The sequence below is a fragment of the Lepisosteus platostomus genome, chromosome 6 (assembly GCF_059453375.1).
Source record: "Lepisosteus platostomus isolate fLepPlt1 chromosome 6, fLepPlt1.hap1, whole genome shotgun sequence".
Classification (NCBI taxonomy): Eukaryota; Metazoa; Chordata; class Actinopteri; order Semionotiformes; family Lepisosteidae; genus Lepisosteus; species Lepisosteus platostomus.
The window spans coordinates 40619571-40741466 of NC_142616.1; the positions used below are offsets into that span (position 1 = coordinate 40619571).

At 37.1% G+C, this 121896-nt stretch overlaps 1 protein-coding gene across 2 annotated transcripts; it reads right to left on the reverse strand.

The window, feature by feature from the left end:
* Positions 1-24270: 24270 nt before the first annotated feature.
* Positions 24271-105854, reverse strand: afap1l2 (actin filament associated protein 1 like 2). Of its 2 annotated transcripts, none has more exons than XM_088635855.1 (19): positions 105656-105854; positions 70623-70751; positions 68167-68244; positions 64780-64871; positions 50935-51025; positions 47803-48008; positions 46122-46301; positions 43651-43734; positions 43308-43392; positions 40399-40503; positions 39895-40106; positions 36587-36732; positions 36056-36164; positions 35175-35399; positions 34034-34271; positions 33148-33312; positions 30867-31048; positions 29033-29173; positions 24271-27596 (listed from the first exon to the last, which is right to left on the reverse strand). In XM_088635855.1, the coding sequence occupies exons 1-19, from the start codon at positions 105675-105677 to the stop codon at positions 27570-27572; spliced, it is 2517 nt and encodes an 838-aa protein (XP_088491981.1). In that variant the 5' UTR covers positions 105678-105854; the 3' UTR covers positions 24271-27569. The 2 variants fall into 2 exon arrangements, with proteins under 2 accessions (XP_088491981.1, XP_088491982.1); XM_088635856.1 differs by having other exon boundaries at positions 105662-105853.
* Positions 105855-121896: the final 16042 nt, after the last annotated feature.

Consider the following 121896-nt stretch of genomic DNA (forward strand, 5'->3'; position numbering starts at 1 on the left):
GGTCAGAAAAAAAGGTTTAGAAAACATCGAAAGAACTATATTCCTAAGAATCCTTTCAGCCCTAAAACAAAGCCATGCCATCAAAAACTGTCCACATTGTATGGGAATAAAACCCTATCCCTAGCTTCGGGTTTTGCAAGTTAGGGTTAGGGTTCAAATATTTCTCAAAGACATTTTTCTCAATATTCCATTCATTTGACTGGAAAATTTGATTCTCTGAATCCAAATATGAGTCTGAAAAGACAATACAACACTGCCAAAACCGAAAGAGTGGGTGAGGAGTGGTCACATTAATTTTTGAAAGGGATTCTTTTATTGGAAATTTTGTGTTGGACGGAGTGCTGAATGAATGTACGTTTAGGCTTAAGTGGACTAAAAGTCAGAAACAACTAATACATTTTGGCATTATCTTTTAACATGCCTGTGATTTCATAGCCCATGGCAAGAGTTTAAAAGTTCAATCAGGTTCTTTCGAACTCTTGCTTGTTGGGCAGTTCAGACACCATTCCTTTTTGGGGCAAAGCACTGTATACAGCCATATAAGTCAGAAGAAAAGGTTTAGGAAAAAATCGAAATAACTATATTCCTAGGTATCCTTTCAGCCCTAAAACACAGGAATGCCATCAAAAACTGTCCACATTGTATGGGAATAAAACCCTAACCCTAGCTTCGGGTTTTGCTAGTTAGGGGTAGGGTTCAAATATTGCTTAAAGACACTTTTCTCAATATTCCATTCATTTGACTGGAAAATTTGCTTCTCTGAATCCAAATATGAGTCTGAAAAGACAATACAACACTGCCAAAACCGAAAGAGTGGGTGAGGAGTGGTCACATTAATTTTTGAAAGGGATTCTTTCATTGGAAATTTCGTGTTGAACGGAGTGCTGAATGAATGTACGTTTTGGCTTAAGTGGACTAAAAGTCAGAAACAACTAATACATTTTGGCATTATCTGTTAATATGCCTGTGATTTCAAAGCCCATGGCAAGAGTTTAAAAGTTCAATCAGGTTCTTTCAAACTCTTGCTTGTTGGGCAGTTCAGACACCATTCCTTTTTGGGGCAAAGCACTGTATACAGCCATATAGGTCAGAAAAAAAGGTTTAGAAAACATTGAAAGAACTATATTCCTAAGTATCCTTTCAGCCCGAAAACACAGCTATGCCATCAAAAACTGTCCACATTGTATGGGAATAAATCCCTAACCCTAGCTTCGGCTATTGCTAGTTAGGGTTAGGGTTCAATATTTCTCAAAGACAATTTTCTAAATATTCCACTCATTTGACTGGAAAATTTGCTTCTCTGAATCAAAATATGAGCCTGAAAAGACAATACAACACTGCCAAAACCAAAAGAGTGGGTGAGGAGTGGTCACATTAATTTTTGAAAGGGATTCTTTTATTGGAAATTTCGTGTTGAACGGAGTGCTGAATGAATGTACGTTTTGGCTTAAGTGACCTAAAAGTCACAAACAACTAATACATTTTGGTATTATCTGTTAATATGCCTGTGATTTCAAAGCCCATGACAAGAGTTTAAAAGTTCAATCAGGTTCTTTCAAACTCTTGCTTGCTGGGCAGTTCAGACACCATTCCTTTTTGGGGCAAAGCACTGTATACAGCCATATAAGTCAGAAAAAAAGGTTTAGAAAACATCAAAAGAACTATATTCCTAGGTATCCTTTCAGCCCTAAAACACAACATGCCATCAAAAACTGTCCACATTGTATGGGAATAAAACCCTAACCCTAGCTTCGGGTTTTGCTAGTTAGGGGTAGGGTTCAAATATTTCTTAAAGACACTTTTCTCAATATTCCATTCATTTGACTGGAAAATTTGCTTCTCTGAATCCAAATATGAGTCTGAAAAGACAATACAACACTGCCAAAACCAAAAGAGTGGTTGAGGAGTGGTCACATTAATTTTTGAAAGGGATTCTTTTATTGGAAATTTCGTGTTGAACGGAGTGCTGAATGAATGTACGTTTTGGCTTAAGTGACCTAAAAGTCACAAACAACTAATACATTTTGGTATTATCTGTTAATATGCCTGTGATTTCAAAGCCCATGACAAGAGTTTAAAAGTTCAATCATGTTCTTTCGAACTCTTGCTTGTTGGGCAGTTCAGACACCATTCCTTTTTTGGGCAAAGTACTGTATACAGCCATATAAGTCAGAAAAAAAGTTTAGAAAAAATCGAAAGAACTATATTCCTAAGAATCCTTTCAGCCCTAAAACACAGCCATGCCATCAAAAACTGTCCACATTGTATGGGAATAAAACCCTAACCCTAGCTTTGGGTTTTGCTAGTTAGGGTTAGGGTTCAAATATTTCTCAAAGACAATTTTCTCAATATTCCACTCATTTGACTGGAAAATTTGCTTCTCTGAATCCAAATATGAGTCTGAAAAGACAATACAACACTGCCAAAACCGAAAGAGTGGGTGAGGAGTGGTCACATTAATTTTTGAAAGGGATTCTTTCATTGGAAATTTCGTGTTGAACGGAGTGCTGAATGAATATACGTTTAAGCTTAAGTGGCCTAAATGTCCGAAACAACTAATACATTTTGGCATTATCTGTTAATATGCCTGTGATTTAAAAGCCCATGGCAAGAGTTTGAAAGTTCAATCAGGTTCTTTCAAACTCTTGCTTGTTGGGCAGTTCAGACACCATTCCTTTTTGGGGCAAAGCACTGTATACAGCCATATAAGTCAGAAAAAAAGGTTTAGAAAACATCAAAAGAACTATATTCCTAGGTATCCTTTCAGCCCTAAAATACAACATGCCATCAAAAACTGTCCACATTGTATGGGAATAAAACCCTAACCCTAGCTTCGGGTTTTGCTAGTTAGGGTTAGGGTTCAAATATTTCTCAAAGACAATTTTCTCAGTATTCCACTTGTTTGACTGGAAAATTTGCTTCTCTGAATCAAAATATGAGCCTGAAAAGACAATACAACACTGCCAAAACCAAAAGAGTGGGTGAGGAGTTTTCACATTCATATTTGAAAGGGATTCTTTCATTGGAAATTTCATTTTGAACGGAGTGCTGAATGAATGGACGTTTAGGCTTAAGTGGCCTAAAAGTCCGAAACATCTAATACATTTTGGCTTTATCTGTAATATGCCTGTGATTTCAAAGCCCATGGAAAGAGTTTAAAAGTTCAATCAGGTTCTTTCGAACTCTTGCTTGTTGGGCAGATCAGACACCATTCCTTTTTGGGGCAAAGCACTGTATACAGCCATATAGGTCAGAAAAAAAGGTTTAGAAAACATCGAAAGAACTATATTCCTAAGAATCCTTTCAGCCCTAAAACACAGCTATGCCATCAAAAACTGTCCACATTGTATGGGAATAAAACCCTAACCCTAGCTTCGGGTTTTGCTAGTTAGGGTTAGGGTTCAACTATTTATCAAAGACAATTTTCTCAATATTCCACTCATTTGACTGGAAAATTTGCTTCTCTGAATCAAAATATGAGCCTGAAAAGACAATACAACACTGCCAAAACCAAAAGAGTGGGTGAGGAGTGGTCACATTAATTTTTGAAAGGGATTCTTTCATTGGAAATTTCGTGTTGAACGGAGTGCTGAATGAATGTACGTTTTGGCTTAAGTGACCTAAAAGTCACAAACAACTAATACATTTTGGTATTATCTGTTAATATGCCTGTGATTTCAAAGCCCATGGCAAGAGTTTAAAAGTTCAATCATGTTCTTTCGAACTCTTGCTTGTTGGGCAGTTCAGACACCATTCCTTTTTGGGGCAAAGTACTGTATACAGCCATATAAGTCAGAAAAAAAGTTTAGAAAAAATCGAAAGAACTATATTCCTAAGAATCCTTTCAGCCCTAAAACACAGCCATGCCATCAAAAACTGTCCACATTGTATGGGAATAAAACCCTAACCCTAGCTTTGGGTTTTGCTAGTTAGGGTTAGGGTTCAAATATTTCTCAAAGACAATTTTCTCAATATTCCACTCATTTGACTGGAAAATTTGCTTCTCTGAATCCAAATATGAGTCTGAAAAGACAATACAACACTGCCAAAACCAAAAGAGTGGGTGAGGAGTGGTCACATTAATTTTTGAAAGGTATTCTTTCTTTGGAAATTTTGTTTTGAACGGAGTGCTGAATGAATGTACGTTGAGGCTTAAGTGGCCTAAAAGTCCGTAACAACTAATACATTTTGGCATTATCTGTTAATATGCCTGTGACTTCAAAGCCCATGGCAAGAGTTTAAAAGTTCAATCACGTTCTTTTGAACTCTTGCTTGTTGGGCAGTTCAGACACTATTCCTTTTTGGGGCAAAGCACTGTATACAGCCATATAGGTCAGAAAAAAAGGTTTAGAAAACATCGAAAGAACTATATTCCTAAGAATCCTTTCAGCCCTAAAACACAGCCATGCCATCAAAAACTGTCCACATTGTATGGGAATAAAACCCTAACCCTAGCTTCGGGTTTTTCTAGTTAGGGTTAGGGTTCAACTATTTATCAAAGACAATTTTCTCAATATTCCACTCATTTGACTGGAAAATTTGCTTCTCTGAATCCAAATATGAGTCTGAAAAGACAATACAACACTGCCAAAACCGAAAGAGTGGGTGAGGAGTGGTCACATTAATTTTTGAAAGGGATTCTTTCATTGGAAATTTCGTGTTGAACGGAGTGCTGAATGAATATACGTTTAAGCTTAAGTGGCCTAAATGTCCGAAACAACTAATACATTTTGGCATTATCTGTTAATATGCCTGTGATTTAAAAGCCCATGGCAAGAGTTTAAAAGTTCAATCAGGTTCTTTCAAACTCTTGCTTGTTGGGCAGTTCAGACACCATTCCTTTTTGGGGCAAAGCACTGTATACAGCCATATAAGTCAGAAAAAAAGGTTTAGAAAAAATCGAAAGAACTATATTCCTAGGTATCCTTTCAGCCCTAAAACACAGGAATGCCATCAAAAACTGTCCACATTGTATGGGAATAAAACCCTAACCCTAGCTTCGGCTTTTGCTAGTTAGGGTTAGGGTTCAAATATTTCTCAAAGACAATTTTCTCAGTATTCCACTCGTTTGACTGGAAAATTTGCTTCTCTGAATCCAAATATGAGTCTGAAAAGACTACAACACTGCCAAAACCAAAAGAGTGGGTGAGGAGTGGTCACATTCATTTTTGAAAGGGATTCTTTCATTGGAAATTTCGTGTTGAACGGAGTGCTGAATGAATGGACGTTTAGGCTTAAGTGGACTAAAAGTCCGAAACATCTAATACATTTTGGTTTTATCTGTTAATATGCCTGTGATTTCAAAGCCCATGGCAAGAGTTTAAAAGTTCAATCAGGTTCTTTCGAACTCTTGCTTGTTGGGCAGTTCAGACACCATTCTTTTTTGGGGCAAAGCACTGTATACAGCCATATAGATCAGAAAAAAAGGTTTAGAAAACATGGAAAGAACTATATTCCTAAGTATCCTTTCAGCCCTAAAACACAGCCATGCCATCAAAAACTGTCCACATTGTATGGGAATAAAACCCTAACCCTAGCTTCGGGTTTTGCTAGTTAGGGGTAGGGTTCAAATATTTCTTAAAGACACTTTTCTCAATATTCCATTCATTTGACTGGAAAATTTGCTTCTCTGAATCCAAATATGAGTCTGAAAAGACAATACAACACTGCCAAAACCAAAAGAGTGGGTGAGGAGTGGTCACATTAATTTTTGAAAGGGATTCTTTTATTGGAAATTTCGTGTTGAACGGAGTGCTGAATGAATGTACGTTTTGGCTTAAGTGACCTAAAAGTCACAAACAACTAATACATTTTGGTATTATCTGTTAATATGCCTGTGATTTCAAAGCCCATGACAAGAGTTTAAAAGTTCAATCATGTTCTTTCGAACTCTTGCTTGTTGGGCAGTTCAGACACCATTCCTTTTTTGGGCAAAGTACTGTATACAGCCATATAAGTCAGAAAAAAAGTTTAGAAAAAATCGAAAGAACTATATTCCTAAGAATCCTTTCAGCCCTAAAACACAGCCATGCCATCAAAAACTGTCCACATTGTATGGGAATAAAACCCTAACCCTAGCTTTGGGTTTTGCTAGTTAGGGTTAGGGTTCAAATATTTCTCAAAGACAATTTTCTCAATATTCCACTCATTTGACTGGAAAATTTGCTTCTCTGAATCCAAATATGAGTCTGAAAAGACAATACAACACTGCCAAAACCGAAAGAGTGGGTGAGGAGTGGTCACATTAATTTTTGAAAGGGATTCTTTCATTGGAAATTTCGTGTTGAACGGAGTGCTGAATGAATATACGTTTAAGCTTAAGTGGCCTAAATGTCCGAAACAACTAATACATTTTGGCATTATCTGTTAATATGCCTGTGATTTAAAAGCCCATGGCAAGAGTTTGAAAGTTCAATCAGGTTCTTTCAAACTCTTGCTTGTTGGGCAGTTCAGACACCATTCCTTTTTGGGGCAAAGCACTGTATACAGCCATATAAGTCAGAAAAAAAGGTTTAGAAAACATCAAAAGAACTATATTCCTAGGTATCCTTTCAGCCCTAAAATACAACATGCCATCAAAAACTGTCCACATTGTATGGGAATAAAACCCTAACCCTAGCTTCGGGTTTTGCTAGTTAGGGTTAGGGTTCAAATATTTCTCAAAGACAATTTTCTCAGTATTCCACTTGTTTGACTGGAAAATTTGCTTCTCTGAATCAAAATATGAGCCTGAAAAGACAATACAACACTGCCAAAACCAAAAGAGTGGGTGAGGAGTTTTCACATTCATATTTGAAAGGGATTCTTTCATTGGAAATTTCATTTTGAACGGAGTGCTGAATGAATGGACGTTTAGGCTTAAGTGGCCTAAAAGTCCGAAACATCTAATACATTTTGGCTTTATCTGTAATATGCCTGTGATTTCAAAGCCCATGGAAAGAGTTTAAAAGTTCAATCAGGTTCTTTCGAACTCTTGCTTGTTGGGCAGATCAGACACCATTCCTTTTTGGGGCAAAGCACTGTATACAGCCATATAGGTCAGAAAAAAAGGTTTAGAAAACATCGAAAGAACTATATTCCTAAGAATCCTTTCAGCCCTAAAACACAGCTATGCCATCAAAAACTGTCCACATTGTATGGGAATAAAACCCTAACCCTAGCTTCGGGTTTTGCTAGTTAGGGTTAGGGTTCAACTATTTATCAAAGACAATTTTCTCAATATTCCACTCATTTGACTGGAAAATTTGCTTCTCTGAATCAAAATATGAGCCTGAAAAGACAATACAACACTGCCAAAACCAAAAGAGTGGGTGAGGAGTGGTCACATTAATTTTTGAAAGGGATTCTTTCATTGGAAATTTCGTGTTGAACGGAGTGCTGAATGAATGTACGTTTTGGCTTAAGTGACCTAAAAGTCACAAACAACTAATACATTTTGGTATTATCTGTTAATATGCCTGTGATTTCAAAGCCCATGGCAAGAGTTTAAAAGTTCAATCATGTTCTTTCGAACTCTTGCTTGTTGGGCAGTTCAGACACCATTCCTTTTTGGGGCAAAGTACTGTATACAGCCATATAAGTCAGAAAAAAAGTTTAGAAAAAATCGAAAGAACTATATTCCTAAGAATCCTTTCAGCCCTAAAACACAGCCATGCCATCAAAAACTGTCCACATTGTATGGGAATAAAACCCTAACCCTAGCTTTGGGTTTTGCTAGTTAGGGTTAGGGTTCAAATATTTCTCAAAGACAATTTTCTCAATATTCCACTCATTTGACTGGAAAATTTGCTTCTCTGAATCCAAATATGAGTCTGAAAAGACAATACAACACTGCCAAAACCAAAAGAGTGGGTGAGGAGTGGTCACATTAATTTTTGAAAGGTATTCTTTCTTTGGAAATTTTGTTTTGAACGGAGTGCTGAATGAATGTACGTTGAGGCTTAAGTGGCCTAAAAGTCCGTAACAACTAATACATTTTGGCATTATCTGTTAATATGCCTGTGACTTCAAAGCCCATGGCAAGAGTTTAAAAGTTCAATCACGTTCTTTTGAACTCTTGCTTGTTGGGCAGTTCAGACACTATTCCTTTTTGGGGCAAAGCACTGTATACAGCCATATAGGTCAGAAAAAAAGGTTTAGAAAACATCGAAAGAACTATATTCCTAAGAATCCTTTCAGCCCTAAAACACAGCCATGCCATCAAAAACTGTCCACATTGTATGGGAATAAAACCCTAACCCTAGCTTCGGGTTTTTCTAGTTAGGGTTAGGGTTCAACTATTTATCAAAGACAATTTTCTCAATATTCCACTCATTTGACTGGAAAATTTGCTTCTCTGAATCCAAATATGAGTCTGAAAAGACAATACAACACTGCCAAAACCGAAAGAGTGGGTGAGGAGTGGTCACATTAATTTTTGAAAGGGATTCTTTCATTGGAAATTTCGTGTTGAACGGAGTGCTGAATGAATATACGTTTAAGCTTAAGTGGCCTAAATGTCCGAAACAACTAATACATTTTGGCATTATCTGTTAATATGCCTGTGATTTAAAAGCCCATGGCAAGAGTTTAAAAGTTCAATCAGGTTCTTTCAAACTCTTGCTTGTTGGGCAGTTCAGACACCATTCCTTTTTGGGGCAAAGCACTGTATACAGCCATATAAGTCAGAAAAAAAGGTTTAGAAAAAATCGAAAGAACTATATTCCTAGGTATCCTTTCAGCCCTAAAACACAGGAATGCCATCAAAAACTGTCCACATTGTATGGGAATAAAACCCTAACCCTAGCTTCGGCTTTTGCTAGTTAGGGTTAGGGTTCAAATATTTCTCAAAGACAATTTTCTCAGTATTCCACTCGTTTGACTGGAAAATTTGCTTCTCTGAATCCAAATATGAGTCTGAAAAGACTACAACACTGCCAAAACCAAAAGAGTGGGTGAGGAGTGGTCACATTCATTTTTGAAAGGGATTCTTTCATTGGAAATTTCGTGTTGAACGGAGTGCTGAATGAATGGACGTTTAGGCTTAAGTGGACTAAAAGTCCGAAACATCTAATACATTTTGGTTTTATCTGTTAATATGCCTGTGATTTCAAAGCCCATGGCAAGAGTTTAAAAGTTCAATCAGGTTCTTTCGAACTCTTGCTTGTTGGGCAGTTCAGACACCATTCTTTTTTGGGGCAAAGCACTGTATACAGCCATATAGATCAGAAAAAAAGGTTTAGAAAACATGGAAAGAACTATATTCCTAAGTATCCTTTCAGCCCTAAAACACAGCCATGCCATCAAAAACTGTCCACATTGTATGGGAATAAAACCCTAACCCTAGCTTCGGGTTTTGCTAGTTAGGGTTAGGATTCAAATATTTTTCAAAGATAATTTTTCAATATTCCACTCATTTGTCTGGAAAATTTGCTTCTCTGAATCAATATATGAGCCTGAAAAGACAATACAACACTACCAAAACCAAAAGAGTGGGTGAGGAGTGGTCACATTAATTTTTGAAAGGGATTCTTTCATTGGAAATTTCGTGTTGAACGGAGTGCTGAATGAATGGACGTTTAGCCTTAAGTGGCCTAAAAGTCAGAAACAACTAATACATTTTGGCTTTATCTGTTAATATCTGCGCCCGCAGGAGATCTGAATCCCCAGAGATTGGATGAGTATTCAGCTTCAATGCATTACAGCTCGAGAATTCAATTGTTATCCCAACCAGTTGATATCAATTTAATTCCTAAGAGTTATGTACTTGTTTTGAGTATCTAATGTAGACGTTATAACCAAGTTCATTTACGAAACGGTCTAAATGAATGATATACTGAACGTATGTCCTCTTGATATATGTAACTCTTCGTAACTGACTGAATATATACCTTTTGTATTCTGATAACCCTCTCAATAAGATCTGTTAGTTTTAAATGCATATTCTATGTATTAATAAATGTATCCTCGTGTATTAGTACCTGTGTGTGTGCGTTGTTTGAGTTATGTCGCATGGTTGGATTCTAAAGCCATCAAAAGAATCAATTTTGTGATTTACTGCTACAATTAATAATTTTCCCAGTAAATGCCCAAACCCTACAGAACTGGTGCCTTCAGAGAGAACACTACAGTGTGTATTTTTTCTTTAAAGTACCAAGACCAGCCATATACTGTATGTTTATGTTCCAAAATTAATATCATTTATGGTCTTCACACGCATAACAGTATGCTCCTATTCTTTTTATGCTCAGCTACTAAGATTTCCCTTGAGTGGTAAAATTCCATATACATATTCAATACTAAAACGGACACAGTAAAGACATTTGAATCTTTCTACAACCAACCAATGCACCACGAGTGCCCCTGTCGGTCAACCAATCACGTACCGCGGTATTGTGTCATCGCGCGTCACGATGCACAAGGACGTTGCCAATTACGCGCGGTACGTATCTGTGCTGCGCACTTTGAATGGCTGCATCTGTATGAACATAGTGGGAACAGAATATGGATTAATACTGTATACTGTTAACCTTTTACTGATAATATGTCAGGTTGGACAAGTAAAAGATGGCCCCGTGACAGTAGTTTTCAGCCATGGGCCATACGATTAAGACACGAAATGATAGATTCGCCTAACCCAGGGGGAAATCCTTTGTGGGATTATGAGTATATGAGTAAATGTGTAAGTGTGTGGGATGAATGTGCTAAAAGATATTAACCACGATGGGGTAAGCAACCTGAACAGATGATGTTGAGCACTACTAAAGTGTACCCCGAATTGGATTGTTTTCCTGTGATTGATCCTCCGTCACCTCCACCATATGGTGGAGATAGGCTACCGACCTCGCCATATAACTGGCGACGGGAAGGGGGACAGGGTGACCCTAGAGGGGCACTCTCACCATCCCACACCAGAAAAGGGGAGCGGTATGATGGGGGTTACTCTACCGACCCTTCCGCCGTTCTGCGTCCCCGGTCCACGGATGGGGAGGAAGGGGTGCCCCGTATGCCAATGACTGAATGTCCTAAACCCCGCACTGGTGAGGATGAAGAACCTACTGTCCTCATTTTCCGACCATGGAAATTAACTGAGTTGGCGGCAGTTACTGGGGAGCTGCCAAACCCCAAAACCAATGGGCGCAAGTACACGACAGCCCTAAGACGGCTGGTAGCACAAAGCAGACCCACAAGCAGAGAGCTAGAGACTATTTTCATAAAGACTTTGAAGCTTGATTACGGCGATGTAAGGGGAAGACAGTCAAAATGAGTTTAGCCCTGAACACCCATACAGCAGCGATGCTGGCAGTGACTATCAGACCCAGCTTTTATGTCCCGCAATGAAGACTGCTTGCCACGCACCATGTTAGTACAGCGCTCATCCACGATCCCTGACTGCTATTACAGATGGGACTTTTACAGGAGCATAAAAGACTGTGGCCAGGCCATGGTGATTTTCAGGATGGGAGTAATTTACAATGTACTGCAGAGGTTAGTTGTGGAGGTCCAGCTGAGGAATTTGAGACGGCATGGTTCGGTGATGGACAGTGTAGTGATAGGCTAACTGGCAATGGGTATTTAATTTCGGCAAACATTACAGCACTAGCTATAAGCTTAACAGAAAAGCAGAAAACACTTTATTGAGCGGGAACACACCCTCATGTTTCCCTTGCTAAAGCGTCAGGTTTTCGCTGGCAAGACGTAGGCGTCTTTGTCCGGCGTTGTGTTGAAAGCTGCTCGTGGTCAGCTCCCGATTCAAAAAGTGTTAGATACAATGCCACACTCCAGGCTAGTTGGTACCCATGCTCAGCGATCCTTAAAACCTGGAGGACCGTGCACCTTACGGCTCCAGATGACCAAATGTACCCCCGTTGACACTTCCCATCCCGCACTAGAGGGGGTGCCTAGTTCCCTCTGGGCAGCCTACAAATATGATGTGGGACTGGTGAAAGGAGTTTCCCCGCTCGAAGTGAAACCCAAGTCCACCTATAGGCCGAGTAAGCCCCAGTATCCGCTTCAAGGGAAAAAGTATACCTGGACTCGTATGCCTCAAGGGTATACCGAGGCTCCTACTATCTCTTCCTCTGCATTGCAGGACTGGCTCTCAGGGTTTGGTTTTAAAAACAGTAGTACACTAATGCACTATGTTGATGATTTGTTGGTTTGCTCTCCAACTGAGAGCACTTGCATCAGAATACTAATGATCTTCTAAATGATCTTGCCATTACTGGAAATACTGTAAGGTTTTGCTATCAAAGCTGCAGCTTGTAAAAAAGAACGTACGTTATCTGGGTCATGACATTTCTGCAAATTCACGCTCAATTGGCACTGAGCGAATAACTGCTATCCAAAAATTCCAAAACCCCGCACCAAGAAGGAAATTATGTCCTTCTTAGGCTGCACAGGTTACTGTAGGGTGTGGATACCAGGGTACGCAAAATTAGCACAGCCATTGTCTGACATGGCGCACGCCTCAGGCCAGAATATGACCGACAGACTGACTTGGACTGAAGAAGGGGAAAATGCTTTTGTTGAACTCAAGACTGCTGTTATGTCTGCCCCCGCGTTGGGCATTCCTGACATGACTAAGGGGTTCACTTTATGTGTTGACGAGAAGTCTGGTTTCTACAGTGCTGTCCTTTTACAAGAACACGGAGACTGTCTTAAACCAGTTGCTTATTATTCTCAGCGACTTCCCTCTGTAGCCAGAGGTCTGCAAGCCTGCCTACGTACTGTAGTGGCAGCAGCTGCAGCCATCATGGCTTCTGCCTCCCTGGTTTGTTATCGTCCGCTTAAACTCTTAATTTCACATGCTGTGGCCTCTATCCTCCTTCAAAGTAAAACGTCATATTTTTCTTCTGCATCTACTCTTCACTACCATCATGTCCTTTTATCTTTGCCGCATGTTACTGTCAAGCGATGCACAGTGTTAAACCCTGCAACCCTGCTACCTACTCAGGACGAGGGGGAGCCACATGATTGTCTGGCGGCCATCACCTCTCAGGAAACCCCGAGGCAGGATCTCTTTTCTTCTCCCATCCCTAACTCTGAGTTGCTCTTCTATGTTGACAGGTCAGCTCGAAAAGACCCAACCACCGGATTGAGTCATGTGGGGTATGCAGTTGTTTCTGACCACTCCAGTGTCGAGACCGCTCGCCTCCCTTCACATTTATCTGCCCAGGCAGCCGAACTTTTTGCTTTAACAAGGGCTTGCGTCCTTGAGGCTATCTTGTTGCCCAGCTCCGTTGCTGTGTGCAAGTGCGTAGCACACCCGCTCGCATGATGAGATCTCAAGAGGCAATTCCAGGGCCGATGTTGCAGCAAAGGCAGCGGCGGCATCCTTTTCTTCCCCTGCACTTTTACTTCCCATTCTCAGCTCAGAGACTGAAATGGCCTCACTAGCTGATATACAGGCTCTGGCCACTCCGGCTGAAAAGGCAATCTGGAGAAAGTCTGGCTTGATATGTGTAATATACCAGATGACTATAGACTATTTACTGCAGCGGAAATGATTTTTTCCTCAGGACTGAGTATTCAGGCTATAGCTAATGCCCGCTGGTTACAAATTACTCGCTATGAAATGTACTCCTTTATTAATATCACGCTAGAAGGCTTAGACGCTATCAAACAAGAATTAAGGGGAGTCCGATTAATGGCACTTCAGAACAGGTTCGTGTTAGACCTCCAAAATGCAGCTTCTGGAGGAGTCTGTGCTTTAATAGGAGAATCCTGTTGTACTTATATTCCAGCTAATGGAAATCTTACGCTCGCTATTCATCATTTGATGGAACTAAAAGACTAGGTGAACAAGAGGCATTAAAGATACACTCGCTTCCTTCTCCCGGTTAGAATCACTGTTTGGGTCATGGAGAATGTTTTTCTTTAAGTTACTAACACCAGTTATACTTGTCTTTCTGTTATTCTGTTGCTGTATGATATGTATTATTCCAATGCTTCGCAATATGGTAATGAACAATTTTATGTTTTGACAAGTATTCTGTCATGAGAAATTTCGTGTTGAATGGTGTTCTCGATAAGCATTGTTTCAGGCTTAGATAGGTTAAGAGTCAGGAATAGCCAATACATATGAGCTGTAACTGTTAAAATGCCAGTGCATTAAATGCCAAATGCAACAGTTTGAAAAGCTGAAGCCCTTTCATTCAAACTTTTGCTTTTAGGGTAATTAAGTAATCATTCCTATTTAGGGCAATGCAGTGCATAAAGCCATACTGGCAAGAAAACAAATGTGAAGATAACATTGATCTACACGCGGGACCAGCTGATCGCGCTAGCGTGTCCGGCTCTACTCACTGGAGAGAAGCCATCGGTGCTCACACTCACACCTGGACAGACCTGGCAACACTGTAAGGTTCATGTTTTTCGACTTCTCCAGTGTCTTCAATACCATACAGCCCTAACTACTAAGGAGGAAGCTGGAGGAGATGCAACTCGATGCCTCCATGACCTCGTGGATCACTGACTACCTGACAGGCAGACCACAGTCTGTGAGACCAGAACTGTGTGTCTGAACAGGTAGTGAGTAACACAGGGGCTCCTCAGGGGACAGTTCTTTCTCCATTCCTCTTCACCCTCTATACTTCATGCCACCTGCAGAAGTTCTCAGATGACTCTGCAATTGTGGGATGTATCAAGGGTGGGCAGGAGGAGGAGTACAGAGGACTGGTCAGCAGCTTTGTGGAGTGGTGTGGGGAGAACCACTTGGAACTGAATGTAACAAAGACAAAGGAACTGGTGGTAGATTTCAGGAGGAAAAAGGTCAAACCTACTCCTGTCTACATCCATGGGAGTGGCGTGGAGATGGTGGACTCGTACAAGTACCTGGGAGTGCACATCGATGATAGACTGGAATGGTCTTAGAACATCGAGGCCATCTATAAGAAGGGACAGAGCCAACTTTACTTCTTGAGGAGGCTCAGGTCCTTCAATGTATGTACAGATGCAGCCATTCAAAGTGCGCGGTACAGACACGTACCGCAGGTAATTGGCTGCGGTATCGCGTATCATGATTACAAGGCACGTGATTGGTTGACCGACAGGGGCACTCGTGGTCCGTTGGTCTGTCGTAGAAAGACTTACTGTAAACGTCTTTACTGTGCCCGTTGTAGATATTGAATTTTACCACTGAAGGGAAATCTTAGTAGCTGAGCATAAAAAGAATAGGAGCATACTGTAACGCGTGTGAAGGCCATAAACTATATTAATTTTGGAACATAAACATACAGTATATAGCTGGTCTTGGTACTTTAAAGAAAAAAATACACACCAGTATTCCATTTCTCCCTAAACATTTTAAGCTTCGAAGTCTTTAACTAACGTGATACCGGAGTCAACAAGCATACTTTTAGAATTTGATTAAAAGGGAATATAATATGGAATCGCGTATCTAAAGAATTTAATAACGGTATGATTATATTCGTGTAAGAGGAAAGACTCAAGCAAGCGCTCCAATGGATTGAACAGGGGGAGGCATTTCAGGATGTACTTTTTACCGACGAAACAACAGTTTTCAACAATGGCATTTTGCAAAAAGGGGAGACGTGGACAAGCCAAAGCCCAAACATCCACTGAAGGTTCACGTCTGGGGGGGTATATCTAGAAGAGGCCCGGGACCACTTCTTATTTTCAAAGGAATTATGGACCGTGTATTCTTTGAGGAAGTCGTGGTCACACAGCATGCTGCCCCATATATCAGGGAGCAGTTTGGATCAAGGCACCGTCTCTTTCAAGACAACGATCCAAAACACACAGCAGCAAGGGCGAGGCTTATAGCAGAAGGAGTGAACTGGGTGAAAACTCCAGCCGCATCCCCAGATCTAAATCCGATAGAAATGGTTTGGCATTCGTTGAAAGACTACGTTCGGAAAACCGCTAAGCCCGTCACAAAGCAGGAACTGATCGATGCGATCTATAAATTCTGGGAGGAAGAACTGACCGAACATAATTGTAACAATTTTATTAACAGGCTGTTTCGTGTTCTTCCTAGGATTGTTGACTGGGGCGGGGGACATTCGGGAATGTAAGTCTGAGAAAGACAGTCTCACGTTTGTGGACAGTCTGTCCACAAACAAAACATGTAAAAAAAAAATGTAAAAAAAAAAACAATTACTTTTTGTCAATGAAAACCGGTGTGTGTGTCTCTCTCTACTGGATGTCCCTCTCACAAACTGCTGAATGAATAAAATAATTTTATTGAAAACGCATTTGCGATTGTCTGGTACAGTATTTACCTTGGTCCCTTTTAACTGTTTTTACGGTCTACAGTATTGCTTTGAGATGCCACTTTTAAAGGTGATATGCAAAATAAAGTTTTTTATTATTGTTATAGAGAAACATGATCAGATTTTCCCTGGTTCAGAAAAAAGACGATTAAAATCTGTAATCTTTGCACTTGTATGTTATCGGAAAATACAATCAGTTTCTGCTTTGTGCAAGGATGGTGTGGCGCTCCTCAAAGCGCTTTACAGGATAAAAACAATAACAACAATAGTGGCTGGGCAAACGATTTTTTTTATCGAAATACAAAATGAGATACTGTATAATGATGTGCATGAACAAAGGTATACTGCAATTTTCCTTAGATACGCGATTAATGCTTCGTAGGAGGAGGTGGTCTTTTCCTCTAGTCTAACAGTCTGTCCACAAACAAAACATTCCTGTTAGACAAGAGGAATTGAAAAAAAACAATTTTGTCAATGAAAACCGGTGTGTGTGTCTCTCTCTGCTGGATGTCCCTCTCACAAACTGCTGAATGAATAAAATAATTTTATTGAAAACGCGTTTGCGATTGTCTGGTATTTAATTTGGTCCCTGTTAACTGTTTTTCGATCTACTGTATTGCTTTGAGATGCCACTTTTAAAGGCGATATGTAAAATAAAGTTTTTTTATTATTGTTATAGAGAAACATGATCAGATTTTCCCTGGTTCAGAAAAAAGATCTAAAGTGCTACACATAACTTTCTTAATTCGATGTATTTAAAGCAGTGAACTACTGTAGGTGTCACATAACATTCAGAAATACAATCACGTATTTGACAAATAAAAACGATTATAATCTAATCCTTACACGTTTGATCCCAAAATCCCAAGAAATATAAATCTTGACGGGTAGAAAGCTATGCTGAAAGTTTATTAAGATACTTAGAAGACAAAGATACTGTATCAATTTATGTTGCATTAGCCTGATTATGATTAAAAAACACATATAATTAAACACGCGTTTGCGATTTAAATCAGAACACGATTTAAATCAATATAAATGTTTATATTGTAACGCATACTGTCCAGCCTCCATTTCTCTATAAAAATTTACTCTGTTGCACACACACACACAATAGAAGCAGGAAGCAGAAGCAGGGACCGTAAAAAATGACTTAGAATCGATCATGTTGCGATATTTTGAAATATAAAAGTCAATTGATTGTCCATAATATCGCTATTCTATTTTTTCGAAGAAATGTTTGTTAAAAGAAAAGTCCAGCACCAGCTGGATTCGAACACACGTAGTCACACACGTAGACCAGTAGGCTACAAGACAGCTCGCATGAACAGGCAGGCGAAACAGCCCTACACAGCCCTGTCGCAGCACACAAATATAATCATACCGTTAATAAATTCTTTAGATACGCAATTCCATATTATATTAGCAGAAAAGCTTAAAACTACCACTTTTTCACACGCTATTTCACATGCTAGTTAAATACTTCGATGCTTAAAATCGTTAGGGAGAAATGGAATACCGGTGTGTATTTTTCCTTTAAAGTGCCGATTCCTGGAATCTGACTGGCTGACACCCCTCTGAAGTGGTTCCATAAAATCTGGTATACGGAAAAGAAAGCGTTGATAAATACAAGTGTCTTTTAATACACTCTTTGCTGTGCTCTTGAGGATCCTTGTGATATTTTAAGCTCTAGTTGAATGATAAGTGTCGCATTTTAAATCATTTTCGTAGTTAGAAATTATGAAATGCCCTGTTAAAAGCAAGGAAGTTTTTATGCCCATTGAAGTAAAACAAAATGCCTGACAAAGTATGGCTTGGACAGATTCCAAGTGCTTGTACAAATGTGCTAAAGAAATTATACTTTGAGTATACAGCTTGTCCAAAGTCATCCATTATTAATACTATTAGTAATATCTTCAGTAAAGGCTTTGATGCATAAATATTTCTGATAAAGGTAGGTTGTGTACTTTTGTCCAACTGAGCAATCTTGCTTTTTAAAATATACCAACATTTTAATGACTGATGATTAACATGCTGTAATACACAGTTCAAAATTAAAGGCTCAAATACTTTACATGAGAGGTTAAGCTCCCCTGGCGGTTTTACAAGGCGACGCCGGATAGTTTCCGGCAGAGCGTCAAATGACACCACGTGACACTGCGTGATACCGCGTGATACCGCGACACGCCCACCGGGGTATGCCGCGAAATACCTCACCCATTTTGAATGGCTGCATCTGTAGTAAGATGCTACATATGTTCTATCAGTCGGTGGTTGCGAGCACCATTTTCTATGCAGTGGTATGCTGGGGCCCTGGGGTTAGAGTAGTGGATTCTAAAAGGCTGAACAAGCTCATCAGGAGAGCAAGCTCTGTCATTGGGTCTGACCTGGACCCCTTGGAGGTAGTGGCTGAGAGGAGAATGGTGTCCAAACTAGAGGCCATCATGGACAACATCTCCCATCCCCTCTATGACAGGCTTGTAGAAATGAAGAGCACGTTCAGCAATAGACTGATTCATCCACGGTGCGACAGGGAGCGCCACAGGAGGTCATTCTTGCCTTCTGCCATAAGACTGCACAACGCATCCACCTTGCGTCTGGGCAGAGGCAACATTGACAGTGACCTGTTTCTGGACTGAACACATCTACACACCCACTGCTACATCTGTTCTCTTTCTTTTCCTGTTTACAACCGTTTTTTGTGCAATATATGCCAGGGACCCGTGCAATACATTTATGTATTGCTTATACATTTATGTATAAGCAATAGATTTATATCGATATCTATATTTACATCTATATTTATATTCATATGTGTGATACGATTTTTCTGCGTACTGTTCTGTTCTGGTTTGTTCTTTGTGTGTCCGGACTGTGAGTAACTCTTTTAGTGCACCCCTCACTGTACTGATTGTATTGTATGTATTGTACTATTATTATTATTGTATCATTCGTTACACTGTGGCTGTGTTGTCTGTGTAAAGCTGCTGTTGCACTGCAATTTCCCTCATGGGATCAATAAAGTATCTATCTATTTGAGTGGAAAATAAAACTCAGGGCATCAATATATTAGCTTTAAAACACTCAACAATCTTGCCAAACCAAAGAAAACACCCTACAACACAACCATGCCATCGAAAAGTATCTATGTCTTGCAGGAATCCTAACCCTAACCCTAGCTATGGGTTTGCAAGGTTAGGGCTAGGGCTCAGAACTTCCTCAAAGAATGAATGCAAGCTTCCACTTAATTGAGTGTCAAATATACATAACTGAAACTAAATATTTTTCAGAACTGGTTAAGCAAGCCCAACACACTAAAGAGAACGTACCAACAAGAGTAAAATTCTGTATTTGGACAAGTTATCTACTGTTGGAAATGTTGTTTTGGAAGGTGATCTCAATCAGCGTGGTTTCAGACTTATCTAGTGTAAGAGTCAGCAAAACCCCAAGAATCTGGGCTTTATTTGAAAATATGCATGTGCATTCCATGCCAGAGGTCAGATTTTGCAAGGTATTTTAGGTTTTTTTTTTCAAACCTTTGCCTTAGTGTACTTAAGTCAAAATTCCCTTTTTCATTAATATCAGTGCTGGACGTGCGCGTATACGCCACTTTTTCGGAAAAACTTGCCTCCTAAGTTCTATCTCACGTCATTATTTTACATCACCAAAACCACAAAACCTTTACAGAAAACCTTTTATCAATCGAAAAGTGTAAAACTAGGGCTGCACAAAACTGCTTAAAAATTAAAAATTAAAAATTGCATAGAACTTCCATAATGCCACACGTGTGCTATCCTCAGCGTGGTCGTACACGTCCGCGGTGTAAATCAATATCTACCTTTCATTCCTTCGTAATTTTTAATCGTTTTTTACCAACAAAACCAGAAAACCATGTTATCAATCGAAAAAGCACAACCGGAGCTTTAAAAAAACGTGTTATAAAAAAAAAGAAAATCGATCACAAAGTCACTTTTTATCTGATGATGCACTTCCAAACTTCCAATATGCATTAATAAGCTATTCAATAAGCCAGTAAAACAAGACCGCAAAAGCAAAAAAACAGCACAATATATATATATACTGTAGATCCCATGTTTTTACCTTATTCTGAAGCATGATATATATCCTCAGTAACCCGGACTATCTTATCTCCAGACCGTAACTGACTTTGTAGGAAATGTCTGAATCAGGACAGCCAGCAATAAGTCGATCTGATTGGTGAAAAGGCTGTCATTCATTGTATTTTCAGCCATTCAGAGCCCTTAGGGGGTAAGACTTCCTCCAGAAGCCTCAGGTTGCATTCCGCCTGCCTTTTAGCTGTCAATCATTGACTCAGAAGGGGTAATCAATCGTTTTTTTGTAAGTTTCTTATCAGTGCTCCTTTTTTTCACAACAGAAGGCAACTCTGAGGTTTTTTTTCATTGCATGACAGCAGATAAAGGCTCTCTAGCAGTGTCTAAAGGTTTTTATAGCAATTGCAATGGTTTTTATTTTTATTTTCAATATTCTATTTTATGATATTTTATTATATGTTTGAAATTTCATTCCAGGTTGAGTCTTCACAAAACATGATGTAGAATTTTCTCTAATTGATCAATTTGTCCCAGATTTTTATCCAAGCTAGTAGTCACCTAGAACAAGGTTTTCAAATCATTCCCAGGACATTTCCTGGCCAAGAATTGAAAATTCTGACCTCTGAACACCTCTTTCAGATGTTTGTCTGCTGAGTTGACACATTAAGAAATAATAAATTTGACTGTTCACACTCAAAGCAAAGGGGGTTGCTTCAATTTAAGACCTGAACCAGGCTCCTGCTATGTTTTGCTGCAGAGATATAACAATGTTTAAAGGGTGGAAATTCCAGGCGGACATTGGCTAAAGGGACTAAGAGTAAGCAATTCAGTGCAGCTAAAACTGGAAGAAAAAAAATCGGCAGATTTCACTGAAACAACACTTTGTAAATATCATTTCTGCCCTACAACACAACCATGCTATCAAAAGATATCTATGTTTTGCAGGAATTTAGGGCTCAGAATTTCTTCAAAGAACGAATGCAACCTTCCACTCAACTGAGTGCCAAATATACTTCACTGAAACAAAATATTTGTCAGAAATGGTTAAACAAGCCCACCCCCACTGACACACTGACAAATGTTTTCTTAGAAAAACAGATTCACTACGTGAAGCTGTGTCAGTCTTCTGTTTAAAGAAAATTAGTTAACACCATGGGTGCTGTTTTTAATAAGCTGCTAAGTATAGGAATTTTCCTGCTGTCAGCAGTATTGTGTATATAGTTTTATGTACAGGCTGCAAAAAGTTCCACAAGTAGAGGTCTTTAAAATTAGGCTGGGCAAATGATTTTTTTAATTCTTAAAAAAATTAATAAAAAACAAGATATAATGATGTGTTCCTGCTTAGACATTGCACGACTTTAAAAGCTATAAAAACAGGTTTTAAAAATTAATAACCACTTTTTATGCGCAAAAAACGGTTGATTTTTCTTCCTCGTGATCATCTTAGAATCTCTGTGTATGCTGTAAGGTTTTTACTTCTTAATTAAACTTTAAAATACACGAACTTCATAAAAACAAAACACGTTTCGAGTAGAAAAAATCAGACATATCACCCTGCAACTCACAACTGGCAACCCACTGAAGCTAAGCAGGTGTGAGCCTGGTCAGTACCTGGATGGGAGACCTCCTGGGAAAAACTAAGGTTGCTGCTGGAAGAGGTGTGAGTGGGGCAAGCAGGGGATGCTTACCTTGCGGTCCATGTGAGTCCTAATGCCCCAGTATAATGACGTGGACACTATATTGTAAACAGGTGCTGTCCTTCGGATGAGACGTGAAACCGAGGTCCTGACTCTCAGGGGTCATTAAAAATCATTAAAAATCACAATACTCGAAAAGAGTAGGGGTGTAACCCCGACGTCCTGGCCAGATTTCCAATTGGCCCTTACCAGTCATGGCCTCCTAATAATCCCCCTCTATGAATTGGCTTCATTACTCTGCTCTCCTCCCCACTGATAGCTGATGTGTGGTGAGCATTCTGGCGCACTATGGCTGCCGTCGCATCATCCAGGTGGATGCTGCACATTGGTGGTGGTGGAGGGGAGTCCCCATTACCTGTAAAGCGCTTTGAGTGGAGTGTCCAGAAAAGCACTATATAAGTGTACGCAATTATTAATTATTATATTCTGTTGTCTTCCTGGTATGTAGAACAGATCAGCAGGTCTTTTTTTCCCCACAATCAGAGGCTCTGAAAACAGCATGCCGCCCACTGCGCTTCGTCAGAGGGGGAGGCGGCACCGAGAGGGTGGAAGCATGGAGCTCAGTATTGCACAATGGCTGTAAAGCACCAATTGCATCTGCGTTCATCACTTTGTGTTTAAAATTAAACATGTAAATAATTTTCTTTGACTTCTAAGTCCCTTAATCATTAAGCACAGTTTCTTTTTTGATACCATCATTAGACAAAGCAGGAACTTATTGTACTTTCTAATGACATTACACATGGAAATATTACAGATTACAGATTTTAATAGTCTTTAATTTTGTTATACGTTTTAGAAAAGTTTCATATATGCATATGCCACAGAACTATTCTCGATTTTATTTCTGAATGCTATGTATAAAAAAAACGTTCAGCTTACTCAACAATTCTAAGATGATCACGAGGAAGTGTAATGCATGGTCTAACCCCATTTTCCCCATTTTGTTTAAAATCGCAAACGCGTGTTTAATTAAATGCCTTTATTGATTCACAATCTGACAATGCAATGTAAATCGTTATCTTTGCATTCTAACACCCTTAACTCACTTTAAGCATCAGTTTCTCACTAGATTTATTTTTCATACCATCGTTAAACAAAGCAGGAGCATTAGTACTTCCTCATGGGATCAAACGTGGAAAGATGAGATTGTAATTGTTTTTATTTTTTAAAAACTGTACATTTTAGAATAGTGTCATTTATACAAAAAAGTTGCATTTAATACCACTCGATAGTTATATTAATAGAGATATGTTGTCTATTAAAGCTCAGATCAAAGATCAAACAGCAATATCTCATACACTGGGGCTGATCTGTGATCTGTGATGTGGTTGAGTGTGAATTGTGGCTCTCTAGCAGGCTAGCTGGTGTCTGTGTGGTTTAGAATCTTTGAGTAAGCTGCAAGTTTTTTTAACATTTTTAATTATACATTTTAAACACTTTATTTTTTTAAATGCAACACACATTCCGTACAGATACAGTACAATCACATTCTCCTGTCTTCCCGTGGTATAAAACGAATTAGCAGGTGATTGAGATAACAACGCGGTGCCCACACTGGGGTGAAGTTAGCTTGAAGTTTGAAAATGATTTTGGCACGCCTGTAGCTTTTTCACGAAACCTCAGTTACGAAACACATTTTGCCTCATTCAAATATTCTTTTGTTCATATCTTCGCAAGGGAAATGCAGAGAGCCTTCAAACCAAATGCATTTCAAAGACCACGACTTGTGAAAATGTTCACAGCCTCCACATAAAACTATCAGTGAGCTAATTCTCTTTTTTAAACCTCCATTTTTTTATCGATGCGTAATTACGCACTAATTGGAACCCGGGGGGACTGCTGTGTACACACGTTCACAACGTGAGAAATACTGCTCAATATGGATTCGTGCAAAAAACCCGTATATCACCACAGGAAGCATAACAGCGCAGCCTCCAATTACCCAGACTGTAAGCACGGGAATAAAGCTTTCTGAAACCCTTTCTTTATGTCCTGTTTTCATTCAGGTCAACTACAGTATATACACAATACTGCTTACAGCAGTAAAATTCCTATACTTTACTGATTTTCTTTACACAGAAGGGGTGGGTCAGCCAATGGTGGCCTCAAAAGGCCAAACCTAACCCCAGTTCTCTAGGCTTATTTAAGGAGATGGGAATAACCACATGCATTGAATTGGAGAAATGGTTTGTTCCAGAGGGAGAGGGGCTTACAAGCTATTTAAGCTGGATCCTCAGCCTAAGTCGATAGTTGGTTGTTGGTATGTTAGGTAGTGTGACTACACTGGTATGGAGGACTGGGAGTACTATAAATAAACTGTACTTATTTTACTTGAGTGCTTTTGCAGCTGAGCCATTCTGTTATAAAATGGACCTACTTTGGCCTTCCTCAGGCCATTGTGTGACACAAATATTAGCCTGAAATGACTAAGCAATCTCACCCAACCAGGTAAAGTGCATCAACAATTGAGAAATTCTATTATTGACTTGTGTTGTGTAATTGTAATTTTAGGCTGAATTCTGTACTCAATGAGCATGGTTCCAGGCTCATTGTAGGCTAAGTGTCAGGAATACCCCATAAATATTGGCATTATTTTTTTTAATATATCAGTGCCAAATGCAAGAGTTTGAAACATATAATTGCTTTCTTTGAATCTTTTGCTTTTAGACAACTTTCCATTTTACATCAATGCAGTATACACAGCCAAATAGGTACAGTAAGAAAGATAAAACTAACATAGCACATTTCCTAAATTCCTTTTCTGTCCTAAAACACAGTCATGACATCAATAATTGTCTACGTTTAGTGGGGTTCCTAACCCTTACCCTAGCTTTTGATATGGCTTAGGTTAGGGTTAGGGTTAAGATTTTGTTCACTGACTTTACACAATCCTTCACTCATTTAGGTGAAAATGTACTCACAGAATGCAAATATTAGCCTGAAATGAATAAGCAAACTTATCTGTAGGTCTCTGTATCTACTTGTCTGTAGGTTTTTTCATTTCAATTATTTTTCCTAATAATTATCTGTTTATCTCTTGAATTTTGTTGGTTGCAAGGTCACATTAAAGATGGGAAAATGTCTGACATGATTTATCTTGATTTCTGGCTTTACAGTACATCACAAAAATGTGCAATTTCAATAAGGGTGTGTAGACTTTTTATATCCACTGTACTGTATATCTTAGCACTTACTAAATGAATAGGCATAAATCTTGGCTAGATACTTACTGTATTACCTTTCATCAATGGAACATTACTACTGTACATACCTTTTTTGTTTTAATATTGCAGGGAGTTACCCATACTTGACAAACTGTCCTTCAGTAGTAATTTAATAACCATTGCCTTACAGGTGTCTCCCATTCAAGATACAGAAGAATAATCAGCGTTTACAGTTTTGAGTAGTGACTCCCAGCAATAGAATTAAAAAAATGAAAGATCAAGCATTTCACACAGTATTTGCTTTTTGAGGCATCAATTAAACGTTTTTTATAAATGTAAGTCCAGAGACACAGTTTTGGAAGTCATTAACTGAAATAGATAATGGAGAAAAAGAGTTATTACTCTAAAGTACTTGGTGACAGGATAATACCTTTTAAGAAAAATGAAGATGTCTAGCACAGTGTTAGTGCATAGTTTAGCATTGTAACTGGATACCAGAAAACCAGTACAATTTTCGGCATTATAACTTATATAGGTAACAAGGGCTGTATAAGTATTTTGAATAGAGTTTGAATCTTGTAAAAAATATGATGTCTCCTGAAAAGGATGTCGCACACAAGTGTATATACAGTATATTACAGTACCAGCCTTTTAGCTAAATATGGATACTCCAATTAGCAGCCCAATATCATGTTTCACTCAGTGTCACATGTAATAGGGATTGCGAAAATGCAAAAAATAAAAAAAACAAGAAAAATGATAATCTTGTAATTTCATGCTATTAATGCTATTACGGTATGTATACCCCATGAAAAGATCTACTACAGTATAAAGAAAGGAGATCTGATAATCTTCTTTATTTAAGTAATCCTGGACTACCGGAAGAGGCATACATGAGGAAGCCAAAGAAACTGTTTGCACTATAGATATGCTTAGATGTATATACAACCCTGTTACAGACAAACATAGAAATATACAATGTCACTCACAGTTCCAGTAGGATTGTTTTTTAATAGCAAATAGCGGTCCTTTTAGAGAAAAACCAAAGCATAACTATCAGTGGCAAAAAAATGACATGGAGAAGACACTTCACTACAGCAGAAGAGGGCAGATTGTGTTCTACTCAAATTATGTCCCTTTGCTCTCTTATGACAACATTTTTATAAATATGTTTTAGATTTTGGTGATTAATTTCCCTGCAGGCAAATCATTTACTCCATAACAAATTGATTAGGAGGCAAAATGTTCATATGGTTTGCCCACAAAGAAAACTGCACCCACAAGTCACTGAATATGTACCCTGACATAGCTGGCTTGCCCTCCATGTTAAGAGTATACACTACTTGGGCATGTGCAAAAATACTGGAAAAAATCTTACCTTTTATGACCTGACAAAAAGGGATGACTTAGTCATCCTTAAAAATATTTTTACATTAATTTTTTCAAATGAAAAATAACTATAAATCATTTTTTGTATGTGGAAGACCCGTGGAAAGAAACTATCAATGACAACACAGTTAAAATTAACATAGTTCTTCATTTCCATAAGTAATAACTAGTACCCCCCGTTTTATCTGCTGTCTGTCTCACATTCATTTCTGCTTACTGTACATCTCATTTTACTGTTAATTTTAAATGACTGATCTTGTGCTTACAGATACTGTACCAAACGACTCTTCTTATTTACAAATACCAGGAATAAAGCCTGGACTGTCTTGGAGAGGATTTGCTATGGTGATATTTTGAGCCATTAAGAAAACTGTAATGCAAATTAGGCATTTCCATTAGCAGAAAAAAAGATAAAAACAAAACAATGATCATCTCCCTAGTTTTGGGTAAATAATATAGGTTGAGTACTTCGACACCTTTAAAGGAAAAGGCTGCCTTTCCAGCAGAATTAAGTACAAGCAAGCCTTTGGTCATTTAATATGTACTGTACATAGACTAAAGCCCGCTGGGTCTCCATTAGAATACTGTGGAATTAATGCGCATTCCCTAGATGCAACTGGCATCTTGTAACCTGTAATGTGCATTGTGTTTATTAAAACATTTCATTTTGTAACAGTTTACTATTTTTTATTCCCTTTTTTCAGGTTTAAATCTCTGCAGTAAACAATCTCTCCTCTCTGCAGTAAGCATATATACAGTAGTATTCGTGTCCACAAAAACAAGTGTGTTAGATTAACGCTGACATCATGCTAAAGAGTGGCTGGCAGTACTGTTCAGTGGCAAAAGAGATGATCCAGTCTCCCTCTTTTTACAACGTGGACGTTGGATCCCATAATTGTCTGTGGAGACACAAGCTTGGGCTGAAGGCAAATTAAGCGCTGGCTTCCTTAGCTGAAGTCTCTGGGAGCGCTGATTACAAGGTGACTATTCCAGTCAAAAACAAAGTTCATTCCAAGCAGATACTCAGTTCTAGCTGGTGGCTTTCTTTTCCCATTCCTGTGACAGAAAAAGTGGAACATGTAAACAATCTTGCCATTGGGGCCGAACGAACCTCACCTGAATTTCTGGAAATCACCTGATTTATGGAAACATTCATGAAGAAATATTTGTTCAACACATCGTTCTAGTCTGTAATGAAAAAACTAAACCCATTGGATCCAAAGCGATATAAATTATCTTGTGGTAAAAGACAAGTACTCAAACTGCATTGTAAGTTTAAAAAACACCGAGGTGATCAGATGTCTTTCAATCCAGTACACAAGCAGCAATATACAGTACATACCCAAGTAATAATTAGTATGATAGTTATGTGATAAACCATAATAAATCATGTTTAAGTATACTTTTAGCTATACTTTAATTCTGCAAAAACTATAACATTATTTGAAAAGGCAAACTGTCTTGGTGATAACCATAACTATACCATAGTAAACAATAAAAAGATAATTCTACAGCATAACAAGCATGGTATTCCATGTTAAATATTCTGACATTATATAATCAGGATTTTTTTACTGAAACTACCACTGTAATTTTACACTGGTAAGAACAATTCCCCCTAGTTTCCTGAACAATTGTCTGATTTTACAGTTCTAGGTAGACATGAGCAGAGAGAGAGCAACAAACAGGTGGTAACCATCTGAGATACAGTAATAATAATAATAATAATAATAATAATTGCTTACACTTATATAGTGCTTTTCTGGACACTCCACTCAAAGCGCTTTACAGGTAATGGGGACTCCCCTCCACCACCACCAATGTGCAGCATCCACCTGGATGATGCGACGGCAGCCATAGTGCGCCAGAACGCTCACCACACATCAGCTATCAGTGGGGAGGAGAGCAGAGTAATGTAGCCAATTCATAGAGGGGGATTATTAGGAGGCCATGATTGGTAAGGGCCAATTGGAAATTTGGCCAGGACACCAGGGTTACACCCCTACTCTTTTCGAGTATTGTGATTTTTAATGATTTTTAATGACCCCTGAGAGTCAGGACCTCGGTTTTACGTCTCATCCGAAGGACAGCGCCTGTTCACAGTATAGTGTCCCCGCCACTATACTGGGGCATTAGGACCCACATGGACCGCAGGGTGAGCGCCCCCTGCTGGCCCCACTAACACCTCTTCCAGCAGCAACCTTAGTTTTTCCCAGGAGGTCTTCCATCCAGGTACTGACCAGGCTCACACCTGCTTAGCTTCAGTGGGTTGCCAGTTGTGAGTTGCAGGGTGATATGGCTGCTAACCAATACATATAGTACATCTTGCAGTTCTACTAATTCATTAAGGCTGTGTTAAGAAGTACTGTACAGTGATACTATGATGCACACTGATGTATTAAAGGAAAAATCAAATCTATGTTACAGTAAGTTAGCTTAATAGGCTTTGAGGCAGCAGAGATGTTTTTGCACATTAAGTCTGAGAGCCTTACCTTTGCTTTCTGTAAGACGTTCCCTTTGCTTGGCACCATGATTGATAAGGGTCTGTTCTTTAAAGCTGTGGCGGAGTTCACCGGTGAGGTTTCTCCATTGCATGGTGCTGCAGGTGCTGATGTGCATACAATGGGTTTTGCCTAAGACAAGGAAATCAGCTGTTAACTCGCTGTGTATTTGAACAGAATAAATGTTAGCTTCAATGTACAGTATGTATAATCTATGATCTAACAAATTAGAGAAACATTTTATGTACAGTACATGACCATAAAAATAGCATATACAGTGCATACTAGCAAAATTAATAAATGATCTTATTTTATTGTTTAATATACTGTAAACTTAGCATCTTTAGAGCTATATACAGTACAGTAATCAACTGCCTCAAATCTACTGTCTGCTACAGTAATACATTTGTTTATTATGTATTGTAGTTTTCGTTATAAACAATATTAAGACATCTTGCACAAAGGCATCAGAAAAATGAATCATAATAAAAAATAATTATAAATTGAGGAAATGTACTATTCAGGTATGATAAACACAGAGCACTGAAAAGGTGAGAAAACATGCAGATTAAAGAAAAATGAAACATTTTCAAAATGAAATGTGAAACTCAACACTGCTGCCTCCTGATAATGGCCTGAGCAAGCTGGTCCCACTGATGCTCTATTGGACTCAAGTCAGGAGAAAAAGCTGGATGCATACAGATCTCAGCAATGATTTCTCAGAGTTTTGCCATTGTAACCCTAGCTGTGTGTGGTCTTGAATTTTCGTCAATGAAAATGAACCTGCTTTGCCTTAAGGAATGGAAAAAATATTGGCTTAAGCATTAACTTGTCAATCTTCAGAGGTGAACTTATGCGGAAAGAGTTTCCTTCAAACATCATCATATTCCCATTGACCAATAGGCTTGAACAATGCATGCATCAACATAACGTACATCATACTGTATGTCCCCATGAACATTGTTTTCAGCCATGTCTGTCAAAAACAAAAAGGCATCCATTGGTGAACAACCACCACTCTCTCTACTAATGCCACCCTGCTGGTGGATTGCTTATTTCTTCCAGGGACTATTCGTGTTGAGGTCACTACAGTGTGAAAACAATTATGCAGATGTATCAGATGAACAGAACAGAACAGGCGTGGTTACCGTCTGACTGACAGGATTCGGTCTTTCTCCAAAACACGGTATCCTGGTTTTTATGGAGTAGCTGCAGAATATCACACTCCAGAGACAACATCTCTCACTCATAGGACTTCTTCAGTCATGCTTTAGCAACCAGGTAATTTCCTTAGTACGGGATTGCATCTTTTGCTGTTCATGTGTTTAGTTTTTTTAAATTGAAATAGCATTTGTAATAAACTCATTTTGGATATTTTCAATCAAACACTAAGCGCGTTTTACAGTATGTTTAGGAAATAATATGACTTGAGCTCAGTACTTTGTTATCCAAAGGAGCGGTACAACTCAAACAATAAGTAAACCAATCTGCTCATAATGTGAAATGTAAATATTGTTTATTGTATGTGCCCAATTAGCTATACTGTAGATTGTAAAGCTTAGGGTTGTGTGTATTTAGTTACTGTGTATCAATACACTGTATATGACTAGTACTGGGTTGATTTCACAGTACTGTGCATGCACACATTAAAAGTAATGTAAAAAGTACTGAGCACTAATGCAACTAATACCTTTTAAAACCTAAAGTGATTCAATAACTTTGAACCACTTCAAAAAAAGCAAAGTGAATGGAAGAAGGAATGGAAGAAGAAAGAATGGAACAAATACTTCTGTGCATTGCACACCACTGTGACACTGGAGCCCACCGTGTCCAAGAGGACGCTGTCCACTGCGGTGCCGAGAATGAACGGGCCTGACTCTGCTTTCTTCAGGTTCTCTTTCACGTCCACCAGACTGAGCTCCAGGTCAACCCGTCTCCTCTCCTCCTGCTTGCACTCTTCCTCCAACTCCTTAAGCCTCTTCTCCAGCATCGCCAAGTCTGCAGGTTCTTTACCACAAACAGGAACACACATCACTGCTGGGCCTCTGCCCCACTGAAAACATTCTGGTCTGCTTTTTTCTCCAAATGATAACAGGCAGCACAGTCAATAATATCATCCCAGTTACTAATAAATAAAAAAAATTTCTCCTTGATTAACATGAAACTATCAACTATGTGGACAGCAAACTATTTTGGAGACAAGTGCGCATGGTTCTTATCATCCCTGGTACATCCCTGTGTTGTTTAAAGATTGGAGATTCCAAATTGGAAAGAGAAATAAAGAAAAACAATGGTTGAAACCTGACTTTTATTATATGACAAAAAATATTTTTGATAAAGTCTGTATTTATTAAATACTGTACAGTACAATACCATCAGATTAACCAAATAAATTGATTTTGAATTGTTTCTGTTCCCCTGTCCTGATCTGTGCTTTTCAATAATATTATCCCTCACTAACTTTGATTTGTCCTTAGTTCTCATGGTTGAGCATTCGCTTGAAATTACATAGTTGAATAAGGAACCTCACTATAATACAGTAATAAATCTTAATTGCTACTTTAATACTGCCAGTTGTCAATTGTAAATACTGCATAAGGCAGCTAGATCTTAAAACTGTGCAAATGTCTGATTACTACTTCAAGACACTATACTGTATATTTTATCTTATGGCCATCTATTTTATAACTGCCAATTGATACCAGTTGTCTCGGCTCACCCAGCACATTGGCGCTGCCTTCAGCTAATGTGGGAACACACTGACAAAGGATCAGTAACAAAACTGTAAAACTATTTATTTTTAGCAACTGGACACTTTAATTTAGAAATTAAACAAATGGTCTTACTTAGGTCTTAAATTAATACATACAGTATATATATACTATTACTGATTAAAAATTCTCTCTTAGCTCTTAATTTGTAACATTACATACTTTTTGAATATTTAAAAAAATGTTGTTACAGCTAACTTTTAAAAAACAGAATTGATTATTTTATGATCAGACAGGATATAAGAAATGTTACATACTGTATAACAGCTTGCTTGCCGATTTGTAAGTGAGTGATAATATTTGATCTCTTTGTTCCTTAAAAGCTGGTGAAAATAAATTTACAACACATCTTGCAAAACATAATTCTTAATGTTATTTATACTACTGAGGCCTTCTTACAACTTGTGTACAGTTTGTAAGTGGTGAACTCTTTTTAATGGATCAAAGACTTCAGTCACGCAGTTTAAAAATGAGCTATGTTTAAACTTTCTGAAACAGAGGGCCTAGATCTAGTGAGATTATCTCCATTGCAACACTGCCTATTCTGAGAAAAAAGCATGATGAAGTTTCACAGTCTTTCCAAATTTATTTTTCAAACTCTACTTTCCAGAACAAGGAAACCACAGTTATTATCCCTGTAATATTATCTGAATACAATCTGTCCAGTGAGTCAAAGGGATTAAAAACATCTTAGTCTTAAGACATAAAAAACAACTCAAGTGCCACTCAATGGAGTTTGTTTTTCACTAGTAAATACTGTAGTTTCAAACAATTCAGGGGATACAAAAGACCAGTACAACATGACATACAGAATTATCAGAAAGCCCCTTATTCCCGATGAAGAGAAATTATGCATGTCCCAAAGCACAAGGCGCAAGGAAAGACATGTTGTTCGGGATGCCAACCTATAACAGGGAGTGAGCACACACAGACAGATGCACAGAAAGACACGGGGACAATTTAGAGACACCAATTACTTTATGCCAGCCAGCATGTCTTTGGAAGGTCAGAGGAAACTGGAACAATGCCATCTCACTCAAACATAGGAAGAATGTGCACACTTTTCACAAAAGCAGCTCCTCACTGGAGTCAGACCAAGGATTGAAGAGCTGTGAGGCAGCACGGTGGCTTGGCAGTTGCTTATCATAAGATGATCCTTTCCGTCACTGCAAAAGCCGCACTAACAGGGCAGAAGAAGCTGTTGCTCCACAGTACGATAACGCACCAGTCACACTGTATCACATACAGCAATGGAGACAGTCTTATATAAGGGACAAGAAGGACCTTCCAGTTCCTCCTGAGAAGCTCAAGCCTGCGCCTCGGAAGAGGAGGTACCTGCAGAGGCTGACATGGCGTCCTTCAGCTCCCGTTTTTGCATGCGCAGCTGTGCCAGTTTGCTGCGGATCTGTTCTTTGTCCCTCTCTAGCCTGTCTCTCTCATCTGTGAAGCGGCGGACCTCGGCTTCAGTGCGGTTTTTTCCCAGCTTGTTCTCGATGGAACCTGTTGGTTCAATTGAAATATGTGTACGTGTATGCGTTATCATTAGTACCTTTCCGTGGTGAGCACTAGAGCACAAGCCTCGATAAATCCAATGAGGACAGACAACATAGTTAATATACAGCTTTAAACTTAAAAAGCAATCAAGTAATTAATACGAAGTAAAAGTATATTCATAATTCAAATCAGGGTTTGCATATGCAAGTGCATAGGGACAACGTACAGTAGACACATCAATTAACCTGGCCAGAACAGGATGGTGTAAGGAAACTGGTGCACCTGGAGAAAGTCCATGTGAATACAGTGAGAACATGCAAACTTCACACAGAAAGCTCCCCAGTGTGGAATTGCCTCTAACCACAATATCATGTCCACAAATTACAAGTATTTTTAGAGAGGCAATGATACACATTTCTCCTTTGCCAGGCTTTGTAAATGAAATGGCCTTTCTGAGAGATCCAGTTAAAAAGCCTAACTAATGTCCGTTATTCTTTTAACTCTCAAGCAAAAGAAAAACAATAAGTGCTAACAGTGAGACCTGAGATAAGAGGTTGCAAGTGTCATTCATAAATGTTTGTCAAATATGATCCATTAATAAAGTATTGATACAGTGATATATTAATTGACTGGGTCTGTGTGATCTCATAGCCTGTTCTATTTTACTCTAATAAAAGGTTTATTGTCCAATATAAAGTATAATTTTACAACCCCTTGTCACACATACCTGCTACTGTGAGCCTGGGTTTTTCTGGAGTCTCCATGGTCATTTTCACAGGCTGAGGGCTAGGCACAGGAGTCCTCTGGGGTTCATTACTTGGAAAGGTGATTTTCTGGTGCTGTGATTGTATTTTTATGGTGGCTATTGGAGAAGACCTTTCATTCTCCACACCCGGGACAGCAGCACTGGTTTTAATGGTGTTCCTGCTCTGCGATGTTTCAGGATCATTCCTAGCTTGCAAATCCTGTTTATACGTAAAAGAAAACAGAATCTGATAAGATATGGATAGGATTAGAATCCGATTGAAAAAGGGTTGGTTATGCTTGGGAAATAGAATGCTAGAGGCACAAAACCCAGAAGTAAACAAACCTGCCTGTAGAATAACAAGAAGAATACCCAGAGAAAACAAGATGTGTACAGTAATTATGTAAAATGGAGCAGAGCAGAGAAACAAGTGAACAAACAGAATAGGGAATACAGATAAGACACTAAAGCCTTTCAATTTATTAAGAATCAATGCTGATTTAGTTTTTATAAGGCCATCATGTTTTATGACATTTTATAACACTTTTCAGTAACATCATATAACCTTATCATTGTCTCAGACAAATACCAGCTTATTTTATTTTTATCCTTATCTTGGCTGGTGTCAATGCACAATTAGCAGCTTCGCTTACATGGTCCAGTGGAAACCATGAGGAAAAGACAATATCCTGTCTTTCCAGTTTCATGTATCAACTCTTAATACTCGCTTATCAGTGTGAGTTTCTCTGAGCAAGTTTACAAACCTCTGTATGTTCTTTTGTAAAGATAGAGCTTAACACTAAGATTATACTGTAATTCATTCTGCTCCAGGAGAACGTGATGTATAGTAGGTGATTTTTTTTACCTTGTCTCCCCAACCTGCTTTGGGTACAAGTGCTGATTACAAGCGAAATTAGGAGTATTCTATTCCTCAGTCTATCTGTTCATGCAGACTTTATTATCAACGTTGGTTATTTTTTCAGGCTTCATATCAGTGATCACCTATTTAAAAATGATAATCACACTAATCATACAGATCTAAAATGCAGAAAACTCCAGGTTTTTATTATCTGTTACTTTAGAAAGCTTTGGCATAGGTATTACCATGGTCTTAAAAACTCACCATGCTTGTCTTTTCTTCAGGCTTACTGTCTACATCCTCTGTGTTCTTGGGTTCCTGGGGCTTCTCTGGTGGCCTCTCTGGGAGACTAGGCTCTCTGGCCATTACTGGAGAGCCCAGAGGTGAGGCTCTGCCACAGGAGGTGTGGAGGAAAGACTTCACAGGTATGAGGTCCAGGTAGACTCTGTCAGCATCCTGCTCAGCACTCGTGACTTCACTGATGGGCTCCTGGCAGACAGCGAATGCCATAAAGAAAATCCAAGCAAACAAGGCTTTAATCAGCACATGAACATAAAAGTCTACAGCCTTCTGTGTTTATTCAATATAAAGTACTGCAGCAGAAATCAAAATCTATAGATTTTAACAGTGCTCTGCCATACTGTAAAAGATGACAACAGAAAGAGATGACAAGAAAGGAAAACATTTGGTCAATCTGGTCCATTAGGTAGTTAGTAACTTGATTGATACAAGGATCTCAACCAGCTATTTCTTGAAGGAAGCGAATGAATGGGCTCCAACCACAAGAATTTGGGTAAAGATGTGCCTTTCTGTTCTCGGTTATAATTGCACTTCCACAAGTTTCCTCTTGTATCCTCTGACGTATAAAAATTATTCATATGGCAGATGTATTTTCTTACAATTAATTGCACACAAGCAAGAAAGACACTGTTTTAGCTGTGGAACACACACCCAAACAAGGCTCCACAGCCGAAATGATGTGTCAGAAAAAACTGGAAAAACTGGAAATTTCCTAGACCAAATAAAGTTACCTTATAGATTTATATAACTGCAGAGTATGGTAAGTTCAAGATGTTTCCTAGGTGTTGAGTATATAACAAGTTCAGCTAAAAAAATATTAGCATTGGAAATGGAAAGTATATTACCTCCTGTTCTGGTACAGCCACATCATCATAAATGTCATCTGGTTCGTTAGGAATGGCAGGTAGATTGTCTGTGTAAGCATTGGGTTCAGAGTATCTTCTCTGCATGAGACTGAAAAGACATCAAACAGGTTAAGGGGGCTTAATCACATACTGTACTGCCTAAGGTGTATTCATAAATAAAGTGTCTAAGTGTAGTGCAGTGTACTGAAACTACATCATTGGCATAACTATATTTTTTTTAAAGATAGTTATCTTTATCTTTTATAAACTCTCCACAGGTGGATGCAAAATAGAAATTCACTCTACCTCGTATTACTTCAGAGCCTCAACATTTTCTATTTTTTATCAATACCATAATAAAGAGATGTTATATGAAATGTTGTGACTTTTTTTTACTAATTTTCTCTGCTGTCTGGAATTAGCTGAAAGTCGGTTTGGGTTCTGCTGAAGAAATTAACCTCTGCAAAGACACTTCATTTTTCCCTTTGCTAGAATTCCAAATGAGCAATGTCAGCCGAACAGCAGACTTACTACATAGAGGTCTTTGCTGCATTAACAATGCAGGATATCCTCTCAGAGTCGACATAATCATAAGTGAGCTCCTCTGGATCCGTTTTGGACCCAGACTGTGACAACAGCAGGCCAAGCCAGTGTCCCATCTCTGCTGAAGACTTTGCCTACAGAAAAGAAAGGGTGCTCAGTTATTTAAGAACTGTGTAATTACTTAATTACTATGAGAAATGTTTGTAAGACTTTCAAAAAGTCAAGCTATCATATAAACCACAAACATGAGAATGCTGCTGAAGTTATTTCTATTTTAATTTTTCCATTGTATGTTTCATGAAAAAACACTTCAGAAATTAACTGAAGTTAGAAATGAGAATTCATCCATCCATCAATTTTCTAACCACCTTATCCACTACAGGGTCATGGGGAAAGCAAACACACACACACACACTCAGGGCCAATTTTCCCTGAAACTGAAGCACCCAGAGGAAACCTATGCGAATATGGGGAAAACACAATAGCTACACACAGATAGCTCCCCATGAATTGAACATGGGGCCCCCAGGACTGCAAGACAGCAATGCTCAACACTGAGCCACTGCACAACCTCAAATGGAGATTTATCTTGCAGACTTCAATAGAAATTGGTTTGCGGATATTCCAATACACTAGTGAAATCCTTGATAAAGAAGAAAACAAAAGGTCTTTTACAGTAACCCAGTAATTAAACTAGAAGTAGAAATATCTTTTTTTTCTCTGTGAATGGTTACGCTGAACAGTTCTCACATCTTTTGACATAAAGTTGTAAATTCTAACTAAAAAAAATACATATGGCAAAATGGAAGATCTATTATTATCTACTAATGTGTATTTTTTTTCTAAATTTCCCTTGCACTAAAAGACAGATTAACAAACAATAAGAAAAACAGTAAAAGACGAACTGCAGAAATGGCCCATGTAAACATAAGAACATAAATACTGTACAGCGATATCAAATAATAGCACTGTTTTACAAGGGTTTTTGTAATGGCAAAGGTCTATCACTGGATGGCAGCAGTAGCATTTTTAATTAACTGAGGATATCACTCATTGCCCCCTAAGTATTTGTTTCCTTCCTGGTATCATGCCAGCCATTTAGGCATATTAATTAGGATGCTCTAACATCTAACAGACCTTAAAGATGCTTGCTTGTGCAATTTCAACTCAGTTCGCAGGATGCCTATCCATTTTTCATTCTAAATTGCATACTTAAGGCTAATGAGATTGCACAATTTAGCTGAGGCCAGATGCCATTTTTCCTCTCTAACACTAGAGAGGCTGAGAAGGTTTAACTGAAAGACGTGTCTGTAAGAATGCCAAACAGACAGAAATAAGATGTAACACTTGTTATAATGACATGATGATGCAGTACCAAATGTCATTTGAATGATTCTAAATAAAAATGATACAACGCAATGAACATTATGTCTGTAGATTTCTGTAGAAAAGAATGCTGCAGGTATTAACGTTAGGGGACAAAGTGTAATCAAGCACAAGCAACACCAGAATTCATCATATCTGCAAATGTACAGGGGAATTTCTAATTCACAAAATCACAATGAGTGTACTTCTGTATTAGAACCAGCATTGTGAAATGAGCCGAGAGAAACGAGAACTATACAGGATTTCAATGGCCTGGCCCAGGCATTCCAGTGTTTTTCTAAATGTCAGGTAGATTACAGCTTTTGAGAAACGGCCTGATGTATAGTAGGCTGGTGTGGTATTAATAAGTACAAAAGTAATATAAAGAAAGCCTGGATTTTGAAGCCATTAGTTACAGCTTTATATGATTCCTTTATCCATCCATCTTCTAACCACTTCTTCCAATTCATGATTGCAGGGGAGCTAGAGCCTATCCCAGCAAGCAATGGGTGCAAGGCAGGGTACTGTACACCCTAGACACAGACACACACATGCATAACTAGGGCCACTTTTCCCTTAAGTCCATTAATTTGTCAGCATATTTTTGGACTGTGGGAGCAAATCAGAGCACCTGGAGGAAACCCAAGTGAACGTGGGGAGAACATATAAACTCCACGCAGATAGCACCCCAGGAATTGAACCCAGGGCCTGTGCTGTGAGACAGCAATGCTAATCACTGTGCCGCCCATGATTTCTTTATAAGCCTGGCTATTACCTAAACATCACTAACATTATTACAGGCATCCCTTTACAGCATTCATCCATTCTGTGAAGCCTAAGACTTAATCAAAGTCATATATCTATCATACACTGTGGCACTAATACCAAGGACATTTATAGCATTCACCTTTTTTGCTGATAAATTTAATAAAACACAAGCTTGCTTTATTCTGAAGTTTTGATAAGATGTTTCTCTATAGCAAACAAAAAAATCTCGACTTAATAAGGACTAAAAGACAACTATAAATTATATAGTCAGTTTTATATTATTAAGGCCCTTTTCGTCTCTGGTCCATAAACAAAATTTAAGTCCCACGACAAAAGTGACTAAATGATTACATCTTCATTTTTAACCTGTGACTGACCCAGGAGGTCAAGTGGCTAATCAATAATCTTGCTTCTTAATTATCAAACTACTGTAACCTCAGCTGTCCTTTATTTTGAGAGGACTGTCTTGTAATACACAAGAGCTTTCGGCAAAAAAAACTGAAAATGCCAGCAGAGAAAAAATTCAAGGGCAATCTAGACTCCAGAATTAATTCAGATTAAATACATACCAGAATGACCTACAATAAGGCCCATGGGGACAGACATTATTTGACAACAGAAAACAAATTGCCCAGACATTAAATGTTAAGAAGTAGAAGCTACTATTTGGCTGCTGAAAAGAAGCTTCCTGTAACTGTCAACAAGGACAAACCCTGCAATTATTTCAATTTCAAACTCATTTCAACCTTAGTTCTGATAATAAGAGCTGTCTTATTGCAGTAATAATATCATAAAGCCACTGTACAAGCATTTACCTGACCATATATATTATATACCTGCACAACTGTAAGTTGTTTATAATGTCCCTTAGACATATAAAAAATCTTTGGCAAAAATATTATTTTATGTGCATTTATAATTGAGAATTTAATGTATTCAGTCCTTGAATAACACAAGGCTTGACAAAAACTGGTAAGCTTAACACATACAGTACTGTTTCACAAGTGAAATTACTGCTGCGGGGAAAAAAGTTCAGCGGTAACATAAAGCATTCTCTCTGACTTCTCGTGATAGAACACATGAATAAGAGGCACAGCCCTGCACTGGTGTGTCAAAACACTGAGCTGTTTTATCTGAGCTGTTTTATTTGTGTACAAACTCACCTCTAGCGTGGCTAACTGCTCCCCATCCTGCTGGATCCTGAAGGAGTACAGGTGCTCTGGGCAGGGGTCAGGGACAACCATGCAGCCTTCCAGGGTCACAGGCTGGTGTGCTACCTTGTTCTTACTCTTGTCCTGGTAGAACCACAGCTGCCCATTTTTAATCTGGCACCAGCGGGACCGCCACTGACTGTTCACTAGCACATTGAGATATCCTGAAGGACACAACACAGCAACGTCAGGAACGGCACACTAGATCTTCTCACTTCACCCAATACCCTGAAACACAACATCCTAATAGAAAACAAGCTGGATCTAGTTTTGAATGTCTTTTTTTTCCCCAATTTCCCTTTTTATACTCACAGGTGGAACGCTAATGCTTACTTTATATCACAGCTCATACCAACAGCTCTTGTATTCTGTGAGAATGATGGGAAAAGGCAGACACGATCCTCTAACCCACCTAAGAAGCTATTCATCTTCTTAGAATACAAAATTATTTTTTACCAGAGGTGTCAACAGCTTTCTCTGGACTATCCAGTAAAGGAGGTTTCTTTTTTCCAATGTTCATGAGGTTACTCAGCTTCAGGCCTGCCCCAGACTTTTTCTTAACTGTGAGAAGAGTCACAGAAAAAAGTATAGGTACAACTTATATAGACACACTGTACGTTATGTATTGTATACATGTATACTGTAATGTCATGTTTAAAAAGAACAACTAAAACTAAAAGAAAAGTTGTGTGAATGTTAAGCTGGGTGTAACAGAATGCAAAAAATACTGTACAACAGAGCAGAAAAAACCCTGTAAAACTTGTCCTGGGAAGACTCTCATATTGAAAGATAACTTTCATAACCTGTAGTAAAAATTGACATTATCAGATTCACACAAGTTTAGTTTGTATGCATGGCTGGATGAGTGTATACTTATTTTTATGTTTATACTGTACAGGTTGTTAAAGGCTTTCATAACAGCTCTCAGCATACAGTAGTATACAGCACATGGACTTCAACTTCATCCTACGCCCAGGTCTAGTAGGCAAATTAATTTCGAACTGCAACTTTGCAAAAGACTGTATGACTGAACATTATATCGTTGTAGTGTGGTTACCCTTGACTGTACACTACAGAAGCCGAGGGAATTGCTGTTTCCTAATTTTGTTCACTGCAGGTTTTTGTGCAAACGTGATCCAGTGAGTGTGTGTGTCTTCCTTGCCACCAGAGGGTGCCCCTTAGCATAATACTGTATACTGTATATATAGCCATATATTGTATATATATACTGTATAACTTATTGTATGCAAGAGAGTTTAAAAGAGTAAGGGCAATTCATAAATTAAATAAGCAGATACCCATGATCATTTATTGGATTACATAAATTGTAAATAAATCTCCCTGTCCCAAAACATCCTCATTGCAGCAGCTCAAAAGATTCTTTTTGGCAGAAGCTTTTTGGCTATTTTGTATCTGTTGCATTATGGGACTTCATTATAACTAGCAAATCTTCAATGTTACAGACCATTTTATTGCCCATACCATGACAAGGTAGAAAATCACCTGATGCTAATTATTCACACAAAATGACCTGCTGGAAGACAGATGAACTTCTCAAACCTCTTGAAGAATGGCAAATACTCAGTTTTATAGACTATGATCACAAGCCCAACCAACAAGATAACTTGGCATACACAACAGACAGAACGCTTCTACCAGGACAGATTCAAGGACAGATGCAGATCATTGGAGTGCAAGTTTTCCAAATATGGCAACTATGTATAAGAATAAAACTCCCAACTAATTACACCTTATCACTTTTCACTCACAGGCTCTATCATATTTTATATATAGACTGAGAATGAGATGAACTTAACAGCTATAACTGTAACACATGCAGATACTATAAGGAAATTACCACCAATGTTTTATTGTAGACATAAGCAAATTCAGTATAAAGCCAGCAGCCATATCACCCTACAACTAGCAACCCACTGAAGCTAAGCAGGTGTGAGCCTGTTCAGTACCTGGATGGGAGACCTCCTGGGAAAAACTAAGGTTGCTACTGGAAGAGGTGTTAGTGGGACCAACGGGGGGCGCTCACCCTGCAGCCTGTAGGGGTCCTAATAATAATAATAATAATAATAATAATTCCTTACACTTATATAGCGCTTTTCTGGACACTCCACTCAAAGCTCTTTACAAGTAATGGGGACTCCCCTCCACCACCACCAATGTGCAGCATCCACCTGGATGATGCGACGGCAGCCATAGTGCGCCAGAACGCTCACCACACATCAGCTATTAGTGGGGAGGAGAGCAGAGTAATGTAGCCAATTCATAGAGGGGGATTATTAGTAGGCCATGATTAGTAAGGGCCAATTGGAAATTTGGCCAGGACACCGGGGTTGTACCCCTACTCTTTTCGAGAAGCGCCCTGGGATTTTTAATGACCACAGAGAGTCAGGACCTTGGTTTTACGTCTCATCCGAAGGACGGCGCCTGTTTACAGTATAGTGTCCCCGTCACTATACTGGGGCATTAGGACCCATATGGACCGCAGAGTGAGCGCCCCCAGCTGGCCCCACTAACACCTCTTCCAGCAGCAACCTTAGTTTTTCCCAGGAGGTCTCCCATCCAGGTACTGACCAGGCTCACACCTGCTTAGCTTCAGTGGGTTGCCAGTTGTGAGTTGCAGGGTGACATGGCTGCTGGCCCCCAGTATAGTGACGGGGACACTACAGTATACTATAAAAAGAAGCCGTCCTTCAGAGGAGATGTAAAAAGGTCCTGACTCTCTGTGGTCATTAAAAATCCAAGGGTGTTTCTCAAGAAAAGTAGGAGTGTCACCGCGGCATCGGCCACATTTCACATTGGTCTTTTCCAATCATGGCCTCCTAATAATCACCATCTATAAACTGGCTACATCCATCTGTTCTCCTCCCCACTGATAGCTGGTGTGTGGTGAGTGTACTGGTGCACTATGGCTGCCATCGCACAAGAGGTTCTGCACATTGGTGGTGGTGAAGGAGAGTCCCCATTAACTGTAAAGCACTTTTCTGGACACTGCACTCAAAGAGCTTTTTAAGTGTAAGGAATTATTATTAAAGGCTTGGATTGCAGCTGCTGAAATAGTCAAAGACTTACCGCATGGTGTTTCTATAAAGCTTTAATAATCTTAGATTTGTGGTGCTTCGGCTGTGTAGTGCAGGCCGGAGTGTTTGTGTGTATGGGGGGTGGGGGCTCCCCCTTTTGATTTTTCAAATTTGTCTTTGATGATTGTGTGTGTGTTTGATTATTAAAAATCAATAATTATTTCTTACCAAAAACAGCTGTTTCACCATAAATGCAGCTTTATACCAATTTTATTTTTGTTAAGAAACTTTAGCAATATGTATTCCAATAAACATTTTAATGCTTTTTACCATCTTTAGTTTCTGGTGTTTCAGCATGGCTGTCAGTGCTGCTTCCACTCTCCGATGCAATCGAATGCCTTTCATTGAGCTCAACCTGGCAGCAGAAGGAACACAGTGTCAGGCACCTTTGCAGTCAGAAGGCATCATTGTTCCTTAGTGCATTGTGGAAGTCCCTGTTCCTTCCACAGTCAGCCACAATAAACATCGATCCATCTAGATCAGGTAAGTCATATGCGAAATGCCAAAGAAATGGAGTATTCATTCCTCTGGCATTTTGCATTTGGCATTTTTTCTGTAACATACTGTGACAGGAAAGTTAAGTTTATACTTCAGAGTAAAATCAGATTCATACCTTAGTGCAAATGAGTCGAGGGGAATCAGAGATACTGTGGGAAACATCAAACTCTGCTTGTTTTGCGCTGATTTCCTGAATTACCTGTAGGAATGATTGAGACAAACATTATCACACAATTTAAGTCTAAACTCTAAAAAGTCCAGGTTTTCAAATATATTTTGCTCCAGTGCAGAATGAAAAATTCAATGGTTGCAAAGGGTGCAATATACAGTAGGGTTGTGTGATTGATCTGCATGTTTCGCAACAATTTCTTAATTTCGTTACAGTAAGTCAGTAAAATATCTGCATAAAATTAAATAATTTAAGATGGCAGCTGTGTTTGTAATACTATTTTCTTCCTGATCCCTGGAGTGGAGTTATCTCACCATGATAGCTACTGCATATTTTATAAAAGCAATTTTTTTCCTGAGACTGAGGTTATTAATTGTTTAAATACTATTAACAAAAAGGCTGTACAGGGATTTTAATAATAATTAGTACAATAGACCATTTTTATGATGTGTTGTAAAACATCCCATATAGGTGTGTCTGCTAAGGAAATGAATAACAACACCTTATTTGTTTCTAAATATGTTCATTTTTATGTGGTCTTCTATACACAGTATGGATCTGCAGGAATTTTGAATTTAATGTTTAAATGTAGTCTTCATTTTATCTTCTACAACCTGGAAGCTGGCCTTGTTTTCCATTATACTTCAGTTCTCACTCACATTATGCCAAACATTGAATTGTTCAGGACAGATGTTGGTAATACAGTAAATGGTTTAGTGTTTGTATTTTGAAGCATGCATAAAAGTGAATAAAATGGGCAGCACCCAAAAATAATTGAATACCCACTAAGTGTGAGAAATTGGGTGCTGCCATAAACCCCTAAGTTAAGGTGCAAAAATATAAAATAGTAAGAAACTTGACAAATGTCTGTAGATTAATTATAGTAATACATTCCAGCCACAATTTAGACGTAATGTAAGAATTTGCTCAAATTAAAAAAAAAACAAAAGTCAAAATTTACTTTAAAGCCATGACTTTGTCATCTGAAAATCCATTAAAATGACCCCGAAACAACCAACAAGGCAATACACTTACAGAGGAAAAAAATGATCAGGGATTTATTTTTTGCAGGCTGCACAAAGCATTCCCATTCATTTTTGGAAACTTGGCGCCTATGCCATACAGCTTATTCCTGAAGACAGGACTCAGGGGATCGGGGCTTTTGTTTATTCACAGTTCAAAGTACTTCTGACAGTTAACAAGTACTTCTGACAGTTCCTCATCCCTACTCCTTTCCCATCCTCCTTCCTCACATTTCATACCACGTCCCCATAGCCTCTCCCACACGGCACAAAGGCCACAAGGAGCCTTTCATTTTTCAAAGTTCCTCACATAAAATCATTATGATTAATGTGTGAGTTCAATCCACTTTTGCTAAAAGAGAGTGTTTGTGAAAAATGTTTCAAAGAGGTGCTGTTGACAGCAGTCTTTAGCTCCCACACATGCCTGGCAATGGAGCACTGTTCGAAACAGCAGGTTGGGAACAATCTCAGGCACTGAAATGACTCACGTTTGATGTGCAGCTCAGTGTCATGCAAGAGGTAAGAAAACTACTACATATTGCTACTAAAGGCCAGAATGTTTAATTATTAGATTCTCGTTTTGCAAAAGCTGGCACAGTTTATGACCACTAATGCAATTTTTGCGTACTGTATAACTTGCCAAAAGTTTATCCTCCTTCCTAAAACCAGCTTCCTCACATACTATGTTCAATGCATTCATGAAACTCAATACAACACAGCCACACACTAAGAAAAACAGTTTCTTAATGTTGTATTAAAAATATTTACATATATCACACTGCACCTACAGTACATAATACAGACAACAGTTTCAGAAACAATGCAAGTAAAATATAATTTGGAGTCCTTACAAAGAGTAACTTTGTAAGTAACTCATTAAGCTACAACATACTGAAATACTATACAGTATATAAAACCAAAATTAATGTGGGGTGTGAGACTTAAAACTGCTAATCTCCCAAATGGCAAAATATCGCAAATCATGTGTCATCAAGCATGACAAGCTGTTCCGTGGAAGTCAGAAGAAAGAAGGAAAAATCAGAACCATCTCCAATCTTTTGTTCGCAATAGGGAACACTTTGCATCCAGTGCTGCTACTCTTAATACCTGCATTGGTAGACTCTGTGGATCAAGAGATGATCAAATTTCCAATTAAGATTTTGTTTAATTGATTATTAAGTAGAAAAGGGATGTCTCACACTGGAAAAAAGTTGGAAAACAATATGCATGTGAATTACCAGCATGAAAAAAGGAAAACATGAAACTTACAAGGCACCTACAGTATAAAATACCATGAATGCTGAAGATAGGCCAAATGGCTTCCTTTTGTTTGCAACAAATAATATGTGTGATGAGATCTCACACAGACAATAATAACCTACTGTAGTATCTTACCTTAAGCCACTGCTCTGTCTGCTCTTTGCTCTGCAGGCCCAGCACAATCACCTCTCCACTCATGGGGATAATCTTTAACTTATGCTCCTTCTTTTTCACTTGCTTCTCTTTGTAAATGACGCTGCAACCCACCAGGTTCACATCTAACTGTGGATTCTGGTCCTTTGAGCTCTTGTAACACTGGGGCAAGAAAAACATAATTAAATGACTATGGAGAGCAATACCCTTAATTTTCCAAACCCTAACCCTTCCTATTTTTTACATCTGTAAGAAGGAATAAGGTCTTCTATTTTTCACTCTCTCAGTTCAGAACTTCAGCCCCGCAACATGGGGAGAATGTGTCGTTTATCTTCTGACCCACAGCAAACTTCTTCCCTGCAGGAGAATTAGATCAAACTCACAGGCACCCTGAAAGTCCCGAGGATCACTATTGTGCAACAAGCTGAAGATAAGCTAAGCAGCTCAAGACCATGCAGCTCTGGCGGAGCTCAGCTACTTATGCAGATGAGGAATCCCGGTCTCAGTCAGCTAATGACATAATCCTTGCTCAGACCAGTAGCACCTGGAGTACAGGGCTCCACATGTGATGATACAAAACTGCAAACACGTATAATTTATCTTCTAAGGAAATGCATAACACATATTCATCAGGAAACTATCAATTACCTAACAAAGTTCATTTTTAGTTCCTGTTTAAGGGGTAACAGTCAAGTAAGTATACAGTATGTCAAAAGTTACATAGGACCTTTTCATATTAAACTAAGCAGTCCTGACACCAAAATATCACTTATGGGACAGAAAGGCTATCACAAAATAAGGCAGACATGCCCGCCATTATTTAATATTTCGGGTCTTAGGAATAACAAAGGGCAAAACAGAAATGACAATGCAGAAAGTTAATAGCAATACCACTGGTGAGGGAACTATAGAAACAAAGCAGAAAAATACCACCCTTTATGTGTGTTTGTAAGGCGGTGTGTGGAAGGTGTTATATATTAGATTGCTGTAAATAATTAAGTAAAATCAAAATTGACCTAAAAGTACTAACCTAAATTCCTCTATACTCATGTTGGTGTATTTAAATACAGCCTTCGACAATGAATGGGATCTCAAAGAAAGATAAGTATTCCTTACACTGTCGACACTGAAGGTAGACATGATCACTGGAGAAAAAGCCATACCTTTCCAGCATAACAAACCTTCTTGAGCAAGCATTTCCAGTTTAACTGAAGTGCATTTTTTATGGCTGCAATATTGCATGTGTCTGTATGCAGTGGGGAGCAACTGCTCTCAGCCATCCGTCTGATACTAAACAGGTATTACTATGTCAACATGATTTTAGAAGGTACAGACAATACCTCATAAGTTGACGTCTTCGGCGATTTACGCTAGACATGTCTGTATTTGCCAGCGGACATTCTTTGGCTCAGAATCACTGCGCTGTGGGATGACTGCCCCCCTTAAGAGGGCAGGTGGAAGGAAGCCTTCAGCTGAGGCAAGCAGCAGAGAGAGGGGATGGTGTGGGGATGGAAAGCAGCAAATGATATAACAGGAAAAGGAAGAGTGTGAGATATGTGACATGAGCTGCAAAATGGTTTAGGCCTCCGGAAAAAAAAAAAAACCCTGTCTAAACGTCATAGGGCCGGGTAGAGTATGACGGCTTCAAATTTCCAACACCCACCATCAGCCGATGCTCCTTGATGACACACAGCTGTTTCGCCCACTGGCCCAGCCACTTCTTCCTCCACAGGAAGGCACAGATACGGGCATCCTTCATCAACTCAATGGAGGCCTCAGGAGAGGGCCACTGATGGGTCGCCGACTTGCCTTTGGTCACCTCTTCTTCATCATATGATTCATAGGAGCTGCTGACAGCATCACAGTCCTCTGCAACACACAGAACAGTATTTAAGATAACTCCCAACCTGGGTTCTCATTTTGAGACATTGGTCACATGCTGTTGGCAAAAAGACAGAAATGCAATATGTCTCAAGCAATGATAACCTCAAATTTCTCAAGCAATGGTGAATGATGCCACATGCATAATGTTCCTTATACTGTAATTTAATCAAGCACCCTGAACAGAAACAAACACATGCATGGTCCATCTGTATGCAGAAATCAAACACCAAGAGTCTAAAAATGACATATTTATGGGACTTACTGAACTCAAATTGGCTATTTTAGCAAGACTTCAAGGGTTGTATGTGGGAAAAAGTGTCACTTATGTTAAGGTCAAGTATTGCCTACCACACAGTTAGGTGAATCTGGTATGAAATTCAAGATGCAGATTTAAAAAAAAAAGATACCCCTTGTGATTGTAGCATAAATTACACCCTCAGCAGCTTCTATATGTGTCCTGGCTCCTGTGATGATAAGTTTACCAAAACAACCAAAATCTACAGGGACAGAGAACAGGAAAGATGTAAGAAGACAGGGGACGTACTGTAAGTAACAGATAAAACAAGAAGAAAAGAAGAGGGATTGAAAAGTCTGCCAAGGCATGACACTGATAAGCACTAAGACTTCAAATGGTACTGTATGCTTTACCCCTCCTAGTGCCTCTGAGCTTTGCTGTGAAGTATTCCAGGAATAAAAGAGGAGTGATTGTATATTTAGTCAGGTTACATTCAACAACTCAAATCACAAATTTTCAACTAGCTGAGAGCTTTATCGAGGTGAAGACTTATTTCCAACCTTGGGCTGCTGACTACACATTATGTTAATCATCACGGAACTATCAAAAATGGCATATCTCAATGTGGCACCAGGCATCCTTTATTACAATGAAGTAATCTCAGTTCAAAACGTAACAGGGGGCATTCCCTGCAGGAGAAGCCAAAATCTGTACTTGTAACAGTCAAGATGCAGGGACAAATAATTTGCAAGACAAAACTTGAAAATAATAATATGTTGAACATAAACTAGCAGATATACAGTACATACTCAGAAGGACTGAAAATGTCCCTTTGTTGACAGAACATTTTGGAACAACCGCCCCTTTAGTAAATGTGGCCTTTTGTAAATGCTATCCACTTTTGATATCTTCAAGGTTCAGGTTTCTTCTGTGGATCATATTTCCTGAAACTGCTTGTCTTTCATTGAACCCCTTATTTATATCTATACTAGACACAATGCTAATTCACATCATTCCATCATTTAAAAAATAATGCCAAGCACAGCACCTGAGTGGCTCAACAAGTAAAGGTGTTTGCCTGAACATAGGTTGGCCTCTATGATCGCAAGGTTCGAACTTTGGTTATGTCACTAGCTGACTGAGATTGGGATTCTCCCAGGCTGTGGTATGCAATTGGCTGATAGCTGCCAGGGATAGGGTGGGATTAGTCTGGGGTTCTCCTGGCTCCTGGTGACATAATGACCCCTGGGGCCTCCCTGGACATTTGAGATTTGCAGTGCTGCCACTGAAGAATGCACCTCTCTGCCTAACAGTGCTGAACAGGGCTGGACAGACTATGTGAATTAAAAATAAATGGCCCAATGGCAGGTTGGCCAGGTTATTCTGTATATACTGTACTTTCACATTTTCCCGTAATGCAACCTGGTGAGGTTGCAGGTTCGTAGCTGTTCTCTGAGAAATTATACACAATTAGTTAATCCAAACTGGGTGGAATAGCAAAAAATTGGCAATTCTAAACTTAAAAAAACAAGATTTCCTCATTGCTATAGCATGTGCTATGGCAACGTACCAACACCCTGCAACAACAGAAGGCATTTCAGTTTAGTCCTTTATTGTAGCCACCCTCTATGCATATAGAAAGAATAAAACATACAGAAAGTCTAAAGCTAAGGTGCCTAAATGAGGTCTGTTAAAGATGTACAGTAGTGACATGGTGGTATGTGGGAGGGCACTACTTTTAGCTAAAATGAAGTATATCATTAAAATGTATGTGGGCATAATATCTAAATGTGGCACTGTAATTTTGTTGTGTTGTGTTTGTTGCAGAGGTCATCTGGAGAAGCCTCTCACTACTTTTTCTTTAGACATAATCATTATTTGGGCAGAATGCAAAGACTAACGATGAATTCCACCAAGCAATCCATCTGTCTGGGTTGTCCAGTTTTGGGCTGAATAATCATTTTCTTTGGGTTTAATTGATGCCCACCTTCAACATGAGTTGCCAGTGTCTAAACCATGAAATAGAGGAGAATTACATTACTGGGCATTACTGGAAGTGTAAAAATATGTATTTAATTTTATCCAACATATCCAATATATATTTAATTTATATTCAATACTTATTCATATGTAAAATCACTGCAATGTTGAAAACATATCAGTTTGTCTGACAGGCATCACAAATCCTGATAAAGACTGTACAATTTATGTATTTCAGTCTCCATTAAAAAGAAAATATTTAATAGAATAGATCCTTTCACACCTATTTGGAAACATCTTACATTTTAAAGACATGGTGCTTAGCAAGGTTTAAGAAGTTATAGCTAGTCCCTCACTTTGTCCACCAAACCCTATTATGTGAAACCCTGTTTTGCCATTTTACTTCTCTGGCTCAGGTCAGATTGGCTGATATGATAAACTGCCTGTGGTTTCTCACAACAAACACCACATTTCTGTTGTTCTACACATGTTGAAGCCTACTTGTGGAAATAAAATGAACACCTATTTGGAGATTAAATGACAATAGTGCTCCAATTTGCTCCAACAGCTCAGCAACAGTTAAAATGGCTGTCTAGGTGAACTAAAATAGAAGTTCTTGCAAAATGTTCTCCCTGTACTATACATTAATCCACACGAAAAAGGTCAGTTATTCAATAAAAGGGTTCAGTAACATACCGTTGGTTGCTGTGTCATAAGGCTGAGCTTCTTCATAGTAACCCTCGGGAGAGTCAACCTTTGGCTGTGGAAGTGGATCTCTGTCTATACACTGGAGGGACAAAACAAACCATTATTTCAGTATCAAATGCCCAGAGCTGAACAACAGTTTCGTCTGAAGATCCGGACTTGCTAAAACATCATATCAACCTGATCTGACGCTCTTGTTGTCTAGATGAACCCTGGAAGATCATAAATGCCATGCCCTATTGGTGAAGCCTAATTACTGAGGCCCTTCAGGAAGCAGCATGTTGATATTATGGGACTGATGAGCTACTGGGAACCAAGCAAGCAAAATAGGTCAAGTGATCTCCTCTCATTTGTAACTTTTAATATATACTGTATCTTACGTTTTCAGTAAATGATATTTAATTACCTTTTCCTACCCTGTTCCCCAGCAGAAGAGAGGGAAGAATCATATGTAACTGAACTTGTTAGAATAATGTCAGCTTTACTAGCAATTCAAACTTAAATTAACAGGGATACTGGTATAACTAGTATGGTTAAAGACTATGTTATAATGGGAAAAGCAACAATTTAGCAAAAACTATTTTTCAAAAACAGGGTCCTTCTCAAGATAGAAGTAGACTGAGAAATGCAGGCAGAATTTACAAAAATAAAATAAAAATTTGTATAAGATTATGGGGTATTTTTAAAATAAATACCAAAAAGGCAGCGTGTCGATTACTTAAATGTTCTTCAGACAATTCCATTAGGTAGCCTTTAGTGGCACACAGAGGTGTTTGAAGTGACAGTCAAGTTAGCCAGTTGTTTGAATCTACCTATAAATCTTACAGAACAGTAAGCATTATAGGAAACGCAAAGTGTTTTATTCTGCAATGCTACTGAGTATTATTGCATTAAGACTATACTGTACATGGGGCTCCACCCAGGTTGTGATGATTATCAAGGCCATAAGCTGCTGTTGGTAAATAAGATGAGGTTTAGTTCAGAAGACCTTGCACAAACATTACAGTATATGCATCTATGTAGCCCCATAGCAAGATTTTGTCATAAGGGAGAGAGGTATCAAAATCACTCGGCTCATTGGCAAATAATGAGGCAGAAACCCCAGTTACCTTTTGTCATGGTGACGGACACCAGTTACAGAAGCCAATCAAACCTAACTTGCAATAGTCTCGAGAGAGTGAAGCACACGTAGCACCCAGCAAAAACCCACATGAACACAAGATGAACAGGATCAATTACCTCAGAGAGGTGCTTGATTTGAACACAGTACTCCAGAGTTGTGAGGCTGCTCACATAGCATCATGCTGTCCAGTACTCACATTAGACATGTAAAATATCTTGAAACTTAAGGTGGATGGTGGGAATCATCTTATAACTCGTATTACACAATCTAATCTACAGTTCCAAAATTAAACAAATCATATAGCCATGTCTAAAAATGATTTTTTCCTGGAATGTAAGTGAATACTATATTCTGTATACTGTAGATGATCAACTTTGCCAAAAAATCTACATTTTCAGTACAGTACTGCAAATGTCTTAATTTTATTATTAATATGAATAATTTTATACATTTTTTTTGTTAAAACACAGTGCTAAAGGTTTGTGGAATATATATATATAACAAATAAAAAGAAAGAGGAAACAGAGCCCGGCAAATTGACCCGATAAAACTAAATCAAACATTAAAAGCTACAGGGAAAAGAAAGTCTTTGAGTTTTAAAAATGACTCCTAATGGATTTGGGCAATGAGTTCCACAGACATGGAGCTGCACAAGAGATGCTCTATCACCCACTGTGTGAAGCCTAAGGCAGAAGAAAAAGGCCTGAATCAGCAGATCTCAGATTAACTGACAGACTATTCTCATGGAATAAGTAGTCTTCTGTATTTCCCTTTTATGTACAGTATGCAGTGTAAACCTACGGGCAGCAGTTGAAACCTGGTCTCAAAACCATAAAAAGCCGTACAGTAAATCCGTGATATACAGTAGTTGGAGAAGGAATTAACTAGTGACAATACAAAATATATATTTCCCAAGCAGCCTGCTGGTTTTAGGTTTTCCACCATATTTCAAGAGCATGGTTACAGTATACTCTACCAGCAGACAAAAGAGTTAAGAATTTCATGTGGAAAAAGTGTTTTCAGGTTCCAGTGACTAGATTATTTTTGTATGATTTCTAGGCTTAACTGTTTCTCACATGAGACAGCGCACCCCAGCCCAGAAAGGAAAATTAGAAAAGTGTAAACCACTGCCTTTGTGTGTCAAGGTAGCGTGTGTTCTTTACAGTACTTTGCCTCCGAGACAGAATTTTGTTAGTGGGCCCACTGTTCCAGACGGTAATAGAGGTGTTTCACTTTAGTTGCCATATAATTATAGATATACAGTATGTGCATCACTCAGCAATGATCAAGCTGCAGAACATGTTGTCAACTGCCAAGCCCTCTTCATACAGTATTTGCTTACTCACTAGAAATCGATATTTTACTTGAGAGATTGCCAAGTTATAGCTTTGTGTATGCCACAAGTGATTTTCAGATAAGTTCATGCCCTTTTCTTCTGTTTTCTACTGTTCTAACCCCATCAGGCTGTTATCAGGACTAATTAGCTGTTTGTACGCATTGTCAACATTCAAGTTCATTGGAGATTCAGGGTGGACAAAACAGATTATAGAAAAAAATAAAAATATTTTAAACATCTCAATGTGCCTTTATGCTTGAAATGTGTTTGTTCCTTTATTAAGCATGGGGAAAATGACATAGAAACCAGTGCTCAAATCATTATTGCGTACTGTATGCTTTGTGTGGAACTGACACAAGAAGGGTCTCTAGATCACCAATGTTTTTAGTCCTTTCCTCTTTAATTAGAATGATTGCTAGAAGTTTGTACAACAAAGTTTTTTTAGAAAACCATGCATGAATAAAGTCAGTTCTTGATTATGTTCAAATATTTCCTTAAACAAAAAAAGCTAACCCTTTTGGACAAATAACTTTGAAGGTTTTTGTGACAGATGTTTAAGGCTTGGACAAACTTTATGCATTTATTTCTTTTTATTTTTTTACTTTGCCGTCATTCATTCATTTTTTGCTCATATAGTCAAACCAAAATTATCAAATGCAGAAGTAGGCTGACGTCTAGACTCCTTTTAAGCATGTGGAGAGGTTATAAACAAATGATCTTCAGCCCATCAACTGGTACAGGATATTATAAAGCACATGAAGCCTCTTTAATCATCTTGAATAATAAAAGATAAGGCGCACCACAACTGAGTGTCAAAGGATTTATAAAGATTACTTTTAATTTGTTTTTAGAGAAAATAATGCATTATTTGAGTATGGATAAGGTGAAAACAAGAACCAGTCAGAGAAAAATTTAATTCAAGAATTTGTGTCACACCACTTGGAACTCTTACAATCTGAAAAAAACATTACCATACTGTCTTACCATTAAATATTAGACCATACAAAGTTAAATTCCAAAAAGACTACATTTATTTCACTATTTGTGGCTTCTGTTCGTTCTCCTATAGTGTCTTAGATCAACTGCATGTCTGGCACTAGAAGGTTGGGAATTCAATTCAATTCAATTTATTTTTATATAGCGCATTTCACAACAAGGTTGCCCCAAGGCGGTTAACAATACAAGTTATTAAGTCTGACATTTGATGAGACACATTTTCCAGGACTTTTTAGCTACAGTGATTTAAATTGCACACAAAATATCAGGATTGCAGAACCGGTATGCTGTTCTAAGAAATCTACACAATGTTATATATACACTGTTTTTCAAAACTATGCACAATATAATACAGTACTTCAGACCCTTGCACATTTTTCACATTATGTTGTAGATATGACACTTGAAAGTAACAATGTTTTATACACAACCCACTCGACACATTCAAAACACAAACCAAAATGAAAAACTAATAGATAATTAATATGAAGGATATGAAAACAAAACTGTCATGTAATTGTCATGTTAATTTAAATACTGTACAGCATGTAGCAAAACTAAATTTAGATAAGCAAGATAACCTTAATGAGCCACAAAATTAGTTGAGTGGCCTCTGTCTGGATGTTAGCGATTCTCATGTTCCTAAATAATTATACCTGTAACATCTTTAATTTAGATAGTGAATTTCAAGAAAAGATTCAACAATGAAGACCGAGGACATAAGAGAAACCAAGAGCCTTCATTGTTGATACAGAAAGCCAGACATTAATTAACCCTTTGATGAGGATTGATCATTGACAGGATTGAGCTAGAGAGTGCCTAGATCAGACTGCCCCTCCAAACTTATCAGTTGGTCAAAGAGGAATCTCACTAAGGATGCTGCTATGAACAGCTTTGAAAAAACATAGTTCAAGGAGAAAATGCTCTTAAGTCAAAGCTGGCAGAGTGGCAAAAAGGATGCTGTTACAAATGGATGCACAGAGTTAGCAACAAAGCATTAACACAAATGCAAATGTAGCAAAATGTGTTTTGTGGTCAGACGAGAGAAAACTTTAAAATCTTCTGTCTAAATGCAAAATGTTACGCCTAGCACAAGCAACACACCCTCACCCAGCTAACACCAACCCTACTGTCAAGCATGGTGCTGGCAGCATTATGCTATGGGACTGCTTCCCATCGACAGGGACTGAGAAGCTTGTCAAGATATGGGGGGAAATAAATGGTGCAATGTACAGTACATGCCAATATGAGCAGAAAATCCACTTCAATCTGCTTAGCAAAGATGGGGGAAAAAATCATGTTTTGGAGAATGACCCTGAGCTGTGCTGGAGTGTATTAAGAATAAGGTTGTCTTTTGAGTAACTCAGATACTAGGACTAATCTCAATCCCATTGAGAATCAGTGGAAATGCTTTAGAACTGCTGCCTATAAGCGATCTCCAATGCAATCCCTCAAACCCATGTGCAAAGTTGGTAGAGACTTATAGAAAGATTACTAAGGTGTAGTTGCTGCTAAAGATGCTTTCACCAAATGTTTAAATTAATGGGATTGAATACTTCAGTTTTTTCTGGCTAGGTTTTGTTTACTTTTACTGTATGTTATTTTATCCTTAGAGGTCTCCAGTTTGAGCATTCATGTTTTAAATAAAATAAGTAACTTTAAAAATTTTGTAATTTCACAAGATGAGCTACCATAGGAAGGATACTTTTGCAAGGATTTGCATATATCTTTTATGTATATTCACACCACACAGTATATAAAATACAATATTTTATGGACATAGTTGTTAACATATGATATGCATCATGTTAATTTCTCTTCAACATTTAACTACATTTTTATTGCTAGAATAAATTCATGTTGATAAATAAGATCAGGACTGTATGACAGACAAATTTTCTTTCTCTTTCTCCACTCTTGAAGTAATATGACATGATCGCATGCTGTTGTGGGTCTCTGGTCAGGGGTATTTAACAGATTATGGAGCATTTTTAAATAATAATTTTGTGGCTTTTCTGCCTTAAACATATAATATTAAGCTGCATCTACTTATCCAGCTGAATAAGTTCAGTTGTAACATGTCCTCACACATCTGAAGAGTTTGCATTCAGGCATCTGGTACTAATTACAGCTAAAGTCAAGGCATCCAGGAAATCCCAAAAATATAAATTCTTCTCTCTGTCAATAGGTAAGTAATAATAATAATAATAATATGATATAGGCCATACAACTTTATAAAAAGAAAAACAGATGATATTTTCTACAGTGTTCTGAAAATTAAACAAGGAAAACTTCATACACTTCTCAAACTTTTACCAAATGTAATCAACAATGGATTGAGCCACATAAGTTAAGGGTAATTTAATTACAGTATGTGGTAGTCTGTGGTTAATGCTTGGAAAATGTAGACTGTATCTTTATATTCTAATTAAATATGGACATTATTCATTCAACATGGATATAACCAATTTACTTTAGTGACATGTGCATGTGTTTAACTTTGAAAACACAAACTCTCATAAACATATCGCTTGAAAACCTCAGATATCACCAGTTCACACAGTGAGGCTGACTTTTTTTCCTCCTGAATTTTAAGTGAAAGGCCAAGGAAGCAGATAGGGAGACAGGCATAAATAAAGATAAAAATGAAGCCTTTGAAAAGCCTTCAACAAGTGGAAAATCCCAGTCTCAACTGCCAAGTATCCATCGCAACAAAAACAGACTGGGAAAGGACACTTTGGGGCAACATTTATTTTATAATAAAAAAATAAACTGAGTTTTATTTTTGTAATGAGACTAAGCAATACTCAGTATGCTAACCATAGGCAGTAGTAAGGCTACTAAAGAAAGGCACATCTAAGAATCCGAGAACCTTGAGAAAGAGGAAAGGTCTCATAAAGTGCTGTAGCTCAAAATACAGTATAAAAACTGTATATATTTTTTTCCATTACAAAATTTAAAACTTTATGATAGTTTGAAAACAGACCGATTGTTTCATTACAGCAGAAAGCTCTGAAATGTGACTGATTTGTTAATGGAGAATCCATCCATAAAAAGGGTGACAAAATGCAATTAAGTAACTAACAACTAAAAAGTCTAACTTCTGTAACATTCAAGGTTATAGAGACAATAATTACAACTAATCACCTGTGTGGTAATAGGTTTCTAGCAAATATTCATTGTGGATTTAGAAAAAGTGGATCTTGCTCAACTAAGTTTATTAGTTATCTGAACTGCGATTATGGATACAGAGCGTATTTAGATTTTCCGAAGACCTTTGGTAACTTTGAAATTGCAGGTGAAAGGCATTCAAGTTAATGCACATGCTTTGTGGACTGAGAATTGGTTAATGGAGAGAAAATGAGATAAGTGTATAGTGCTACAGGTATTTGCAGGTGACAGAAGCAAAATACTTATATACTGTAAAATATAATTGCGTAACACTATGTGAAGATTGGTATCTATGTTAATGCATTATTTTAGTCTTCTAGGAACTACGGAAAAGCAATAATGAAGCAAACAGGATGTTCACACATATCCTGTATAGTTAAAAATCTAGAATTTAAATCAAGGGATGAAATGTTAAAGGTGTTCAATTAAGTAGTCATACTTCCAACCATCCATTTTCTAAGGGCTTCTTCTAAGCGCAGAGGAGCCAGAGGGTATCCCAGCAAGCAAGAGGCACAAACTAGGGTGCACCTTGGATGGGACACCAGTCCACTGCAGGGCAGACAAACAGATACAAACACAGACATCCACCCACTCACACTCACAATTTCCCTCAGAAGCCAATTAATCTAGTAGGTCTTTGGACTGTGGGAGGAAACCAGAGCACCTGAAGAAATCCCATGCGAACACAGGCAGAAATTGTAAACTCCACACAGATGGTATCCCAGATCCCTCACACTGTGAGGAGTAATGCGAACCAATCTTTTTGTTTTTGGAAAAAGTCTATAAGCAGACTTATTTCATGTATCCAAATTCCACTATTCAAAATCAACGGAAGTGGAAACTATTAGGCTGAGCATTTAAAATTGAAAGCAGAGACACTAGATAACACAAAGATTGGTCAGAGTAAACAATGCAGTAAAGTTTTTAGGACAGATTCTAAAAATGGCTGGATGAAATCCTTGGATCAATTAGCTGCTTGCAACAGACCAAGTGGCTTCCTTCCATTTGTAGCATTTCATGTGTTTTTCTACCATATGCATTATTCTCCAAATTATACAGTACATGGGTTAATGTTTACCTGTTGTAAGAGGGCTGTGGGAAATGAGCTTCTGCCCCCAGTTACCTGACCTGATGTTGGAAGACAAGAGGTCAGCTGGCTGTTCAAAAAGCAGAAAGCAAAGGATCCCTGGGTCAGTTCATTTGGGAGGTGCAAAAAGGACGATGTCAAGAGGAAGTGGCCAACCAAAAGACCAAGAACCTGGCAGTTGAAAAAACGAAAGCATTTTGGAGATCCTGTCAGAGAGAGAGACTTGTGTGTCTGAGAGCTGAGTAACCAGTAAGCAGCTTAGTTTCTCACCAATATTAATAATGAGGGACTTGTTTAAGTCCAGTTAGCAACTAAAAAGAAGCTAAGTCTTTTATTTTGGTTTGTGGAAGTTTTATTTCCTGCACTATAAATAAAGAACACTGGCTTTGAACCTCACGGCAGCTTTTGTACCCATTTCCTGTGTCAGTCCATGTAAAAAGTAACACCAACTCCTAGATGTATCACAAAGTGCGTACCTTGTCTATATCATTTACTCAAACATCTCAATTACCAACCTGTGGAACACACCTTTTTATAACTTTTTAAGCAAAATTTGGATTTTAATACTGTAACTTGCGTTAAGAAATAAAAACATATCTGTGAAACACTGCCCCCCCAAAAAAAAAACTTCGGAAAACTACTGTTTCTTATCAAATCCAGAGGGACACCATGAATCGCGTTCAACAGAATTCCCCAGAAGTCCACAAACAGCTGCAAAAATACTGGTTTCTTAGAAACAGGAGGTTTCTGTTGAGGTAGGGGTGTTTATTTTCTAAAAAAGATGAACTCACAAAGGATTTCTTTCTGAAAATAAAATTACAGATTGAACACTAAAAAGTAAAATTATTTTGTTTAATATCAGGTCAATATATTTCTGCAAAGACCAATTTCAAAAGAGGACTCTCTCGTTTTCAACAGGGGTGAAATACGTTTGTCTGCCAAAAAAAAAATACATTTAATTTGAGTCATGACTGAAAAGTAGCACTTCCCAGCTTGAAGCTAAAATTCATGGGTTGAAACAGCCCTCATTTCATTGTTCAATAGCTCACTTACTGTAACCAAAGTGTTTTCTTTACTCAATATATTCATCTATTGTCCTCACTACATTTACAGGATGATTTTCAAAGCTATTTGGTCCCAAAGAAGACTTTCCTTCCAATTCCATTACAATTGACAATTCAAGTGAGACCAGTTTATAAAGAGACTGCAGAAGTGTAGGAAAAAATAATTATTAGTATAATTTCTTACATTGGTATACTATAACACTTTGGATAGCAGTCACCTCAAATCTCAAACAGCCTTTCACAAAGGAGGAAGCGTGTACCACTATACTGATATAATGCGCCTGGTTAATGTGTAGCAGCCATCTGAGCCAGCATCCTCATGATGTAAAATTAGTTCTGGAAACTTTTTTTTATAGAGTGCAACAAAGTGTGCACTGAACACTGAATGTTTTGAAAGTCATCCATATTCACCTCATGAGAAACAAAAATACAAAACACTCCCTTTGAAAACACAAAGTGTTGTCGCAAAAACAAGTCCACATGTACAGTATACTGTATTCAATCCCCCTCCAAAAACATATACTGATAAGGAAGAAGCCCAGTTATTTGCTAATGTTTTTCATTAATGTTAAGTGGTACTTGTTCACATTCAGAAGCCTCAGGCATTATAATCCCCCACTGAAAATAAAACCATTGCTTGGTTTTATGCTAACTATTTTGCTTATCAATCTCGCATAGCAAGGAAAAAAGTATACACTGGTAAGCTAAATTACAAACCACTCATGCGGAATGATAAGACCACAGGAATTAGTGCAAACTGACAGACCACAACCTCAAAATCCACTGGTTTTGGAAAATACTGTCCACATAATGGTAAGGTCGTCTACTTAATGCACAAAATAATCACACCGTATGTTAAATTCTTCTAAAGTACTGACACATACATTTTTTTTTATTTCCTGCAGTCTGAACAGGATTCTGCTTTGGTTAAATAAGTTCACAGGGCTACTGTGTATGGTTAGTGTAATTTCTAAACATTTAAATGTGATGCAATGTGAACAGGAGCACTAACAGTGAATAAATAAAAAGCCAACATTTTAAGATGTGGAATTCTAATTTAATGACATCAGATCTCACACTCAATGTCTCATTTCTTTTGAAATGACAACTTTTTTGATAGGTCGCTAATTTCACCCTTGCCAACCTAACACACGATCAGAGCCACCCTAAGTGAACGACCTTTGTTCTTGTAAGAATATTTGTGTAATCAAACAGAAGAAAAACAGGTTTGAGCTGTGGTTTGTACTCAAATATTAGGATTCAAATCCTAACCTTGCAACCTTAGCTTTTCCAGGAAGTCTCCCACCCAGGTACTGGCCAGGCTCACACCTGCCACCTGCTTAGCTGCAGTCGGTTGCCAGTTGTTATTGCTGCATCACAGCGTTGGGGCTCTGTGTTCAATTCCAGACCTGAGGTTCTATGTGTGTTGAGCTTGCATGTTCTCCACATGTTCACATGCTTTTCCCTGAGGGCTCAGATTTCCTCTCACAGGAAATTTGGCTCTAGGTGTGAGTTTCTGCATGTCTGTGTTTGTGCCCTAAGATGGATTTGTGTTCCATCCGGGGTGTACCCTGCCTTGTGCCTGTTGCTTTACTGGATAAGCTCCAGCTCCCCTGCGACCCTGAAATGGAAGAAGTTGTTAGAAAATGGATGGATGTATATTTTTCACACCAGTAAATAATAACATGGCGCAGTGTGTAAACAAATGATAAACACAGAGGACAATTTATTTTTAAAAAGAACAGGTTTTTGAATTTGGCTATTGGAGCAGAAAAATGTTAATGGGCATACTGTACATTCAGTGATCTGCTGGTGAGCAAGGTTACTGTGTTGTCAGCTATTATTCTGTAAACGTATTACATTATCATGTAATTTGATGATTCTACAGCCAGGTTGAAAACAAGATCCTGACAATGATCATGCTGTCGATTATGATGCTGTAAAATAACTCTGTTATGTTATGACTCATGTTAGAATAAATTGTTTCAAAGATACTTCATGTACTGTACCCAGTACTGACAGGAATGTTAAGTGTATCTTATGCATAATTTCAAACAATATGCAAAATAGCAGGTACAGTAAAACCTCTGTATTTAAAAGGGTTAGGCACCCTGAAGTCTCTGCAAATGGTGAATTTGCAAATGTGAAACTTAATACCTTTTAGGAAAAATACGATAAGGTTCTGTGGCTTTGTGAAACATGTATTTCCATAGTTTCTGCTGTAACATAACTATTTCAGAAATAATGTTAGTATTCATTGGTAGAAAATACTATACAAAATTATATCTGTAATGAAATTTAATACTGGAAGTTTGAAAAAGCATTGTACTGTAATTCCCTTGACTGCATGTGCAAACAAATTAGATCACTGTTATGATATTATACTGTAGCTTATTTTTTCCTTATCAGTAGAGCACATTTTCTTTACTCTTTACAGCTTGCATTTATTATTATAAATGAAGCATTGGCGGACAACAATAAAGTTTATTATAACTGGTAATAACAAAGTAAGTTTAGTGTCCACAAATAATGTACTTCCACATAAACATGTTAGCTCTTTGCTAACCGAATTGTGCCTTTACTACAGAGACCACTCCAGGCTGGGTGAGGTACAGTAGATCTGTGAAATGAAGATGTGCACGTGAGTGGCTGCATTTATTCTCCTACTACCAAATCAGCTTACTGGTCTCCGAATGTGAAAAAGTGGTCACTAAAAGTTTCACTTGAATAGGAGAAATTCAGAATATTTATGCTTTACTGTATATTATTAGTTCCAAAGTAACATTTCATGGTACAGTACCCAACAGCACTTTGTGATATGACAACCTAATCTACAAAAAAAACGTGACAGCCCGAGCATTTTTTATATAATAATGTTATTTAAAACTACTGGCATACCACATCTGGGTTTATTTGACTGACCTGATATCTTTACTACAACTCACTAGCATTAATAAATGTTCATTAGACTTCCAGAACATATAGATAATACTGTAAATAATTATTTCTTTAAAGGGCAGCACAGTGGTTAACATTGGTGCCTCATACCGCTGGGGCCCTGGGTTCAATTCCTGGGGTGTTATCTATTCGGAATTTGTACAGTATGTTCTCCATGTGTTCGCATGGGTCTCCTTCAGGTAATCTGGAAGGAAACCAGAGCACAAGGAAATATTGGTAGGCTAATTGGCCTCTGGGAAAATTTACCCTAAATTGGATAAGTCACTTTTGAAAGTCGTATTATGTTATGCTTTCTTAAAATAAATCTGCGACAAAATGCAGTTTTCTACAACACAGGGAGCATGAAGCTAAACACCATTCTGCTCTTAAGCAGTTTCACAGCATCAACAGTATCTTGAGTTAATGAAAACAAAAACAAGGGAAACAGGAGTGTTTGGGAATGCAAGGGAGGATTCTGGCTGTTAGCATGATGTCATCTGAATGTGCCCTTTCGAGTTTACTCAACACAAGCAGCCCCATGATATCATCTGATTTCTGGAAATTGGAAAACAGTAAAGACAGCAACCACCACGCAACATGTTTTGGTAATGCAGTACTGTATATTCCATATCCTCTGGGAAACATGGACAGGATGCTCTCTGTTTTTTTAGCACTGTTAATAGAGATGAATACAGCAGCATACTGTATCTGCACAGTACAGGACAGGATGTTGTTGATCAGCAAATTCTGAGGCTCTCAATGGCTCCTCTGAGCTAAATGCACCCCAAAGCCGTACTGTAAAGAAGACAACTCCTTCAGGCTTTCACACAAAAAGAGATCTGAGTGCCATCACTCTCCTTTCAACTCCACCCTGTCCTGTTCAGCTTATGAAAAGAGTCGATGAATTATTCATGAAAAGTAAAGGAAACTTGCTGTTTGCAACTTCTCTCATTCTTATTTTGACGGATCAAAAATCTGAGGCCCAACAAAATTAAGGAAAGATTGAAAATAGCAACAAGATTTTTGGACCATAATGAACAAGGAAGGGGGGAGGGGGTTGGTCTCTCCTTGTTCTTAGTGTATATGCAACATTCTGTGGAGTTTGGAAAATGAGGGCCATTGTGCCTGCTGTCATTTGAGGACATCAGTACTGGGCCCTGGAACGGATGCAGTTGGGAATGGAAAGCTTCCAGAATTTTCTGCATTACAGCTGTTGCAAATCAAAACCAGTATTCTTGTAAAGAGGCATGAAGTTCAAAGTCATGTTAAACAACTTTTTAATTACAAATTATATTTTCAGGATCATACTGTAGGTATTAATCTGAAGGAATCTTTAAATCAATTAAACATTAGCAAAAAGATTTCATTCTTTCTAATTTACATATTATACACTGTTGCTCATCTTTGATTATAATTTTATCATTTTTTTAAAAAATACTTTAATATAATTTTGTCTTATTTTAATATCAATATAAATTTGGATTATTTTTTTCCTTAGTATTAATATTTTCGGGACGTTTTTGAATAGATGGTTTTCTTAGTTAAGTGGAAGCATACAGTAACACTGAGGTTTAAACAAAGTTTATTAAAGTTTTAAAGTATTGGTCAGATTATGAAATGATCTGTATGAAATGGCAACAAATCACTGAAAATTACCTACATATGCAGACTTATGCTTTTGAAGGAAATGACATTGCTTTGTTCTGGTTTCTATTGCCTACTCAGTTTTATCTTCTGATTTCCATGGTAACATAACTGTAAAACATTTTCCCAGCTTTGGAACAGACCATACTAAACAACACCCTTTAAATTCACATCTTGGATAAAATACAGTATTATGTGGCTGTGCAGTGATGAAACAAATGTGTACAAGAAGTGTTGTAATGAAACTCGCATTTTTATAGTTAACTCCTTACTGCTGTTAGGGCCATACACACGGATGCTTAACTATATACTGTATTTCATGTAGATACACATGACTCTTTTGTGACTGTTTTGTGGTTGTTCAGGGGAAACAATCCCAGTTATTTCATCTGAGGAACAAATTTAGAGTAACTTTAAAGAATATTATGAAACATTGTAAAATATTTCACTCAAAAAAACAGAAAAAACTTTGACTCACTAATTTTGGATGAGGCAGTTCTGGAAGACTCTTCTGGGGTGCAGGGATGTATTTCCCCATGCTTCCATTCATCACAGCATCACCGGAATCATCTGCAGAGCAGAAAGCAGCATTGCAATGAAAAATGAACGGACAAAGCGTATATAAATGTAAACATGCAGGCATACAGACAATCACATATGGAGGAGACCTTCTAAAAAAGACAAGGCACATTAAAAAGCAGAAATGAGAGTAGATCGTTAGCCTACCTTACATTTTGTGGTCTAATGATCCAATAATGCAATCAATCTATACTATAAAGCATCTCATGGAGTCGTGACAAGAGAGCTTGTTCCAGACCCTGCAACTCTCTGTGAGAATATTTTTTTCCTGTGTGAATGCCCCTTAGTTTAACTTGTGTTTAACTAAACTTGTGTTTCAACCTCAGTCCTTATAATGCTATTGATTTGAAAGCCTGACTTGCTCAGGGCCTTTAAGGATGCTGAACACCTGTATCAAGTCACCACATAATCTTTCTTCAGCAGACATAAATGACTCAGCTTCTTAAATCCTGTTTGAATTTGCCATTTGCTTCAGACAAGGCTGACTTCCTTTGCATTGCCTCTACAGCCTCTATTCCAAGTGAGGTCCAGTCAGAAGTGTAATGGTCAGTATACGTCAGTAATGCAAGCAAAAGAAGTATAATTGTTCTTACTGATTCATATTCTGTACCTTCTGTACCTGTGTCTTGTTGTTTCTCTTACAGTATGTGTATCATATACAGTATTGGTTATTGCACTGGACATTCAGTTATTAAAAAATACCCATAAATAAAACTGTATTATTATTACTACTACAAATGTATTCTACATTAACTCAACAGTAAAATGCAAAATAATCAAGCACACTGTAACTGACACAAAACAGATGGAAATGTAGAATGGTTTCTTACGGGTATACGTATGTGTCCGTTGTGGTTAGTTTGACACCTTTTACCAGAGCCATTTAGTGTAAACAACTTGAGGCTATAGGAAACTTGTGGCTGCAGTTTAAGAGAAAATGGAACGAAACCCACTTTGTTTTTGTTTTTTTAAATGCCATTCCAGTCAGTATGTGAGTGACACGGTGGCTATTCAGCTATGCACCTTGGCCAAGCTGGTTTACAGGTTTTTGCACATCACAGCTTCACTCTTGTTTCAGTGTGACTGTGACAAACATTTATCTATTAAAATGTAGTGTACATTGAATACTTTAACAATCTCATTGTTATTCTTTAACAACGATTTAATGAATCTAACTTAATGAACCGTTTAGTCTCTTATCTCACAACATTTTGATGTTAAAGACACCTAATTTTCTAATCATAGGACAAAAAGCAAATGTAACATTGTATTTAAATATATTAAGAAGAGAATAAAGTGGTATATTCAAGTATCAGAAAATTAAATTTATACTGACTTCGACAGGCCTCACAAAGAAGACAGGAAGCCTCCTGGAGCTCCCCTGTCCTTTCATGTCTGTTTAAAAAACAAAGCTCCTTCTCCACAGAGGAAAGTATTTGTACTACATAAACATTGAAAACAAACGAACAACAGCCACAAAAGAATGTAAAGAAAACTGTCTTTAACAGCCCTGTTCATTTCACGAAAGCCAGTCTTCAAATGTGTTCTTTTTTCCCCCAGCAGGATTACTGTGGGTTTTGAGGTTTTGAATTTGAAAGATTGAGTCCCAGACTAGGGACTACTTCTTTAAGAAACAGCAGAGCTTTCATAATTTATTATCAAATTATCTCAAAAGCCATACTGTAGTATACAGACAAACAAGCGTTTGCTCAACAAGAGGAGGGCTGAAGTGGCCAGTAAATAACAGAGACACTACAAGAGAAGGCAGAGAACGTGACTCTCTCAGTCTATTCTTCTTCTATCATTACTGTCAATTTATCAGTTTCCACTTGAATACCAAGGCAGAGACCACACAATTTTCTCTACACTTGGGTTAGTTTGTATTTGCTGGTATATGCTCTAAATAAATATACAGGCATAAAAATAACCACATGTACATACATTTGCTGACAAATGTTAGAAACAAGAAGCATGATGAAATATGTGGGTTTTTTGGTATGTTTGGTATTGAAAAAAATTTTTCAACAAGTGTGTGGCAGGGTTTCTCCGTTTAACAGAACACAGCCAACAGCCAGCTTGTGATTAACAGCACCTTAAGCAATTGTACTCTTCACGATTTCACTCTCCCTAGTAGCTCACAAACCAGCTGAGAATGCAAGCTTGCCATGGACAGAGCCAGTGGCAGCTTCACAGTTCAAACACTGAACAATGTCTGAGTTTATTTTCCTTCACTTGGATATTTCAGTTTGTTAGTTTATTTATCCCAAACATCCATATAGTGAGTGAATCCCGGTGTCCGTGGGACTGTTCATCATACCAGATTTGCCATCATCTCACATTTTTGAACTGGGTTCATTGGAAGCACCAACCTCATCACATTTTTCCTTAATATCAACTTCTAGTACATTACAGAACTTGTCGTTGAGCGACGTTGATGACTTGCTTTAGCTCATAACTAAATTAGCACACAAGTTTGGTAGCGTGATCCCAGCTAAATTTGAAAATGCTTTTCTCTATCCATTTTCAAACTGCTTCTTCCAATACAAGGTCATATCCATCGCAGGGCAGACACACAGACACAAACACATACATGCAGGGCCCTAGCGCTGTGAGACAGCAATGCCAAAATGCTTTTATTCCTCCTCCTCAGATTTTCAGAATGTAATTTTACAGGTGCAGGTCTCAGTAATACAAAAAGGAGCTTCTTATGACTTGAGAGTTGGCTTAGAAACTAATTTAAAATGATTACAAAAATAACATTTTGTTATTGTACAGTATAAAAGTTATACTGTAATACTTATGTCTGAAAACTATTTTTTCCCCAAAGTACCCACTCCACTTTCATCTGGTACAGTACAACTACAAAACAATATGTCATGTCATGTCGTTTCCCAAACCGCTTTATACCATATGGTGTCGCAGGAAGCTGGAGCCTACCCGGCAAGCAATGAGCGCAAGGCAGGGTACACCCTGGACAGGGCGCCAGTCCATCACTGAGCAAGTGCAAGCCAATCATACATGGGGACAATTTGACAATTTGGCCCGGACACCGGGATAACTTCCTACTCTTATCGAGAAATGCCAGGGGATCTTTAATGACCACTAAGAGTCAGGACCGCGAAAGACGGGACAAAACAATATCAAAGACTTAAAATAATAAGTTAGTAAAATGATCAACATATGTCCTATGGGTTGTGCATTGCTCTGATGAAAAATCCCTTTCAAGAGGTTCTCAAAATTGCCATGTAAAACAAAGAGCAGCAGTAGAAAAGGTAGCATGTCATACCTCCATCAAACACGTGTTTCTCCTGATTAATACCACTGATGACCACCTTGTTCATGTAGATGTATTCTTCATCACAACCTGGAGACAACATCGTCATAGGTTATATAATTTGGTTATATCATTTTACCTTAAGAAAATAAAAATGCCTTGTGCACAGTGAGAATGCAATACAATATCCACACAGCCTGAAGGAGCAACTGGAAACCTGCACTTTAGAGACAACCTTCTCAGCAGATCTGAACCAAGCGTTCCCTACTTTTCTACAAATTGGGAATTGCAGTCCCAATTTCTCACACTGGTTATTATATGTCAGTGACAAAATAAAAGCATTAATGGTATAGAAAATTGTACTAATTTTGAATTTAGCACAAAATTGTGAGTTTTGTAAAAGTACTGCAAGCCGTCACGAACTGCTGGTCTTGCCAGTAGCGAGAGTGAAAGTTTGTGAGAATTGTGACAAAGAGCGGCCCTTCCTGCTCACTAGCCACTGTAAAGACTACTGTAAAGACTAATATGATTTACGAGCAAATAAAAACAGGTTGTGCAGCAGACATTTCACCACAGAAATGTTCCAACGTAATCTGCATGCAGAGTTAACAAATAGTGTTTGTCAGCAAAACCATCTCGAAGTTGAGAGCAATATTTCTACAGATGTATTCAAAAGCCTGCTTGTTTACACTGTAATAGTGCCACTTCACGTCTTTCTGTCTCATTCTGAATCTCAGAACATGGCGTTGCGCATATCTGGAAATTCTATTTCATAATATAAATCGGAGGTCTTACACTGTGTACATTTTACTTTTATTGTGGCTTGAAATGCACTCATCAGTGATTATTCTTTTTATCCCTGAAATATAAAAAATGGCACTGCACTTCCCCTTTAATGGAAAAAAATGAATGATTCAATTCAATGTTTTATATTATTGTATTTTTTTTTGTTTTTAAAATACTGTAAGTACAGTAGGTGTTTTCAAATATCACTAAATAGATTTCCATTTCAAAGGCGTTTTCTTGAAACTGTTTTACGAAATTGAACACTCTATTGGGAGGGAAAGAAGAAAGGATTTATTTTTGTTGTGCAAGCTGAGATTTAGGATTTGGAGGCTGGAAATGTTGTTTCTAACCTCCAGCTGTTACAGGAAGTTTTCGTCACTATCACTGAACGTACTCTGGGAAAATGATATACTAGGAAAGCCAGAGAAGGAAGTCCTATAGTTTAGACCCCAAACTTGGAAACTTAGCATTTAATTACTTTGTGAGGGACTAAGACAACAAACTGTAAACAAGATATTCCTTCCAATGAATCACAATACACAGATCTGAAGTTTAGTAGACATACATTATACACATTTCTTAAGAACTTGCATTCTCCTTTGAGTTGTCTTTTTTCTCTGTTAGGAAATTCTATTTGGGTAATTTTTATGTGGATCTGTACAAAATTCCAAAAAGACAGAGAAAAACATCATATTTTAGCTGGACATCAGGCCCAACGACAAATCAATATCTAAAATATTTTTCTAAAGATTGGAGTTAGATGATTTACTGTAGCTAATGTTAGATTTTGAATCTATCAGGACTTGTGCCAGCTACCATTCTTCAATAATAGGAGTCTAAAAATTGTCAGAATACTGTAAATTTGTCAATTATAACATATAGAAAGTAATCAAATACAGTACTGTATATGACAGAAGTGTGATGTGTGTGAACTAACAGGAATACAATACAGGAAGCAGAAGGTACCATCTTTTTATATGATGTCATGTCAAAACTATGATTTTTAAAACACCTAAATACATTTCTTCTAAAACTGTTGTACTACTGTAAAAAAAATATATATATATTTTGTGAAATATTTTGCTTATGTGTGTTTATAGTGGATGATCACAATAGTCTCTGACTCTCTGTTCGGGTGGCATGGTGGTGCCATGGTTAGTATTGCTGCCTCACAGTGCTGGGTCCCTGGGTTCAATTCCTAGGCTGCTATCTGTGTGGAGTTTATACATTCATCCAGCTTCTGCAGGTTTTTTTCTAATTGCTCCAGTTTAAACCCATAGTCTAAAGACAAGCCGATATGTTAAATGGCATTTAGGAAAACTGGCCGTGGTGTACGCGTCTGTGTCTATGCGTGCCATGCAATGGATTGGCATCCTATCCAAAGTTGCATCCTGTCTTTCTCCAATTATTTGCTGGGATAATCTCTGGCTCCCCCGTGACCCTGAACTGGAAGATCATGGATGGATGGATATCATGTGTATTACTAAAGAACAGCTGCACATGTGCTCTGCAGACTGTGGGCATGTCTGTTGAATTTTGCAGGTGAACGGATACATCTGAGGACTCTAAGAGCTTAAATACAGAAGACAAATTGTCAGAAGATGTATGGAAAATCCCTGGCGAGGAAGTCAGAAAACTGGAATGCATCAAGTATATACAGTACAGTATATTTTTAAACTTACCATTTGATGACATATACGACTGCAGAAGCTCTGAGAGGAGGCATTTTTGAACTATAGCATTGCTGCTGAGATTTTCTCGATCAAGAATCTTCAAGAATTCATCAAGTTCTGCCAACAGCTGATTCAGCACTGAAAAAAAGAAAGAAAGGAGCAACTGAAATACATTCACTGACGAATGTCATTTAGTGCCATGTGGATTTACTGATTTGTGCAGGACGACTAACAGAAGTGTGCAACTGGGAACAGGAATTGCAATGATCTCTTCTTGATAAAGTCCAGATAGAAGTACTGTAGGGTCACCACAGAGTGATGTACAGGAGAATTCCGTAATGGAGCTGTTTTGATTGCTTTGAAAATCTGCAAGACTCAGCATGTTTGCTCACCTCTTTTGGGGTAGGTATCTTGAAAAGCTGCTATAAATGTAGCCTACATCAAAATGTTTAATGAAGCATAAGAGATAATGGGAGTGATATTTAACATTTGGAAGACCAAAGTTCTCCATCAGCAATGTCCAAATGCACACATCCTGACATCATCAATTCAGATTCAAGATTAGGGTCTGAATAATGTAGAGCACTCATACTCATACTTAAGAAGTTATCTTTTACAAAAAGCCAACATTGAATGAAATGTGCAAGTTCAGCTTGAAGCAGCCTGAGGAAGCAGGTGTTTGGGAGCAGCCAATGAATGAGTAATGAATGAGTAGTACACTAACGTACAGTACAACAGTACATCACACAATTAAGAATGCTGCAACACATGCAGGCAATCTGCTGTAGGTTTTAAGTATTGAGAGCATATTGTTTGAGAACACAGGAAAGAGATAGATGTTGATATGATTATAAGCTTGGCCTATTGCAAGGCCTCAATAACATCTATAAATAGTTTGAAAGTGAAAGACTATCTTCAGCAAAACATGGGTTTTCAATTGCAAGCCTTCAGACCTACAGTACAAATAATGCTTTGAAAATATTTTAGTTCTAAAAGTCAACCCAAACATATTTTGTAAATATGTAGAAGTATGCTTTTTTGAATCTTACGTGTCTTGTAGCTTAGATTTCTTAAGAGGATAAGAAAGGTTACAAACCAGTGCTGGCCATTTGGCCCAACTGGCCCTTTTAGTAAGCTGATCTCAAGATCTCATCCAGCTGTTTCTTAAAAGAAGCCAGGGTATCAAAAAACAAAAGTGTTACACCATTGACAATATACTGTACCTGATTAACATTAACTTGCTGAATTCTTAGCTCAGCAACATGTTTGCTGGACAAGTGCATTGGATTGCAGCCATGCAACTTATTAACTGTTACAATGTTGAACATATTTTTTTCATTGTGTATCTTGGTGCTTTAGGCCTCAAGCTATATTTTTCCAATTAGAGCACCTTCTTACAATTTTCTTAATGCAGTTGTACTACATATGTATACATTATTTGACTATAAATCTCTGTGGCACTGCACAAGTAAACAAAACTGCAGAATGCAGTTTTGAACTGTATCATAGAATCTATTTCTATAATCTATTGGCATTTTTTCCTTTATATTTCTAAACATCTTCAGTTCACTTGCAAGAGGTACTGTATGTATCTGTATTGTAAATAACTTTCCACACAGAACTTGTATTCTCCATATGTTTTGCACGTATGGTAAGTTATCAAAAGGGTACATATAAATATGCAACAAAAAGTTGTTTCTAAATTTATATGCAACATGACTAAATTACTCCTTTACAAAATGTTCTCTAACAAACAACTGAGCCTGCCAATAACGTTCATTATTAAATTGAAAATGAATGCTTACTTAGTACAGTATACAGTACAGTACTTCCAAAATATTTAAATCCTTCTAGTTAAAAGAGAATGAGATCTTCTACCAAACATTTATTGAGTCTTGAAAAACAATAAAGGAAATATATAAATACAGAAAACCATACTTGCAGATAATCTTTGCATTCCTATTTTATTATAAGAGAAATCTGTATTGTACTTGTTTGTCTTGACTGTGTAACCAAATTCAGATGAAGGCACATCGAGGTAATTGTGTCTTCATGTGGTTTATGTTCTCAGAAGGGTCTTCATCTAAATGATAAATACGGGAGATCTTTAAAAACCACATCAAATCTTTGTTTCAATTTTTATTTGCAGGTGGTCTTGATCTGATCAAAATCTACACAACTTGCAGTGATGGTCAACTCTAGTTGGCATTTTTACAAAAGCATGCTTTTGCTACCTAGATCATATACAGTACATTTGCTATCTTGCTTGTACTGTAAAATCAAGAATATATACTTTACTTAACAGGACTTTTTCTTTTGTTGGTCACATTTTTTATTACAACAGTCTCTCAAGAATAAAATGAATAAAATAGAAGAACAAATAAAATAATTAAGACCACAGCACTTTAGAGAAAAGTGTCATACAGTAGGTCAGCTGTATCTCTGTTGTCTCTCTTTGAGTGTTAGGATTCTATCCATTAGGCCGATACAGACATAAAATTAGCTTCCTTTATTATTATTGATTTACTTTCCTGACGCTTTTATCCAAAGTGACTTACATTTGTGTCCATTTATAGAACTGTACATTTTACTGGAGAAATATGAGTTTAGTACCTTGTTCAAGGTTAAAACAGCATTGTCCCTCCAGGGATCTGAGTTCCCAACATTCCAGGTAGAGGCCAGAGCCCTAAATCTAACTCACTACTCCATATCACTACCGACCTCCATGGGCTTGAGCCCTAGATTCTCATATTAAAAATTGGATGCTCTACCGACTGTGCTACCTGGGGAGAACTGTAATAAATGTTTTGAAACACTTAAAATAAATCCTTTGAACTTTGTGGTTTGCCCATTTCATTTGACCTTTTTATTGTCTATAAGCTTTATAGGTGATCAGGTGACTGCATTATGTTTTCTGATTTCTTCACTTTAGTGCTAATCTGTTCCCAATAACTTGGAAAATGGCAGCTGTTCTATATTTCCTTGATACCTTGGCTGCTGTAAAAACTCTATACTCAATATGCCCTGTGATCAATTAACTAGTGGCACTCTGTGCAGGCATATTCTTATAAATTGGAGGCAGGTAGTGAGTTTCTGGTTTAAATGTAACCATAGAAGCAATGTCTGGCTTGATACAGGAATTATACATGTTTTTATATTAATTTATATATATATTTTAATATTATTGAAAATAATCACTATAATCCAAAATAGGTGCGTCACACTTAATTAGCCGCCAAACATCCCTAAAATATTATCTGTCTTACTTTATTCATGCAAAATCTTTTTAACATTTTTCTTTTTAACAGATGTTGGATCTTTTTTAAACACGTACATTTGAAAAGATCCAACACAAAATTCCTATCACTTCACATGCTTCTACAACACTGTCTCTGCATGTACCCGACTTTGCTGGGTCTCCTCTTTTTCACATCCTACTCCTTCATGTCTTACTGAATTGGGATCACATACAGTATGAAACCCACTTCCTGTTTGTTGCTCCTTTTGTTTTACTTTGCTTCTGTTTCTCTGTCCTTTGACCTTTGTTATTTAAGATGATAAATGCCTCTCTGAGTTCTGAGTAGTGCCTGCCACTTTTGAAGTTGTTGCACAATAGTAACAACAGTTATCAACGCCAGTGCCTGCAAAGTCGATAATGGCTCTGGACAACCTGAAATAATCCAGGTTTATAGTGAAATTTTCTTGTGAAGATACTCGATTATGTTTTGCATAGCAATTAAATAGTCATCTCGCTATAAATAAATGTTATGTACCCTCTGGCTTTTTACAGTTACATAATACTGAAATGGCTCTTGTCCTCCTGATTTGGATCTGAATTCTCTTAGATCTTAGTGCTATACTGTGCTTGATAATGGAAATCTTATTACACAGATGGTTTACTTGGAATCTATAATAATACCATTTAATAATTGAAATCTTACCTTGGTGAGCATAAACATTATTTCTGTTGGTGGTTTTAGCTCTGAGGTTGGGTTGATTACATTTTGGTCAAATACTTAAATGATATGGTCTGAATCACCATTTGATACTCAAATCTACAGTACCCACAAAATACTTATTGTTCCTGTTGTCTGCATTGTGCTGTGTTGTCCGTTGTACTGTGTATGTCCGGAGAGATCAGTGTGATTAAGAATTCCAATGTATAGTACATGTACATATGGCAGTAAACTATTCTACTCTAGTATGCCCCACACTAAACCTGACACTGATGTACGTAGCTGTTTCAATACTCTCCGATTGTATTTCTCACATAAAAGCTGAGGCAACATAAAGATTTACATCTTAATTGTGGCAAGACCGAGGCTTCCACCCATCATTTATGTAAAATCAATAATGTGACCTTATCAACTGATATTTCAATCCAAATTAAGAATTTTATAATAGCATGTATAATAAAACAATTAATAATGACATTAATTATAAACAATGAATGTGATTTAATGATTAATTTTAGAATGTAATTTTCAATATTTGGTTTTCCATCTGAAAATAATGCCAGGCTATACCTAATGCTATCTGTCTGTTTACTTCAAGGCATGATTATTCTAATACCTGACACACAGGAGTCTCTAATACTACACTGAACTAGTTAAAAGACTCCAGAATCTGAATTCGGCAAATAGAATCCTGATAGGGTCAGACGTACAGTAAGTGATCAAATCACTCTTGTCTTGGAAGTCTTTACACTTTGATTTTAAATCGTTGTGTTCACATTTAGACTCTACATGATATGGCTCTCCATTCCAACATCCTATCTGTTTATTCTCTTCCATGTGATCTTTTCTCAGTTGGTTCTGGTTTGCTGTGTTCCACTGTTCAGACTAAAGTCTTTGGGCCACAGGGTCTTGTACTGCTGAGCACAGAGCTCTGGATCTCCAGCCCAAAAGACATCAGGGTCTCAGACACGTCGGGTTCTTTTAAGTTGAGCCTAAAAACGAACACTTTCAGAATTCCTTGTTTCATATACATTGCTTTCTTGACATAAAATGCTTTAATGTTATGTTGTGTAATATTCTTTTTTATCTATTGCAAGCACCATGAGATGACTGACTTTAAATGTGCAGTAATACTTTATATAAAATAAAGTTTATTACGATAGTTACTATTTATTATATTCACAGTTTGGTTTAATTTAACAATGGGAAGGCAAGAAATAGCATTATAAAACCAATGCTAGAAAATACAACAATTAAAATCACTCTTGTAAATGAAAACAACAAGAGATGGGAGAAGAGAGCTAGAAGATCCTGTAAATACAATAATATGCTCTACTTTCAGGATAAGGCTATGTGTAAAGCTTTGTCATTATGGTTTCCTTACAACTCAGGTAAAATATTCAGTCTATGCTGGATCTGTCGTGAGAAATACAGTTCTGTAGATGGCCAATTCATATAATATTCAATTATAAGTGGATAGTTACTGTCTTTAATATTGTTAAAGACAATACAGTAAGTAAGATATACTGTGCTGTACTGATATACTGTACATTGCAGTATATCACGAGACACACACATACAGTACAGTGGAATGAAGGCGTGCTGCTTCATATGAATTTGGTTCATGTTTTGTTTGAGTGGGCCATTCAAAGAGCTCCTCAAGACAGAGCTCATATTTACAGTAAGCAGATCTCAGCCTACTCATAAAAGCTTCATCCAAACCACACACAGAAGATTTGCAGAGTCCTCAAAAGACTTCTGTAAAACACCTTTATGCTTGCTTTCCACGGTATCACAGTTTCAAAACAGACTATAACATTTTTACATTAAATTGGTCCAATACATATTTGAGCATTTGGTGCCTAAAAAACTGACAATTCAAAGTTCAATTGCCATTATTTTCCTCTTTGTGTTTAATATTTAAGATGTGGCCTTGTTATTCAGCTTTTTTCACTGAAATGCATACCAGTTGTCAAACAAAAATTGAAACAAATACTGTAAGTGATGTCCTCTTCTTAAATTTAGCCTAGATTGAAATAAGCAAGTCTTCTTCACAAATTCAAGGGTATAAGAAGGTAAATATCATACAGATTGGACAGTTTGCAATTTGCAAAGGCTCTTTGTTTGAACAAGCTGAACAAAACATGTGGTTTGGAGGTCCTCTGCAACTGGTGAACTCTAGTATTGATGAGGATGTTGCATCCTCCTAGCTTAAAGTGCAGCACTATGCTGATCTAACCTTTAGCAGCTTGAATCAAGCTGCAGGTCTTGCGTTGACTACACTGATGAATCGGTACAGTTTATATTGGTGGAGCTTCATATAATCTTTTGTGCAAACCAATTAAAATCCAGTGTATAGCTTTAAATATATTGTACCTGGAGCTTAAATAACAACCTGCAGCTCATAACATCTGAAATCAGGTCAAACACATTTGCAAAATAAATTTTACTTGCTTCTCCCTGGCCATATTGCATTTCTGAAAAGATAGTTGAGCCTTATCCTGGGAAAACCCATTTTTAAAAATAACTTATATTTGAAGGTCACAATTTGCCAATTCTTTCTAAATCCTTTTCAATTCTGAACAGGAAAACGGTGCTTTAAAAGTATCTGAGCGGCTTTTTTAAAGCACAGTTTAAAAAAATAAAATTGTGACAAACCTGCAACAGCAAGGAACCAACCACACAGATGCATGCCAGGATAAAATCAAACTGAAGAGGCAGTGCAAATAACAATAGATAAAACAAATCCTTCAAAGGCAATACGGACTATAACCATTTCATCTCTCTTTGATAGTTACTGGATAACTTCAAGATATCTAGGGAATTAAGTTATTATAATTATATGAAGTTATGTTTACTCAGATTTAACCACATACTAATAAGGTACAGTATACAACAAACAAAAGCTATTGAGAACTATTTTGAAGCTTGTAGGCACAAATACAATATGCACAGAAAGTTCCAGAGCACCTCTATGCTGTGAAAGCAGTAAGACAGGGTATATTGTATATTGAAACTTCTCAAATCATCACTTGCATTCTGCAACTCTTAGATCCAAAGAGTCTGCTTCTCAGGCGCAAAAGCTCATCATCACCACAACAGGCTAGAAGCTGGTCTCACATGGAAATGAGTGCCTCTATAATAGCAAATCTAAAAAATATATACTGAGAGGGGGGATGGAATATGCTTCAATGTTTCATCTCATGAAACATTGCCCTGTTGTTCTTCTGAACTGTCTGAACTGCTCCATTTTTCAGTTTGACTTAAAAACTTCTGATTTCAAGTTCAGGATGCTTGGGTTGTTCTGGTCAGACTATGAATGGGAACACTGTTGACCAAACTGTCAAGACAGCCTACACAGATCTTGAAGAGGTCACCACATATTGCTCCATCCCCAGACAATGATAAGCAGTCTTTGATTCTCTCACTGTTTTTTTTTAAGTCATTTAGAGGCTTTTCTTTCTCTTTTCACTTTTTAAATGCACAGAATCTGTTCGACTTGAATAAATGAGGACGGATTTACTAAAGTTTTTGCCATTACCAAAATGTGATTCTTACTTTCTGCATAATTGAAATGTGCTTATATTATAACACAACAAAGCAAAATATCATAAATAAAAGGAAGAACCCTTACAATAGCACTTACTGCATATATTGTACATGTGGTGCTATCAAAAATATCTGAAGTTTCCATTTCATATTCAGAGTTAAGGACTGTGATCGTGATCATTACAACTGACTTCACACACTGTAGGAAAACAATTTGTTGCAAAATTAATTTACAGTCCTATAAGATTTAAAGGTGTTATCTCAACTATTTAATGCTTTGGTTTTCAACAAGGTAAATATGTTTTTTTAAATGCAATCACAAACATGTTCATGGTGCAAATCTGGCCAGGTAATTCAATTTTCTTTGGCTGCTCCAAGACTAAAGTTCTTCTTTGTGTAATGTTGAAAATGACCACCAGGATATAACAGCCGGATATTAAAACTAATGGAAAACAGAAAGTCAATAAGAGAATTTATTCCCTTTTGTGTGATAGACAGGTCACTTTTTTCAGTAATCACCATCAGAAACGAGTCAATGCTCACCAAAACATTCAGCAATGATATGAAATCAGTGTCTCTCCTGTCTAAAAACATGGGAGGCACTATTTTCTACACTTTAGCAGCGACTTCAAATTCTAGCTGTCTCTGAAGCTTGCACCAGGGTTGAATAAAGCACACAGAAACCAGGCAGAATTAACATACACTGTATAGTATATTTTCTCTGTTTTTACACCCATTTTTGTGTGTCACCACAGAAAAAATGTTCTCTATTTCATGAGAGAAATAATTCATTATTTACAGTATATTAGTTTTTCTCCTGAGTATGGTCCACAAGCTATATTTCAGATTTTCTCTGCTATTTTCTAGCTGTTTAAAGCTTGAAAAGGGGACTGCAAAAACCTTTAATAAACTCAAAACGCAAGCTAAACTACTGAAAAACAAGTGGCTTTAGAAAAAAACAACTGATTTTGAATGCACTATGTGTATTTTCCAATAACCTGCACTAATTTGACTTAATTTAAGTGTTTCAATATAATTTATTAAAACCATTTCCTAAGGAGAATACAGTCTGTTCTCAAAAGCTTGCTGACCAAACTAAAAAAAGAAAAGTGCCACAGGGGTGTACTAGAATTATTTATGGTCTCCATGTACTGAGGTAGTACATCTGGGAAACCTGTTCCATTCACGCTAAACCAGAGTCTTGGAGAATCATGTAGCAGACGTCTGAATGGGGTCAGAGTTCTCTGTTCACTGGCTCAGTGAAAACCTGAGGAAACAGCTTTGGCATTGTATTGCTTTTTTCCTGTATTGAAGGGAAAGTCTCTTAGTTTGAACAGACAGTAGACACCACCGACTGCAGCTGCAGGCTCAGCTGCCATACCTAGGTGAGCAGTAAGAGAGTGCCAAGTAAAGTGTGTACTATAGTACGTCTTTCGAGGATTAAAAACTGTTCTGTGATGTGTAACGGTTTTTGTGAACCTTTAAAGGTGACAGGACAACCCTGACACATGTTTGCATGTGGACCAAATACTTTATATCTGAATGGAGCAAGAATAATTTTAATTCCAATGATTTTAATGATATAATTTAATCATTTAGAGCTCTGATACCTGTTGTACGTCATCTTTTGCCAAGTTTATACTCTTAAACATTACAATACTTACTTGGAAAAGCAGGTCCCAGTTTTGCTCTGGAGCGAGAATGCTTTCAAAAATCAATTAAAAATGTAAATATTCCCCTTGTTTCCCAGATAACAGCTTTTAAAACTACTTTCCAACAGATTTATTTAAAAGAAACCTTTAACTTTTTAACATGGAGGTGATCACTTGCAAAGAAAAATTTAAAGCAAATGTTATGGCATGCTTTTCAGTCTGCACTAAATACATGGGCACCAGTAATTTCATGAAATACATACTGTACTGTTCCAAACATGTTAAATGAGTTATTCATTTAAAAAAGGGAATAGGATTTCCCCCAAAATGTTTTGGCAGCAGTCCAAGCCTACTAGGGAAATGAAATCATACTCTAAGAATCAATTTGTATTGCTGTGGTTGCCTTAAGCACAAACAACCAAAACCGTCCATCAAAGCTTTTGTTGCTTTGTAGGTTGTTAATGGCTGCATTAGGTCAGAACAGTAGTCCTGATAGACACATCACAGCTTCAAGACAAAAACTCCATTCATTCCCAGAGGAAGTGGTAAGGACTATGACACAGAAAAACTGGGTCATTAACTACAGTATGACTCAACAGACGTTTGCACCTGTGTGGTATGAGAGAAAGTGGAATTTTCCTTCCTTTTTTTTTAAAAAAAAAGGTAATTTTACTATTATTAAAAATGTTGATGTGCTTTTAGCTTAAATTCCAATTTTTATTGGGAGCTACTGCAGAAAAAAAAGGTATACTTCACCCTGAAAAGAATGTAAACATTTACAATAAGACAGACTACTTAACATATCTGAGACTAGTTTGCTACCAAACCCTCCTACCGAACAACTTGAATTTAACTTTAGTGGGGTTAAAACAAAAAAAATGGAAAACAATCAAATTATAAAATACAAGTGATATAATTTTCCTTGCAATGAAATATGGTTTAAGTGCCAAGGGTGTAAACGTTCTAATAAATACGTTTTTACTCTTTTATATTTTCCAGCTTCCTTCCTAATGTCATCACACCATTCAATGTCAAAAGCTATGCTCAATATACTGTACCTTTCACAATACTAACCTTCCTATAAAGTGCTGCTGTAAAACACAATCTGTAATCTGTAATCTGCCTATAAGATAGATGTATCCATCACTAATAAAACTGAAGAAGCACATTGATGCATGGCTATTATGTACTTCATGTCCCCCATACTGTAAGTGTGTCATCCTTAATGTCATGCAGCAGAAACATGCTGACAATGCAGTACTAAATTACTGTATAATTAAAAATTGAATAGACATAAAACATCACAAAAAAGCTTGATTTTTCAAATGTATAATTATGTTTTTTTGCTTTTTATCAATAACATCAGTTAGTGATATACACAACTACTGTACTGTACATGGCAAATACACCATAATTTGACCACCTGGATACAAGGTAAGGTCAAGCAGTCAACATACTGTCACAACTTCAGCACACAGGACATCAAGACTTTCCTCATGAACACAATGTTTCCTCACTCTGCTGCTGTCAGAAGCACACATGAAAGTCTGAGCCACTATTGCTGCAATGTAAATACTTTTACTTAATACCAAATATCCTCCGAATATCTCAGCAATCTGAAAATTGATGTGTTTATTCTTAGATTTATGTACATACTGTATGGTTTCAGCAAAACAGAGCAAGGGTCTTATGTACAAGTTACTTCTGCACAAGATAAATGTATATACAGTACATGGAAACTGCATCTTCTCCCAAATTGCCTTAGCTTGGCTACAGCATGAATACTATTACTGTCTTACATGAAAATAAAATCTACCAGTAATGCATCATACTTAGCTAACCAAGAAACACCCTATTATTGTATATTATTTATGGATTTCTTTAAATTAACCCACACATCCTAAGCGGTTTCAAAGCTGTGGGCAGATGTTTTGGAATCTGGCACGTTTTGTGTTCAACAAAAATGCTTGACTTAGAAACTACTGGAAATAACTTTACACCCACAGAACAAACAAAATGTCTTGCTTAAGTGCTTTATTCAGATCTTTGTGCTCCGTCGTGTGAAAGCACAAGTTATTTACAATATGATTTTTTTTCTTTACTGAAATACACTGCATAAAGTGGCTTTTAGACAACAACACTGCAGAGCCTAATTGTTATGCTGTTTCTGTAGCAAGCAGCTGCAACTGAATGGTCTTGAATTGAATCGCATGATTGCGTATCTTCAGCCTCTTTGACTCACTTCAATAGTTCGCTGAATCAAGCCAATGAGTTTTATCTACCTAGGCCTGCACCTCAATAGGCCAAGGGCACCTTTAAATGTCTTAATATTCAACAATTTTTTATTGTGATGTTTTTTGACTGGAAGTTGTGAGAAAATGGGAACAAGCTACCAGGTCATGTTTTTGAAGCCGTCACCCTGGATTATTTCAAGATGCAACTGGTTGGGTTCTTTAGCTACAATCTACCAAATGGGCTACATGGGGGAAATGGCCTCCTCTCATTTCTTTCCTATGTTCTTAACTACCGCTAGACCATTTTTAAATTTAGCCTCATCATTGGCCAGACACATTTGGTTTTACTAATGGCGCTTGAGAAAATTAGATGTTTGGTCTTTTTTGTAGATACAGGACAGTTTCTGGGTACTGCTCATCATTTAGCACTCAAAAATGTTTCTTTCTCAGAACCGCAAAAAAAAAACATTTGCACAATCCAGCTTTATTTGACACAAAGACTATACTATTCAATTCAGTTTTCGGAATATTTCACTATTACAATTTTACTGCACAGCAAAATAAATGACTTATAGTACTATAAGTATATATACAGTACTTATATACTGTATACTATATACTGTATATAGTATACTACATATACTATAGTACTATAAATCACTTTCAGTACTTTTCCAAGTTTTTGTCATTTTAAAATATTTTGTGAACTATTATTGAAACAAATTATTATATATAAAGATATAAATATAATACTCGCAACTCTCAAATATAACCAAGGTCTTGTTAACATTTAATGACATTGTCAGCCTATTCTTCTAGTAGGCTTCTGTTATCAGCAAAGCACTGTGAGACTCACCGTTCAGAAACAAAACAGATCAATAAATGTTGCAGAAACTTCCTGCCATGAACAGCACTAGGACAGTATCTGAATAAGGTACACATTCATGTGTTATTGATTTTAACAGCTTTAGGGAACAGCTAAAGGGTACATGACCACCTTTATGGGTCATTATGGCAGTCATAATGAGACTCGCTACAGAGCCACTGATAGCTCACAAAGACCCAGCTCAGTGCTGCTCAGTGTTAACTTTTACATTACGAGAATTCTAGTAGCTAAGGATAATCAGTTCCTTGCTGCATTTGCAAACTAGTTAATTAGAAACATGAAGAAGTGTGTAACAGACATTTTTAATCAAAGGTCTAATATCTATTGAAGGTACACTAGACAATTAAATGGACGTCCTGCACATGACATTATGGATAGGTGATGATTAACACTCATAAGAAACATTTTCCAGCAATATATCTGGTTGTACAAGACAAACATGAGGCAGTCCATTCACTAAGTTATACTTTATTTCCTTTCATTTATGTTAATACTTATTGAACAGTAGATACGTGCAGAGTCAAGACAGTGAAGCAATTAAAAATTCAGCCCTTCCTAAAATATGGTCTTTTTCTTTTTAGACTTTGCATTGTTTAATACACTGTCAGTGAATATTATTGTTATGAGTTTTTCCTAGACATTAGCATCACATAGCTAATTATCCCTTACCAAATAGATCTGGCAGGCCTCTCTCAACAATTTCTCTCGCTCCACAAAACTGCAAAAGCGTGACTCACTTGACCCCAAACAACAGTCAGACGACGTTACCTAATTGCAAACTTTGCAGATCTCCATCTAGTGTAAAATGTAATTATGTTAAAGACCCTTTTAGCTCCACTGGAAAGAAAAAAAAAGTTTGGAGTTCCTGTGCTTGGCCTTCATTAAAGCAATAAGTAAAAACTGTATTTTCAGTGTAAATATGATACAGATTTTGATATCTGTGGCTTGAGCCCTGGAAATCATGACAGCGGTCACACTTTAAACAAAACCAGATGCTTGTCTTCTGGGACTATTTTCTTGCATTCCTCTTTTGACCTCACTTGGGAACATTAACATTACAGCAGGGATGAGGAAACATCTTAACGGAAAGGTAGGCTACTAAGATAAATTTCCCTCTGATTGTTCTTAATTGAAATTCAAAATGTAGGGCTTTTTGCTGTGTGTGAGAAAACCCTGAGCCAAAAAATCATTACAACACCAGCTATGTTACATAACATAACAATAATAATCCCAAAAGACTTGTTTGGAATGCCTCATTTCACTTAAGGAGTGCCAAGGCTAAAAATACAGACAAACCAAAGGCACACAGTAAGTCATTATACATATAGGAGGGATTGCCATCTTCATTATGAACGTCAGAACACGTGCCCCAGCTGGAAGTCAGTTCAACCTACAAATTTTTCAACAAATACTATTAATATATATGGTATACTGTATATTCCTCTAAAGATTAAAGTTAACTTTTTTTTCGCATTTCTTGTTGTTGCTCCTGCCCCATGATATAACACATAAATATAGCCATGAGATTTGACAAACACTTTTTTGTGTTCAGAATACTATTCCCATCTTTACAATGATGGAGTGGAATGCCAGCCTCATTTAATGAGCTTTTCCAGTAAAAAAAAAAAAGAGACTAAAAAAAAAGTTTGACCGAGTTTCAGTACAATTTGGGTCTAGTAAATTGGAATTATACTGTAGATAACCACTGCATTTCAGAAAGAAAACAGAGATACTATATCATCTAAGCCATTCGTGTACATTTTTTCATAACATGAGAAAATAAGAAAGGTTCCAAACGAGAAGCTAATCATTCTATCTAACCCATTTGGAAGTTTGTAGTTAATCAATCCAAGGATCTCATCAAGCTCTTTCTTGAAAGAAGCCCAGGTATCACCTTAGAAACATGGCTGGGTGGCTCGCTCCATACTCCCACATTTTATTCACATCTCATATTGAGTATAAATACAGACATCTCACATATTGATACACATATCTACTTAAGTCCTGTCCTGAAAAGTTTTTTTCTTACATGACCATGAGATGGCTGAGAGAATGACATCATTTTCATTAAAAGGATACCCCTAACGTTATACAGTGGAGTCAGAAGTAAGAAAATGTTCATCTTTTGGTTTAAAATGGATCACTTATTGGGTGTAAGGGACTTTTTGTTCAAAAAGCATAATTCTCTGTGCTTTATGGTATATACTGTATAACAATTAGCTCTGATCATTTAACAATGCTACACAACAAAGCAAAATCATTTCTGTTCTCAAAGTGTAGCTATGCCACATTGATTATGCTTAATAACAGCACAACATGGGTTAATGGCTGTTGATTTTGACATACAAAAAGTGGACAGTAGAAGTCTCTTCAGACAGCTCTGCTATCTGTTTTTCTTTTAAACACTCACTTTGCTCAGGGGGACCAAACAAAGATGCCCACACTCTCCATCATTATTTGCAAAAATAATCAAAATAACAAAATCCAAGGTATACAAACCTAAAACACAGTACAGTATATCCTAGAAAATCAGTCTTTACCTCAACTTTAACCCACTCTTGAAAAACACTGAAGACAATCTTAATTGCTGGATGAACCTGCCACTTACTATTATTGGACAAATAGAGGCCACCAAGATGAACATATTTCCTAAGGTTAACTATTTATTCACAATGGTCCGTGTTACCCCTACAAAGAATTTATCATCAAAATTTTATTCTCTCATCATTATGTTTTACTGGAATAACAAAAAAAACTGAGTTAATCAGGCAGCGTTACAGGAAGAAAAAATATTTGGTTGACTAAATACACCACATTTCTTATATTATTACTTAACAAATCAACTCCAGTACTTAATATAGAATGTTCAATGCACCCAAACTAACAACATAATCCCTAGATTAAGAATGAGCAAGCAGAATGTTGAGGAATAATGATTTATGGTTTAACCTTTCTCAGCAAATCCATAAAGCATCACACTCTTTTTAAAAACCGTCTTAAAAAGCTCTGCTGGCTGTTTAGAAAATAAATTCAAAGACTGATTTTATAATGACACCTTATAAATATAATCCAATTTATCTTAATCCAGACTTCCTGACAAAAACAAATAATTTATTTTAATTCCATTGAGACAAAAAGGAATCTCACATTTATTACATATTTTTGAGGTTAACACCCTCCTTTGCTTCTCAGATTAGAGCCAGGATGGCATCGAAGAAAAACACTGCATGCAATATCTGCAACTGAAAAATGTAATTAAGACCAAGATTAATATTATCAATAACCCTCTGCAACCAGCACCATTAGTAGGAAACACTGATAAAATTTCTAATTTAAAAAATTGTCCAAACTGTATAAAATTAAAAATATAATTGATAGTATCATACAGTATCTCTTCTCATTAAGGATTAAGGAAATGATTTATCTCCACAGACACAAACTTCTGGACTCAAACCTGTACCAACACTTTTTCTATGACTGAAACACATATTACACAACACAAAATATTTAAAATTGAATGGATTGAATCAGACAGATGTACACAATGCATATTAGAGTCCTCTGACAATTACTGTACTTCCATGCCATGTGGGTGTGGCTTCCAACCCAAAAGTTCTTGAACAAAAAATAGTTTAAAAAAATATTTTTTTATGAAGTGCAGAATTCCACTCTCTCTGCCCTTACAGTACTTTATGACCTCTCACTCCTACTAAACAATCAAAAACACCAAGTTAATATTTAACTGCTCTGACCAAAGAAAACAATACAAAACAAAACTAGAGACTAGATAACAACAACATTTCAATGGTTAAAACCTTTAATAGACTACATGCCTTATACTTGATAAGACCACAGCTTGTTATAAAATCAATCTCCACATTTTAATAACACTTGGAATTCAGTTACTATATCTCTTAATTTGCCTGTAGATTAATGCTACAATCTGTACTGGACATACATCAATATTAAAATCACATATTGGAAACATAGACAGATGCCAATAAAAATAAAATAATTCTCTAAGCAGCATTACTTGTACATTATATACACGTATACATGTTTATATATTTATATATACATAACCCTTACTGCTCATCTATTAAAGCCATCATGCTATTTGTTATTGTCTATGCATTATGTTCAACTTCATATTCATATTACTGTATATTATTTTTTCATTTATGTATTTCATAAGGTCTATACGGGAATGTATTCAAAACATTTAAAATATGAAGTGCTGTACATGTCGTCACACTCAAAGTGTAAGAAAAGCATTACCTCAGACCTGGCAAAGCAAAGAAAGCAACACCTCGTCACGATGGTAAGGCTTATCTGTCTCACAACAGGTGGAGACGTATTCCATTGGCTTTTACCATACTTACTACTTCATCCTTCATACAATAGTTTTAACACACAAACAGCTCTAAATGTCTGTGAGCTGCATACACTGTATCCAAACTACATACATTAAAAGTACAAACATCCCTCGTTTTCTGGAACCTGTTCAAAACACAGCAGAAATTTAAGTTGTAAGTATTTGGAAGTAAAAAGAATATGCAGTGAAAGTTGTTTTATGTTTTTTCTCTTATCACATCAAAAAGCAGCAAAACCAAAATATGTACCTGGGTATCATCCAAAGCAGAGTGCATAACACTATGAAATCCTTCACAAAATGCACAATTTAGATAGATTTAGGTAAACAATTTAGATGGAAAGAATAAAGCAGCCGTTTGAAAAGAAAAATATTAATACAATCTGTAAATAAAACAAAAAACATGAAACATACAGTAGCACATGCCATTGTGCAATACAATTGGACAAAGACTGCTACAGCTAAAATCTGCTTTAACCATTGCTATGTAATTAACACAAGTACAAATGAAAGTCTGTGGTATAAAAAGCCATTCCAACAGCATATTACATGATTTGATAATAAAAGTGCAATATAATTATTTCCAAAAATGTTACTGACTATTTAAGAAGTCAGCATATTCCTGTTTTCTCAAGGTTCTCCCAGGGCGGGTCCTGGAAGTTTTAAAGGGATCTCTCACCAAATCCCCAAAAATACAGATACAAGAAACAGGTAGTTTTGCTAAGTGTGCTCAGCAAAAGAGCAAATATGCGAGAGCATTTCATAAAATGCAAAGTGTCAAGGGACTCTGAAGGACAGATCCTTGATTATTAAGGAACACTCAGACTCAAGTCACCAGTACAATAAACTGTGACAGGCCAGAGAACCACAAAAAACAGCTATTAAAATAAAAGCTGGGAGTCTACAACGGTGTTCTGTTACAGAATGACAATGTGAAACCATAAATGTGTGTGCAACCACTGGCACACGAAGACTGCACTTTGAGCCTCTGCCACATCCGCCATACAGCCTGAATGTTGTTCAACTCTATTTCCACCGATTTGGGCCCTTAATAGATCCACATTCAACTTTTGACCACTACATATAGAGGTGACACAACTGGGGTTTGCACAGCAGCCTTAAGAATCCCGTGAGGAGCCAGGAAGCCGGTACAAAATGATTAAGTTCAAAAGATAATTTCAGCTCACTTTTTATTTGTATTTCTTCTCATTTTTAAACATACTTATTATTAAAGGCTTTGATAAAACAATATAGAGCAGAAGGCCATTTCCATTTGAAGAAGATTCAATGACATTTTGCAGCAATATGGACGAACACAGTCTCATGCTGACAATTTAGAAAATACAGTAAACGCCTCCTAAACTCAATTGAAAGTCTTAATTCATTTGTTTTCTTGATCTGCTGTGCTATTTTAAGCATCACCACTGGAAATGAGGTGTTGCCCAAATACTTATCATGCTGTGCTGTTGTATTACAGCGGAGTTTCCACCATCCTGTGTGCCTGAGATACTGCAAGGCAACAGATAAGACAAAGTTACAAGAAAAGAAACACCACCACAAAAACAAACAAAAAACAATCAGTAAAAAAAACAGGCATGAATGAAGGCTTCAAATAAACTATTTGAGTATCGATGTTCAGATTTAACTTAAATGTCTGGAGTAATAATAATTAAAGTAGAACTAAAACTTGGCACTAACTTAAATAACTCAGAATTAATCAGCATTTCACTTAGATTTCAGAATATTAAAAAGGTATAAAAACCAATAGGTTAAAGCATTAAAAGACAAAGGAAGCCAAGCTAACCAGTGTCTTCAAACTATAGTCAACTCTGATAAACATACTCAAGTACAGAATAGACCAGAAAAATAATTATCTTGTCTAAAGTGAGACGACTGATCCCCTTTGTCACATTCTTCACATAGCAAAAAATGACCTTTAGCCTTTTCCATAGCTGTAAATGTTCTTTTTACTCTCTTCTGCCACTTTTTTATAACTGTTTCCTATCCCGAGGATTCACAAAGTGCTAAAAAGATAGCAGGACCTCAGCAGGCAGTGTAGCTTGGTGGTTAGCACTTTTTCAAAATCCTTTCAGGCTTCAAACTCCCAAGGTCTTGGGATCGATTCCAGCTTAGGATGACTGTCTATGTAGACTGTACTTATATTCTCAGGATGCTTCAGGTTCTTCACACATCTTGAAGACAAGCAGGGAAGGTGCTATTGGCTATAGTAAATTACCAATTAAAGGTATTTCAAATTTCTTTTATTCCCAGTACAACCAGTATTGGCTACGGAGCAGAAGTAACAAAAAAAGATGCAAAGAATAGCACAATGTGCACACAATAGCTCCTCTCATTTGTTGTCTTTCTCTTGTTGAATTGAGAAAAAGAAATAACACTCTAATACCTCATTACACCCTGTGCACAGAGTGCACTCGTATTCTAACCCACCACTTGAGCAAGGAAATATAAGTGAGGAGAAGCAAAAAAGGAAGTCTGGATTTGAACGGCTTTGATGGTGGTTAGTAATAGTATGTTACATTACCATGGGAATTCACCAAATAAGAACCTGAAAACGAAAAATCTACCTGCAGGTCATGCGTAAGTATCTCTTTTCATCCTAACTGCTCCTCTATAATTTGGAGATGCTGCTCAAAACAATGCCTGCAATGAAGCTAACCTCATCAATGTTTATTTTGAAAAGGCTACTTACAGTGCTTCTCAGAGTACCCTTCATCGTTGTGTTTTTTTTCCCCACTTCGTGCACAATTTCGTTCTGCTGCAGGCAAAGTGTGTTTTTCACGTGAGAAGTTCAAAGGCACAGAATCTGTAGCCCCAGCAAGTTCAGTTTAATCAGGTCCCCATAAAAGCTGGCATATGCAGCATGGGGCTTTGGTCTTCTCTATACTCTGTCCAATAACTCACCACTGTCTACTGGGAAAACAAGAACAGATGCTGAAGGCAAGCTCCCTCCAACAAAAACGATTGTTTTTCTTTGTTTTAAATATAATTTTTCATGAAGACTTTCACCTTCTTCAGCTGGGTTCAGAGCTGTTTTTTGTTGTTAGTATTTTTTTTACTTTCTACAACTGTACTTGCTTCCTTATAATTTCTTCTTCTCCTACCAGTATTTTTTAATTATTATGATGAAAATGTTTTAAGGGAACCTCCTCCAGCTTCATACTGCTTTGGTGTTTGATGATATCTTGGCATGGAAAAGTCCATAGGATGCAGTGTATGTTTTTTTAACCTCTGTAAAGACATAACAAGTAACTTATGTCTTTCAAAAGAAGGTCAGGATTGCCAAATTAAATTAAATCAAAGTCACCCTTTTTGTCACAGAACAGAATCCATTCTCTGTTTATTGTAAGTTGGTTTCCCATTACACAGTGCCACAGAGGTTAGTGTTGCCTCCTTACAGCACTGGCCCTGGGTTCGATTCCTAGAATGCTGTCTTCGTGAAGTTGGTACTGTATATTCTCCCTGCGTATGCATGGGTTTCCTCCAGGTGCTCCAGTTTCCTCCCCACACTCCAAAGACATACTGGGAGGTTAACTGGCTTCTAGGAAAAGTGACCGTGGTGTGAGTATTTGTGTGTGCCCTGAGATGGACTGGCATACTACGATAGGCTCTGGCTCCCCAGCTTTCTTGTATTGGATAATAAAGCAGTTAGGAAATGGGATGGTTTACCATTAATCATAAAACAGTATCCAAACTAGTTAAGAATAGAAGGGCATGAGTAAGGGTTCAAACAAGAGATCCCTCTGTCCCGCTTCCTTGTTTTTTTCACCAATTTCTAATGGATATACTCTCAGGTTCACAAGTAGGGTATGAAATATGACAAAACACAGGTGCAGTAAATACTTGTGACAGAAAGATATAACTATGGATGAAAGTCTATAAGATAGCAAAGAAATATGTGAAACAGATCAAATAAAAACAAACTGAAGTAAAGAAAAACCAAAGAAAATAATACCATGTTAATTTACAGTACTACCACAGTACAGCACATAAAATTTATAGAGATTAATTGTAGGAGGTTATCATCAACAGTGATGATGATTGCAGACAGCAAGACGTCATTAGCAATCATGGGGAAACAACCTAGATTCTGTCATTCTTCTGACTTTATTTTACAATATTCACTTCACCCTTCCTTTCTGGTAGCTCAGTAGATATTGGACAGGGTTTGTCTGCCTAAGACAAGAGTTAACTATGGAACCACCACTCGGTGTCCCTACAGTACATGACCACTTGATTGCAGTGGCCAGACCCACATCTGAGTGTTGTGACACATGCAGCATTCCTCTAAGAGTGATCTGATGAAGGTTCTGAAGCTCAGAGCGATGACGTACGTTTCTCAGGCTCTATGGTACTTGAACAAAGCTAGCATTCATGTGATTCAGCACATACTGTATGAAGTCCTTTCAGTAATGGGAATCTTTGCTTTCAACAAGTGGGTAACGTCATTGAGACATCCCCTGCGTAGGGCAGCAGAGGAAACACAAATACCCAGCACAGTTCAATTAATGACTTTCATGCACAATTAAATCTCAGCAAAATGGTTACTTAATAGAAGATCAGCAGAAAGTCAGGAATGCAGTTAGATGCACAGTACAAGGCAGGCCATAAGAAACAACTGAAATAAGTCTACATTCTTTGTTTTTGATGGGAATTCGATTGAAAAAGATTGCAATAACTAGATCATCATCAACACGGTGACGCGGTGGTACTGTCTAGTGGTGCAGCTGTTAGCATTCCTGCATTGCAGCACTGGAGTTCAAACCCGGGGTGCTATCTACATGGGGTTTGTACAGGATGTGCTCCCTGTGTTCATGTGGGTTTTCTCCAAGAGCTCCAGCTTCCTCCCACAGTGAAAAGACAGACTGGAAGGTTAATTGGCTCCTAGGAAAACTGGCCCTGGTGTGAGTGTGTGTGTGTCTTTGTGTGCCCTGCTATGGACTGGCATGTGGTCCAGGGTGAATCCTGCCTTGCCTCGTTGTTTGCTGGGATAGGCTCTGGCTCCCCCGTGACCCTGTATTGAATTAAGTAGTTAGAAAACAGATGGGTGCTTTAATATAAAATCTTCTTCTACACCAAGTTCTCTCCACCCTATTGTTATGAAAAAAGATTAAATAAAATATGAAAGAGAACTTTAAAGTAACCACCAGGTCTTTTAAATAAACTTCTTAAAATATTTACATGAAGCTTTTCAGCTCCTTTATTTTGTGTTTGTACATACTGTACATATATTTATACAATATACTGTATATACAGCTGTAAGAATAACAGGTTTTAAAATAATTTAGGAATACAATTCTTGTAAGTAAATTTGTAACTTTGTTCCAGTCTTCTAAGTTATAGTAAGTCTGCTTGAGATAATACTTGAGTATTATTTTTACTTTCTAAGTGATCTTTAACTCTGCAGTATCCATTGTAAGAAAAAAAGGAGGTCCTGATGTTGCTTACTCGCTGTTAATTTGCTGTAGTGCCTTGACCCGATAAAACCTTATTTAACCTCGCAGTTTAAATGGACGATCTTGCCTTCTTGGAAGGCTGTCCAGTGAAATATCAGTGAACACACTACTAAACCTTTCACACAACACCAACCACATTGATTTGGAGTTATAACATAAGAGGCAACGTTCCAGTACGTATTCTTTTTAGGATTTCATGCACTGATTTGTTTTTGTCTATGTTTATCCCATAGCTTGGTATTCACACAAAGTGTGAAGCAGGAAGAGCATGAGGAGTGTTGATGTCAATTTTTATTGTGCCAGTTACATACTTGAGAATTGTGAATGCACTGTACTGTACTGTATACATTCTGGGTGCTGTCCCAGAAAATGTTGCACCAAGCTATGAGGATAAGGATAAGCACCTCCTAATCCCAGAGTGGGCACTTAGATACAACAGATGAAGATACTATAAAGGTGGTTTTATGCTCAGCAGTTACAAATAGAAAAAAAAACTTGGGGGCAATGTCACGAAATCCACCATGTTTGGATATGGTATCTAGACAGAGAAACTCTAAGCGCATTATACTCTGTATTACAGTAGATTACTTAGTAATACAGAACCAAGCCAAATACCAAATGTGAGCCATGCAAATGACTTCCAACATTTGTTTTCTAATAAGGACAGAAAAAAATAAGACTCCCAGTGTAAAGCAGATTGAGCTATTTCAGACATTAATGCATTTCAGACTGTTGTGCACACTGAGTGAAAAACATCAACATTATTGTAATCTCCCTTTATATCTGCACATGCTTGTATGCAAATTTATTAGCGGTACAGTGATGAAGTATGAAGCATTAGTTTCAGTTTTGACATAATAGCCTGCAGATCAAAATACCTTAAATAATCCCCAATGGATTAGGAAACCGTCCAGCCAGAATGCTACCTCATGTCACTGGGGTAAACTGCTGATCAAATCTTTAATCATCCATTAACAGCCAACCAATTTTTACTTACTGTTGTGTTTATTTCTCGGAATGTCTGTCTTTGTATTGCCATAGCAGTTTAGCATTTATTATGGGAAGAAAGAAATCGTTTAGTTCTACCCTGCATTCAATGACTCAAACATACATCTAAATTAGGATTAGAAACATTGCCAAGACTGTGGAAATAATAAACACCAACTGCCTTTATAAAAGTGCGCCCTCTGAAAAACTTGCAAAACTGTAAACAATTTTGCCCACAGTATTAGAGTAAATAATTCTGTGACAATCTGCCTAATGCTACCGATTGCAATTACCATATGTAAACTCACACTGAAGCAATAATGAGCAATCAGCTGCTCAGAAGGCCTCTTTTTAAGAAGTGAATGGAATTAAGATATCACTGGGAAAACTTGCAGACAGGTTATACACTAATTAAACTAAGATAACGCCCGCAAGAAAGTGTCTGGCTACAAAAAACATAGGCCCAATGATGTGGAGTTCTGAACTGTGACTCATCGTGATGCATTCAACATTTCGGGATCCCAGCAGTGTTCTTACGCAGCTCTCTTCTTGACAATATCTCAATCAGCTGACCTTTTCAAATCGGCAAGTTTTCAGCATTCCTCACAGTCATCCCAGCAAAAACGCCTTTTTAGGTCTATTTCCAGGCAGCTGTTGGGAGAGGCTATAAGCAGCTTTTCCTGCTGCAATGTAAACACAAGCACAGCAGCCCTACAAGTAATAAAAACACAAGAATTGTTACATTTCTTTATTTCTGAAAATCTATAATCTGGGTTTGGTAACACTTTCATTTTCCAAAAACAGATGTCCTTTGTAAAACCGGAGGCTAATCCTCTGTGGTTTTAACAAACCAGTGTCCGTTTTCATCCACTAAACTGTTTATATTTAAAGATCAGAAATTTAACGAGTGCACTGCCTGAGTCGCTTGCTTTTGGTTTTATGTTGCAAGGCTGATCATTTTCCACTTAAGTGTTCAGTAAAAGTGTGGCCTTTCCTCTAGTTTGTCATTAACTTAAGTATTGAGACCTCCCTTTATAAAAACAAGTTTGTTGTCAAGTAGTTAAATTATGCTTATTTATAATTTATTTTGGTTGTTTTATTATCTGAACTTGGCCAGCAATGCAGGGGAAGCTCAAACTTTGCCAAAGGGTCGATGTCAATGTTGTTGTTGCAGCAACAAACTACAGCAGCCTCCAGCATGTACAGTACCAAGTTATTTAATATACATCATTAATAACAGTTTATTACTTGTAGCCAGGGACCAGGCTGAAACAAATTCTCATTCAATCAAGTAAAGAGGCAGTGAATTACTCACAAAATGTTTGCCAGGGAGTACAAACTTTGATAACTCATCATAATAGAGTCTGCATTATAAAGTCTTTATTAAAAAAACATCTGATTTAAACAGTACATCCTCCTGCTGTTTGGTTGATACTGAAAATATGTTTGCCTTGGAAGACAAAAAACAGAATAGAACAAGAAAAACTGAAACTGAGGTACTTTCCTTGTCTGCTCATCTGAAGAATCCCTTTGACAGGCCTCTGTGTGAAACAGACATCCAGTACTGTACACCCATTCACACACTGCATTACAGTACCTTATCTTGTGTTTGAGAAAGAAAAACACAAAACATTCTTGCTTCCGAGCACTGTCCCATCTTCCTTTATCACAAGGTCAATTCAGTGGCCATTAATACTCGTACAGACAAAAAACACTTGCTGTCTAAACACAAGACATTATCAAGCGGTAAGTCTAAGTCAACAATGAACTGTGAATAGTTTTCAATGTCTGAACAAAGAAATCCCTGAATGTTTACATTCTTTCGTCCTTTTTCTAAATTTTTCATAGCTTGACAGAAAAAAGCTAAAACATAAATAATGTATTTGTCATTTTTTTCGGTTTTTGAGATTTTGACCTCAATTAAATCAATTGTGTTCTAGAGTAGGTGTATCTCAGTGCTTGGTGTCACTTGTGCTCTGGTCTGCACTGCCAATGAGTGTCTAAAAATTGTTAAACCCTTCAAACTGCAACCTACAACACAATATTTTACAAAAGCAATGTAACACATAACGACACTCATGGAAAGGAAACTCACCTCTAAGGAAATAAAAGATCTTACAAATTTAGCATAAATACCTCACTTATTTTCTCAGTGTACTAAGAACTGATAGCAACATAAGAGCTGTTTTTGCATAATTCTAAAATGCTTACATTTGAAAAAGTATGAATTTGTATATCCATATGTAAAACCAGCTTTGTCAAAATCCTTGTATTCAAACGTAAAAACAGGTCCAGCTTCCTTAAAACTGAAGTGACATTTAATTTTTAAGAAGTACAGTACTGTGCCAGTGATAATTACTGTAGTTTTCTTTCCCTACGCCGCTGGTTTCCCAACACCAACATCATCGGAAAAGATTAAATGAAAATCATTTGTTGACAGTGGCTTTTTGAATAAAAATTATGGTCTAAATATTATAGTTATATTCAATACCAACACATAAAGCTTTATCTTTTAGGCGTTTAAAACTTCACAGGCTCCATTCAGCACAAATGAGCAGCAGTGGCTTCAAATATAGCCATTTATCACATGTTCAGTTGTTTCAGATGCATCCCACTTGCATAAAATCAGGCCAAAGAGTGAGTGGGGACCTTTCAGGTATTAGTTCCCAAAATGCACTTTCACTTTCAGACCAGGAATAGAAATATATGGCATTTAACTGATTGTGTATCAAGTTACCAACAGTTCTGCTTGTTCTTCTTAAAGGGGACTTAGACAATTAGGAACTGACTTCCTTAAGTACATTATTAATTTGACTACATGTTAAAATTTAATGTATGACAACCAGCTTTTAAAAAAAAAATGTTACTGGCACAAATACATACTTTTTTGTCGTCAGATCGACACCTGTTCCTTCCTCAAGGAAGTGAAATAAAAAGGCCTGAGCTCCTGCTTAGCAGGCCTTACTGCTGAATCATGGGATTGAACTAAGAAAACAATACTAAAAAAAACCCACTGAGTACAATGCTAAAATAATATAAATGCTATACAGGAACAAAGTTCAATAGTTATATATAAAAAAGATCCCAATTTTTTTCCCTTAAGCTGCAAAAGTAAAACCCAATGGGAAATATTCTTTTATTAGAGAACATTTTTCATTTTTTGCAGGTACCTGCGTTTTAAGTTAGTCTTTAAGTCCGAGCTAGATAGATAGATAATACTTTATTGATCCTGTAGGGAGATTGATGAAACCAAATACAACCAATACAAAATTTCCGCCATCCCAGAAATTGTCACATATCAGTAGCAGATCTGCAAAACATTTTATTGCCTTTATTGTTCAGTCTCAGAGGTTTAAAAGAAAAATAAACTTGCTTTTTTACCAAACTGGATGTGATAAAATAACAGCACTTTTGTCATTAATGAGTGTGGACAATTGTGATGGTAGACAAATGGAACAGCTATGAAATTAAGGCATTAGTTCTGCAAAACCTGGGTGAGAACCTAGCTACTACTTAATACTAGGATAAAATCAAGAACACTGAAAAATCATGGTTTTTCTGTGCTCAAAGAAGGCATTAAGGAAATACAAGCTTTTTACCACAGCACTTTTCTGATGAGTGGTAGCAGAATTCTTTTGTTCATATTTCCACAACACACATAAACCAGACAGTTGCCCCATATTTATTTTGTCCTAGTACTTTAATTTATAACCCGGCTATGCGTGCATGAGAAAAAGGGATGAAGGCCCCTGTTTTTCTATAACAGTGCCAAACTATTTCTGCTAATACGCACTTGAGAATGAGTATGGGCCTTCCCTCCTTCTGAGCCAAATGATTTGCCGAAAAAGCATTAATCAAAAATGAAAAAAGAAAAAAAAAAGTTGGAGATAATTTCCGAAATCTGAAATACCAAAGGCTGGTTATTCCTTTGTTCTCTATTGTTCATTCTCCATGCACTGGCCCTTGAACATGAAGTTATATTAATTATGTCACACTTACTGTGCAGTGCACAAGCAGTACAAGAGAGTATTTCACAAGCTGAATTGCCTACCGGCAGCATAAGCCATGATACAGTACAACGCCAGCATCAGACAACTTTCACTGAAAACGATTAAATAAGGTACAGAATAGTGACAGAGAGGCACTGCAGTGGGGGTAGGGGGTTGGCGTTCACAAACGTGCAGGAAAGTCATGTGTACCAAATGTACTGTATTGTAGTTTTAGCTCAGGTGGGTAGCTGCGTCAGCATGCGTAGGCTGCAAAGAAACACGTAATAGGTTTATTCCATGCTGAAAAGAGAAGAAAGAAAACAATGTTGCAGCTGTGGAGCCTTCTTCGGGTGTGTAGATTGTGGATTTTAGATTGGCCACTGAATAGTTTCCTGAAGTTCAGTCTTATTTTACATCATTTATATAAAACATATGGCCAAATTGAAAGGACTTGAAATTGGTGCTGTTTTTAAATGACTTTGATGGAATAAAATATTTTGTCTTCTTTTCAATAGCTAATTGAAGAAAAACCTCATGCTTGAAATGACCGAATTCTGCAGTTAAAGTAAAACATTACAGTATATGCAAACTGAGAGGGTTTGGCTTCTAAACCTCTTATTTTGGCATTTTTCAAACTGGACTTTATTTATTCCATCAGAGGATGCCCCAGGAGAATGCTGGTAATAGTAATGGAACATGTCAAAACTACCTGGAACACAAGTCACAGGATTTTTAGAATACAGTGGACTATTGCAGTGACTTAATTCCCCTGAGCATTCACGAATGGTCAAATCACATGTACAGTATTAGGGAACAGGTATTTTTGAGCAATAAGTATGAGATTTCATTGGACTGTGCGACTTGGTTTTCCAAAAGATGATGGTTCACATCTGGGATATAATTACAAATTATCAAGAGCCCACCCTCCCACCTCCACAAAAAATCACATACATGTACACACATCGAATAAAGCAGAGTCTCATGACACATTTGTTGAGTCACATGACTGCATCAGGTGACCTCTGGCATACATACTTAGGGAGGGACATTGATAAATGGGACTTAATCAATATCAGAATAAGGAACATCTGTATTATATTCAAAGAGACCGTGTATTATTGTGGAAGCTCGACTGGCAAGGGCATAAAACATTTCATTTCCAAATTGACCTTCAAGAATAACTGTTGAAACTGTTGGCTCTACGACTTGTCAATCTATTGTGGTAAATTTGTCCTCAATCTGCACCAAAAGCAAAAGCAATTGTGCATCACACATCCATGGGCCTACAAGTTGATCTGAAAAATGAACAGAAACACCTAGCATAACATTCAACATGACATCTCTACACATTACTTTCCATGATGTATATCAAAGGCAAATCACTGCTTAATAGAATCATCAGCATTTCATAATGTACAAATTATTTCTTCCTTCCTATTTTCTCAAGCCGTAGTCACTGAATCTGAAGTGGTTAAGCAGAGGAATCAGACAGGTGTAATGGTCCTGAGCTGGTGTAGCGGGTCTCTTCCTTCCAGCATTTTGGACTTTCCTCTTTTCTAACTGCCTGATTGTTGATGTGGAAGGTCTCATTTTCTAGGCCACGTTCCTCACACACAGGTCACTGTGACTCATGTTGATGCCAACCAGGCAATCTTCATTACTGAAGCAGCTTGTGGTTATATTTTTGCATGAATTAAAATCCCAAGTTCTTGAATGACAATTTAAAAGAGATGCTTTATCAAATCATTCTGCAACTTAAGCTTAGTTCACAAAATACTGACTACCTAGAATAATTATTAAATCATATGTTTTCAGCATATTTTTAAATATTTTTTAAAATATTTTTTCAGAATATTTGTATTCCTAATTATGTGTTAGCCCAGAGTATTTTGTTAACCCACGGAATGAGCAACAAGCTTGTCTGCTCACAATTTAAAATGCAAATATTGTCATGCATGTTCTTGGTGAGCTAATGGCTCTGTGGCTAAGGATCTGCGTCTGTGACTGGAAGGTTGCCGGTTCAAATCCCGCGGCCGGCAGAGGAATCCTACTCCGTTGGGCCCCTGAGCAAGGCCCTTAACCCCAACTGCTCCAAGGGCACCGTACAATGGCAGACCCTGCGCTCTGACCCCAAGCTTCCCTCCCTGTCTGTGTGTCTGTGTCTCCTTGGAGAAAAGCTGGGGTATGCGAAAAGATGAATTCCTAATGCAAGAAATTGTATAGGGCTAATAAAGAAACATTATTATATTAATGATATAAAACTTTTCATTTTGAACCTGCAGATACGACTATTTAATCTAAAGGGTTTAACTACTGAAAAACCCTATCCACTAGTCTGGCAATCTCTTATCTACAAGTCACTTATCCTAATGAGGGTAGTTCAAATGTGTGACTGCGCACCCCAATCCAAGCAACTCCATTCCATTGCATAATCATGGAGAAGAGGAAAAATTCAATCAAATCTAATCAACAAGTTTTTGAAAGGTGGAGACAACAGAAGCACCCAGAAAAAATCCATGTTGACACAGGGAGAACATTGAAACTCTGCATAGACAGGTACAAGAGGCCAAAATGAAACCCAGAACCCAGGGATTGAGGCACCTGTGCTAGCTGGCAGGGTAGTCTTGTGCAATAGTAGTGACAATGGCATATACTGTAACTGGCATATTACCTCCTGCTTCATAATACATAACTGCTTCTTCCAATTCAGTGTCGCAGCTGACCCAGAGTCTATTCTGGCAAACAATGGTGAAGGGCAAGATACGCCCCGGATGGGACACCAGTTCACTGCAGGACAGGCACACAGATACAAACACAGACACACACTCACACACTAGGGCCCATTTTCCCAGAAGCCATTTAACCTACCAGTATGTTTTTGGAATGTAAGAGGACACAAGAGCACCCATAGGAAACCCAAGCAAAGCCGGGGTGAACATGCAAACTCCACACAGACAGCATCTCAGGTCGGGAATTGAACCCAAGTGTTGCTAGGCAGCAATGCTAACCACTGTGCCACTGTACTGCCCCCTTAACTAGCATAAACATCACTATAATGTTATGAGAAGGGGAATGGGTATAAAGAAATTCGAAATCATTGTTGTGACATCTGTGACCCAACTTAGGATGTGTTAAAGTGGCTTTACATTGTAATATGACACAACATGTACAGGTAAACTAAGGCACTGTTATACAGTACTGTATGTGTAAAATGTTGTATGCCCTACATATGAATTACATGTTAATAAACCCCCAAAAACCTGTCCTATCAATTTGCCTTTCACAGTTCTTAAACACACGAAGGATAATCCTGGCAAAACCAACACAGAAATACAGAAACACTATTAACGAGAGTGACTAATGAGAAGCCCAGATTTTAAGATGGTTGCATTGTTTCACAAACCCTATAATGAGGTAGTAAGCCCAAGACGTATGAGGCCCCTGCCCACACGCTGGATTTCACTGCCTGTGAACTTGGCTTGTTTCTCCCCCAGGGGGAGTAAAAATGAAAAAAAAATCCCACCATCTTAAGTCTTGAGATGCTAGACTGTGAAACCTGCTGAGTTTTAAATGCATAAAAGCTTGATGAAACCTGTAGGACGCTGCTCGGAGTGAAAAGTAAATGACCCACACCAGAAACCAGGATAAAGTTCTTTTCATCATTTTTATAGTCATCTGTTTCCTGGAATTAATGCAGAGGATATCACCGTGTGTCGCTCCCTAGTTCAAATACTTTTGCCCCCCTATTTCTTATTAGTCTCTCCTCTCTAACCCATCGCTGACGGCATGAGGATGCTGTTATCTGCTTGAAATGAGACGCAGCATCATTAAGAGACTCATCAATGGCTTGCGCGTGCTGGTCTGCCTTTCTTCAAGGTGCCTTCAAGTACAGCAACTTAATCTCCCCACATTAAGAAAAACCCTACAACCAGACAAGTTCACTTACTCAAGAAATGGATCTAAACTTAAACAACATATTTGAAAAGAGCTCTCAAAAACAAATATAAGTTTACATGTTGAGAAGATTCAATAGCAAGCCAGACCTCATCTGAAGTTAATCAAAACCTAGAAAGAAATATGCATTTTAAATATTAGGCCTGATTATTTTAATCAATTCAACGAACTCTTAGCCTTTCACCAAACACAGATCTCTGTTTCAAAACAATGTCCTATTATTAAAATAATGCCCAACATTAAAATGTTTTTTTATTAAATACCAAATGTTTCCAAATTGTATTGTTTTTGGAAGCAAAAAAAAAATCAAAATGCATTCTAAACCGCAAAATGAAAACAAATAACTTGGTCTATAGATTAGACTGCCAGAATATGATTAAAAATAATCTTTGTTAATTACTTGAACTTCCTGCATTTTTTGCCAAGATTCTATTTAGGACTTTAATGAAGTAGAAAACTACTCATTTTAAATCACTGTTAAGATGTATGGTACTAGATATCTGTAGATATTAAAAATGTAAGGAATGTTTGCTTCTGTTTTTCAATTCATATTAAAAAATAACTCAGAATAACACAACCCCCTTTTTTGTTTGTGCTTATAGTCTCTTTGTACCATAATCTGAACAACCAGCAGGATTTAATTTTAGAAACAAAGAAGAGGAAACCGGACAGATCAGATCCCAGATACTGTATCAAGTTCAAGTAATTTGTGACAGTACTGTTTTGTACTTTCAGGAGAGCTAACAGTTCTCTTTCCTTCCACTAGACATTTGGCAACACCTTCAAGTAGTTCTCAAGTAGACACAGATGTTGGCTGGTATTAGAGTTAAGTTTAACCATTGAAATGATTTTGCTCTGCCTCTAGGTAAATACTGTAGCAATGCTCACCAAAAAACTAATATCTTGTGACTCAATCACTAATAGTTTCATTTATCAAGAAAGTTTGACATAAATCAAGTAAATAGTAATAAGCTCATCTCACTTTTAATAATAATAAGTAAAAGGTACAACTGCCTTTAATGCTAATTATACTATAAATATGCTTCTGTCTATTGACTGCTGTCTCCTGCCTAAAAGTCTTTGTTCCTGTCAGTCTTCAGTTAAATATTAATGACATTGATACAACAAAATACACAACCTTTGGATACCCAAGGTAAATATCATTATATGAGATTTCAACGAACAAGTTATTTGGATTGAGTTTTCTTGAGGGGAAACGTGATTGAAAATTAAAACTGAAGACAGGTTGCAAGACTTGATGAATCACCACTGTGTGAGACTGATCCACCTTCCTAGGGAAGAAAGGACTTCTTCAGAGACAACCATGTTTTAAGAGGTTATTCTCTAATCTCAATGAAACAGAAAACGAATTCTAATTAATCAATGAATTAACTAAATACCTAATAAATAAGGATATCAATGTGCAAACTGAAAAAAAGCAAAATTTCAGCAACACTTAATTTCTAACTGGTATTTATCATAGTGATGTAGCAATGATGACATGATTATTTATTTTTCTTTGTATACATTCAAACTACAACAAAATAACTAAGAAAATACAGTATAACCTTGTTAAGGAATCAGTGTTATTAATCATCTTAATATTAAGAATCAGACCTTCAGCATTAACTTAATTTTTTTTCTGGGGATTGTGTCCCCAAATACAAGTTCATTCCAACATCCAAGGGAAAGCCTCTGGTCTTCAAAAGCACCAATAAATTACCATTAACAGCCAGAGCTGAGTTCGAGATAAACTACTAAGTCTTCTCTTAATGCAATCAATAAGGTCAGGTCTGAGCCAAGCCTTCTTGCTTAAGGACTTACAATAGATTGCATACACTGCCCTTCACAAGACACTGTATCTGAACAACAAATGACCTAAAGATGAAGCAGCAAGAGTTTCTTGAACTATATGTTACACTTGATCATATTCAAGGATACACGATAAACAAGTAGTAAGTTATGTCCATATATCATCTCCTGTTTTAGAATATGAATGAGAAAGTGCTTCATAAAGCATTCAGTTGTTCTACCTATTTCAAGGATGACAGTAAAACCAGTGACGAGAATTTATTTCCTCACTAAATATACTGCTCATAGAAAAACATGGATCATCCTTGAATCTCTGAAGAGATACTGTATAGGTTTCCTCACTGAAAATGAGTAAAACCATTAATAAAGTTGACCCCTCACACTGACAATCTGTACATAAAGGTGTTCAAATCTGTAATTTAACTCTAATCGCAACCTTCAAAGCCTTAATTCTTATATTAATCGGTAAATAAAAGGATAACATCTGAACTGCTTTTAGGTATACTGTTATCTTTAATACTCTCTATGTAAGTGGTACAAGCATAACAAATTCCAAATTAAGTTACTGTATGTTCATGTTAAACCCCATAACTGTTAGTGACCATTGGGAACAGAGAGACAGTCACTTTTTTCTTTAGTAGTTAATGAGATGGATGGCTCACTTCTCTTTTCTCATTGGGATTAGACAGGAGTTGTGGCCCAGACACCAACGGCAGCAGCGCCATGTTCCAATTACCTGAATTACTTGGTCCAAGAAGTTTAACGATTACTAAGATGTACCCAGATTTAAATGCGTACTAAAAGTACAATCCAATAAAAAAAAACCATCCAATATCAACCATATTCCTTCCAAAGAGCAACAGACACAACAAAGCCAGGCAGAACTAAGAAAAGCATTGTTCATGTGCAGAAGGACAAATCACAACTGAACATGTACTGTAAAATGGTGTAACATTTCAAAGCAAAGGCCAGACATAAACTAAATATTCAAAGGCCAGACATAAACTAAATCTTTTCTCAATACTGTATATGATAGTGACAACAACCTTGCTATCTTATTATGAAATATAATGCTTCTCTGATGGTGTTACTGTACAGTAAGTATAATTTTGTGGGAGTCTGAATAAACATACCAAGTTAACAGGACCAGTAACAAAAAGTAAGACCACTAACAAACCAAACATAAAAGGACAGTACAGAAGAAAGGCATTCTTATTATTGCAACAAAACACAACAAATTAAAGAAAAAAACAATAACCCGGGAAATACCAAAATGTCTTTGGGATAGGCACCATAAATATGGCATGTTCAGCAAATAACATACAGTATGTATCAAGTTACAGATAGCGATGTTTTACGGTTGCTGTTCATGAAGGATCTATAATATGCTGAACAGAAAAGGCTACACCAACTGCCCCCGTAGCTGACATTTGCTATTGCAGTTGCATCTGACTCTCATACCGTTTTGAGTTTTAACAGAAACAAAATGTATGTACCACGCACTCCCACGCTTCCAAATTCCAAAGGGTGATTATACATGCGAAACATCTGAACATTTGCACTCAAAAATAATTTTAGAGAAAAAATTCCAATTCTTGTCGTGCCGCACATGAATTTACTTTCTCCTCACTTCCCACCCAGTAACTTTCGATGCTTTAAAATTCTACACGATGAATATGCCTACGTCTAGAATTGCAGGGAATCTAAATAAAAGCTGTCAACAAGATAGGGGATGGGGGCGTGCCAGAAACATATTCAGAACAAGCAGCCTCTAAGTGCACCGGTGACAATGCATTCTACAAGCATTTTAAATCACTCTTTCAAGAAAGGAGTCACCCATCTCTTCTCCACAGAAACGTTGCACTGCAACAGTAGAGTAACATATTGAATGGCTGCATTCAGCGAACATTTTTTGAAAACGCACAACATTAGTGACTTGTTTAACAATCCTCACGTTCTTCTGCAGTCACCGAATGAATCAAACGATCAGCTCATGTGCTGTCCCGTTGTGGGTCATTAGTAATTATGTCGCAATGTTATCAGTTGATCACGATCTTTTACATTTCACGGTAGACAGCAGTGAGAGGTGGTATTCTCAAAACAGAACTAGCAAGGGGATGGCGTATTGAAGTTCTTAAAACTTGGGGAAGACAGGAACATTTTTAACATTTTCTTACCGTTACCTTTATGCTTCTCCATATGGACAGACACGAAGAAGAATCCCTGTTCCAGTCAGAGTTCAAGGCTTTCTTCTTTTGCCTTTTTTAGAACAAGCCTGAAGTCGCTATCAGACTGTCCGTCCTGCAACACCGCTTGATGCTGTACTGTCTGTGCAATATAGCTGTTCGCTCTCAGAAAACCCTCACTTACACTGGGCTATTTTCTCAGGGTTTCACATTTACCGCCCCTCCTTCTCTGAGCGTCATCTCTGCATCTGCTACAGCTGGTCCGTCGGCTAGTTCCTCTCTTCCCAGTTGCAGTGTTAATTTGGATAAGTTAGTTCTCGAGTTATAATCACAATTGTATTAATTCTTTTTCTCTTTAATATGAGAGGTAATCGATATAATACGTGATACAGTACCTAACTAAGAGAACTTCAGGATAATATCGCATTAGCAAGAACCTAATAAAAATACAATAGTATCCGAAAGTAATGTAAAGTGTTAGAGGAACCGAGAGCTAGACTGTACTGAATGCATTTAAAGTAAACTTTACTGTTATCAAATAATAGGAAGTAGAATATTGTTGTTGTTGTTGTTGTTGTTGTTGTTGTTGTTGTTGTTGTTGTTGTTGTTACCAGTCCCAAAAGTTTTTATTAGCTGGTATATTTAATATTGTGCTCTGATGGTATCTCAGATTGGATAAACATTTAGAAAAACATGGAGGGTGAGGGAACGTAATAAATAAAAAATGTTTCTTAAGGACTTTTTATTGTACTTTAATTGTTTTGATTAGTAAAAAAACATTCCCAGAAATGAGTCTTTCTCTTCCTCTGCCAAATAAAAAAAGTCTTGGCTTCTCGATGAATGGCCCTTAGGGATTTTTTTTTAGCTTGAGAAAACATGGTAAGAATGCTACACAAACATAATACAAGTGGAAGTATTCTATAAACCAAATTTATTGCAGTACTACAAACCTACACTGTAGACTGAAAAGGTGCTTAACACCAAATTTCACAAAAAATATTGAAAAACGATTTGTCTGAATCATAATGTACAGTATACAGTGTTCAGTCGAAACTCTTCCACAGTTACAAGACTGCAGTTACAGTACAAGCTTCTGCATGCTGAATGTAAGATTTTATACATAAAGCTGGGATTTCCAAGCAGTGACTTCAGACTAGCTGAAGATGTCTCATAATTACATGACCACAGACTAAAAACAGGTAACATGATGTCACGTCATATGCTATTTTTGGCTTGTGTTAATTACAGAGGTTAGACAGGAATCTCACTTATATTTTAAATGTAATATTTTAGTGTGGAAGTGACAGAGGAGCATAGGCATGTACATTAAGCTAATTATTAGACATACAGTAATCTCCTTTGGAGTCTTGAATTCAGACTCAGCAAAGATCACATAAAACAGCTTTCTATTGATTCTAGTCTTTGGCGTCAGTGGAAGCTTGGAACAACAGAGCATCTCTTGGCCTGTAGTCCATACTCAAAAACTCTAATTCTTATTTAAAATGCAGTCATTCATGTGTGCAGAAGCATCTGAGTGTTTATTCTGGACCCTCCTGCTAACGGGGCTTTGATGTCACTGTTTCACATCCATAATGGTTTATAACCTCAATGCTGATCCCTTATAATGGAGACTACTAATGATTAGAAGTTTCTAATCTGTTCTGAACTGTTCCCCTATATGGTCTCGCTTCAACCTCATTACCCATATGTATTTAAATATTACGTCTAAAAATATAGTAATTGCTCAGAAGTTCTATTTCACCAATCCGTAGAACAGGATTTGTGTGCTTAGTAAATTATATCTGCTATAGTAATACAGTACATAACATTGATGTATTGTTTCAAATGATAGATTAGTGCTGTCCTTTCTGTGTTGAATCTCAGAACTTGGATATTTTCTCTACCTTATAGTCTAGCAACATCTTTTGTTTTACACATTCAAAGATTGTTCCCATGTAAGCTCTAGAATTGCAAACCCATTCTACTTGTGTTTGTGGTTAAAAGGCCAAAGGTCAAACAAGTATTCCTATCTTTTTTTCCATTCTGCTTCTGAACACGTTGCATTTTAATTTTCTGAAAGCAGTAGCCAATGAGTGGCATTGAGTGGACATGCGCACTAAAAGTAAAACAATTAATAATATATTCTATTTTCAAAAACGTTTGTTATTATTTTGGAAAGAACATAAACTAAATACAGAATAAAAACAATAACTACATTTCCCTTGTAGGAAAGCAAAACATTACAGAGAATCTCAGTGAAGTTTTGAAATGAATTTACAACAGGCCTCTTTGGAGAGTAAAGTAGGAACAGAAACAAACCTTTCCCTACCATGTTCTAAAAAAGCAAGATCTTTTGAGGGCTTTTTAAATCCAAGCACAACCCCAGTCCACCTATATAAGGACAACATACCTTTATATTTTAACACAGAATGTACAGTAATAGAGCCTAATGGTGTAGGAATATTTTTATACACCAACACAGAATTTATATTCCAATGACCAGCTGTCCAGTAATGTCACACACTCTTTCCAGTCAAGTAAAAACCTGTTAGAGTCAACCAGCAGGTGTACTGCCTGCTTTATTTGTCTGTTTTCTTAATATTTAAGTACAGTACCATGTCTATATTAATACACCCTACCACAAAATCAGGTGTACCTCCTTCTTACCAAGAAGAACTTAAAGGGAAAAACTCTATGTATAAACTCTAGGTATGAAATCAAATTAATTTTGTTGGCATTCAGTCTGCCTGTCTACATCAGCAGTAGGTCACTGAACCTCCACTCTACCTGCACCACAAAACTAGGCAGTAAACATTCCATCACAAACAAGATAAAAAAACCTGGAAACAATGAGGACAGAAAAAGGAATGTGAGCTTTCCCAGCAAGTACAGTACCAACATCTTTTTAAGCCAAACTGAGGCTAGTTTACCAAAACCATTTCAACTGCTGTGAGAGACCAAGATCAAAGCCATTATTCAGCAGGGGCCCTTAAAATCATAAACAGATTATGGGTGTGTTGAAGGTGTCACTCCCTAGGGGATGTCACAGGCATGAGTTTCAACAAAATCCACGAACATGCAAGTAATGGAATGTGTACATTGAAATATCTAACAGAATGTCTATACCTATGTGGAAAACAGAAAGGGGTGTTATCTGTAAGGGGTTTGTGAGATAGAAAACCATGTGTACTGGGATTCTATTAACCTTTCCTCTAAGTTCTAAGTTGTAATTAAATACAGTACAGTATTTAATAATCATGGTCAAAATATACAGTAATTTACAATGTCTAAAAGGGAAGACCGGTGTAAATTAAGTTTTGAAGTGTGTATTGCAAGACCAGACTTTCTTAAAGTGGATGACAAGATACTAGACTAAACAAGGGAATATAAAATATTTTGAAATACTATGTACAGTAACAATAGAAATGTTGTCAATAATGTGCTTCGTATATCATAAATTGCTTTGAAATTTTATTGTGACAAATTATCATTTAATTTTTTAACAATTGATTATCATTCTTTTATTTTATACAGACTGAAATTGAATTTGACGAATTGCCAACTCTTTCTTTCCAGCTTCCAGCTCACAGCAAGACCTGCTGTACGGCACAGAGTGTGAGGATTGGCAGATACATTCCCCTGACCCACATACAGTATGCTGTAAACTTCCACTGTGCCTTGCAGAGTTTCATTTGATGACATCACTGCGAGTCTGGGGGTGCACTGGAAGATACATCTTTGTTGAGAGCCCAGAGAGCCTTAGGCAACTAATCCCAATCCCAATCCAGTTACAACTCTGTGGTCCATAGATCTTATCCTGAGCTAATTGTCAGTTTTGTCATTTGTGTAAAAAAAGTTGTTAATGTAAAGGGCTAGTTTGTATTGGTGTTTTTCTGGACATGCTTTTATAAATTATTTTAGGGTCTACACTGTGCTAAAGCTTTTGAAATTAAGATCGAATGACTAGCAATGAAGCTGGTCTTTGGGATGTTTTACTCTTTGAACCCTCTAAAACTAAGATATAATTTAAAAAAGTATTTAAATTTAAGTATTTAAAAAAGGGCAGTCATGCAATCAATCATAAAATTCTGAAGGGTCAGTGTGAGTACTTTAGATAATCACCAAATAATTTGTCCATTTCAAAGGCTAACAGTGTAAAGCCACAAATCTTAAATTATTAATTTTCCACTACCATTTAAATGTGTCCTGCAACAATGTTGTAATTGTCTTTTGTGATTCATATTAGTAGTTTGGTTTTCAATCTAATTTACAGATTTTCCTACTGCAATCATCGAGTGCTACTTGAGAGTTTGGGTAAGATTTAACAAAAGATAAATATCACTTTTGTGATGGATGTACAGTATAGTATTTCCAAAAGCCTAAAACTAAAAAAAAAACTTCTTAATGATAAAATTACTGTGTAATGAAAAGTTTGGTTTGCTCATGATTCATGTAGAGCCACTGTGTTCATTACTGAAGGGAATGATACAATACAGTCACAGTGTATGACACATGCCGGTCATTGCTCTTCTAAACAAAATGGATTTAAAGAATTAAAAAAAAACTATTCCTTGAATATGTCATCTTAGTCTTTGAATCGTGATTATCATTAGTTGGGTTAAAGGATTCCAACCTACTGTACTTTGCACTAAAAAAGTATAAGGACATGTGTTGACCCATTAGAGCTTTAAAAATTTAAAAGTGTGACCCTCTTAAAATTGTGAATATACTGGATCTATACAAAAAACATGTTCTTGGTCTCTACAGATGCAGCCATTCAAAATGCACGGTACAAACCCGTACCACAAGTAACTACGCACGAGCCTCCGCGCTGTACCGAAGTACGTGATTGGCTGGCCAAAATGCACTCGTGGTGCATTGGTCGGTAATGAAAAGATTTAATCATTTAATCTTTTTACTGTGCACATTTTAATCCACTTAGTATTGAATATTTATATGGAATTTTGCAACTAAAGGGAACTTTTAGTAGCTGAGCATAAAAAGAATAGGAGCATAACTCATCTGAAGGTCATAAACTATATTAATTAAGGAACATAAACATATTATGTAAACTGTATATTGCTGGTCTTGGTAGTGTAAAGAAAAAAATACACACCAGTATTCAGTTTTTCCCTAAACATTTTAACCATCAAAGTCTTACATGTGGTTATTTCAGAAGCATTTTTACATGCTCCTTCTGACCATATTACTGTATGTTTATATACTTTGTGAAAAGTGACTAAGAACTAACCCTAACTAAGAGTAAATAAAGGGCTTGATTGACACACTCTGTAACAAAAAATAATTAGCATTAAATGGTTTTATTAAATTATATATATTATATACAGTAATCTTTATTATCATCATTTATACTGTTTATAGTGTTTATAGAGCAACACATCAGTGTAACTTTTACATAGTATTTGCCTCATGTACCTTTTCCAAATCACAAAGAGGGAAAGTCCAGACATTTAAAACATGACTTTTAACAATACTCCATGAGTAATTTTACCATCATCCATTCGGTGTGTGAGAAATCTTTTTTTAATGTCAGTGGGAATAGCCTAAAAATAGGCTTTCAAAATCACACGTCCCCCAACACTGACCTTCCAAACCCCATGAGGAGAAAAAAAATCTGCTTCTTGTCATGTATGTCACATTAATGGAGAAATGTTCTTAGTAAAAAGATGTTAATTCTTTACTTTATTTATTTTTTTCAGCCTCTTAGTAGATTAATACCAGTCCAGTAGTACCTTTTGCTCATTGGGACTGTGTTACTGGTATAGGGCCTTTGTTAGAGACCATGTGAGCCTAAAGTAGGGGTCATGGAAACCAACAAGGCAGTTGCTTCAGGGTTCTTTTTTCCTCCTGGCAGAAATTCAAGAGGAAGGAAGAGATCTCAGAGTAAATAAACATGCCACAGTTGCAGGCATAAAATTGAGTTAACAGGTTTCTCCAAGGGGACTATTGCTCTGGTGATAACATTCACTCTAAGAGTCTATAATGACGTTTCCACCTGACAACTTTTGGAATTGATGTACTTGATTTTCTCAACAAATTCATATTATTTTAGCTATCTTCTGAGTCCGCTTCTTACACAGTTCGAAGCCCGGATTTATTTGCGATTGAAAACTTCAAAAAAATTAAAAGTTAATTATTGTTGTTAAAGATAACAAAGCAAGATACAGTATGAGTATATTCAGTTGAGTATAGGCCTTTATTTAGACAGACGTTATTGTCTTTTCTTAAGAAAGAGATGGATGATATTACAAAGGGATTAAGGTTGCTATTTGAGGTTTTGAAAGTTTCTTTAATATCCTTTTATGCTTAATATTTCCTTTTGCAGTTTTAACTTTCATCCTTGTTTGTCAAGCTCTACAAACATAGTAATAGCAGACATGCCTGTCTCTGTAAGTCCTTTCAAATCTCTGCTGTCTTAATAACATTACTATATATAGAAATTGAAAATTAACTTTTGATTTTACAAGTAGTGTATTTAATGTACTGTAGGGTCAAAAGAACAATAACAATAATAATGGAAGGAAGAAGTTAAAAGATCAATTATTTACTTTATTTCAAAATCAAAAACATTATTTTAGAACTATCACATACAGTACCTTTTTTAAAATAATTATATTAGTAATATAATTAATATATAATTATGAATAATTATATTTGTACCCTTTTGTGCAACTGGGCATGTCTGTAGAGTAACCTGAGTAAAGGTGTTGTAGCTTAAAACTACAGTGCTGCAATTTTTTAAACCATTTTTCTTCTGTGCATGTTGCTCAAAGCTATTATCCTTTGGCTTTAAAAAGCTATTAACCAGTACACTGCACAATACCGTACTTGTACACATCGATCAGCTTCGGTTTCCAATTCATTAAGTTGATTACCTTCACTTAATGTAATTAAACCTGAGACAGCTAATAACTTTAGCAACTGCTTCTTCACAAATAACAGTGCAAAGTCTGTTTCATTTAATATACACAGCACTTAATATTTCCAAGGAAGTATTGCTTGTTTTTCTCTGTATGTATTGACTCATTATAAGTCAGCAAAATATTGAAGAAAGTATATAATATAAACACTGTATGTATTCATATATTTTAATTTCATAAAGTATTTTGAAGAAAGTACTGTGATGCTTAGGTTCTCAGTATTATAACTATGCCGACAATTTTATTTAGGTACAGGATACCTGTATGTACAGAAATTGGATGATTTAGTCTTCTTAATGACATGACAGCCTGCAAAATAAAAATAGAGTACTTCAAAAGTACCAAAACCAGAACCACTAATATTCATTGGAAATCCCAATTTCTTATACTAGCTAGATACATTCAGTGCCATGCCAAAGAATTTCATCTTTGTTTTTCAAAATGTTTTTAGAAAGTCTGAACTCATTTAATCAAATTCATTTAATCCTTTTCTACCGCATTAATGGACTGGAACATATTTCAAGTCATTTATTAATTATCTCTTGTGAAAGATGTAAAGACCCCCAGTATGTTAGTTCATTAAGCAACTAAGCTCTGTGAAAAATATACAATTTACTGTATCTGAATTGAAAACAATTTATCTTTTCTCCCAATGTTTTAAACAAGATTTATAGTGGACTGTTGAATAAGTTAAAATAAAAGAGCTAGTTTATATATATATAATTTAAAATCAATCAAAATTTTCTCTTTGCTTCATTTTAAAGCATCAATTCACTCTTTTACAATGATAAATTTCACTGTTGTAATAACGCTGAGATGCCCGACTTGAGGCCCCTCTTTTCCACAATTTTGATACAACCAGTTCCTTAATTATTGTATTGGTGCTGACAATTATCAGTTAAAAAATAATAAAGCTGATTGTAATGGCCACAAGTTGAGTAGTCCTGAATTGTTAATTGTGAATTGCCACCTAACATTAAAAAAAGTTACTCTAAAGAACTTTCATTTTTTTACATCACTGCTGGATAGTTCATCAACCACTTCTGTTGTCAATAGTAACAGCTTCACCCTCCCCATCTCAGAGTCAAATATAAAACACGGGTTGAAATATGAACCTAGTTTTCAATCTGTCAATAGGAGAAGCCTTCATTAACTAAAATGTGATTTCTACCCTCTTATTACTGCATGTCATATTTTCTTCCCAGCATCCTTACAGTGGTGCTAGAAAGAAAAGCATACAGTAGGTTCACACACAGTACTTTTTATGACAAAGACATTTAATGTTGGATCATTTTGATAAAAAAATGAATGAAAATGTATATTCTTCTGTGTGTTCATTGTTTTTTAGGGTTCTCTTTATCTATTTTTATGACTTAGATGAAGATCTGATCACATTTTAGGTCAAATTTAAGCAGAAATTCAGAAAATTCCAAAGGGTTCACAAACTTTGTAGCACCAGTGTATACCATGCTGTAAAACTAGCATGGTACCACTACTCATCCACATTTATAAGGCTCTTTTTGAAGGCTATTGGTTGCCTGACATCCAGCGACATTGCAATATACAGTATACGCAGCATCTCATTTATATGCAGGGGTTATTAATTTATAATAACTACTTTGTATTGTATGTCCATTTTCTCCATAATTACAGTACTGTAGATAGAGTATGAAACAGTATGAAATACATTTGACTGTTAAAATATTACAATACAGGGCAGTCACCATCTTCGCTGTGTTGGGCAAAACATACAAATATGGAACCTTTCAGTTTCCAGAAAAAAAGGTCACAACTCTTTTGGTTTTCCAACTTGCAAAATCCTTTCTTTGGCATAGTGGAAGATGTAATGGTAGACAGAAAGGTCAGCCAGCCACGTCAATGACATTGTACTTCAATGAAACAAATACATTTGGGGGGTCTCTAATTAGTCTTTGACTGTCTGTGGTCCAGATCATAAATCTGCAAGCCTCAGCAAATCTGTGAATAATCTATGAATAAGTCTACTAGAAAGAAGCAGGGGTTTGACTAGCAGTGTGGTCCCTGAGCAGAGGGCTTGAGGATGACTTGATAAACAAAATGATGATGTTCATGCTATTCCTGCCCACCACACCTCATACTGTAGATATGGCTAAATAATCATTACGCAAGATATTATTAATATTTTATAGTCTAAACTATGAAATATAAGCACTAGACCTACTTGTGAGAAAAAAAAATCAAAATGAAATAGAATACCTACTATCTTCAGCATGTAAACCATTGCATCACTTGTCTTGTCTAGCATAAATAAGACCACTGTACTTGATTCTTTCTTGAAGTGGTGAAAAAAAAGAAGATTTTTCAGCAGCCAGATGTCCACTGCTGCTGCAACTTGGAACAAAAAGGCACATTCCTTAACTGTGACTCATGGGTCAGGCACCCATTTTAACCAAAAAAAACTGGGGCTTCAGCGCCTTTGATTACAGTCAGTTCCCATGTATAACAGGCATTGTGGGCTCCTTTCTTGGCAATTACAGTTCACATTTCCTATCAGCCTTTGTTTCTTTCAATCCAGGGTTGGCTGGGATGAGAAGAGAGAGCGGCACACTGGTATGTCAGACTACCAGGACGGAATCCTTCCACGTCTGTAAAAGGGGAAAATGCAGATTTAGTAAGATGCACATTGCATTACAGTTCTACATACACATAAATATACTATATGTTGCACTGGCTGCTTTTACTGGCAAGTTTCTGCATTTGGAACACTTTAATATTACACAGCCTATCCATGTAGTCTCATTTTGGTCTGTCATTTAGTCTCACCTAACAGCACTGGCACCCTGCATTCAATGAACCCTGGGTTCATTCCTACAGATACGTTCAGATCACTTTATTGGCCATATACAATTTCTTGTATTTGGAATTTGTCTTTTCACATACACTAGCGTGCTCTCCATGAGACACACAGGCACACAGACGGGGAAAGAAAAGCTTGGGGTAAGAGCACAGGGTCAGCCACTTATACGGCACCCATGGAGCAGCTGGGGTTAAGGCCCAACAGAGTAGGATTCCTCTGCCAGCTGCCTTCTAGCCACAGGCCCAGATCCTTAGCCACACCAGATAGGGTGCTATCTATATCTACCTAATGCTAACCTAGTGTGCTAAGAGCATCATACGGTCTAATCTTGAGGTGAATTTGTTCCCAAATATAGTGGGAATAATATCATCACTTTCCAATGAGTTAATGCATGTACTTGTAATATTTAACTACATTTGCTAACCAGTCACACCACATTTATTAAAAAATAAGTTTATCAATACATGTTTATTCATAAAAATGTTATTTATTAATTTCTATCCTTATAAGTAGATATTTTACAGCCAATGCGTCTAGATACTTAAGTATGTGTTAAGTATGAGAATTTTCAGACATCCTGGGGAGTGAAGAAAAATTAAAGAAATACATGTACAGATATAAGTGGGTAAGTCTTGAAAGGTTTCTCTCACATCTGGGTGTCAATTGAAAAGATTTGTTTTATTTTGTATTGTGATGGGACTCTACGCTTGTGGTTCTCATGGGGAAAGCAGTGATATTGAGGAATTTGAGACACGGAGAATAAGTTGTGTAGGCAAATATAAGGGTGCGTTAAAGAAAAAAAATTCTTATCTCATCTTTTTAAACATGATCATTTATGACCGTTCTTCGGAGCACTGTCCCTTCTCTCTCCTGTGGCTGTGGTCCAATTATACCAGTGGTGAAATAGTCGGAGCCAAATGTCTTTCAGACAGAACAATGGTCTCATCCCAGTCGATAGCAAGGTTGTGTAGGACTGCACATGCCACAGTGATGGTGCTGGCTCTTAATGGACTGGTATGCAGACAAAATGAGAGGCAAGCAAAACACTGTTCCAAAAGGCTCTTTCAGTGTAGGCTCTTTCTCTTTTATGATGCCTGTTTTAGCACAGCTCTGGTGGTGTTGTGGGATTGTGTTCAGGTGTCAGGGGATACTATCATGAAAGATAACCGTGGTCACCCATGAGGTCTCCACAATACCAGCCTTCCTCAAAATTTGATTTCAGACAACTGTTTGTCAAAAATCCCTGTGTACTGCTAGCCCATCTTGTTACCTCGTTGAGAAATCTTGCACACAATCTGACAATTAATAGAAATATAGCCATGCGTATTGATGTAAACTGGATCCTTCCTTTGCCTGTGAAAGTGAAATGGTTTATGAGTACAATCAACAGCACCAACAGTGTCTGGGATTCTGGCTTTGATGTAAGAAGCTGTGCAGATGCCCCGTTGCCAATTTTAATTTTGCATAGCGATGTGTGTAGGCATGCAATGACTGCAGTGAGTCTGTGAACTGTACGACAAATCGTGCTCTCCGGCACTTTTAGAATATTACCACCACAACAAAAAAGGTCCAGTGGCAAAACATCTCATCTCTTACGCCTCTTCTGGTGTATTTTAGCATAAATGCAGCTCTTGAACTAAAAAGTAACATTAAATTGACAGGGACATTCATTTACGTATATACTGTATAAACATGAACAATGTACAGTATCAATAAGACATTTTTATTTGCCGATCAGCTGAATGTTCTGATTCAGAGCCCACTGCAGTTTTGTGCTAATTAGAACAATGACAATGCTGAGCCCTTGGCACCATACTAAACACATACTCCAAAGAGTTTTGTCTGCAAAGCTCTTTCTTTATTGTTGAAATTGAGCTCAAAGCTGAAGATGTTCTCCAAATAGTACCTTGTTGACTTGTCCAAAACTTAGTACGGAGGTGTGTGCTAAATCCAATTATTCGTTGCAAATAACACTATGTATTATTATGATATGTGTATGTGTAGGTATAGATATTTATGTATGTACAGTATCTGTACACAGTATGTACTGTATACTTACAGTACATGTACAAATATATATATATATGTGTACAGTATGTGCTTGTGTATACTGTATGTATGTGTATGTACATCTTTATTGGAAAGTGTAGGTTAATATGTACTATGTGTATTTCTATATAAATATACGGTATGTGTTTCTGTATGTGTATTTGTATATATACTGTACATATGAATATGTCTTTATATACTGTATGTGTATGTACAGTATATGTGTACAGTATATGACGGATGTATGTGTATGTATACGGTATGTACAGTATGTGCATATACAGTATATGTGTATTCATACATGTACAGTATGTGTATTTATGTGTACTGTATGTATACTGTATATGTACATTTACAAGTATGTACAGTATATATGAGTTTCTGACATTGCTCTTATTTAGTTTAAGTCTCACCATCACTTTGTTTCTTTTAGCGTTTCCAGTTCTGAAGTTGGACTCATTAAGCATGGTATTCCTCCGGGCTTGACTCAGGGCCCCCTACTCTTCAGCATTAACAGTACATGTTCCCACTTGGTCAGCCATTAAGATCACATGGTCTAAATGATCATTTCTATGCTGATGATACTCAGATCTACGTCCATGCTAAAGCTGATGCTGAAGTGACTGTCTCTGATCTGTCTAATTGCATCTCTGAAATAAAAACATGGATGACTCAAAATTTCCTTCATTTAAACTGTGGCAAGACTGAAGTCATGCTTCTCGGCATACCCCATCACCCAATGCAGTTACTCCATCTGTGGTTGATACTGTACTTGAATTTCAATCTAAATTGAAGAACCTGGAGGAAATATTTGATCCAGGCTTGACATCTGACATATTATCAAAACATCATTCTTCCACCTCAGAAATATTGCAAGACTATGTCTTATGCTGTCACTAACTTGCTGAAAAGCTGGTCAACACTTTCATCTTCTCTCAATTTGACTACTATAGTCATACTCATTGGGGTACAGTATCTAAATCCACATTGAACAAACAGTTCAAGAATGTCCAGAATTCAGCAATCAGAATCCTGACCAAGTTTAGTGTAATAATTGGCATTAAGTATTACTGCAATATGATAATATTTATACTGTAATAAAGGAACATGGAAACTAAACATGGTTTCATAGATTCAAGGCACTTATAAATTGAAGGGGTTTGCAAGAACAATTTGCTTTCTTTGTTGTTGAACAAGCACCTTTCAAGCACGCTGGAATAAACAACTTATACAATTTAAATGTTAAGCACAAAAGATTTTTTTATTTATGACCTGAATACAACAGTGATAATATTGTGTTATATGGCAATTAAGTGTTGCTTGCAACAAAGGCAGAGGTTAGTACAGTACAGTATGTTGCAAATTTCAAATATACAGAATAGACCAGAAAAATGGCAGTGCAAATTTTATCTCACATGTAAGAAAACAAATTGGAAATGAACACTGAGGATACTGAAAGATGATATTAATGGCACATAAAGATTTTAAACGAGTAAAATAAACTCATACTTTATTATAATAAGAACCAAAACACTGTTTCATATGTGGAGATGAAAGTCCAGTCTCTTTTGGATGAATAAAGAATAGCACTTCAATAACGACATTAATACTTCTACATGTACTGTAGATGCGGATCTCTATGACACCTGGAGAATGAGATGCAACAGTTAATAAAACTAGACTTCTGGTTACAATAAAAAAAAAGTCTAAATGCAAATTAAGGTTAAAATATTTTAAGAACAAAGGATAACACAATGGTCAGATTAACACCTCAAATTTATACCAGAAAGGCAAAAATAAATACTGTACTTTTATTGCCATTTAAGAGAGGAAAAAAGAAGCAATGGTATTCACACTATACGAGACAATGGATCTACAGTAAGGTCAAGAAATTATGAAACCAAAGGAATAAAGTCAGATTCCCTTGTAATCCATGCCCCCATAATAATAATAGAAAAGTATTAAAGGTTAATTTTGTTTAACAAAGGCAGTCAACCTGACTACCGAATTATTTGTATATTTGTACCAATGATTCATCTGTCTGTGTTACATCTGACAGAACCTACTGTATGTTATATGAAAACATATGTGGGTGAGTGAGGATCAGGTTGGGATATGAATGGGATATGAATGAGATCTGGTCATGCAAACAGTCCAAGACAAATAAGGACAAAAATAATTGAGCACCCATAAGTATTTTGCATCATTTTTTCTAAAATAACACCAGAATAAACAACGGTTTGAACCTCTTCATGAATAAGTAGACTTGCACAACCCAAGAATTGTTCTCTTAGGACACAAAAGCAGCATGCACCCACACACACTCAACAGCACCTACTGTATAAAGGAATAATTGTGAGCCCAACAGCTCAAAAGTTTAAGCTTCTTACATGTTTTGAGCAGCAACCTGATAGCAAATGACATTTTCTTCTACAAAAAAACAAAAGCAATCAGCAAGTGTAGCCACTTGGGATAATGATTCTGTATCCACACTTTAAGCACATACTGAAATAAACAATTACTTTTCCCCTTCCTCTATCATTTACACAAAGGAACAGTCAAAAGTTTGCTTTTAACTCACCTCTAAAGCATGTGTATTTCATAGTTCTGCCTCTGCGGTAAGCTACCAGTTGTTGTGACTGGAAAAGAGGCTAGATTAGAAGCAACAGTGTAGGTGGTCACTAACATTTTTAAAGGGCGAGATCAATGAAGAGCTGGTATGATTTTCAAAGTGCAGTATAATTCACCTGGTTGATGTAAAAGCACAGAGAAGAAAAATTGAATGATAGCATATTTGCCATAGAGCACCAGGGATATAAAACGTGGTTTTATGTTGAAAGCATGAATTTATATATATAATTAATATACATATTACGGGGGAATACTACAACATAAACAATAGCTTGCAATTCTAAATCTTACTAGTTCAGAATCTTTAATAAGATTGTCTCTAGTTTTGCGTTTTTAATGAGTACAATGATGTATTTTACTACCCAAGACCAAAACATAATGTCAGTTTTATGTACCATAGTTGATAAAACAAGGGTATTTCACATAAAATGTGCTCATTTTAAGAGCTTTTACACAATCCCATAAGCCTTTTTACAGGTTCATATGGAATTTGCCAAAGCAACCCATAGTTTAAAGGCAATGAGAATGTACCAGTAAAAATCTAGGCATTATACTAAAATAAAACAGAAATAGTATCTGGATTAGGGAACTATTTTTCTGATTTTTTTACATGAATGTCAGATTTAAGAAGTAACCACAAAACAAACCTTTCTCCTAGATACAGTAACTGTGAACAACAATAAGAAACAGAAGTTGGAAGTTCACTTAAACCTCCACCTTTATAGAAATGAACCTGCTGAGACTAACCGTTATGCCTCTCTTTTGTAAATGGTAAGAAAGTAAAGTATTTTCATGTTTAGATTTTCTAATAAAAAATAGAGACAGATGAATAGGTAATATCCCAGCTACTGTAACATGCCATATTATGTTCACAGAACCATTGCTGCAAAAAATGCCAATCCTAAATACAGTCCAGCACATTTTTGTGATTAAAGCTATATGTACTGTATGTAATCTGGGTGGCACGTGGTTAGCATTGCTGCCTCACAATGCCAGGGCCCTGGGTTCGATTCCAGACCTGGGGTGCTGTCTGTATGGTGTTTGTATGTTCTCCCTGTGCTTACGTGAGTTTGCACAGGGTACTATGGTATCCTCCCACAGTCCAAAGACATACTGGTAGTTAATTGGCTTCTAGGAAATCGTCCCTGGTGTGAGTGTGTGCATGTCTGTCTGTGCTTATGCCTGCCCTGTGATGAACTGGCGTTCCATCTGGGATGTATATCACATGATAGGCTCCAGCTCCCCCACGACCCTCTACTGGATTATGTGGTTAGAAAATGGATGGATTGCAACAAAACACATTATTTGTATGAAAACAAGTGAATAAGTGGGACAGATAAGGATTCTTCAAACTGCATTTGCAAAGCATAGACTCAGCATGTTCATGGGGTAACTTTGAAAGCTTTAAGATTTTTGCCTTCAGCAGCTGCATAGCAAGAACATAGCACAGCATTGCAGATATCAATTCACAAGTAGTCAGCATGTTACATTTGTGACTGACTTACTTTCTGACTGCATTCACACCTCTTCTGAGATATTTTGGAGACTATGATATAGTTCTTGAAGACTTTTATGAGGTGTTCACTCCATTTTAGAAACTCTTCTTGCATCTTTGATTCAGTTATTTTGCTGTACATCTATAACATCAACATTCCATACACATTGTACATTTTTAACAGAGGTGTGTGATCATAATGTGATGTCCAGATTAGAAAGTGATTAAGAGCATAAGAAAGGATGCAATTTAGAGACGATCATGTGACCTATAAAGTTTG

Bases quoted from the DNA above. Each gene is read 5' to 3' on its own strand.
- afap1l2 (XM_088635855.1), bottom strand. From the start codon at position 105,677: ATGGAGAAGCATAAAGGTAACG. The intron at 64,872-68,166 runs GTATGACATGCT...TCTGCTCTGCAG, and splicing joins GAAACACGTGTTTGATGGAG to ATGATTCCGGTGATGCTGTG. The intron at 48,009-50,934 runs GTATGTTACTGA...TGTGTGTTGCAG, and splicing joins TTATGACACAGCAACCAACG to AGGACTGTGATGCTGTCAGC.